At 34.8% G+C, this 144,179-nt stretch overlaps 1 protein-coding gene across 2 annotated transcripts; it reads right to left on the reverse strand.

The window, feature by feature from the left end:
- Window positions 1–21,431: 21,431 nt before the first annotated feature.
- LOC148942160 (WD repeat and SOCS box-containing protein 1-like) lies at window positions 21,432–112,639 on the reverse strand. Of its 2 annotated transcripts, none has more exons than XM_089103594.1 (9): window positions 112,560–112,639; window positions 62,574–62,769; window positions 57,107–57,333; window positions 55,776–55,885; window positions 38,491–38,613; window positions 37,331–37,481; window positions 34,360–34,495; window positions 32,774–32,905; window positions 21,432–25,966 (listed from the first exon to the last, which is right to left on the reverse strand). In XM_089103594.1, exons 1-9 carry the CDS (start codon window positions 112,564–112,566, stop codon window positions 25,801–25,803), a joined length of 1,248 nt encoding a protein of 415 aa, XP_088959720.1. In that variant the 5' UTR covers window positions 112,567–112,639; the 3' UTR covers window positions 21,432–25,800. The 2 variants fall into 2 exon arrangements, with proteins under 2 accessions (XP_088959720.1, XP_088959719.1); XM_089103593.1 differs by lacking the exon at window positions 112,560–112,639 and adding an exon at window positions 79,182–79,624.
- Window positions 112,640–144,179: the final 31,540 nt, after the last annotated feature.

Here is a 144,179-nt window from a genome sequence, read left to right on the forward strand (position 1 = left end):
ATATATTAAAAATAAGCTTTCAACTGAAACTAAGAAGTGGCATTAAAACTTAAAACGAAGATAAATTATTCTGTATAAATAAAAAAGATCCTGGCAGCGATGTCTCTGCATTAATTTTCAATCAAAAACGAACAAATATTAATTAAAAAAAAAAAGTTTTTCCGAGGGAAGTAAAGAGCGAAGTTGAAACTTAAAACGGACAAAGATTATTACTTCACAGCCTGCTTAATATATATTAATGTAACTAGTACAAATAAACCAACTTTTTATGTTTGCCTATGATTTTATGATTATACAAAACTAGCACTTTACTGAAATCACAAAAGTCAAGTATAAAAAACAGGATTATTGATTTAAGAGTCAAAAGTGAGTATGTAGCCTGACAACACTAAACGAATCTATGAAGCTTTTCATACTCTTACACCAGTTGTGACATTAGTAACTTTCAGTATACAATTAAAATTATCTTATAAACATAAGCGTAAAACTAAATATTTTTTAATAACCGCGAAGTAATTAAAAGCATACGGAAATATTGGATTGATTTATCAAGCAGCATTTTGCTCTCACCAGCTATAATACCAATAGTGGTTAATATGAAGATCAAATAGTGGGTAAAATTAAGATCAAATAATACATAGTAAGAACTCTGGAAATCTGATTATTTCTCTCTATACAAGAGTAAATTTCAAGCTATGATACAAATTCTAAAGCTAGTTTACGTAGGGATGAAAATGCCAGCGCGGGGGGGGGACCATGTGCTGCCATCTATAATCGAGTCTAACGGGACAGGGTACCCAATAGATAGAAGATGAACATAATTTATGCATGTTTTTATGGTTTTTCTCACCGAGGATGTTTTTTCATGTTTTTTCTCAATGTTGATGGATGTTTCTTGGATGTCAACAACAATTGATGAATGTTTCTTGGATGTCAACAACAATTGCAGGATGTTTCTTGGATGTCAACATAAATTCACATCAACAATTGCTGGATTATTGATTGAGTCTAACGGGACAGGGTCAATGACACCGCTTCCTAGGTCAATAAGTTTGTTGTTTCTAAACGTATTGATCTACTCTAACGGGACAAGATCACGTGTCTCTTTCTAAGTCAATCAGGGAGTTGCGTAAGGTTTCCCTTTACATAACAATTCACCCTTGAGATTTTGTTTATAATGGACATGCGTTAAATTATCATACTGTCTCAAGCCACCATGGAGAGTACATCTGATATTATTGATTTGGAAACTTTAGCTACACTGATTTATAGTCTGAGTTCTGTTTAGTAAATTTTCTTAGGTTATTTCCAAATAAAATAATTTTTTTGTAGTCCCCTTCCAACATATTCAAATTCAGGGTATATCCCCCCACCCAAAAAAATCTCAATTAAGCGATGTTTATAGTCGTTAGAATGCGTAAAATACGCTCTTTTTTCCACTACGTAAACCCCTCATCCCTCCTCCCACCATTCATCACCATTTTATTCTTTCATTTGAAGTCGCTTCTCAAATTGTCTTTTCACATGCATTTAAAACCAATAGAATCGGTACACTCGTGATATAGACAAAAACTATGTGATTATATCTTGAGAGGGGAGATTCAGTAAACAACCTTTGCGCGCGCCTTATCTAAATTAAGAAAAACAAAGGGTGGTCACAACACATTGAAAGGATTAACATTGCGGGCTCGCATAACTATGAAAAATATGCTTTTTAACTATGTTAGTATTAGGCTAGAAAGCAAAGTCTTTAATTTAGGGGGGGAAGGTTCCTAAAATTAGACCTTTGTCTCTTACACTCTAAACGAAATACATCTTTTATTATTAAAAGCGGGAAAGGCTTGCTTTTGCAGACATTTATACCTTATGAGGGGGGTGTTCTGTTCTCAAATGGCTTTGATGAAAGCAAATACTTCCATTATGAAGAGATATAATGATTTAGTTAAATCTTCAATGTTTTACCTTCCCGGAAAGGAAGGGATGGAACAATTTAAATGCTCTTATTTTCATATTCATAAATTTTATCTAGTCTTTAGATGATTATTAGTTTAAGAGGCTTTTCATAAAAATCCTACCTTCACTAATTTTTTTTTGTAAAAGGGAGTCGTTATTTTATACTAAATTTTTTCTTCTTTTTAAAGACAATTTTGAGAAATGACCGCCTCCTCCTGAATACAGAGCTAGGGGTAATGACACTACTCATATGCAACGGTTGGAGATGGCTGGCCCAACTTTTTATGTTTTTCTTGGAAAAGGGTAAGGTATAGGCCATTCAACTATGCCAGACAAAAAATAACCAGTTGAAACTGTGCATAAATTCTTATGTCTAAATAATTTGCGGATTACTGTTTCTAAATCGTATAGAAAACATTAATAAAGTTATTGGAAATAATGGTTTAATCTATATTTCAGGAAGAAAACAGTCCAGCATTTTGGCTAGAATTTGGTGAACCTTCTTACACAGAGAGGAGTTTGTCTTTCCCTCTTCGCTTCATGGAATTCTACGCGTATATAAGGGATAATATTGAGCAAGTATATAGTGTGAGTACGGATATACGTACACTACAAGAAATTTTAAAGGAAACTGTGAAATATAATAGCGATAATGGCTTGAATCATTATGTAAAAATAATGAGAAAACCATGTTATTAATATTATAGTATTTTTGAAAATAAAAAATGTTGTGAAATAATTTTTTTAAAATTTTAACGAAAATTAATAGAGAGTTAATGGAAATCATGAAGTTAATAGCTAAAGTTATTATCAGAAGGATCCTGCAGCGTGACATTACTATGTTCAGTAAGCCATGGGGAGGTATGTTTTTGCCTGGAATAACATCGCGGAGGGGGGGGGGGGGTGAGTCACCTTGGAATTCTGTCTGGAAACACATCGTAGGGGATTTCAGATACCTGGGGGTGTGACTAGAAACTATAAACTTTCAAGTACCAATTCATACTATGATTCGGGAACTGAGTTGGAGTGAGATCCTCCCACACTGATTTATTGTTTACTGTTAAAGCATCGAGGACAGCGAAAATAAAATCGGTTGTTCGAATGGATTAATGCGATGTTTGAATTGAGTATGCTAATGGGTACGCTTTATCATGAAAATATCCGAAAATTTTGAATGTATAGCAAGAAAGGCTTGTAAAAACATGATAATACTACTAGTACTAACAACTTACTGCGCTACTAAGGCATCTGAAGTCAACAAATGTACGTTTTATCAAGAAAATTTATAGATTCAAGTATGAATGACTTACAAAAGGATGAAACACATCTGCTAATCGCTCGCTGGAACTAATTTGCTTGGACACAAGGACACCTGAAGTCAATTCAGCTAGGTTTTATCAAGAAAACATCCGAATACAATTAAGGTATAATGTGAGTGACTTATAAAAAATATGAATAAAGGGTGAATAAGGAAATCTCGGACAAATTTAGTAACTGAATTTAGTGATTTGATGAGTTTGGGCTTATAGATTATTTTTCCCCTCCTGTAAATTTAGGGTAATGAGAGATTACGTTCTGTTTTAAGGGGAATGGTGGACAACGAAATGTCGGACAAATTTATTAAATGAATTTAGCGCTTCGACGATGATTTTATTTTAATATAAACCCTCAAGTATCACTTCATAGTAGGTAAGATTCAGGTATTGAGTTGGGGTGGAATCCTCACAAGCAAATAGGATAATATGGTTGCGAGGGAAACACTTTGATTTTGGTCATGTTTTTGCGCTTTGTCATAAAGCTAATCTTCTTTCAGAATCCTCTATGGAAAAAATTTACTAACTATGTGCACCTCTAGCTTCTGGACATCATATATGATCCTTGTTGCCACTAGTGTAAAAACTGGAAAATTCGTGTGATATCAAAGAATTATGAAACCATGTAATTTATTAACAAATGTAAGAATTGTGGAAAACTTGTTTATACATATAATGTAGATGTCAAGTATGACGTTGATTAATAAACCGTATTTCTAACAGAAGTTCAATGTATGAAATTATATCTAGTGGTGAGAAATGAAACTCTGTAGATTCATCTGAAATTTAATTTCTGTGTCTGAAGTTTGCTCATTGCTTAGGAACAGTTCTAACATTCTAACATTTATGGCAAGTTGCCTAAAGTTCTTGCATTTGAACCTTTGAGTAGTGAGAATATAAAAAAGTCATAGAATTTTACTTGAAATCACAAAAAAACACTTTTTGGTAAAACTTTCACCGATCAAATCGAAAATTGTGATTTTCATATTTCTGAAAACTAAAACCCAACTTTATTTAAAAATCGAATATTATTAAACACAGCCAAGTGTATTATACAGAAGACAGCCACGAAGTAAAGCTAAGTCAATTCAAATGTCTCACTCCGTTTCCCCCAAATCATCCTCTAAAATGTCTCAAACTGTATCACCCTTTCTGAAAACTAAAACCCAACTTTATTAAAAAATCAAATATTATTAATAAAATCACATCTATTTTAAACATGGGCGTTCTTATTTCCAAAAACTAAAACCCAACTTTATTAAAAAAATTAAATATTATTAATAAAATCACATGTATTTTAAATGTGGGCATCAAAGTAAAAGCATTCCTCTTTAATACTAACATACGTTTACTTAACACATACAATTTTCTCTTAGAAATAATATTTTTCATCAGTGATAAAACGTTTTCAGTTCGAACAAGCAATTTATCTGCCAAATATACCAAATTTTTTCTTACAAGTAACAATTATTTGATTGTGATAACAACTTTTCTGTCAGAAGTAGCAAGTTTTGCTTAACACTAACAAACCTTCTCATTAAAGTAACAACATTCTTCTTTAATACTACCAAAGGTTTACTTAACACACACAATTTTCTCTTAGAAATAATATTTTTCATCAGTGATAACACGTTTTCTGTTTGAACTAGCAAGTTTTCTACCAAAGATACCAAATTTTTCCTTAGAAGTAACATTTTTTTTTATTGTGATAATAACTTTTCTGTCAGAAGTAGCAAGTTCTGTTTAACACTAACAAACCTTCTCATCAAAGTAACAACATTCTACATTAAAACTAACATACTTTTACTGAACACACACAAATTTCTCTTAGAAATAATATTTTTTCATCAGTGATAACACGTTTTCTGTTCGAACTAGCAAGTTTTCTGTCAAAGATACCAAATTTTAACTTACAAGTAACAATTTTTTGATTGTAATAGCAACTTTTCTGTCAGAAGTAGCAAGTTTTGCTTAACACTAACAAACCTTCTCATCAAAGTAACAACATTCTTCTTTAATACTACCAAACGTTTACTTAACACACACAATCTTCTCTTAGAAATAGTATTTTTCATCAGTGATAACACGTTTTCTGTTCAAACTAGCAAATTTTCTGCCAAAGATACCAAATTTTTTCTTAGAAGTAACATTTTTTTATTGTGATAATAACATTTCTGTCAGAAGTAGCAAGTTTTGCTTAACACTAACAAACCTTCTCATCAAAGTAACAACATTTTACATTAAAAACAACATACTTTTATTTAACACACGCAAATCTCTCTTATAAATAATATTTTTTCATCAGTGATAACAAGTTTTCTGTTCAAACTAGCAAGTTTTCTGCCAAAGATACCAAATTTTTTCTTAGAAGTAACAATTTTTTTATTGTGATAACAACTTTTCTGTCAGAAGTAGCAAGTTTTGCTTAACACTAACAACTCTTCTCATCAAAGTAACAACATTCTTCCTTAATACTACCAAACGTTTACTTAACAAACACAATTTTCTCTTAGAAATAATATTTTTGATCAGTGATAACAAGTTTTCTGTTTGAACTAGCAAGTTTTCTGCCAAAGATACCAAATTTTTTCTTGGAAGTAACATTTTTTTATTGTGATAACAACTTTTCTGTCAGAAGTAGCAAGTTTTGCTTAACACTTACAAACCTTCTCATCAAAGTAACAACATTCTTCTTTAATACTACTAAACGTTTACTTAACACACACAATCTTCTCTTAGAAATAGTATTTTTCATCAGTGATAACACGTTTTCTGTTCAAACTAGCAAATTTTCTGCCAAAGATACCAAATTTTTTCTTAGAAGTAAAATTTTTTTGATTGGGATAATAACATTTCTGTCAGAAGTAGCACGTTTTGCTTAACACTAACAAACCTTCTCATCAAAGTAACAACATTTTACATTAAAAACAACATACTTTTACTTAACACACGCAAATCTCTCTTACAAATAATATTTTTTCATCAGTGATAACACGTTTTCTGTTCGAACTAGCAAGTTTTCTGCCAAAGATACCAAATTTTTTCTTAGAAGTAACAATTTTTTGATTGTGATAACAACTTTTCTGTCAGAAGTAGCAAGTTTTGCTTAACACTAACAACCCTTCTCATCAAAGTAACAACATTTTTGTTTAATACTAACATACTTTTACTGAACACATACAATTTTCTCTTCGAAATAATTTTTTTCGTCACTGATAACACGTTTTCGGTTCGAACTAGCAAGTTTTCTACCAAAGATACCAATATTTGTTTAGAAGTAACATTTTTGATTGTGATAACAAATTTTTTGTCAGAAGTAGCAAGTTTGATTAACACTAACAAATTTTCTCATCAAAGTAACAATATTTTACTTAAAACTAACATACTCTTACTTAACACACACAAATTCCTCTTAGAAATAATATTTTCCGTCAGTGATAACACTTTTTCTGTTCGAACTTGTAAGTTTTTTGTCACAGATACCAAATTTTTTCTTATAAGTAACTTTTCTTTGATTGTGATAACAACTTTTCTGTCAGAAGTAGCAAGTTTTGATTAACACTAGCAAATCTTCTCTTCAAAGTAACAATATTCTTCCTTAATACAACCAAACGTTTACTTAACACTAACAGATTTTCTCTGTGAATCATCAACTTTTCCTTAATACTAACATACTTTTACTTAAACACTCACATTTCTCTTAGGAATAACACTTTTCGTCAGCGATAACACGTTTTCTGCTTGTAGCAAGTTTTCTGTCAAAGATACTTTTTTTCTTAGAAGTAACAATATTTTCGTTATGGTAACAAGTTTTCTGTTCAAACTAGCAAGTTTTCTGCCAAAGATACCAAATTTTTTCTTAGAAGTAACAATTTTTTGATTGTGATAACAAATTTTCTGTCAGAAGTATCAGGTTTTGCTTAACACTAACAAACCTTCTCATCAAAGTAACAACATTCTTCTTTAATACTACCATACGTTTGCTTAAAACACACAATTTTCTCTTAGAAATAATATTTTTGATCAGTGATAACACGCTTTCTGTTCGAACTAGCAAGTTTTCTACCAAAGATACCAACTTTTTTCTTAGAAGTAACAATTTTTTTATTGTGATAACAACTTTTCTGTCAGAAGTAGCAAGTTTTGCTTAAAACTAACAAACCTTCTCATCAAAGTAGCAACATTCCAAAGATACCAACTTTTTTCTTAGAAGTAAAATTTCTTTGATTGTGATAACAACTTTTCTGTCAGAAGTAGCAAGCTTTTCTTAAAACTAACAAACCTTCTCATCAAAGTAGCAACATTCTTCTTTAATACTACCAAACGTTTACTTAACACTATCAGATTTTCTCTTCGAATCATCAATTTTTCCTTAATACTAACATACTTTTACTTAACACACTCAAATTTCTCTTAGAAATAACACTTTTCGTTAGCGATAACACATTTTCTGAATGAAGTAGCAAGTTTTCTGTCAAAGATACTTTTTTGCTTGAAGTAACAATTTTTTCGTTATGATAACAAGTTTTCTATTTGAACTAGCAAGTTTTCTGCCAAATATGCCAGATTTTTTCTTAGAAATAACAATTTTTTGATTGTGATAACAACTTTTCTGTCAGAAGTAGCAAGTTTTGCTTAACACTAACAAATTTTCTCATGAAAGTAACAACATTTTACCTTAAAACTAACATACTCTTACTTAACACACACACATTTCTCTTAGAAATAATATTTTTCGTCAGTGATAACACGTTTTCTGTTCAAACTAGCAAGTTTTCTGTCAAAGATACCAAATTTTTTCTCAGAAGTAACTTTTCTTTGATTGTGATAACAACTTTTCTGTCAGAAGTAGCAAGTTTTGATCATTGCTCATGATAAGCTAACCTAACCTAACTTAAACATGGAGAAATGTTTCTATTTATTTATTAATATTTATTTATACCTAACCTATGGTTTTGGAGGTTAAATGAACCTAACTTAAACGTAGAGAAACCTAACTTTGAAAGAAAACTTGTTAAAAACCTGTTACTTCTAAGAGAAATTTGATAGTGTTAAGTAAAAGTTTATTAATATTAAGAAAAGTTTGTTACTTCGATGCGAAGATTTGTTAGTGTTAGGGATAGTTTACTATTTCCGACAGGAAAATTGTTATCATCAACGAAAAAATTGTTAATTCCAAGAAAAATTTGGTATGTTTGACTTAAAACTTGTCATTTCTAACAGATAACTTGTCATCATAACGAAAATTGCTACTTATAAGGAAAAATTTGGAATCTTTGAGAGAAAACTTGCAAGCTCAGGCAGAAAACGTATTACCACTGATGAAAAGTGTTATTTCTAAGAGAAATTTGAGTATGTTCAGTAAAAGTATGTTAGTATTAAGGAAAAGTTGATGATTCGAAGTGAAAATCTGTTAGTGTTAAGTAAACGTTTGGTAGTATTAAGGAAGAATGTTGTTACTTTGAAGAGAAGATTTGTTAGTGTTAATCAAAACTTGCTACTTCCGACATAAAAGTTGTTATCACACTCAAAGAAAAGTTACTTCTGAGAAAAAATTGGTATCTTTGCCAGAAAACCTGCTAGTTCGAACAGAAAACGTGTTATCACTGACGAAAAATATTATTTCTAAGAGAAATTTGTGTGTGTTAAGCAAGAGTGTGTTAGTTTTAAGGTAAAATGTTGTTAATTTGATGTGAAAACTTGTTAGTGTAAAGCAAAACTTGCTACTTCTGACAAAAAAGTTGTTATCACAATCAAAAAATTGTTACTTACAAGAAAAAATTTGGTATCTTTGGCAGAAAACTTGTTAGTTCGAACAGAAAACTTGTCATAACGAAAAAATTATTACTTCTAAGAAAAAAATGTATCTTTGACAGAAAACTTGCTAATTCGTTCAGAAAACGTGTTATCGCTGACGAAAAGTGTTATTTCTAAGAGAAATTTGAGTGTGTTAAGTAAAAGTATGTTAGTATTAAGGAAAAATTGATGATTCGAAGAGAAAATCTGTTAGTGTTAAGTAAACGTTTGGTAGTATTAAAGAAGAATGTTGTTACGTTGATGAGAAGGTTTGTTAGTGTTAAGCAAAACTTGCTACTTCTGCCAGAAAAGTTGTGATCACAATAAAAAAAATTGTTACTTCTAAGAATCAATTTTGTGTCTTTGGGAAAAGGCTTGCTAGCTCAAACTTAAAGCGTAATATCATTGATGAAAAAATAGTACTTCGACGAACAAATTTTGTTTGGTCGGTAAATATTTAGCGGTATTAATAAAGAATATTGATAATTTAATGAGAATGTTTGTTAGTGTTAAGCAAAAATTGCCAATTCTGACAGAAAAGTTGTTATCACTATAAAAACATTGTTACTTCTAAGAAAAAAATTGGTATTTTTGGCAGATAACTTGCTAGTTCGAACAGAAAACTTGTTATCATAACGAAAAAATTGTTACTTCTAAGAAAAAAAGTATCTTTGACAGAAAACTTGCTGTTTCAAGCAGAAAACGTGTTATCACTGATGAAAAGTGTTATTTTTAAGAAAAAATAGAGTGTTTAACTAAAAATATGTTAGTGTTAAGGAAAAGGTGATGCTTCAAAGTGAAAATCTGTTAGTATTACGTAAACATTTGGTAGTATTAAAAAATAATGTTGTTACTTTGGAAAGAGAATATGTTAGTGTTAATTAAAACTTGCTACTTCTGAGAGAAAAGCTGTTATCACAATCAAAGAAAAGTTACTTCTAAGAAACAATTTGGTATCTTTGACAGAAAACTTGCTAGTTTGAACAGAAAACGTGTTATCACTGACGAAAAATATTAATTCTAATAAGTAGTTGTGGGTGTTAAGTATGATTATGTTACTTTTAAGATGAAATGTTTTAACTTCGATGTTAAAGTTTTTAATTTTTGATCAAAACTTGCTACTTCTGGCAAAAAATTTTTTAACACAATCAAAAAATGTTACTTCTAAGAAAAAATTTGGTATCTTTGGCAGAAAACTTGCTAGTTCGAACTGAAAACGTGTTATCACTGACCAAAAATATTATTTCTAAGAGAAAATTGTGAGTGTTTTGTAAACGTTTGGTAGTATTCAAGATGAATGTTGTTACTTTGACGAGAAGGTTTTTTTTAGTGTTAATCAAAACTTGCTACTTGTGACAGAAAAGTTGTTATCACAATAAAAAAATTGTTACTTCTAAGAAGAAATTTGGTATCTTTGGCAGAAAACTTGCTAGTTTGAACAGAAAACGTGTTATCACTGATGAAAAATATTATTTCTAAGAGAAACTTGTGTGTGTTCAGTAAAAGTATGTTAGTATTAATGTAGAATGTTGTTACTTTGATGAGAAGGTTTGTTAGTGTTAAACAGAATTTGCTACTTCTGACAGAAAATTTGTTATCACAATCAAAAAATTTTTACTTGTAAGAAAAAATATGGTATCTCTGGCAAAAAACTTGCTAGTTCGAACAGAAAACGTGTTATCACTGATGAAAAAATATTATTTCTAAGAGAAAATTGTATGTGTTAAGTAAACGTTTGGTAGTATTAAAGAAGAATGTTGTTACTTTGATGAGAAGGTTTGTTAGTGTTAAGCAAAATTTGCTACTTCTGACAGAAAAGTTGCTCTCACAATCAAAAAATTGTTACTTGTAAGAAAAAATATGGTATCTTTGGCAGAAAACTTGCTAGTTCGAACAAAAAACGTGTTATCACTGATGAAAAAATATTATTTCTAAGAGAGATTTGTGTGTGTTGAGTAAACGTTTGGTAGTATTAAAGAAGAATGTTGTTACTTTGATGAGAAGGTTTGTTAGTGTTAAGCAAAATTTGCTACTTCTGACAGAAAAGTTGCTATCACAATCAAAAAATTGTTACTTCTAAGAAAAAATATGGTATATTTGACAGAAAACTTGCTAGTTCGAACAGAAAACGTGTTATCACTGATGAAAAAATATTATTTCTAAGAGAAATTTGTGTGTGTTCAGTAAAAGTATGTTAGTTTTAATGTAAAATGTTGTTACTTTGATGAGAAGGTTTGTTAGTGTTAAGCAAAACTTGCTACTTCTGACAGAAAAGTTGTAATCACAATAAAAAAAAAGTTACTTCTAAGAAAAAATTTGGTATCTTTGGCAGAAAATTTGCTAGTTCGAACAGAAAACGTGTTATCACTAATGAAAAATATTATTTCTAAGAGAAAATTGTGTATGTTAAGTAAACGTTTGGTAGTATTAAAGAAGAATGTCGTTACTTTGATTAGAAGGTTTGTTAGTGTTAAGCAAAACTTAATACTTCTGACAGAAAAGTTGCTATCACGATCAAAAAATTGTTACTTGTAAGGAAAAATTTGGTATCTATGGCAGAAAACTTGCTAGTTCGAACAGAAAACGTGTTATCACTGATGAAAAAATATTATTTCTAAGAGAAATTTGTGTGTGTTCAGTAAAAGTATGTTAGTTTTAATGTAGAATGTTGTTACTTTGATGAGAAGGTTTGTTAGTGTTAAACAGAACTTGCTACTTCTATTAGAAAAGTTGTTATAAAAAAAAAAATTGTTACTTGTAAGAAAAAATTTGGTATCTTTTGCAGAAAACTTGCTAGTTCGAACTGAAAACGTGTTATCACTGATGAAAAATATTATTTCTAAGAGAAAATTGTGTGAGTTAGGTAAACATTTGGTGGTATTAAAAAAGAATGTTGTTACTTTGATGCCCACATTCAAAATGCATGTGATTTTATTAATAATATTTGATTTTTTTTAATACAGTTGGGTTTTAGTTTTCGGAAAAAGAACGCTCATGTTTAAAATACATGTGATTTTATTAATAATATTTTTTTTTTTTTAATAAAGTTGGGTTTTAGTTTTCAGAAAGGGCGATACAGTTTGAGACATTTTAGAGGATGATTTGAGTTAAACGGAGTGAGACATTTGAATTGACTTAGATTTACTTCGTGGCTGTGTTCTGTATAATACACTTGGCTGTATTTAATATTATTCGATTTTTTTAATAAAGTTGGATTTTAGTTTTCAGAAATACGAGCATCCCAATTTTCAATTTGGTCGGTGAAAGTTCTAGCAAAAAGCGTTTTTTTTGTGATTTCATGTAAAATTCTATGACTTTTTAATATTCTCACTACTCAATGCTTCAAATGCAAGAACTTTAGGCAGCTTGCCATAAATGTTAGAATGTTACGAGTTGTTCCTAAGCAATGAGCAAACTTCAGACACAGAAATTAAATTTCAGATGAATCTACAGAGTTCCATTTATCACCACTAGATATAATTTCATAAATTGAACTTCTATAAGAAGTACGGTTTATTAATCAACGTCATACTTGACATCTACATTATATGTATAAACGAGTTTTCCACAATTCTTACATTTGTGAATAAATTCCAAGGTTTCAAAATTCTTTGATATCACACGAAACTTCCGGTTTTTACACCAGTGGCAACGCGGATCCTATATGATGTCCAGAAGATGGAGGTGCACATAGTTAGTAAATTTTTTCCATAGAGGATTCTGAAAGAAGATTAGCTTTATGACAAAGCGCAAAAAATGACAAAAATCAAAGCGTTGCCCTTGAAACCACATTATTCTATTTGTTTGTGAGGAACCCACCCCAACTCAATCCCCGAATCTTACTTACTATGAAGTGGTACTTTAGGGTTTATATTAAACTAAAATCATCGTCGAAGCACTAAATTCAGTTAATAAATTTGTCCGACATTTCGTTGTCCACCATTCCCCTTAAAACAGAACGTAATCTGTCATTACCCTAAATTTACAGGAGGGGAAAAATAATCTATAAGCCCAAGCTCATCAAATCACTAAATTCAGTTACTAAATTTGTCCGAGATTTCCTTATCCACACTATTTTCATGTGTTTACAAGCCATTCATATAATACCTTAATTTTATTCGGATGTTTTCTTGATAAACCCTAGCTGAATTGACCTCAGGTGTCCTTATGTCCAAGCAAATTGCGATTAGTAGCTGTGTTTCATCCTTTTGCAAGTAATTCATATTTTAATCAATACGCTTTCTAATATTTTACTGATAAAACTTACATTTGTTGACCTCAGATGCCTTAGTAGTGCAGTAAGTTGTTAGTACTAGTAGTATTATCATGTTTTTGCAAATCTTTCTTAATATACATTCAACATATTCAGACATTTGCATGATATAATGTAGCCATTAGTATATTCGATTCAAATATCGCATTAACCCATTCCAACAACAGGTTATATCTTTGCTGTCATCGATCCTTAAACCGTAAACAATAAGCCAGTGTCGGTAGTTTTTACTCCAACTCAGCCCCTGAATCATACTATGAATTGAAACTTGAAAGTCTATAGTTTCTAGTCACACCCCTAGGTATCTGAAATCCCCTACGATGCGTTTCCATACAGAATTCCCAGGTGACTAACCCCCCCCCCCCCTCAACGTAATTATTCTAGGCACAAAAATACCTCCCCATGGCTTACTGAATATAGCAATGTCACGCTGCAGGAGCCTTCTGATAACAACTTTAGCTATTAACTTCATGATTTTCATTAACTCTCTATTAACGTTTTCTATAAAATTTTAAAAAATTATTTCAAAACATTTTTTATTTTCAAAAATGCTATAATATTAATAACACGGTTTTCTCATTATTTTTACATAATGATTCAAGCCATTATCGCTATTAAATTTCACAGTTTCCTTTAAAAGTTCTTGTAGTGTACGTATATCCATACTCACACTATATACTTGCTCAATATTATCCCTTATATACGCGTAGAATTCCATGAAGCGAAGAGGGAAAGACAAGCTCCTCTCTGTGTAAGAAGGTTCATCAAATTCTAGCCAAAATGCTAGAGTGTTTTCTTCCTTAAATATAGATTAACCATTATTTCCAATAACTTTATTAATGTTTTTATACAATTTAAAAAAAGTATTTCGAAAATTATATAGACATAAGAATTTATACACAGTTTCAACTGGTTATTTTTTGTCTGGCATAGTTGAAAGGCCTATACCTTACCCTTTTCCAAGAAAAACAAAAAAAGTTGGGCCATTCATCTCCAGCCGTTGCATATGAGTAGCGTCGTTACCCCTAGCTCTCTTTTCAGGAGGAGGCGCGCATTTCTATAAATTGTCTTTAAAAAGAAGAAAAATTTTAGTATAAAAATCACGACTCCCTTTTACAGAAAAAAAATAGTGAAAGTAGGATTTTTATGAAAAGCCTCTTAAACTAACAATCATCTAAAGAGTAGATAAAATCTATGAATATAAAAATAAGAGCATTTAAATTGACCCATCCCTTCCTTTCCGGGAAGGTAAAACATTGAAGATTTAACTAAATCATTATATCTCTTCATAATGGAAGTATTTGCTTTCATCAATGCCATTTGAGAATAGAACATCCCCCTCATAAGGTATAAATGTCTGCAAAAGCAAGCCTTTCCCCCTTTTAATAATAAAATATGTATTTCATTTAGATTGTAAGAGACAAAGGTCTAATTTTAGCAACTCCCCCCCCCCTAAATTAAAGACTGCTTTCTAGCCTAATACTATCATAGTTAAAAAGCATTGTTTTCATAGTTATGCGAGCCCGCAATCTTAATCCTTTCAATCTGGTGCGACTACCCATTTTTCTCAATTTAGATAAGGCGCGTGCTAAGGTTGTTTATCAAATCTCCCCTCTCAAGATATAATCACATAGTTTTTGTCTATATCACGAGTTTACCGATTCTGTTGGTTTTAAATGCACGTGAAAAGACAATTTGAGAAGCTACTTCAAATGAAAGAATAAAAATGGTCATGAATGGTGGGAGCAGGGATGAGGGGTAGTGGAAAAAAGAGCGTATTTTATGCTTCCTAACGACTATAAACATCGCTTAATTGAGATTTTTTTGGGGGGGGGGGGAACCCTGAATTTGAATATGTTGGAGGGGGACTACAAAAAAATTATTTTATTTTGAATAACCTAAGAAAATTTACTAAACAGAACTCACATTATAAATCTGTGTAGCTAAAGTTTCCAAATTAATAATATCAGATGTACTCTCCATGGTGGCTTGAGACTGTATGATAATTTAACGCATGTCTATTATAAACAAAATCTCAAGGGTGAATTGTGATGTAAAGGGAAACTTTACATAGCTCCCCGATTGACCTAGAAAGAAACACGTGATCTTGTCCCGTTAGAGTCGATCAGTACGTTTAGAAACAACAAACGTATTGACCTAGAAAGAGGTGTCATTGACCCTCTCCCGTTAGACTCGATCAATAATCCAGCAATTGTTGATGTGAACTTATGTTGAAATCCAAGAAACATCCAGCAATTGTTGTTGACATCCAAGAAACATCCAGCAATTGTTGTTGACATCCAAGAAACATCCATCAACAGTGAGAAAAACCATGAAAAAACATCCTCGGTGAGAAAAACCATAAAAACATGCATAAATTATGTTCGCCTTCTATCTATTGGGTACCCTGTCCCGTTAGACTCGATTATGGATGGCAGCACAGGTCCCCCCCCCCGGCGCTGGCACTGTCATCCCTACTAGTCTATAGTCCTATTACTATCAAGATGGCCTTAATTCTAACTTGTGTACAAACTAATCATGACATAACCCTTTAAGAACCAAAACGAGAGCCAGTCATTGAACTGAGCCATTGTGCAAAAGTGATACCAAATTAAACATAAAATAATAAAGAAAATACTAAAATAGATTGTTGCTCTATCTTAAAAGGGATTGATAATATTTTGATTCTATAGTGTCCTTAATTGGTTTGCTTTTACTGTACCAAAACTTCTATTTTATTTTATGTTTTCAGTAAAGCACCAATTTTGTATAATCATAAAAGCATAGGGAAACATAATTAGTTGTTTTTTTGTACTAGTTATATTAATATATATTAAACAGGCTGTGAGATAATAATTTTTGTCCGTTTTCAGTTTCAACTTCGCTCTTTACTTCCCTTGGAAAAACTTTGTTTTTTTTAAATTAATATTTTTAAGACCTTCCAGGGCACCGATTCAGAAAAATGAAGGGAGGTATCAATTTTACTGTTTTTTAATGAAGACACAAAAAAAACTGTTATTTCTTGAAATGAACGGATGTTATTTCTTAGAAAGTTATTTCTTAGAAGATGAACAGCATACATGTCTAACATCATAGCGTGACAGTGACACTTTTTATTTCGTTTAATCAGAGGCAATAAGTCATACTTACGTCATTATTCCATATTGAAACAGTTTTGAAATTAAAGTCGTAAGCCTTAAGCTACAGAAACTAACATTAAGTGTTCCCAGGCAAAGTTGGTACGATCATAATTTTGTCTTTTCTTTTTTTTTCAAAATTTACACTTAACGCTGAATTGACTCAGTACCAGTGAAAAAGCCGAATAAATTTTTTTTTCTAACAGCTAAAAGTCCGCCGTAATTGGTATCATAGCTAGTCTTAATTGACGGACAACAGTATTAAGGATCCTTCATTATTGGGCATTAACGCTAATAAAGCAAAAATCATTGGCAGTGCAATAGCGCTGTCTAAGTATAGAGCGAAGTGGGCACAATGTATAATTTTTTGTTCTGACACTTCGTATACAAGGAGTTGTCGTATAAACTTCGAAAGGAGCTCATTCGATTGGAAATAGGAAGTTCTAATGCCCTTTTTAAGAGTCAAAAGTGATCAGAGAGCAACTAGCCCCCACCCCCATGCTCTCTTTTCCCCAAATGCATCCGATCGGCATTTTTAGATAGGCATTTTGTTCAAAATAGACAAAAGATCATATAACAATGCCTTTAGGGTTGGCATAACCCCCCCCCCACCGCCTGGGGGCAATGAATGTAAGTTATGCCCAGGTGACATATAAGGTCTATATGCAAGGGATGGTCGTATAACCTTTTGAGGAGGTTCATTTGATTGAAGATTGGAAGTTCTAGTTCCCTTTTTAAGAGTCAAAAGTGATCGGAGGGCAATTAACCCCCTCCCCCTCCACACCCTTTTCCCCAAATGCATCTGATTAAATAAACAATTAGATAGCTATTTTGTTCAAAATAGTCCAAAGATCATACAGCAATGCTTCTGAGGTTGACACAATCCCCAGAGCCTGGGGGCAAGGATTGTGAGTTATGCCCCGGAGGCATATAAGATTTTTATGGAAAGGGTGGTCGTATAAACTTTGAAGACGTTTGATTGGAAATTAAAGGTTCTAATTCCATTTTTAGGAGTCAAAAGTGATTTGAGGGCAACTAATCCCTCCCCCCTACGTCCTCTTTTCCCCAACTGTAAAAAATCAAAATTTTGATATAGCCATTTTGTTCAAAATAGTTTAAAGATCATGTAACAATACCTCCAGGGATTACAAAAACCCCAGAGCCCAGAGTAAGGGGTTGAAAGCTATACCCCGGGGGCACATAAGGTTTCTGTGGAATGAGTGGTCGTATAAAAAGCGGCGGTGGCTCATTCGATTGGAAATGTATGAATGTTGACAATTTATTTCTTTGTCAGCAGAGCAATTATCTGATTCTAAGGCCAAATTTTCAGATCAACTCAAATGGGAATTTTTTCTAATACCCAAAAACCAACATTCCACGCCCTCTTTTTCCTAAACTCAAAGATGAGAGTTTTGCAACAGCCATTTTGTTAAAAATAGCCCAAAGATAACAATACCTCCAGGGTTTACAGCCCCTCCACAGCCCAGAGGGAGTGTTGTAAATTATACCTCGGGGGCACATAAGGTTCTTATGGAAGGAGTGGTCGTAAAAGTTCGGCGGACACTCATTCGATTGGAAATCGTCTTGGGAAGGTACGAACGTTTAAAAGTTTATTTCTTTGTCAGCAGGGCAATTATCGAACTCTCAGGCAAAATTTTCAGAGGAACTCAAATGGGAACTTTTTAATACCCTAAAAACAACCTTGCGGAAAATTCTAAAATCCATAAGGAAAATACCCAGAATTCATAAGTAACTATGCTATGGTTTTGCTCGATGAGAGAACTTTTAAAAGTCGAACCAAAATTTACGAGACAAAATTTTTGATGCATAATACATGAGATCTCCTCGTATTCCCCAAAAAATTCCTGGAAAGTTTGTTCAATCCCCAGTCGTTTCCAAGATATTACAGACATACAATTTTAACGGTTCTTGGGAACATACTATTTCTTGATAGACCTCACTAGCCTACTTCACCGCGAATAGATTAAAAGTCCCATTGGGCTAATAGTGCCAAAATCCTTAGATTGATGCTTACTTACTTACTAAAGTCCCATACATCCTCATGGGACGTCTTGGGGCCACTCCTTCCAGAATCTGATGAACTAGGGTTCGATATGCTGTTCAGTCTAGTGCAGCTCGGGATGATTGATAGATAATAGACACAGATTTACCAGCCCCACATCCCCCTCTAAACAAAAATATTTCACTCCCTTTGCCTCCCACCCCCACTCTAAAAATTTCCGACCGATCCCACAAGTCGCTTTTGAGATGTTATAGCTACTCCATGTTGATAGGCTGGATACAGAGTTTCTTATTATTTATTTCCACCCCTCCCTCAAAGTCAAAATTTCAGGTCCACTTGGCCCTTCAACTACCCTGAAGTTTTACCTCGATTCCTCAAGAGAGAATGTTCCTGATAGAATGCAGACACGCTACTTTGATACTGTGTACACATGCTTTCTTTCAGTGTACATTGCTACTTCACCAGCAATAGATTTTAGTGAAACAGTGGCTCATATTACCATAACATTCAAAGAAATTGAAAACAAAAATTCTTATGTCCTTCCCTCTAACCCCCCCCCCCCCAACAAGTCAACATTTAATGTCCATTTTTGTCTTTATAAAATATCATACCTTTCTTGTGACCGCCTTAATATAGCCTTTTTGACTACACTCGCCAAATGCTGCTCAAGATTCAAATCCCCTACAGAGACCCTCCAACCCCCCCCCCTGGAAACAAGAATATATTAAACAATGACTGAAAATAGGAAAACGAGAAATATCCCTGTTTCAAATCTAGGTGAAAACAAAGCTCCAGGTAGCATACCAAGTTGTTACCAAAACAGGATTTAAAACCACAGTTGAAAATCAATCAAAAAAATAATGGCAAACCCACAAAATCAGCCACCTTCTTTTTAGTAGTTTCTTCGACCACAGTGACTTTCCGTTACAATTTAAATAAAATATATTAAAAATGGTAAGGTTTTTAACAAGACAGTGGACACCGTCTTATTAAGAAGTTTTACCCGTTTTTAATATGTTTTCGTTTGAACTTTGTATATAGTCTAGGCCAAATTGTAGTTACCATAGGGGTAAACTTGCAATTTTGATAAAAAATACACTGGTAGCTTAGTGATTATTATATTTGGAAAGGTTGCTGAATGGTATATTTCTGGTTAAGATGATTTATGTGACAGAAATCAGATAGGAAAAAAGATACATAGTATTATTAAATTCTCTTTACAAACATGGTCTATTTCTAGATATCTTATCCTAATTTATAAGTTTAACCTTATTGATATAATATCTCAGATAAGAATATCAATGAAGCTTTGTACGGGAGAACTTAAGACTTTTATTTCCAAGTATCACCCCGTTTTTAATTTTTTTTTTCTTTTTTTTATGAAGTTGGTTTATTCTTCGTGCTCCGTAGTTTTTTTTTGTGTTTGTGTAGAAAAAAAAAAATCTTTTTTTAAGTGACAGACTGTAACGGAGAAAAGTATATAAAGTTGTGAAAATTCAAGATAATTTTTGTCAAAAATAAACAAGACTTGCATTAAATAAATAGGGCTAAAAGAATATTCAGAGGAGCTATGCTGACAATAAAGAGGTGAAAATTAGGCGGTTATGTCAAATTTGTAAGTTTTTAGTCGGTTTTCACTATTCCGTATGTTCACCCGGAATTGCAAATTCGGCCTATGAAGCCTTTTGATAGTCAAACAAAGTACAAGGAGTTTGTAAGAATGAAGGAGTTCGGCTATTTTCTGACGACAGTGAATGAAATACAACCTAAGCGAATATTTCAGCCATTTGACTAATACCCGTCTTCCACAAAACCTGGTGCAAATAGTGATAAAATAACAATAATCATAATTAAGTAATAATAAACCAGTAAGAGTATTAGTTTCTTATTATTTAATTAAGCGTTATTGTTATTATTTAATTACTTATCTAATTTTATTAATTAAATCTATGATACTATCAATCTAGTTCATTACTATAATATCTTTCTTACATATTTTCCAACGAGCAGTAGAGCCTGCCGGACAAAAAGCATGAAAAAAACATAACCTGCAGTCTTTTGAGAGGACCAGAAACCTATTGACTTTATCTGTGTAATGAACAATACCTGCTTCAGGTACCCGTCGTATAATGTCACAGGATTGTATTCATAGCTTAAGATTATTAACTGGCTGGGACTGCGACACCTACCAATAGACAGTGATTACAACAATCAACCACTAGTCAAAAAAATTATTAAAGAAAAAAACCCTAACTTAAATTTAGTCGTTCTTCTAAATGAAAATAAAAAGAAAATGGCTGACTAAACACTATATTTCTTCTAATAATTGATCACAAATAATTAAAGAAATCACAGGGTTAAATCAACAAACCAAATCGATTATAAAAAAATATTAACAAAACATAATTACTCGTCAAATCTATTGATCACCATGTCCTTGCTCAATAAAACTTACAGTCCTGGTTGAGGTTATGTGCATTGGCTGGCAAACACACTTTTTAGTAGGATAAACTACAACAGTATTAAAGCTAAAAAAATTTGCCTCTTCCCGTTACTCAGGACATGACAGCACTATATCAAATAGGTGCATAAAAAGTATTCTACACGATAAAAATCTCATCCGCGCAAACATGCGGGAAGTCTAACGATTAAAATCATGATAATATTTCAAGAATTACTATACAAGATTGTGAGCAATAACGACATAAATTTAACATTATTCTTTGAACTAAGCGACCATAGAGGGTGAATGAGCCACACCACAAGGATCGCTCCACTCATTTCTAGAAGAAGCATTTTTAAATTTTCTGGCCCAGAGAAATAAAAATCAAAATTTTTCTTTCTCCCTTTAAAATTTCTGATGAATTTTGTCACGGGACAGTTGTTTGTAATTTGGTTTACTCATTGACATATTGGTCTTTCTGTAGATCAGCAAAAAAAAAAAAAAAAAAAAAAAAAAAAAAAAAAAAAACAGAAAAGCTCAAAAAGCATTATATGAATATGACCCAAAAGTTTCGGCTCCCAAGCGAGACACCTTTGTCATTAAGAAATTTTGTTGTTTTCAGATATTTATCGATTTCTTTATCTGAATCCGTATCTGTTTCTTTTGAACACACACTAATTTTCAATTCTTTTACAAGTGACGTATGTTTTTTTGTAACCCTCTTGTTAGTTAAATTTAACAATGTACTACCCGTGAAAGACATATATGATAAGTTCATAGCTGTAAGTTCGAGCGAAATGAAGTTGTAATAGTTCAGTTGCGAATAATGATGAGCTGCAATAATCCCTGAAAGTATATTTTAGCGGGGATTTGGGGATCATCAGGCAGAAATTATGTCACAAAAAAATCTTATAGTTACTCATTATATAGACAAAAACTGCTTACAATTACCCGTTAACAGAAAAAAAATCTCTAAAGAAGTTTGCTAACAACTAATTAGTTAGAAAAAAATTCCTGCCCGAGACAAATGTTCCCGTAAACATATTGATGAAAAGAGCATGAAATACCTAAGAAGAATATTATCAGCTCTTGTAAGTGATTCAGCAAGAACAAATATTTTCGTTCCTAAAAGTTTACTTCATACTAAAGATTGCATATATACTCTGCAAATAGTGTTTAAAAAACAATGGCCTATACTCTAGATTATTTCATTTCGCCATATTGCTCTAACCGTGCAATAAGGGGATAAATAATAATAAAAACAAATCGCTGATTGAGCTTATACATTTAAGGGTCATCCTCTCACGCTGAATCGACTTGTATAGCCTAAATTGCTTCAATTAGCGAATTTTGAAAAGGACCAGATAAAATTATAAATTCCCATATATGAATATTCCCAAAATGAATATCATTAAACACATTTTTAATTATATCTATTTCAAATTAATTCTATGTAACATTCACCTTGATGGAATCCGTAGAATATGAACTAGAGAAGGGAATATAGTGGTATACATGTGATCCCCACATTCAAGAAAAGTAGTTTGAGGCTTTTAACATTCTTTCACTTGTCCTATCCGTAAGACCGGAAATCTTGACCATCAAGCAGTTGCAGACAAACTAAAGTCATAAACCAATATAACTACGACAGAGTGATGTAAGACCAATGATTACATTGTAAGCTTCGAGTGCTTAATGGGAAATTATTGCCTTTACTGAATTCATGGATGACTATGAGAAATTTCGCCCTGGGGGACGACTATATACTTGACATGTAAAGGGTCTTTAAACCATGAAACATAAAACATGAATGGGAAATTGGGTAATTGTAATAACAGACACGGTTAAAGTAGGTATGGTAAAAAGACACTTCAAATGCGCCTAACTTGCCTTATGAGCCTTCAAAAGCATCAATGGATATTAGAGCTTATAGAGAAAGTATAAAAGCATAAGTGACTTCGCCTAAAAAAGCCATATGAAGACATGGCTTATAAAACCTTTGGAAGGATAAATCAAATGATCAAGTTAACTCTCACAAACTACCATAGTTAAAAGTTAGTCATAGTATGTGGCTTTTTGACGTAGAATATTTTAAACAGCTCACATGTGCTGAGAGGAGTAGCTTATGACAGTGAAAAGGAAATACAATTGGAAAAATAATTGTTTGGATATTGCGAATCAGATTAGAAATACAAACAAGGAATATTAGAAGGTCATAGTCAAGCAACAAAGTTGAAAATATTAACGCAATAAATAGAATAGACACATAAACATAGTCTCTTTAACACGAAAATTGTTACGCGCTTTTAATTCTCAACTTTCTTTCTTAAGCTTGAAATTATAAGACTACAAATTTCGCTCTCTTCCAAATTCTAAAACAAAAAGGAATCTCTTTGATTTACTATCTATTGAAAGCTCCGAACATTTTCCCGATGATCTTTATTTTAGTCAAGACAATTACAAAGAAAATCAAGACTTTTCATATAATTTTTAAAAACAGAATTTCTACACGGAAAACTCTAATAGCGTCTTAAATTAATAATAAATAAAACCTCCACAGATATTGCAATCTTTTCTATTTTTTTATTATTTTGCCTGAGGTTCTGTCATTGATATGGATCGACATTCAATCCTCTTACTATAAATCGCTTATAAATTTCAACGCTTGATGCACCAAGCCTATGTTAAATCACAAGCTGAATAAATAAAGGCTGAGGGGCATCACTTGGTAGAAAATAAAATTCAAGGAAGTTCAAAATTTAGGTTGAAGTTCAATATGGGCATTAATAAAAGAATACTATCGAAAATGTAGACTGTTTTTCATTGGACTATGAATACTTTTTCACACATATATTTTAAAAAATTTTGACTCGAGTCTTTTTTGAGTGATAAAGAATCCGCAAGGTTTTAGATTGACAAACCAAAACAATAGAGCTATCAGCTCAAATTGCTATATAAGTATGACCCAAACGTTTCGACTCCCAAGCGAGACTTCCTTATCTGAATCCGTATTTGTTTCTTTTGAACACACACTAATTTTCAATTTCTTTACTAGTAATGTATGTTTGTTTTAATGTATGTTTATAATGTTTATAATTTACTAATGTTTGTTTATATTAATGTATGTTTTTTGTAACCATTTTCTTAGTCCAATTTTACAATGTACTGCCTCTGAACGACATTTATAATTGCTGTAAGTTCGAGCGAAATAAACTTATAATAGTTCAGTTGCAATCACTATGTAGACTGTTTTTAGGTTGACTGTTTTTCATTGGATTATGAATACTACGTCTGACACGTATTTTAAAAATTTTCTATTCATTAACAGCGAGAAATTTTTTAGTTTGAGTTCAACACTGAGGTGGATCAGGAAGTTTTAACAGCAACATGAAGGTTTAATAGTCGAAAGATATGGGAAGATATAGAAATACTACTTCTAAGGTTTATAGTGGCTCTGCATCACTCATATTATTAACAATGATTATACTTACTAACAATATGGACATAATGGTCAGCCTGAGTTAACAGCTGGCGCATTTCGGAAAGAGCTTAAAGACCCAGAGGGTTGTAGTTCAAACCCTTTGAAGAACAATATGGATAGTGTAAAGGGCCGCTAAAGACTACTATTGTATTGTAGGACTCACTTGAGCTTTCTAAATATGCAATTAATCCTAAAAAATTGTGTGACTTAGACTGTTAATAATTTCTTAGATTACATTGCCTTTCCAGAAAATAACTACAATGTCAATAAACTAATGTCATAATTCAAACAAAAATAACTAATGTCATTATTTACAAATTTATCTGTTGATATATATCTAGTTCATATTACCTACGATTAGTGTGTTTTAGGTCATATTTTCTCAAATAGACACAGTCAACCTCGCTAAACAAGAATGCTGCATGGTTAAAGGTCTGAAACTGAGGAAAACAGTTCTAAAGTATTTTAATTTTGGTGTAAATGCAGATTTAATATATTTATATCTTAGATTAGCATACTGGATTTCTGCTATCTGAAGTATGTGGAATGACATCAGAGAATCTGATACTAAATCGATTCACTTTAGAATTTTAACAATGGAAAAAAGTAGTATAGAAGATACATTGCTGATTTTGAGTCTAATACATTAACCATCTGGTATAAGAAAATAATGATATCTTTTTATGATTACTTGTGTATTTGACAATGTTTTAAAGCATATTTCAGAAGGAAGTAAGTCAAATGGCTTCTAGAAGAATTTTTTATAGGGAAAAGAAAACGACTTAGTCAATAACCATTATTTGAACCTTTCGCCGCACTATTTGGCCAAGATTATCTGACCAAAATCTACACTATCTGACCAAATAATCTCCATTTTTTTATAATGACACACTAAATGCATTCTTCACAAGACAAATTGACCAAATCCAATTTAAAGTGTACTTAAGAATATGAGCAAACAGAAAAAAATTCTGAGTATTTTTTTTCCAGCAGATGATATCTGTATTAAAATCAAAACCAAGCCAAACTTCTGTTGATATTTTTTTTTTAAGTTTGCATTACAGACCATGTCTAACAGTCCAATCCATTTTAAAGAAATTTTCATAAAAACTCTGGTGCTCAAACTAAAAAAGAAATTTTAGGCGCTTCTGAACAGCTTTTAAAAAAATAATTAAAAAAAATGAAAGCTTGCTTTTTAAAGCACTCATTCTTAGTAAGTCAGAACTCTCCAGGATCAGCATTATACATTCAAAGTCCTTCAAGTTCTTAAGTACCAAGATCCTGTCAAAGATTAGAACAGCACTCAATAATACAAGATACTTCTTACAGTTATCACTAGCATGAATACACTTTGAAAACAGTATCGAAGGGGAATGCGGGTTTAATACCACAAATGGTATTTAAGGTACTCCTTAAGTCTGGCGGGTAGAAGAATATTGTCAATATTCGGGCTTTCAAGATGTTTACGGACTGCCATTCGTGCTAGATGTTTAAGAGTGCCAACCATACGGGGGACTTGATAGAAAGTGACACGTGACTCGGAATTCCTGAAAGGAAAAACGTAATGATACACTTATATAGCAAGATTTTCCCCCCTCACTTTGAATACGACAGATGTTAAATACTGAATCTCACACCAACAAAGCCTATACTGATTATCATGTCTTAATTTTCTTTGTCTTTTTTCAAAATCTACAATTTTGTCTAGTACCAAGGACACCAAAATGAAAATATTTTTTGCCCCATGAACTGTTCTTAGGTCTCCTCATACTTAACAGCCACGGTTTCTCAAGATTAATTTCTTCGCACAAAATTATGAAAATTATGGGCAGGACCACATTTTTGTCAGTGTTGTCACAATGGATCCAAAGAATAAGTAAGATAAACTAATTCGTTAAATTTGCCACCACTATTCATTCCAAAATCGAAATATTAACATTTTATTGGTTCCAAAGACAATTACACATTCAAAGGAAATTCACGCCTTCTTAAGATGTCTGGGTCCATAGACTTTTAGCTCATTTTTCACCCAAATTTCTTATTTTTGAATTTAGTATCCTCTACAACCAGCAACTGCAGAACTAAAAATAACGATCTTCTTCATTCAGAATTCGATTCCTTATTTTTCCTATTTTTTACGATATATATGATTAAAAGTTTTTACTTAAGCAATTTGAAAAATCATAATTCATTTTAACTGTTTAAATGTTTTGTTTTTTTGGGGAGCTGGTAGGTAAATAGAAACAGAAGGGTTCCAATTCCAATTTCTCCTTTCCAGAGATATCTAAACAGATTTTAATTTGGGCGATTTTACAGATTTTACTTGATTTTGTTGGATGCGAGGGTATATAAGCTTCCTTAGTATTGAGGGGTCCTTCGTCAAGTTAGGGTCAAGTTAGGCGTTTCATAGCACATAAAGTCGCACCGTTATGCGTGAAGGGGTTCAGTTCAGTATTTTAAATTTTATATAATAGCAAATACTTAAGATTTTGAGCATTACATGAAAGCAGCTCTTTTCGAGAATGTTATTATCCATTTGGGTTTGTTATTTTAGGTATTAAACATTTTTACTTTGTTTTCCAATTTGTTTTTATTAAGATTAAGATTTGAAAATTAATGAGCCCTGAAAACATCTAATTAGAATGGATAACTTTTACTTTACATCTGAAAATATTCTGCCAATCCCTAACCATTTCTCATTTTTCCAGTTCTATTTACTTATCTTTTATAATTATTAATTTTGGCGTACATAAATAAATAAGCAAAACGGAAAAACTTACGCTGCCCAACATCTGAATACAATAGATTTATTAAAGTATATAGTATAAGAATTTAAGGGAAACTGAAATTTCTTTGGAGGTTGAAAAGAGGCTTTGATAGATTGGGAGGGGGAAGGAGGAGCGTGCATTGCTGCGGTGGCCTCAGGAAGCTTAGTGCTGCAGCGAGTTGTTAGTAGTAGCAGTAGTATAAGAATCTCGTTAAGCAGTTTTTCATCTCTCCCACTACATATAAAGTAAACATGCTTCTGCAGGTATACTCAATCGATTAAAGCCCAGGCGAGAAATGTTAGAAGCACGAGAATACATTTTATCCAAAAAAGGATTAAAACGCACTTATGCAGAACAGTAAATATAAACAATTAGTTTTCTCATTTATTTAAGATTTTATCGTAACATCGTATGGGTGCCCGATCTGAGCGCCAAAGTTTCCTGATAGGTCAATCCAGACAAGGCCCTAACCAGAGGGAGGGGGGGTTAGAGGGTAGACCCCGGCGTCACGCCATCGAATCGACCGAACGCCGCCAACCGAGGCCCGGGCGAACGCCGCCGGCGCCCCGCCGCCGACCAAGGCAGCGGCGTTCGGTTGAGTTTAAATTAATTTTGCAGCACTTCTTTGTTGCGTCAACCGCAAAGTCGGAGCTTTTCCTTCTTGTGTGGTTTAGTATTTCGATTTTCCTGATTAAAAATCAAGCAGGGCTTGCACTATCCCCAAATTTTCGGTGTTTCCCCGAAAATCTATGCGTGACCCCGAAAAAAATTTGGTTCCCCGAATCCCTGAAAATCACGCAATCACAGTGCCACCCCTAGCGATTTGTCACCAGTGACTTTCCCTGCCAAATATTACTTTGCATACCATAATTCTTCACTACTCTCTTGTTCGTTAATTTTCGTCTCTTTTGTTACTTTGCATAAAAACCAGACAGATGCAATATGCAATTGCAAATATTGCAATATACACAGTTCTTCATGTGTTTAAAAAAAAAAAAAACATTTCCAATCATTTCGTTCAAACCATTTCGGATGCAGTTTCCCAATCGCTATTTCTAACATCGTTCGTAGTCAAAAATTTTATTTTCAAGTTGAATAGAATTATAGAACGAATTCACTCCTATACAGCTTCAGCCTTCAGTTGGATTTTGAAATTGACAGCCGAGAGATTGTTTCTACAGCTGAATTGTAAGTTTGCAGATTTTTTTTTTTTTTGTTTTTGTTGTTTTTAGATAAGATTTTCTTAATGTTTAATACTCAATTGTTGAACGCCTGAATGTTTAATACTCAATTGTTCGGAAGCTACCCCAAAAATTTGACTCATAAATAAATTGTAAATAAGTGCCTAGCGGGGGAGGGGGATAGGGGGCTATCATTTTTAAGTGATAATACCTTTTTTTTATTGAAAGCAGGGATGCCAAAAGGATAAATATTTTTTTCATTTAAAGTGGAGACAGAGGAAAATGATATCAAATTCCCTGGGAAACCATTGAAATATTTTGATAGACCCAGGGCCCCCCATTAAGACTTGTTTATTGTCTTGGGTATTTTGCGATTTCTCATAGGCTACTGGCCTAATTTGGCTTTTGCGTGTGCTCCCTTTTAATTAGATTCTTTGGATCTTATTGAATGCCACGGCGAATCTATGACTCAGTTTTCCAATAGTTTGAGGTATATCTGAATAATTTCGACATTTTTGTTGTTGTCTATGTACCCCTTTACTCATACCCTCAATTTTTTTCAAGGAACACTAAGCTGTTTAACGTTATTTTGTGTGTTTGTTTGAACCATATAGTGACCTAGTTAATTATTAAGTAACTTATTTTTCTAATAAAAGCTGAGACGGTATCCTATCAATGTGGTATCCAGAGGGGGGGGGGTATGGGGGGGGGGGGTATTACATTTAAATGAGAAGATCTAGAAATTTTTTTATTGAAAACAGGGATCCCAAAAAGTTTTTTTTTTTAATTTAAAGAAGAGACGGCATTTTATAAAGGTAGTACACAGAGGGGTTGCGGGTAGTGAGCTATCATATTTAAATGATAATACCTCGAATTTTTGAAAGCAGGGTGACAATAGGTTTATTTTTTTTTTTATTTAAAACAAAGGCGGTATCCTATCAAGATAGTATCCATAGGAAGTTATTTTATTTAAGTCATAGTACCTTGATTTTTTTTTTATTGAAAGCAGGGATGCCAAAAAGTTGAAAAGTTGATAAAAATTAACAAGATTTTCGTGAGTCATACTTGATACAGCACTTGCATGGTTTTATCGTTCAAATGGAAAGAGACATATGCGTCCAATCCGTTTTTTTTTATTGATGAAACGGGTTTAATTTGAAAACTGACGAAAGCGATATCGACATCCCCACCTAACGTTGCGCTCGAGTGACAATGGCGCCCTTTGTCCAGAGCCCAAGTTACATTAAAAGGCCAGGTCATAATAAAAGCTTTCAATTTGGGAGGTTCAAGGAGGAGTCTTTGACAGTCTTATGACCTCAGGGTGCTAGATGTTGCACTGTTCTTACGTATCTACAGTTGTTTAAAAAATTCGATCACCCAACCAATGATGACCAAAAATATGCACAAATATAAAAAATGTAACATTTGGAATATTATAATACTTTTTTCAAAGCTTTGAAGAAAAGAGAAAAAGGCTAAAGACCCCTAACTACGGTTGAAAGCTATTTTAAAGAGAAACTCTTGGGAGATTTCTATGGAAATGAACATAGCAGAAACTTTGAGCCTGAGTGGGAATCTAAGAGGTCTTTGAGTATTTTGACCACAGGTGACTTATTGTTGCGACTTTCTTAAATTTGGTAATTTTTGTGAGTATTTGGAAATCAAAGCTTAAACTCAATAATTGATACTAAGTGTTCCTAACATTTTGCTTGGATTAAAAGTACCGAACTAGGATGAAAATCTCAACATCTTCCTGGAGCTACTTCAGTCTGCATATTATTTCATTTAATTACATTTAAAACGGATGAGCTTTTCATTTTTTTACCAGAAAATAGCTGGCATTTAATTTTTCTTCATACAAAATAAACCATTAAGTGTTTTTTGTTTCATTGTAATTGAAGTGCTGTCATGTGAAGTGTTCACCATGTATTTATCAATTTGATATGTTTACTCCTTTTAATGCAGTTTATAATTTGACTGATATTAGGTATTTATCAATTTATAATTTGGAATGAATCCCCAAAAGAAAAAAACGAATAATATCCAAAAGAGCAGCCAAAAGCAATAAAAAAGCAACAGTTCAGCCTACATGACATTTATTCTATAAAGAAGCCAAAAAACTTTAAAATGCATTTTTTTAAATTGTAATTAAAAACCAGTTTTTAATACAAGAAGTCCTTTTAAGAAACCAAAAGACCAAAAAAAAAAAAAAAAACAATCAATATCAAAGTCGCCCAATTCAAATGTTTTAAAGGTGAAAAAGCAGATATAGGCAATATGAAAATATTAGGCTTATAAGTTAAAAGTTATATTAAAAGTTTTTAACCAGATAACTGACGAATTTTGTGTTACGGTATTTGAAATTTTGTATGCAGTAATGCTCGATAAAACAAAAAAAAAACTACTAATTTTGATAATTGTTTATGTTAAGAATACATAACTAATAGATACTTCAACTACTCGTATTATGCAAGAGTTCTGAAACGCCACAGCCATTTCGTTTCTACCACATTTCTACTTCTCTTGAGGAATAGCGAAGAAGACCAGTTTCCAGCCAGCGACTTGTGAATTTTTGAACTCATGAATAGGCTCAAATCTGTTTTAAATTTAAGCTGTGATTTGAGAAAGACTGATGAAAACATTAATGTGTGCGGTCAACATTGGTGGCGCCGGTGGCACGCCGCCGACATAGGAATAGCGGCGCGGCGTGGCGTTCTGTTTTTGGCCCCACCCTCGCTGGTCTTCCCTCATTGGCGCGGCGCCGGGGTCAGTTAGGGGGGATTGAACCCCCCCCGAAATGTTTTTTTTACACTTAAAAACGTAACAAAAAGGAATAAAAAAAAAGTTTGTTTTCGTTTTTTTTGGTTTTTTGTATGCCCCCCCCCCCCCCGAAAAACAATCTTTGAGTAAAACCTCCTCCGAAAAAAAATCCTGGGTACGGCCTTGAATCCAGAGATTGTTTATACTTCGATATTAGTGACACAATCCTACTCGTTCGATAGCGAGAGAACAAAACAACAGTGATTTACTCGTTGAATCAATCAATAAAGGCCTAGTTACTATTATTTTTGTTTACATTTCTCATTAATCTATATTAGGGGGAGGTAGACAATCATAAGAGGTAGGATTCGATTAATATGCTACCCCCTGAAATCTAATAGTTTCCGTTATATGTGCCTGTTTCGGTTTTGATTTTTTTTTTCTCGTTTTATGTAGTTTTTATAGTTTGAATATTCATAACAGAAGCTTTTGTAAAAATGGAGGATCTAATATTAAAACGGGTCAAGTCGCCAAGAAAAATTAACTGTTAAGATACAGCACAAAAGCTCAATTAAGCGAACAAAACTTATTTCTAAACGCTCCAAGAACAATAAACACAATAAGATCATCATAATTTACACTATAATTATAAAAAATAGTTTATTTAGTTCAGCTTATTGTGACAAAGAACATCGTTCGGAGAGTAAATAATTCGTAAAATTATTCGTAAAAAGGAAAATAATATACCATTGATATGTATCAAATTTATTCCCCTTGGACTTTCATTAGGCCAACAGGCAACTTAAGCCAAGATGGCTACTTCAACCGTCAGAAACTGAGATTTTGCCCACGAATTGAAACCTTGACTCTCAGGCAAATTGTGTAGCACAGATTCTCATACTTTTCAGACCGTACCCCCCCCCCCTTTGGTCAACCAAAGATGTGCGCCCCCTTCCCACACAAATAATTTTAATATTCAGTCATAACAAAATAAATTTAATAGTGGTTTGTCGTAACCTTTTATGGATACTGAAGCGTGTCGATTGCTGCTGCCTGCGAGTGATGTGTAAATATACCGAATTATACACACTATATTCTATTCTATCAAAGTAATATTAAAATATTATGCCCCCCCCCTCCGAGGCTCGCGCCACAAACTTTGAGAACCTCTGGTGTAGTGGGTAATCAAATTTTCAAGACCAGAGAATAATAATAATAATAATAAAGGACTTCATTCATTCTTGCTAGTAAATGAAATATTATCTGTAAATATTTTAGCCCTACAGAGCAATTTCACCAATAAACAAGGCCATGCCCAGAATCTTTTTTTCGGAGGGGTTTTACTCAAAAAAAAATTCCAGGGGGGGAGGGGGTACAGAAAAAAAACTAAAAAAACGCAAACAAAATTTGTTTATATCCATTTTTGTTACGTTTTTACAAGTCAGACAAATATTTGTTGTTGTTTTTTTTTGGGGGGGGGGGGAGGGGGGGGGGTTCAAACCCCCATAAACCCCCTCTGGGTAGAGCCTTGACAATAAGCAAATACAAACTGGATCCATGGATCTATTGAAAATCTATACTGAGTTCATTCATTGGTATTAAATATTGATAACAATCGAAACATTGATAGGTAAATGGGACTCACCCAACAGCAAAGATACGTCCAGATGGAGAAACTGAGCAACAGAGGAGTTCTTCTTCATCTTCATTATTGCCGCATTGTTTAATCATTGGAATATCGCACTCCTCATCTACCAGATTCCAAAATCTCACCAATCTAACAAGAAATATATATTTAAAAATTCATCGATTGCATTTCATCTTATTGGAAAAAATGATTTGCTTACCTTTGCTCCACTGAAATATTGTCAAGGAAACACTGTACCATATAGCATTAGGCCCAGCAAAGGTTTATTGGGTTTTTCATAAAACTTTCATATGCACAACTAAAAATAAATTTTCATACATATAAAACATACAAAATTTTCATGCATATTATTCAAAATAAAGTTAGTTTATGCGCAGTAATTTTTTAAAGGTAAACTTTTGGTGGAATTTAGGTGTCTTGAATTTGTCCCGAAAAATTCTCAGCTCACCTTTTCATTCTGAATTAAAAAAGAAAGAAAGATGTTACACTAGAGAAACTTTCTTAAGCAACTAATAGAGCCATACTTCATTTCAGTGCCACCAAGTGGATTAATCCCTTAATTCATATTCATCACCATCCTCACTGGATTAGGGTTAGACGATAACTCTAGTATAAATTTATATACGATACTCGTACATAAATGAAAAAAAAATCGAGATTTATTTTCAAAATTTCATATTAAAACTGCTTATTTCTTAAGATGACCATAAATCAAATGCTAATTTATATACGATGATATGTTACTATAATAAGGAAATAACAATAAAACACATCACTTACATTTTTGTTCAACATAAATATACGTACACACCGTTACAACATATTTAGCAGATTAATAGTGGTTATAACCAAGGCCGTATCCAGGGGGGGGGGGGGGGGGGGGGTTACCCGGTTTTACCGGGCAAAGTTGACCATGGTGCACAGAAAGTTGTTCGTTTCAGCATTTTCCCGATTTTCACTACGCCCTAATTTAATAATTTCAGTTTTTTTTCTCTATTACTCCGCGAGTGTCATAATTTTAATAGCATGTGATTTACAAATGAATAGCTATTTTAGTATTGCAGTTCCTAACGCTTTAAAATCTTAGTAAGCGTTTAAATTTGTAAACACATTTTTATACTCAAGTAAAACTCAAGTAGAAAGCCCACTGGGGAAGATAAACCTTCAATCTACTGTAGTTCACCATTAATCTATTCCTCTAATCCATTTGGTAGCTCGCCACTGCATGTTTTAAAGAAGCTGTAAAGCTATTAGCATAAGAGGCCATGTAGACACATGCAAAAATCATGACAAACAGGTAGGCAAGACAAACAGTCAAGGAATAAATAAGTCTTATTTCTTGAAAGAAAATCTGCCCCTCAGTTACCTCAGTCAGATACATCCATGTCTTAATAAGAAAATCCGTACTCAATTAAGGTAATTATCTCAATCACCTAACAATACGCATCTTTATAAGCTTCAGTAGATGGTCTTATTGAACTCCTTGATACTCATACAACACTTAACACGAAACTACTGGTACCTTACACAAGAACATGAGTGGTTATAAGTCTGCGTTCATATAAAACTTTAGCACAGCTTACCCTCCTTCAGACACTGTTCCAATATGCATACCATCCCGAGAGTATGCTATTCCACGAATCCATGCTCCGTTCGCACCAGACGCAAAAATAAAGCTTGGGGGAGGCTGGACATGATAAAGAGTCCGTAATAATTTTCCTGAAAAATAAATACTTGTTGAATTCCTGTTGAAAGTGAGCAAACTTTTCTACAACGTTTTGTGGAAGAAAATAAATAATTTTGCTTACTTACAATAGTATATCAGAGTCAACACAGTAGCGTTGATTTAGTGAAGAGCGAGGTGCTTCCCATATATTATTAATTTTTTTCCCAGCCACCAATTAGATGGGGAGTTCTGGTACCTTTTCAAGGGTCGAAAGTTATCCTACCTCTCATGGCACTTTTGCCCCGTAGCCCCCCACGTCAACGAATTGAAATTTCCAGATAGTCATTTTTTTTAAAATAGCCGAAAGATGCAATAAAAATTCCTCCGGAGACGGCACAGTCCATGCAGCTCCAGAGACAAAGGTCTTAAAATACGCAGACTACTCAAAAATAGCTGGCGTGAGAGGCATTGGCAATCCCTGACCCCTTTTAACAAGGGGTCTCTCATAGATTATGACAGGAATATATAAGTGAAAACAACCCGGTGCTACGTATTCAAGATAATTTTTGACAGGAAACAATCAAATGCCATTTTTCCATGACAGAGGTCATTTTTATTCGGTTTTCCGGAGCATATGGGATAACCCCAGTGAATACACTTGCTTCCGTTTGCTCGCAACACAAACCGACTCAACACCACTTTTATTCTTTATAAACTTCCCAGATATCTATTTAGAAAGTCCCATTCCATTCCCACTGGCTAATCCACAGACACGGCCAAGAAAAGCTTATAAGGTTGGGAAGATTCTTAAGGATAAGTAGATAGGAAGGTTTAGCAACAAAAGAGACTAATTAATTCACAGACGAGAATTTTTCCCCTACACAGCTCTTTGTCACCTTAAAGTTGTTGGAAAGATATTTTAACGTTTGCGATTGATCACCTAGCAGGGCCTTATGAACAAACCATTCTTTCTCCCCCGATATTACGCCCATTGGATCCGTAGACGGGCTTCAGGGATTCGAGGCCACCTATTTTCTGTCATTCAAGAGGCTAATCCTTACAGGTTATGCTGCTTTTAATAAGATACAGGGTCAATGCAATAGCATTGAGTTAGTAAAAAGAGACGTGTGGCTCATGTGTTATTGCTTCACTTTTTAAGACAGCCATTTCAATAAAAATGAAAAAGAGGTCCAAAATTGGCTCTTTAGGGGCAATATGGTAATTGTAGCCAGAAGAGCCTGGGCCATAAATTTTGCAAATCATCCATATAAATAAGAGGCTTTATTGATACATTTTAATAGAAAGATAAACATGTGACATATTTTTGAAACCCGAGGACTTTTTACATATTTGAGTACTGCACCAAAATTTGGCCCTGGATTACCTGTCCGTCCAATTTCCCATACCAAAATCACAAATATGAGCAATTTTAAGCTCTTCTGAGGAATGAGAATTCAGGGATCATTTAGGGAATGGTTTGAAAAGCCTAAATCATATAAATTTTTCTATGCTGTACAAGCATAGGAAATTCTATTTCTATGCTCGTATTTACGATATGAAGCGCAAATTCTATTAGTAATAAATTGTGAAAATGTACAAGGAGAAAACAAGAAAAAAGTTTAGAATGGCAAACAAAAAAGTCCTTGAATTTAATCGAACGCTTAATTAACAATTAATTGTTAAAAATTATTAAATTGTATACTGTAGACGTGTCAAAGAAAGGAAAAAGGAAAAGAAAAGACGCGCTTAATGCACGCTATCTTATCTTTAAAATTTCTTATTATCCCACTTCACACCAACATTGTTTATTTGTAAATTGTATTTTCTATTACTTCACATTTTTGCCTCTTTTATAATCTCCAGATTCTTATTGTACTATTTTTGATTTTATTTTTTCGTTTTCAGTTGAAGCTGCTGATTAAGACCCTCAGGAGCATTATTAAATAATTCAACTCTTCTTCAGCTCGCTTAGTAGCTTTGTTTTCAATTTTGTTCGAGTTTCTCCAACTACGTCTAACCTTGGTAATCAGCCCCCCTAACCGAGCTGATGGGACACTACTTTTGCAGTCCTACGTCCTTCATGACGGGGGGTTGAACTCTTGGTGCCACCAATCACGAGTCCTGGCATGATGGGAGTCATAAATGTGACTCTGCAAACTCAGCCGCCTGGGGTGTGGCGGTAATAGGTCTTTGAAGCCTATGTTTTGATCCAGTTGGTCCGCCCTGCCACAAAATTCCAGTTATAATTACGAGGGTAATCTTAAGATTTATCGAATCATCTTGAGTAGTAACTAGTTGCATTTAGACTAAAACATTTCCAAAATATAGCTTTTAAATTATTTTCAAAAAGACTTTATACTAGAAGTTTCCTTCTGGAAAAATATTATCAATTATCTAGACTGTCACACTTTTATGGCAGACACACCTCTGGACCTGGATTTTAGATAAATAGGCGGATACCCATAAAGGATGGTTATATTTCTCTCATAGCTCCTATTTGATAGCATCAGGTCACTTACTTTTACATTTTTTAATCCTTTTATTAATTTTAATCAACTTATGTTTCAATAGAATATGCTCTTATGTAATGTATTGTGTTATTTCTACTGGACATTCATGCTTGCAATTCATTTTTTAGCCTACTCTTATTTATTCAAGAAATAACCCTCAACAATTCTATAAACAATCCACTGGTTGTTGGGAATTTTCCTTTATATTTGGAAATGATTTAAGGATGAACTCTCACTCAAGTACATATCTATTACGGTATCATAGAGTTCTACTACTGAAACTGTCCAAACCTGTTATTTGCAGTATACGTTTTTTCATATCGCAACAATAATCTTCAAATAAAACAGAAATACAACTGATCAACATTATGATCTTACCAGAGGCTGGATCCCATAATATGACCCTCGTGTCACGACTAGCTGTCGCCAAGATAGCACCATCTGGTGAGAAGTCACAAGCCATGACGCTGTTATAATGCCCAACAAGTATTTGATGTATCTTATAACGTTTCATATCCCATACAATAACCTACAAATTTAAAGGAGTGTCATGAAATATACAAGAAATCTCAAGCCCAAATACCCAGGAGTGAACCAAAAGACATATAGACGTAAATGAATGAATAAAATACAAGAACACTACATTTTTCGAAGGATAAAACAGCACAACTCAAAATAATCTTTTAGACACAGATACGCAGAATTGGGCTTAAGTACGTTTAGGTACGCAAAAAAGAATATTTTTTGACAAATAAAGAGTATATTCAAATATTACATACTCCGATTACCCATGACAGAAATAGGTGTCGGGGAGGAAAGGTCGGTTAAAACACATTTGTTGTGCAAACCTATCGCCCTGATGCCCTAACTTCGTTTTTCCAAGTTTAGATGGGAAATATATAAGCTTACAGTAAACACTAAATGCGTATTAGGCGTGTTTAAGGAATGTAGACCCAGATACCAATCTGAAAAATTAGCACAATAGCGATTCAAGACATGTCTTTTAAGAAAAAGAAAATACAATGAAAAATCCACGCGAGTAGGATAGCCTGCTGTTTCCTCATATCTTAAGACTTTTATCAATAATTTTCCTGTGCTTTTTTTCGTCAAATTCACTGTTTTTTTTAGCCATTTTGTTTAGCCATAAGTTCAACTTGATTTGAAAGACAAACATGTAGGAAGCAAATCTTGCTTACCGAGGAGTTCACAATCACAATAACGACAGCAATGAAAAGAAATTTCAAATACTGAACATAACATCCGATATAACAATTATTTTTGCTAAGCAAAATGGTGGTATCTAACATAATTTATGTCACAATAACGATTCTGGCTAATTGAATTTGGCTACCCAGAGAGTTTTTTACAAGTTTTATATGTTTTGCCTAAACTTTTCTTTTGTAAAATTCACCATTTTCTTTTTAATTAGTCTCCTATCCTAAAATAAATCAGTTACACACGTGGTTTCCTCCAGATTGAAAGGAGTCCTCAGTGTTTCTACTTAAAAACACTGACAACAAGAAAAAATTAACACAAACCTTATTCTCAGAGCCACAGGAAGCCATATAGACTGAAGTAGGTGACCATGTACACCAAAAGACATGACTTTTATGACCAGATAATGTCTTAACCATGTTTCCATCGTCTTTCAAATCCCAAATCTAGAAGAAATAATATATATATATATATTATATATATATATATATATATATATATATATATATATATATATATATATATATATATATATATATATATATATATATATATATATATATATATATATATATACGTATATATAGCTCGTATATATACTATGTTTACAAGTGAACAACAATTGTGTATTTATTTACGTATGTATGTATATTCTCGAAAACGGCTTCATATTTTTTTTTTTTTGGAGAAAAGTGGTATCTTGGGATATTCTCGCATAAAAAAACGATCTAGATAGGTCAGAAGTCATACGATTTTTCTTAGTACAACTTTATTTTAATTTCTAAAAAAAGAAATTAATCGATTTGAGGACACATATCTCGAGCAGCCAAAGGCACTGAAAAATTGTCATATATTTGTGACATTTATAAAGTAGCCACAGCCACACAAGAAGTTTGTTAATTTTTGTAGTAAAATAAGTGAATCAGTTAATATTCTTGCTCATGAGTAAAATATTCCGTTTCTGTAGTTTCTCCTTGTTTTTGGGAAAGCGCCTATTTATAGGGGCGGTGTTAGAACTGATCTTCCTTTAATTAATTTCTTACAAGAGGCCAATTTCTACAACACCTTATAAATCTCTTTTGCTAGCTTCTATGATGTCATCAATTCTTTTTCTTTTTTTTTGCAAATAGTTCTTTTTCATGATCCTTTGATTTATTACCCCACCGGCAGTAAATCCTCTTTGGTTATAATATTTTCTTATTTTTCCATAGGGTGGGGGGGGGGGTGGAATAAAGAATGGAAGAACTCTGTGGATGTTTTATGTTGCTTCCATTGAATGCGTATATGCTCTAAAAATACCACCTTAACAAAAATGTACTATTTATAGAAAACTTGTTATAAATTAATATATCACACATAGGAAAAAGACTTGGCAAAATCTCTGGTTGATGGTTTTGGACCATGATTATTCTAATACTGCATTTTTTTACTGAGATCCAACAGCATTTTTCTCGAGGTTTCATACAAAAATCATAACAAAAATACTGTTTTTTGAAAACACTACATTTTACTAAAAAAAACTATCAAGAATGGTAAAAAGGATTTGCTCAATCTTTAAGAAATAGTTTTTTTTCCACTAAGTTAAGGCTGAAAAAAAAGTTCCAGTGATTTTAATGTCAATTTTGCAAGAAGGGTACTGTGATTAGGGCAAGCAATTAGAAAAAAGGAAAACCCAATAGTAGAAAGCCATTGAAAGTCTCAAAATTTTAGATTCTCAAAACTTTTTGGTTGGAATAAAAACTCTCTTCTTCCTATTGAAGGTTAAATATAGTCAGAAGACCATTTTTTCTTGGTTGCTTTCTTTATTTAAATATTCCTATTCTTTGGGCTGAGATCTTTACAACTTAGTTTCAGCGTTATTCTGATAATCCATCAGAAATTTAAAATTAGAACTATTATACTACGCTAAAAATATAAGAACCTTCTAAAAAATTGTAGAAGAATTAAGAGGATTGCTGAGAGTCAAAAATTCATATAGAAAGCAAATCGAAGGCGACCAAAACTGACAAAAGTAAAAACTTTTTCTATACCAATTGAAAAGGTAGAGCCCATTTTTAAATCCTCCCGAGGAAAGCTAAACTCAAAACCAAACTCTTGAAAACAGACCAAATTTTGTAGGAATTGCACTTCAAATTCCCATATAAAAAATCATTCCTCAATGGCATTCTCGCTTCAAACCTCGACTTCCACGCTTACACTTATAAGTAAATTATCTGTTTATTGAAAACATTATTCTACTTCAAGATACAAAGAAATCATCTCCGATTTTGACAGGTGTCAGGGCTCTTTGAAGCATTAATTAAAAAAATAAATTTTTTCCAAGGGAAGTAAAAAGCGAAATTGAAATTTAAAACGAACAAAAATTATTACTTCACAGCCTATGTAACATATACCAATAAAACGAATACAAATAAATCAACTGGTGATATTTCCCTATGTTTGTAACATTACATAAAACTAGCGCTTTACTGAAAACACAAAACCAAGTATAAAAAACAAAAATATTGATTTAGGAGTCAAAAGTAAGTGCGTAGCCTCAAAACAATAAACGAATCTATAACGCTTTTAATAGTCCTGCAGAAACTGTGATATTAGTAACTTTCAGTATACAATTAAAATCATCTTAAAAACTTAGGCAGAAATATAATATGTTTAAATTCATTAAACAGCATATAAAATAATGAATCAGGTAACATCTTGGTCTCACCCAGTATTGCTCAAACTGAAGAACATATCAGCCGTAATATGAACTCTGGAAATCCAGATATTTTTCAATTTACAATTTATCAGGTAACATATTGGTCTCTCCTAGTATTATTCGAAATGAAGAACATATCAACCGTAATATGAACTCTGGAAATCCAGATATTTTTCAATTTACAATTTATCAGGTAACAAATTGGTCTCTTCTAATATTATTCGAAATGAAAAACATATAAACCGTAATATGAACTCTGAAAATCCATATATTTTTCAATTTACAATTTATCAGGTAACATATTGGTCTCTCCTAGTATTATTCGAAATGAAGAACATATCAACCGTAATATGAACTCTGTAAATCCAGATATTTTTCAATTTACAATTTATCAGGTAACATATTGGTCTCTCCTAGTATTATTCGAAATGAAGAACATATCAACCGTAATATGAACTTTGGAAATCCGATATTTTTCAATTTACAATTTATCAGGTAACATATTGGTCTCAAATGAAGAACATATCAACCGTAATATGAACTCTGGAAATTCAAATATTTTTCAATTTACAATTTATCAGGTAACATATGGTCTCTCCTAGTATTATTCGAAATGAAGAACATATCAACCGTAATATGAACTCTGGAAATCCAGATATTTTTCAAGTTACATTTTATCAGGTAACAAATTGGTCTTTTCTAATATTATTCAAAATGAAGAACATAGCAACCGTAATATGAACTCTTTAAATCCAGATATTTTTCAATTTACAATTTATCAGGTAACATATTGGTCTCTCCTAGTATTATTCGAAATGAAGAACATATCAACCGTAATATGAACTCTGGAAATCCGATATTTTTCAATTTACAATTTATCAGATAACATATTGGTCTCTCCTAGTATTATTCGAAATGAAGAACATATCAACCGTAATATGAACTCTGTAAATCAAGATATTTTTCTACAATTTATCATGTAACATACTGGTCTATTCTTATATTATTCAAAATTAAGAACATATCAAACTTAATATTAACTTTTGAAATCCGACATTTTTTCATTTTTCAATATATAATATAAAATATTGGTATCTCCTAGTATTATTCAAAATGAATAAAAATTAAACATTAATATTAACTTTTTAAAAACGAAAAAATTAAAGTTAATATTTATAATGTCACATATTGGTCTCTTCTATTATTATTCTAAATGAAGAACACATCAACCGTAATATGAACTCTGGAAATTCAAATATTTTTCAATTTACAATTTATCAGGTAACATATGGTCTCTCCTAGTATTATTCGAAATGAAGAACATATCAACCGTAATATGAACTCTGGAAATCCAGATATTTTTCAATTTACAATTTATCAGGTAACATATTGGTCTCTTCTATTATTATTCGAAATGAAGAACATATCAACCGTAATATGAACTCTGAAAATCCAGATATTTTTCAATTTACGATTTATCAGGTAACAAATTGGTTTCTCCAAGTATTATTCGAAATGAAGAACACATCAACCGTAATATGAACTCTGGAAATTCAAATATTTTTCAATTTACAATTTATCAGGTAACATATGGTCTCTCCTAGTATTATTCGAAATGAAGAACATATCAACCGTAATATGAACTCTGGAAATCCAGATATTTTTCAAGTTACAGTTTATCAGGTAACAAATTGGTCTTTTCTAATATTATTCGAAATGAAGAACATATCAACCGTAATATGAACTCTTGAAATCCAGATATTTTTCAATTTACAATTTATCATGTAACATACTGGTCTCTCCTAGTATTATTCGAAATGAAGACCATATCAACCGTAATATGAACTTTGGAAATCCGATATTTTTCAATTTACAATTTATCAGGTAACATATTGGTCTCAAATGAAGAACATATCAACCGTAATATGAACTCTGTAAATCCAGATATTTTTCAACAATTTATCAGGTAACATATTGGTCTCTCCTAGTATTATTCGAAATTAAGAACATATCAACCGTAATATGAACTCTGGAAATCCAGATATTTTTCAATTTAAAATTTATCAGGTAACATATTGGTCTCTCCTAGTATTATTCTAAATGAAGAACATATCAACCGTAATATGAACTCTGGAAATCCAGATATTTTTCAATTTACAATTTATCAGGTAACATATTGGTCTATCCTATTATTATTCGAAATGAAGAACACATCAACCGTAATATGAACTCTGGAAATTCAGATATTTTTCAATTTACAATATATCAGGTAACATATTGGTCTCTCCTAGTATTATTCGAAATGAAGATCATATCAACCGTAATATGAACTCTGGAAATCCGACATTTTTTCAATTTACAATATATCAGGTAACATATTGGTCTCTTCTAGTATTATTCGAAATGAAGAAAATATCAACCTTAATATGAACTCTGGAAATCCGATATTTTTCAACAATTTATCAGTTAACATAGTGTTCTCTCCTAGTATTATTAGAAATGAAGATCATATCAACCGTAATATGAACTCTGGAAATACAGATATTTTTCAATTTAAAATTTATCAGGTAACATATTGGTCTCTCCTAGTATTATTCGAAATGAAGAACATATCAACCGTAATATGAACTCTGGAAATCCAGATATTTTTCAATTTACAATTTATCAGGTAACATATTGGTTTCTCCAAGTATTATTCGAAATGAAGAACACATCAACCGTAATATGAACTCTGGAAATTCAAATATTTTTCAATTTACAATTTATCAGGTAACATATTGGTCTCTCCTAGTGTTATTCGAAATGAAGAACATATCAACCGTAATATGAACTCTGGAAATCCAGATATTTTTCAATTTACAATTTATCAGGTAACATATTGGTCTTTTCTAATATTATTCGAAATGAAGAACATATCAACCGTAATATGAACTCTGAAAATCCAGACATTTTTTCAATTTACAATTTATCAGGTAACATATTGGTCTCTCCTAGTATTATTCGAAATGAAGAACACATCAACCGTAATATGAACTCTGGAAATTCAAATATTTTTCAATTTACAATTTATCAGGTAACATATGGTCTCTCCGAGTATTATTCGAAATGAAGAACATATCAACCGTAATATGAACTCTGGAAATCCAGATATTTTTCAAGTTACAGTTTATCAGGTAACAAATTGGTCTTTTCTAATATTATTCGAAATGAAGAACATATCAACCGTAATATGAACTCTGGAAATCCAGATATTTTTCAATTTACAATTTATCAGGTAACATATTGGTCTCTCCTAGTATTATTCGAAATGAAGAACATATCAACCGTAATATGAACTCTGGAAATCCGATATTTTTCAATTTACAATTTATCAGGTAACATATTGGTCTCTCCTAGTATTATTCGAAATGAAGAACATATCAAACGTAATATGAACTCTGTAAATCCAGATATTTTTCAACAATTTATCAGGTAACATATTGGTCTCTCCTAGTATTATTCGAAATGAAGATCATATCAACCGTAATATGAACTCTGGAAATCCAGATATTTTTCAATTTAAAATTTATCAGGTAACATATTGGTCTCTCCTAGTATTATTCGAAATGAAGAACATATCAACCGTAATATGAACTCTGGAAATCCAGATATTTTTCAATTTACAATTTATCAGGTAACATATTGGTTTCTCCAAGTATTATTCGAAATGAAGAACACATCAACCGTAATATGAACTCTGGAAATTCAAATATTTTTCAATTTACAATTTATCAGGTAACATATTGGTCTCTCCTAGTATTATTCGAAATGAAGAACATATCAACCGTAATATGAACTCTGGAAATCCAGATATTTTTCAATTTACAATTTATCAGGTAACATATTGGTCTCTTCTATTATTATTCGAAATGAAGAACATATCAACCGTAATATGAACTCTGAAAATCCAGACATTTTTCAATTTACGATTTATCAGGTAACAAATTGGTCTTTTCTAATATTATTCGAAATGAAGAACACATCAACCGTAATATGAACTCTGGAAATTCAAATATTTTTCAATTTACAATTTATCAGGTAACATATGGTCTCTCCTAGTATTATTCGAAATGAAGAACATATCAACCGTAATATGAACTTTTGAAATCCGATATTTTTCAATTTACAATTTATCAGGTAACATATTGGTCTCAAATGAAGAACATATCAACCGTAATATGAACTCTGGAAATCCAGATATTTTTCAATTTACAATTTATCAGGTAACATATTGGTTTATCCAATTATTATTCGAAATGAAGAACAAATAAACCGTAATATGAACTCTGGAAATTCAAATATTTTTCAATTTACAATTTATCAGGTAACATATGGTCTCTCCTAGTATTATTAGAAATGAATAACATATCAACCGTAATATGAACTCTGGAAATCCAGATATTTTTCAATTTACAATTTATCAGGTAACAAATTGGTCTTTTCTAATATTATTCGAAATGAAGAACATATCAACCGTAATATGAACTCTGAAAATCCAGACATTTTTTCAATTTACAATTTATCAGGTAACATATTGGTCTCTTCTAGTATTATTCGAAATGAAGAACACATCAACCGTAATATGAACTCTGGAAATTCAAATATTTTTCAATTTACAATTTATCAGGTAACATATGGTCTCTCCTAGTATTATTCGAAATGAAGAACATATCAACCGTAATATGAACTCTGGAAATTCAAATATTTTTCAATTTACAATTTATCAGGTAACATATTGGTCTCTCCTAGTCTTATTCGAAATGAAGAACATATCAACCGTAATATGAACTCTGGAAATCCAGATATTTTTCAATTTACAATTTATCAGGTAACAAATTGGTCTCTTCTAGTATTATTCGAAATGAAAAACATATCAACCGTAATATGAACTCTGAAAATCCATATATTTTTTTAATTTAAAATTTTTCAGGTAACATACTGGTCTCTCATAGTATTATTCGAAATGAAGAACATATCAACCGTAATATGAACTCTTGAAATCCAGATATTTTTCAATTTACAATTTATCAGGTAACATATTGGTCTCTCCTAGTATTATTCGAAATGAAGAACATATCAACCGTAATATGAACTCTGGAAATAAAGATATTTTTCAATTTACAATTTATCAGGTAACATATTGGTCTCTCCTAGTATTATTCTAAATGAATACCATATCAACCGTAATATTAACTTTTTAAATACGATATTTTTCAATTTACAATTTATCATATAACATATTGGTCTCAAATGAAGAACATATCAACCGTAATATGAACTCTGTAAATCCAGATATTTTTCAATTTACAATTTATCAGGTAACATATTGGTCTCTCCTAGTATAATTCGAAATGAAGAACATATAAACCGTAATATGAACTCTGGAAATCCAGATATTTTTCAATTTACAATTTATCAGGTAACATATGGGTCTTCTAATATTATTGGACATGAAGAACATATCAACCGTAATATGAACTCTCGAAATCCACATATTTTTTCAATTTACAATTTATCAGGTAACATATTGGTCTCTTGTATTATTCGAAATGAAGAACATATAAACCGTAATATGAACTCTGGAAATCCAGATATTTTTCAATTTACAATTTATCAGGTAACATATGGGTCTTCTAATATTATTCGACATGAAGAACATATCAACCGTAATATGAACTCTGGAAATCCACATATTTTTTCAATTTACAATTTATCAGGTAACATATTGGTCTCTTCTTGTATTATTCGAAATGAAGAACATATCAACCGTAATATGAACTCTGGAAATCCAGATATTTTTCAATTTACAATTTATCAGGTAACATATTGGTCTCTCCTAGTATTATTCGAAATGAAGAACATATCAACCGTAATATGAACTCTGGAAATCCAGATATTTTTCAATTTAAAATTTATCAGGTAACATATTGGTCTCTCCTAGTATTATTCGAAATGAAGAACATATCAACCGTAATATGAACTCTGGAAATCCAGATATTTTTCAATTTACAATTTATCAGGTAACATATTGGTTTCTCCAAGTATTATTCGAAATGAAGAACACATCAACCGTAATATGAACTCTGGAAATTCAAATATTTTTCAATTTACAATTTATCAGGTAACATATGGTCTCTCCTAGTGTTATTCGAAATGAAGAACATATCAACCGTAATATGAACTCTGGAAATCCAGATATTTTTCAATTTACAATTTATCAGGTAACATATTGGTCTCTTCTATTATTATTCGAAATGAAGAACATATCAACCGTAATATGAACTCTGAAAATCCAGATATTTTTCAATTTACGATTTATCAGGTAACAAATTGGTCTTTTCTAATATTATTCGAAATGAAGAACACATCAACCGTAATATGAACTCTGGAAATTCAAATATTTTTCAATTTACAATTTATCAGGTAACATATGGTCTCTCCTAGTATTATTCGAAATGAAGAACATATCAACCGTAATATGAACTTTTGAAATCCGATATTTTTCAATTTACAATTTATCAGTTAACATATAGGTCTCTCAAATGAAGAACATATCAACCGTAATATGAACTCTGGAAATCCAGATATTTTTCAATTTAAAATTTATCAGGTAACATATTGGTTTCTCCAAGTATTATTCGAAATGAAGAACAAATCAACCGTAATATGAACTCTGGAAATTCAAATATTTTTCAATTTACAATTTATCAGGTAACATATGGTCTCTAAGAGTATTATTAGAAATGAAGAACATATAAACCGTAATATGAACTCTGGAAATCCATATATTTTTCAATTTACAGTTTATCAGGTAACATATTTGTCTCTTCTAATATTATTCGAAATGAAGAACATATCAACCGTAATATGAACTCTGAAAATCCAGACATTTTTTCAATTTACAATTTATCAGGTAACATATTGGTCTCTTCTAGTATTATTCGAAATGAAGAACACATCAACCGTAATATGAACTCTGGAAATTCAAATATTTTTCAATTTACAATTTATCAGGTAACATATGGTCTCTCCTATTATTATTCGAAATTAAGAACATATCAACCTTAATATGAACTCTTGAAATTCAAATATTTTTCAATTTACAATTTATCAGGTAACATATTGGTCTCAAATGAAGAACATATCAACCGTAATATGAACTCTGGAAATCCAGATATTTTTCAATTTACAATTTATCATGTAACAAATTGGTCTCTTCTAATATTATTCGAAATGAAAAACATATCAACCGTAATATGAACTCTGAAAATCCAGATATTTTTGCAATTTACAATTTATCAGGTAACATATTGGTCTCTCCTAGTATTATTCTAAATGAAGAACATATCAACCGTAATATGAACTCTGGAAATCCAGATATTTTTAAATTTACAATTTATCAGGTAACATATTGGTCTCTTCTATTATTATTCGAAATTAAGAACATATCAACCGTAATATGAACTCTGGAAATCTAGATATTTTTCATTTTACAATTTATCAGGTAACATATTGGTCTCTCCTAGTATTATTCGAAATGATTACAATATCAACCGTAATATGAACTTTGGAAATCCGATATTTTTCAATTTACAATTTATCAGGTAACATATTGGTCTCAAATGAAGAACATATCAACCGTAATATGAACTCTGGAAATCCAGATATTTTTCAATTTACAATTTATCAGGTAACATATTGGTCTCTTCTATTATTATTCGAAATGAAGAACATATCAAACGTAATATGAACTCTGGAAATACAAATATTTTTCAAATTACAATTTATAAGGTAACATATTGGTCTCTTCTAATATTATTCGACATGAAGAACATATCAACCGTAAAATGAACTCTGGAAATCCACATATTTTTTAAATTTACAATTTATCAGGTAACATATTGGTCTCTTCTTGTATTATTCGAAATGAAGAACATATCAACCGTAATATGAACTCTGGAAATCCAAATATTTTTCAATTTAAAATTTATCAGGTAACATATTGGTCTCTTCTAATATTATTCGACATGAAGAACATATCAACCGTAATATGAACTCTGGAAATCCACATATTTTTTCAATTTACAATTTATCAGGTAACATATTGGAATATTGGTCTCTTCTTGTATTATTCGAAATGAAGAACATATCAACCGTAATATGAACTCTGGAAATCCAGATATTTTTCAATTTACAATTTATCAGGTAACATATTGGTCTCTCCTAGTATTATTCGAAATGAAGAACATTTCAACCGTAATATGAACTCTGGAGATCCAGATATTTTCATCTATAAAACGAAGAATTTTAAGTTGTGATACAAATTCTAAAACGAATCTGTACTGACACTTCGAACTTGTCTACAAAATCATCATAAAATGTCCTTTTCAGATCTAAAACGAAAGACAATCATTGAACTGAGCTCATTGCGCAGAAGTGATGCCAAATTAAACGAAAAAATAAATAAAGCAACAATCTTAACTGTACCAAAACTTTGTTGTTTTGTGTTTTCAGTAAAGCACTATTCTTCTTTAATGTTACAAACATAGGGAAATATCACCAGTTGATTTATTTGCATTAGTGTTATTGATATATGTTAGATAGGCTGTGAAGTAATAATTATTGTTCGTTTTAAGTTTCAACTTCGCTCTTTACTTCCCTTGGAAAAACTTTGTGTTTTTAAAAATTAATCTATTCCCGTTTTTGATTAAAATTTAGTTTAAAAACAACACTGCTATGGCCTCCTTTATTCATATGAAATAATTTCCTTTCGTTTTAAGTTTTAATGTTGGTCCATAGTTTCAGTTGAAAACTTTTTTTTTTTTTATGTAATTTCTAATCACCTCCAGTCTAGAGGAGAATAAGACACCTCAACCCTTATTAAGGAGCAGAACTTAGAAGCCGTACAAGAATTGAAGGAATAAGTTTAGAGTGGAAAAAAAAATCAAAACACAGTGTCGTTTCTTTTTGTAAAAGAAAAATTATAAAAGAAGAAATATATCTTTAAATCTTTGTTTTCAAAAATTAAATTTAGTAGAACTTAAGAAAGTAGCTCCAGGCGAGTAGCTACGACACAAAAGGTTAACTGAGCGGACAGGTTTATGCATCGACATACTTGCGGAAAATTTTGCGAGCTCACGGAAATGTGCCTTTAGGCTTAGGGATTTATTTGGCCTGTTCCTAAATAAAAAGCCACTCATTACTCAGAAATGAATGGAAACTTCAAAAAAGGTCGTTTCTTATGTAGGTAAGATATATGGTTTTATAAACTAAGTGTGTTTTCATTTCAAAAATTTTGGGAAGAATTACCTGAATTCTACTAGAGAACTATTTTCATTTGTCTTTCTTCCTCTTTGGATGCACAATCTTACGTATGGAGAGAAAATTAAAAGCATAGGGAAATATCACCACTTGATTTATTTGCATTAGTCTTATTGATATATGTTAGATAGGCTGTGAAGTAATAATTTTTGTTCGTATTAAATTTCAACTTCGCTCTATACTTCCCTCGGAAAAACTCTGTTTTTTAAATTAATCTCTGCTCGTTTCTGATTAAAATTTAGTTTAGAAACAACATTACCATGATCCTTTTCATTTAACGGAATCATTTCTGTTCGTTTTAAGTTTTAATGTTGCTCCTTAGTTTCAGTTCAAAACATTTTTTTATATAGTTTCTAATCATTTGCAATCTAGGGAAAAATAGTGTCATTTTCATTTTTTTTTTTTTAAAATAAGAAATAGACCTTTAATTCTTTGTAAAAAAAAAAAATATATATATATATACATATATATATAGTAGCACTTAAAAAAGTAGCTACAGGCAAGCAGATCCGACACAAAAGGTTAACTAAGCGGACAGGTTTGCATATCGACATGCTTGTGGAAAATTTGTTTTTCTTCCTCTTTGGATGCACGATCTTGCATATGGAGAGAATATTACAGTGGAATTTTCAAGTAAATAATTTGAATAAGTAAGTATAATAACATGTAATGCTTCTTTTAACATACAACATTGAGTGGTACCAGAACCACATGCCTACACTTCTCCAACCACTAAGTGGCAAGGGGTTGCGGTCAGGAGCGTAATTTCCTATGGGACAGAGGGGGCAACTGCCTCTACCAGCCCACAGTTTTCCGCTTATACCCCAGTTTGCACCCCCCAGGTAAAATTTAGTTTCTCCAAAAATATTGTCAAAACTAAGATAAGCCTGCATAATTCAAGCATCCACTGAAACAGGTCAGATTTCTTTAGTACATCTTTACCTTTTATATTACTATATGGCTTGTTCTTCAGTTTTCTCAGTCATTTCACTTGATTTGGTAAAATTGGCTCCAGATTTCACCCCCCCCCCCACTGGATTCTGAAAAAATTACGCCATACGCTAGGGTATGAATTTAATGATCTACTAAGAATGTCGATGCAAACCATGAACTGGACCTCTAGTCCCTTTTGGATCAAAATGCTTGACACAATACCTTCCCGGGACATGCTTGAAAAAATGAGTAAATCACAATTATAAAAACAGTGAAATTATCTGAAAATGATCGTATAGAAGGGGACAAACCCGTGATTGAAAAAAAAATACAAGTTGGAATCGAACCCAAGACACTCTAATTTGAAGTCCAATGCTGTACTAACAGAAACACGCCTCTAATAATCTGATTTAATATATTGGTGTTTGTACCTCAATTGCTTAGCTTATTAAGGGGGCTTGGAAGAGGAAACATACGGGAGGTGTTCTTGGAAACCTCCAGTTAAAGGTTTTGAACCATAATTATTACAATGATGATATCGTTTTATACTTCCAAGCTTTTCTACTTAAGAAGTGACACCGAAAGTGTTGTTTTTTGTCAACGGCTTAATTTGTTATGAGGCAGGGGGAAACTGCCCCATACGGACCCTAGTTCCCCCCCCCCCCAGCTGAAATTTAGTTTCTTCAAAAATCTTGTCAAAACTAAGATAAGCCTGCATAATTCAGAGAAATGGGCCAGTTTTCTTTAGTAATTATTTGCATTCATGTTACTATAAGGCTTATTTTTCATTTCTCACTGACATTTTCACTTGATCTGGAAAAGTTTGGTCCATTTTTGTCCCCCCCCCCCAGGATTTTAACGAAATTGCGCCCCTGCTTTTAGTGCTATATCTCACTTACATATGGTAGAATTGATAAAAAATAACGTAGATATGAACAATAGCTTTTAAATGAGCCATTAAACGTCACTCTAAAAAGTTCTGGTAGCCCAGTAGCCCCAGCTTTTCCACTTGAGACAAGGGACGAAAAATGCCGTTTTTTAGTACCATTTGGAACTTTCTGATGGAGGAATTTAGAGGAAGGACGCGTATATGAGCAATATCTTTTATATGAGCTACTAAAAATATGTCTAAAGTACAGACGATATCAAAACGCCCAATAACAATTCGCCCGATACCGATACAGCGTACAACCCTTCCTCCAGGGACTATGGAGGTTAATATCATCACCAAAACCATAGATATTGGATTCCCTGAACTATGTTGAACAAAATGGCAACCTCAAATTTTGATTGGATGACTCTGGGGGGATAGTGCCTGTACGGAAAGGGGGGCTAGTTGCCCTCCAATCTTTTTGATCACTTATAAAGGGCACTAGCAACTTTAATTGCCTTTCGAATGAGCTATTGCCTTGCTATTTTGAATGAGCCCTAGCCTTGCTAGGAAAAAAAAAAAAAAAAAAAAAAAAGGGAGACAAATAATTGCAAGCTATGCAAAAAAGTGATTTTCCTTGTTGTTAAATGAGGGGGGGGGGTTCCGATAGTACACTTTTCATTTTGATCTGGCGCCGTTTTCGGGGGGTTTCAGGCTTTTTTGGAATCAACATGAATTTCTTTTCGCAATAAACTTTTACTTTTAGGACGAACCGAAATAATACTTACCATTCCTGAAGCAGTGTTAGATGGCAATTTTTTTTCACTAGGTAGCTTTTAAAAACGCGGTTTTTAACCTTTGCTTACTATGGGCAGTTGTTCGCTCTTTACTAGCCCATGATTACAGTAACTGACCCGTGTGCTGTAATTGCGGAGCAACGCTCAAACCGTAGAATTAGCTAATTCCTAAAATGAATCCAATTTTTACAGGCCTGAGTTTCCACAGTTTTGTTTTGATCACCTAGATTAGGGGTCGGCAGCCTGCAGCTGGTGAGCCGAATGCGGCTCTTTTGTCGTTTAAGTTCAGACAAACGGTTGCGAGCTGTTGAACGCAGATGTTAATTATCCTCGTAAATTTTTTTTTTACAAGTCTCAGTCCGACTAGGCTAGAGAAAGTAAGTCTATGATAAGTTGTCAGTTTGATCAGAAATTTGATATTTTACTTGATATTTGATATTGGTTATATATGTCTAACTAAAAGTTATGGTTATAAAGTGAACAATAAATAATTTTCTAAGGAAAATGTTTTACAACCTAACTACAGCCCTTTATTGGATTTTTTTTTACAGTCGTACAAACATTATTTAGCTCTTGGAACGAAAAATGTTGCTAATTACCAACGAAGACAACAATCCTGAATGATTTCCTGTGGCCATCGACCATCCGTAAAACGGTTAGTTTATAGACGTGAAGACACGTCTCAATGAAGAAATTAAACAAGACAGAAAAGCTCATAGGGCACTTGATTTTAGGAACAAAGGCTTTATAAGCTATACGAACAGACTCGGGTCCATCAAAGACGCAATTAAAACCATGGTTTTTGATCCCTACTACATTTATCAGAGACCTGATGGATCCCAAAAAAAATATGACGTGACCCATCCCTCATAGAGATTGAATGGAAAACAAGATCTGAAACCATAACTCTAACACTAGATCTACTTCAGCAGAATTCCACCAGCCCACCTAATAAATATAATGATAACGAGACTTCGAAAACCCAATCCCCATCCTCAATAGAGGTCGGACCAGGTATAAACCTCAGAAAGGCACAACTATGAGTCTAGTTTCAACTTTCCACCAACTTGGGTTGAAATCCAGTACCCCTTTCCGGTGGATGAGCGAAAAGGAAGAATTCTAGCCCTACTTTCCTCCTTCGCCACAAAGGACAAATCGATATTGGACTCAAAAACAGACACTACTGGCTACCAACAAATAATGGTGAGATCCGACAGTCCGATTGGTAGATATCCCGATAACTTGAGCATAGTGATCCCTCTGATCCAGAGTCACTGGATTGGTCCTGGACCCTATAATGATCCAAGAAAACACTAGTTATTACTTAAGTTTTGCTGGCACCTTGTTCAGGCCGGATCAGGTGCAAGTTCTAGAAACGCCCAACTAACCTTAACTCTAACTTCATATGAAGTTTTATTGGAATCTAACACCCCTTTCGGGCGAATAGGCAAAAAAGAAGAGTTTAGACACCTTTACCTTCCTCACGGACTGAGGTCAAATCGGCACCAGTCTTTAAACCGACACTTAGAAAATACATTATTGCTTTTGACTAAGTAAGGTTGAGATACCACAGTTCCTTTTAGTAGATATTATGATAACTTGATTATAATAATCACTCCACCCCAGAGAGTTTGGAAGGGTCCTCAACCCTATACACACACAGGAAGGACACTATCCTAGTTGTTTTTTTTTTTCTTTTCTTTTTTTTTGTTTTTTTTTCTTGTGGGGGGGGGGAGTCAAAGAATCTCTCCTGTTAGATATGATGATGACGAGGTCAGAGAAAGCCCTCTCAATACAGAGGTCAAATCAGTTTCAGAAACTGAAAAGGCGCAACGTTTAAATTAATACTCCCTTTCTACGAAGTGTTGAAATCAGACGAAGTTTTATTAGATATCCTGATTAAAAGGATTTATGCTCCCTTTTCCAATTCCCCACAGATGTAGGACCAGGTACTACACTCTTACAGGCCAGGGATGGGCATCTGAAAGCTTTTTTTAGGACAACGGCATTGAAAACGGCCAAATTTTATTTTCTTCCCTTTGAAGACTCTTCAAAAGGAGCATGGTTCAAGACCTGTAATAGCTCTACGAAGATCCCAAACTAGGCCTGTATCACGAAATGTTACAAGTAGGACATTTATTTTTATTTTCCACAAAATTCTATTGAGACCCGACAAACCATTGAGATAGATGTCATGATGCAATAAATCCAAGCCCTCCCCCTCTCATACAGTTCCGAGTCAGGTATAAACTGCCAAAAACCACCACTGGGACCCATATGCTTTTTGCCTTTCTATAACTTAATCTACCAGGCAAGGGTTGTGCCCAGAACAACCTGAATTCACAAATATGACGTTAAGCTTTTACTTCCCATCCAATTTAGTTGAGATTTTACAGCCTCTTTTGATACACGCTTGAGCCTAGGGGCGCCAAAGATTTAAATACGGCCTTGTACATATAAGATTTTAATAACTTATCAAAATCGAAATTTTCATGAAACAAAAATTAAACCCGTCTGAATTCCAGATTTACCCTTCCAGAATCATTTCCTAGAAATTTAGAAGAGATTTAATTCCATATTTTACATTACAAGATCTCTAAGGGCTTTTATCTATAGAGCTATTAGTTTCTAGTTTAGAGTAGCTTAAATAAAAGCAATGTCTAGTTTCTTTTTGGAAAACTTAAGGAAATTTGGCAAAATTCAGAAGAGCACACACATCAACACTACTGCTATGTTTCCATCTTAGAACCCATCTAATAGGTGTTTTTTCTTTCTTTTTTTATTCACTTTTTGACTCGAAAACACAAAATCTATTTAGAATCTGTGATGACCCCTTATTTTCCAGTATTGCAAATGTACCGATGGTTTATTGTTCATTTTGGACTTCAACAGTGAAAAACCATACCCATTTCACAGTGCCAAGCGTTAAATTATAAAAATTTATTTTACCTTCAACGACTTATCCAAGGAGCCAGAAACCAGACGAAGGGAGCCATCTGGAGCAAATGCAATGTCACGAACGGCATCTGTGTGGTCCATAAGCTCCAGCAAAACATGACCTACAGGTTATGATACAAATGTTAAGACAGAGACAAACAACAACACCAATGTTTCAACAAATCCCACTGTCATCTAGAGTTTCATTCGGAACAAGATAATAACAGTAGGCTAAATACTATTTGAATAGTTCTCATGTCGCATTGAAGCAGTAACAATTTAATGTAATTCACACAATTTTGTACTTGTTTTAAGTCCCCCCTCCCGTTATGGATCTAAGGTGGGGGGAGGCCCCCACCTTAGATCCATAACCTATTCCCCCCCTAAAAATCCTGGATGCAACCCTAACCCCCCCCCCACCCACCACCACAAACATCCTGTCCATGTGTCTGTTTAAACGTATTTGTCGCTCTCAAACTAACAGCTCAACTGCACAGAAACCTTACAGCTGTGGAAGGGGGGTGAAGGACATTTCGCTTAGCAACAAAACAAAACTGATTCGAAAAGCTTGTAAAAAAGTTAACAAAAACAGTTTAATGGTAATTAATGAGCAGTATCTAACTGGAATAGTCAGTCTACAATTAAACTATAAAATAATCAACAATTGAAGCTATATAATATAATACCAATCAAAATTGCAAATGGAGGGGTACCAATAGTCTTTTTAATCATAAAGGGGTACACAGGTGTCCCGCCTCCAAAAAAGTTTGCCGAAGTAAACTATCAGACTATTCTGTAATATTTCCGTCTAAATCCCTTTTGGAGGCATCAGAGCCCCCTCACCCACTCCTGGTAAGGGATATGTCGAGCTATAGTATTGGTGCTTTACAAAAACCTTACCTGTCAGTCAGGCACTTTAGCAAACAAAGGAGTTCAAATAATGGTCCAACAAGGTAAGTGCTGAATAAATCGCTCATTTGAAATCGGAATTTTTAGACAATTTATACTTAATTTTAAGTTCTGCTAACCCTTTTATCTCCCCACTTTTTTGACTGTGTTTCTCCAACAGCAAATTATGCAGGATTGAGACTGGGAATTTAGCCATGTGTCTACCCCCAAATCTAGAGATCTCTACGAATTTCCTCCAGTGTCCAATATTTTCCATATAATTCGTTTGAATTTGTGTTGATTTTTTTTGTGATTCATATCTATGAAACCACGTGTTATGAAAATATCTTTTGATGGTAAATATACACTATAAACCCATAAGCCGACTATAGACTTATTCAATAAAAATCTCAGCCGAGACTAGGGCATTGATTTTTATATAAATAAAATTTTACCTGAGAAAGCATCCCAAATTCGGATTCTTCCATTAACATGGCCAGTCGCAAGAACAAGATCTCGACTGAAATTGAACCGCGTCCAACGTCCACTTTCTTGGCAAAGGAGATGCTCTTCAGGCGTACCTGTTCCAAAAGCAACCGAGTTTACAGGTGAACCAGCATCAATAACGACCAAATTCGACTTGATTTCGTTACCCCGTTCATCTTTATCATCCAAGTCCAATCTACAATTATTGTTGAGTTAAAATTACAACTCGATTTTGTTCCACAATCAATTTGTCACTTATAACTCAGTAGTCCTTAAAGTCACCATGAATGTGTATGAACATGATATTAACTTTATCCTTAGCTTATAACGCAATTATCTTAGACCTAACCAAAGTGATTTTTTTCAACTAGACCTATGGCTACTTCCAAAATAGAGACACCATAAACCTTTGCAACTCTTCTCCAGATGGACAACCCTAATGCTTGGAGGGAATACTCGTCATTTATGATCTCAGTTATGCCATGAAACTTGCTGAGGCTGTCTTCCATACTGCACATAGTCTGTCTCTCAGGTATGACCACCTATGGGTAGTGTAGGCTATTATTAGTTATTAGGCTATATATTATTAGTTATTAGTGTAGGCTGTTAGGTATATACTAGTACCTATAAGCTCGTCGGCATGCGGAGATGTCCAAACAACTTCAGCGATTGGTTGCTAATTTTAGTGACATTGACATTGGATGTATTATTCTGAAGGGAGGCATTCTTAGGAGACCATCCTTTAGTCAATAATTAAATAGCACCAGCAAAGCCCGTCAAGATGTTTCTTCTAGAAGACGTCTATCATGTGCAAGATGCTGGAACTGATTATCCAGACCTCAGGAATATAAAGCAGAAAAGAGCCGAACGATGCATTAAATATACATGTATTCTAAAATACATTCTCCATATGCTGATGAGCCTTACAGACTGTTATGGCCTCTGGCTCTGGGGGCTCCTCTTAGCAAATGAAACTTTTTCCAAAGGCTCATAGAGGTACGGATCGGCCAAATTCAGTCAAACAAAAAATCAGACTCCGCCAGTATGGCGGCCTTATGAATAATGTAAAATTTGACAGCCTGGCAATGCTTTGAGATGATTTATCGACATCGAACAAAATATTGCGTGAATATAAGGTAATCTAGACGAAACAGAACTTTTTCTGGTGGTCTTTTACAGACCCCCATGTGGATCAACTGTAGAGTCTCTGCCATTAAAGGAGGAACGGCTAAAAAAGTTACCTTTAAATCAGAAACCCTGTTTCTTGACAGGAGATTTTAGTGTAAATCCTCTAAATAGATTGTTTATATACAAGGAACATATTTTTGGCACACTTGATAAATATGCCAAAGACGAATTTGTCGAACGTCGGCAAAGTTCATTGATAATACATTGACGAATACTGGATTTCGTAAGTCAAAAGCTAGTTAATGATATATCCAAAAATTTTCGACAGTAGCTAGTTTCCTCTAAAAATGTACCAAGTTAAATATTCAAAAACAGACATTGCAGTTCTTAGTTATAATTCTGGATGAAGGAGGTGCCTTAACGAGAAATTTGCATATACTGATTGGAATATTCGTTATGAACTACAGAAAGGTATTGATATAACTTAGTCGATTTCATAGAAAAATTTCTTAGATTGTAATGGAGGCTAAAAACAAAGAACAGAAAAGGTAAAAGACGTATAATTAACATAAAACCGGGAATAAACGATGATCCGCGCAATCGGATTAAAACAAAAAGATCGTTTATTTCGAGTACTAGCTACAGGTCCAACGCAGTAGAATAGAGAAACGATTAGAGTGTACAGAAATTATCTCGTTAAGGATCAGCGGAATGAAAAAAAAACTATTTTATGCAAATAATCCCAAAAATCATCAGGTAACAAAGTAACGATCTTAGCCGGACAAAACAAAATCTAATTGCCAACTTTCCCCTGTTTTCAGCCGCACTGTCTGCAGTAGGCCTTTCAGTTAATGCTGCCAAATGTGAGTTTTTGTGTTTCGAGAATCCTCCACCAGCATCGCCTCTTTGCTTGAGTTCTTCCCCGTGTCCAGGGGGGAGGTTAGGGGGTTTGACCCCCCCCCCGAAATGTTCGTCTGACTCGTAAAAACGTAGCAAAAATGGACATAAACAAACTTTGTATGCGTTTTTTGAGTTTTTTTGTGTACCCCCCCCCCCCAAAAAAAAAAAAAATTTTTTTTTAGTAGAACTCCCTACAAAAATAAATCCTGGATATGGCCTTGCTTCAACTATACCATGTTCAGCAAGTATTAAATGGTTACGTCTATCTTTTTCCACGTCACTTTCATCTACTTGCTCCGCTATTACGTCCAGCGTGCTGAAAAGTATGCGCGTTGGTTACGGAAAAATTTCACCCAATCGTTGTCGGTATGACCGAAAAGGGCTTTGCCGTCTTTATGCTAGTTCTTGTGCCCCTGCTGTTTTTTATCTTTCTGGTTTTGCTTTCCTCCTTCGCAAGAAGGATACGACGAAAATACATTCAGCATATTTTAAGTACTATAAATATCTGCTGCGTTTGCCTCAATAGTACCAGAACCATAAAACCGTTTCTAAATTTGACATTGTTGATGCGCCCTCGCGACTGAAACAAATATCTGAAGATCTATGTTTTAAAACTCAGCAGATGATTGGTGCTTTTGACCCTCTTTGGCCATTTTTTGAATCGAGTAAATTTATTTAGAGGAGAAAAAGTAATAGACAGCAGGTGTTAGTGCAGCACTTATTGAACTAGTTGTGAATGACGGGTCTAAGATTAGTACATCTACTTCAACTCGTTCTGATGATTTTTTTTTAATCCTTGCTTCTGGAACCAGCTGATATATCTTGTATTGAAAATCAATAAAGTAAAGAGGAGTTAAAACAAATTCTTTACACTAAAGACCATAATGCTGCTGAAATTGGTTATGAAAATATTAGAATTTTAAAGGAAATTACCATCTGTATCTAAAGAATTAACAAGTCTTGTAGACGTGTTTCCATCAAGAAAACTTCCACAAAGTATTATTTAAATTGTTTCGAATAACACCAATTGTTGAAATGGTAACCATAGCTTGTTATTAAATTATAGACTGATGTTTTGATCAGAGGCAACACCTTTTTTTGTAAAAACATCGCATGTTGTATGAGCTTCACATTGGTTTTCAGAGAGATCAAACGACGGAACAGGCATTGTTGTATGTCACTGGGGTAGTGAATTAAGCTGTAGATAAAAAAGTTTTAAAGCTGAAGCGTGAATATTTTTTTTAATAAAAGCATTCGAGCCTGCTAGTTACCGTATTCAATTTTAATCTAAGAGTGTGAGCGGTATGATATTCAATCAGATGCTCTTGATTTTTATTTTAAGAAATTATTTTAGTGAGAGAAATCATCATGTAAAACCTGATGATATTGTATCCAGCTTACAGCCACTGTTATATGGAGCGCCCCAGGGATCAGAATTGGGATCAGTTTCATTCTTGATTTACATTTGACAAAGAATAGACTTTATTGTTAATATCGTGTTTTGGTACTTACGAAGGCACTAGATATAGCAATTTCCTTACAAATGAGCCCTTAAACAGCTCTCGACGATGTTTCAGTGCCGCGCTAGCAGTGAAGAAGGAGAAAAAAGGATACATCAGTGATACCTACACAAAAGTAATTTTCCTTTCAGGCCAGGGGACTGTAAGTTCCCAGAACATAGTTTTCGGTTATGGCGATTCCAGTGGTGAACTTTTTGTTTCGATTTGAAGCCATTTTTTAGGCGCTTCACACAATTTTTTGAAAGTGCCTTAAATTTGCTTTCGGAATTACATTTTATTATTATTATCAAGATAATAGTTACCAGTACTGAGTCAGCTAGAAATGGCAATTTTTCTCACTTGCTAGAATTTTTATACATGTTTTTGAAGTATTGGTTACTATGGGCTGCGGTTCGTCCTATACTAGACTGCGGTAAAGCTACAACCATGATAGAAGATATCCCAAAATATATACAAAATATTCAGTACCGTATGACGAAGCTGCTGCTAGCGTTTCCTATCCTATTTTTTCAAATGACACAGCAACTTTGGCAACAGCTAAATTACAGGATTACTGCAATCACAACAGAAGATTTCCAGTCTTTTAAAAAGACTGGTCAAGCACAATGCTTATTCTTAGTTATGAGTCTCGAATGTGAAGGTTGATTGATTTAATTTTTTTTAAGATTTAAATCATAAGGTTTACTTAATTGATAAATAATTTTTGACTGTGTTAATTTGGAGTAAGGCAGACATTTAAGATTGAGTTTGTATTATGCAGGTTTGAAGTGACCATGATAAGTTTGTTTCTTGTTGTTATTTCTTTATTTATTTTTGTGCTTGATTTATGCTTCCATGCGAAGCTCCTTACAACAAGATGCAGCTTCAAGACTTTTACAAAAAAAAAATTTTCTTATTTATTTACTAATAAAATTATTTTCTTTCTTGTATACTTTTTTTGTGAACTAAGCTATTCTCTCTATCTATAGAAAAACTACCTTATGTTTACCATAAGCAAGGGTGATTAGAATGCATCTCTTACTAATTCCAACGAAATCCATTCTGATTTTTCTTTATTTATTTTTGTGCTTGATTTATGCTTCCATGCGAAGCTCCTTACAACAAGATGCAGCTTCAAGACTTACAAATTTTTTTTTTTCTTATTTATTTACTAATAAAATTATTTTCTTTCTTGTATACTTTTTTTGTGAACTAAGCTATTCTCTCTATCTATAGAAAAACTACCTTATGTTTACCATAAGCAAGGGTGATTAGAATGCATCTCTTACTAATTCCAACGAAATCCATTCTGATTTAACAGCAAACTTATTAACACTACAAACAACAAAAGGGTTCAATTACATGCATGGACTCCAGGAGGAATTCCCACCAGAAAAATTTTGCACCTTAAACATCACTCCATGAAGCACCAGACCCGCTGGTGGGAACTGGTGAATTCTGCGTTAAAATTTGCCTTCTCAAATGACTGGCGCGTGCTTTTCTATTTTCGGTTTAAAAACCATATACAACGAATCAGGTGATAAACAGAGTGTTCTCATATACAATTCTTGACCTGCTTTGGTCGATACACGCCCGTAATCTCCAAAATCAGCCAAAATAAGATATTAAAAAAAAGATGTTACAAGAATGAATAACGTTTTTAGCACAGACTGTGTTCATGTCGTACCATGCTCATTGTAAAATTTTCACTTTTACATCTAGGGTATATTAATAATTTTATTGAAATTTTCAGTATTTTATATTATAAAAAAAATATTACCATTCTTCTTAAGTTTTCCATGTGCCTGCAAGCAAGAACTCCAAACACAATTTTAATAAGAATTTACTTACAAGCAATTCTTGCCTGTAACAAGAGCCCCGACAACAATTTTAATAAGAATTTACTTACAGGCAATTCTTGGATCGATTCCAAGGAACTAAAACAACTTTATGGTTGCCACAGAGCCATGCAAATTTCGTCTCATCAGGAGAGAACACTACATGCCAACATTCAGGTAGCTTTTGGGATGATTGACGCAAAGCCCTTGATATAGATCGATATCGCGGCCTTAATTCGCTCACAACTTTGAACTGCGACTCCACTTCTAAAAAACGAAAAGAAACTATTGTATTACGATAACCAAAAGAACTGATAAAATCTTGCAAATCCGACATCTGTTAACTCAGTTAAATGTTTGTCGTCACAAAATACGATGATAGCAAGATCGACGTGAGTGTTGCCTAGAATAGGCACGTATAAGGCTTGAGGACCATGGTCATCTCCCCTCCCCCCCCCCATGTATAGCCTTGTTTGCAAACATGACTCTGTTAAGCAGTAAAATTTACATTTGCTGACAAAAATTGTATCCTTGCACATATTAGTCGCAAAAAAAGTTCGACTCTATCTTCTATGTATCATAGGCAGCGCAATCGCGCTGCCTAAGTAAAGAACGATGTTGGCACAATGTATTATTTATTTATTTTTTCTTTAGACCAGGGCACTTCGTATCGAACGAGTTGTCGTAGAAGCTTGGAAAAGGTCTCATTCGATTGAAAATTGGAATGGCTAGTGCCCTTTTTAATAGCCGAAAGTGATTGGAAGACAACTAACACACCTTCCACGCCCGCCGTTTCCCCAAACAGATCCAATCAAAATTTTGAGATATCCATTTTGTTCAACGGAGTTGATTTTCAGATAGAAATTATGTTTTTAGGAGGACACTCCCCCACAGCCCTCGGGGCAAGGGTTGTAAGTTATGCCCTGGAGGCATATAAGGTTATCATAGAAGGCTTTGTCGTAGAAACTTCAAAAAGGGCAAATTCGATTGAAAATTCAAACGGCTAGTGCCCTTTTTAATAGTCGAAAGTGATTGGAGAGCAACTAACCCTCCTCTCACGCCCACCTTTTCCCCAAACACAACCAATCAAAATTTTGAGATAGCCATTTTGTACAACATAGTTGAAGAGTTTGGAAATTAGGTCTTTGAGGACGACAACCCCCCTACAGTCTTCAGGGCAAGGGTTGTAAGTTTTGCCCTGGGGGCACATAAGGCTTTTATAGAAAGCGCTGTCGCAGAAGCTTCAAAAAAGGCTCATTCGATTGGAATTTAAAAGGGCTAGTGCCCTTTTTAATAGTTGAAAGTGATTAGAGATCAACTAACGCCCCTCTCACGCCCACCATTTCCCCAAACACATCCAATCAAAATTTTAAGATAGCCATTTTGTTTAACGTAGGTGAAAGTTCTTGAAATAAGGTCTTGAGGATGACAACCCCCTCACAGCCCTCAGGGCAAGGGTTGTAATTTATGCCCTGGGGGCATATAAGGTGTTTATAGAAAGTGTTGTCGTAGAAACTCAAAAAGGGCTCATTCGATTGGAAATTAAAAGGACTAGTGCCCTTTTTAATAATAGATTGTGATTGGAGGGCTTGACATTTTATAGTAAAGGTCGAAGTGGGTACAATGTTTTTTTTTTTTTTTTTTTTTTTTTTTTTTTTTTTTTTTTTTTTTTTAGACCAGGGCACTTCGTATCGAAGGAGTTGTCTTAAGAACATCTAAAAAGGCTCATTCAATTGAAAATAGAAAGGGCTAATGCCCTTTTTAATAGCCAAAAATGATTGGAGGGCAACTAATACCCCTCCCACACTCACCCTCCCATTTGCCCATTATGTTTAAAAACTTTATGTTGCCTTAAGATTAAATCAAAATGCACTGTGTTAATGCTAATTCCCAACAAGGCATCTCAGCAGTATTCCAAGAACAACTGAGGATATTATGTTCAAACTTTCGGGGCTACTTCTGCTCTTAAAATTTAACCAAATAAAAACAGCGTAAGTGCATCCAAGCTATCAAAGAAGTAAACAGATTTTTTTGCGAATGGTATCAAGTTTTCTATTTCAGGCCAACTAGAGGAGGTTTGAAACTAAATTAAACACTACTATTTGTGTCCAGATTTTTAAAAGGGTGTATGCTGTTAAAAATTGCTGAAAAATTTTCTCCAGCATACAAATAGCAGGCCAAACTATAAAATCTTAATAAAAACCAAAAGATTTAAACTATTATGTTCTTTTTCCCTGAAAAGACTATATCAATATAAACGAAAAGAAAGTATAAAAAAAAATCCACAAAATAAGTTTTTCAAAGAAAAGTAAAGAACTCCATTAAACCAAAAATGAGCAAAAATAAAATCAAATAATCTACCAAGCGTAAAACTACCACAAATCAGCATCGAAAAATAAATGAAACCCAAAACGAATAGAAATTACAATAAATAACCAAGTCAAACTCAAAACAAGCCGAAATTAACATGAGTAGGGCTTAAAACCCTTATGCCTTCCCAAGGCCAGAACATAATTTGCACTTTGTGCAAATTCTGCCAATACACTCTTTCCCCTGATGATCCCAGATATAGCCCTAGGATATATACATAACTAAAAGAAAACACTTGAATGAAAATCTTGATTTAAATATGCACCATATTTCTATAAATCAAATTATCATGTTTCCTTCCGTTATTTAACATATTTCAAATTACTTTAAATAATATTGTATCCGCCATTCCTATGCAGCCACTCAGGCAAAAGTCAATTTCATCGAGTCAAGACTGAAGCTAACCATTATACGACGTAACACAAGATGAACACATGCATTATCAGAAACGCGAATACGGTAGTCGAAAAGAATTCTATGGTACTACTTTTATTTTATTACGATCTTTACTTCTGAAGGGCCAACAAATCGAATATTTTCTTATGGAGCCAATGTAACCAAATCCATTTTAAACTGTGCTTATGCATATTCATCACCTACAAATAAATAGCCAAATGCAAATTATAACTCGTGAACATTTTTGTCACCACGTGGTTGTTGCGTTACAATCGAAACTAGCAAAGCATCTTCTTTGTCACTTTTTTCTGCTATTTGCTGCTTTGAGTTAGTCAATATGATATTGAACCTTTACTGTTTCTTATATTACATCACTGTTGGTTTCAGGTATACACAAAATTTGTGATCCATCAATGAGTCAGTATAGGAACAGAAATTCACATGAGTAGGGCTCAAAACCCCTATACCTTCCCAAGGCCATAATATAATCTGCACTTTACTGAAAAAATATAAATGCTTTTACTTTTATAACTTTAATAAATCAAATAATATTAACATTTTGATTCATATATACCATTATATGTATATTGAACTGACAATGCACATTCATTAGTATTTTTTTCAGTAAAGTGCAAATTATGTTCAGGCCTTGGGAAGGCATAGGGGTTTTGAGCCCCACTCATCTTAACTTCTGCTTGTTTTGAGTTTGACTCGGCTATTTATTGTAATTTCTGTTTGTTTGGGGTTTTATTTATTTATCGATGCTGATTTGTGGTAGTTTTACGCTTGGTAGATTATTTGATTTTATGTTAGCTGATTTCTGTTTTCATGTAATTGTTTCTATCCTTTGAAAACCATTTTTTGTGGATTTTTTTTATACTTTCTTTTCGTTTATATTGATATAGTCTTTTCAGGGAAAAAGAAAATAATAGTTTAAATCTTTTGGCTTTTTTAAAAGATTTTATAGTTTGGCCTGCTATTTGTATGCTGGAGAAAACTTTTCAGCAATTTTTAAAAACAACATAAAAATCTGGAAACAAAAAGGTAGTGTTTAATTTAGTTCCATACCTCCTCTAGTTGACCTGAAATAGAAAACTTGATACCATTCGCAAAAAATCTGTTTACTTTCTTTGATAGCTTGGATACATTTACACTATTTTGATTTGGTTAAATTTTAAGCGCAGAAGTAGCCCCGAAAGTATGAACATAATACCCTCTGTCGTTCTTGGGATACTGCTGAGATGCCATATTGGGAATTAGCATAAACACAGTGCATTTTGTTTTAATCTTAAGCCAACTTTTATTTTTAAAAAATATTGGGAAATTGGGTGGGTGGGGGTGGGTGGGGGATTAGTTGCCCTCCAATCACTTTCAATTATTAAAAAGGACACTAGCCCTTTCTAATTTCAATCGAATGAGTCCTTTTCGAAGTTTCTACAACTCCTTCGATACGAAGTGCCCTGGTCTAAAAAAAAAAAAGAAAAAAAGAAAAAAAAACATAATGTCAAGCCTTCCAAAATCTTTTAACTATTAAAAAGGGCACTATCCCTTTCAATTTCCTATCGAACGAGTCCTTTTTGAGTTTGTACGTCGACGCTTTCTATTAACACCTAATATACCCCAAGGGCATAAATTACAAAAGTTGCCCTGAGGGCTGTGAGAGGTTGTCATTCTCAAAGACCTTATTTCCAGAACTTTCGACTACGTTGAACAAAATGGCTATCTCAAAATATTGATTGGATAAGTTTGGAGAAATGTTGGGCATGAGAGGGGCGTCAGTTGCTCTCCAATCACTTTCAACTATTCAAAAAGGCACTAGCCCTTTCAATTTTCAATCGAATGAGCCCTTTTGAAGTTAATAGGACAACGCTTTCCATAAAAAACCTTATATGCTCCCAGGGAATAACTTACAGCCCTTGCCCTAAGGGCTTTAAGAAGGGGGATATCATCCTCAAAAACCTAATTTCCAGAACTTTCAACTACGTTGAACAAAATTGCTATCTCAAAATTTTGATTGGATGCGTTTGGGGAAATGGTGGGCTTGAGAGGGTTGCCCTCCAATCACTTCCGACTATTAGAAGGGACACTAGCCCTTTCAATTTCCAACCGAATGAGCCCTTTTTGAATTTTCTACGACAACACTTTCTATAAAAAACCTTATGCCCCCAGGGCAACACTTACAACCCTTGCCCTGAGGGCTGTGGGGCGAGTGTCATCGTCAAACACATAATTTCCGAATCTTTCAACTACGTTGAACAAAATGGTTATCTCAAAATTTTGATTAGATGTGTTTGGGGAAATCGTTAGCGTGAGAGGGGGGTTACTTGCCCTCCAAGCACTTTAGACTATTAAAAAGGGCACTAGCCCTTTCAAAATCCATCGAATGAGCCCTTTTTGAAGTTTCTACGACAACGTTTTCTATAAGAAAAAATCTTATATACCCCGAGGGGATAACTTCCAACCCTTGCCCTGACGGCTATGGGGGGAATGTCATCTTCAAAAACATAATTTCCGGACTTTTAACTACATCGAACAAAATGGCTATCTAAAAATTTTGATTGGATATGTTTGGAGAAATTGTGGGTGTGAGGGGGGGGGGTGTTGCTTATCCTCCAATCGCTTTCGGCTATTATAAAAGGGCACAAGCCCTTCTAATTCCCAATCGAATGAGCCCTTTTTTGAAGTTTCTATAACATCACTATCTATAAAAACCTTGTATGCCCCCAGGGAATAACTTACAACCCTTGCCCTGAAGGCTGTGGGGGGTACCTTGCTCAAAGACCTAATTTCTAGAACTTTCGACTAAGTTGAACAAAATGGTTATCTCAAAACTTTGATTGGATGTTTTTGGGGAAATGGTGGGCGTGGAAGGGGCGTTAGTTGCCTTCCAATCACTTTCGACTATTAAATAGGGCACTAGCTTTTCCAATCGAATGAGGCTTTTTCCAAGTTTGTGCGACAACTCCTTCGAAACGAAGTGCCGTGGTCTAAATAAATAAAAAATTAGTGCCAACATCGTTCTTTACTTAGGCAGCGCAATAGCGCTGCCTATGATCAGAGGTAACGCTATAGCGTTGCCTATAGTAAAGGCCATACGGCTCCAATGTTATTATTTCTTTTTTTTTTCCAGAGGTACTTCATATGGAAGGGGTCGTCGTACAAACTTCAAAGGGGCCTCATTCGATTGCAAATCGAGAGTTCTAGTGCCCTTTTTAAGGGTCAGAAGTGATTGGAAGGCAACTACTACCCCTTCCACGCCCACCATTTCCCCAAGCACTTCCAATCAAAATTTTGAGAAAGCCATTTTGTTAAGCGTAGTTGATTTCCAGATAGAAATTATGTTTTTGATGAGAACACTTCCAAAAAACCCTCAGGGCAAGGGTTGTAAGTTATACCCTGGAGGCATCTAAGGTTTTTATAGAAAGCTTTGTCGTAGAAACTTCAAAAAGGACTCATTCCATTGGAAATTCAAAGCGCTAATGCCCTTTTTAATAGTCGAAAGTGATTGGAGGGAAACTAACCCCCCTCTTACGCCTACCTTTTCCCCAAACACATCCGCTACAAATTTTGAGATACAAAATTTTCAAAAATTAGATAACAAAAACGCCCCCCAGAGCCCGGGGGATAGGCGTTCTAATTGTTGTCCTGGGGGCGTATATGGTTCTTATGAAAGGGATGCTCGTATACACTTCAGAGAGGGCTCATTTCATTGGAAATTGAAAGTTCTAGTTCAATTTTTAAGAGTCATAAGATATCCGAGGGCAACTAGCCCCCCCCCCACACACCCTTTTTTCCCCAAGCCCCCCCGATAAAATTTTTATAATAGCTATTTCATTAAAAATAGTTGATATGTCAGATGAGAACAATTCCTGGGTTAATACAGCCCCCCAGGACCTGGAGGCAGGTGTTGTGAATAATGCTTAGGAAGCATATCCAGTTCTTATGTAAAAGAAACCGGTATAGACTTTGGAGAGGGCTCATTTCATTAAAACTGGAAAGTTCTTGTTCACTTAAACTCCGGTGTCGACACAGCCCCCCAGGGCCCGGAGTAGGCGTAGTAAGTTGTGCCCTGGGGGCATTTATGGTTGTTATGTAGGGATGCTGGTATAAATTTCATAGAGTTCATTTGATTTTAAATTGAAAGTTGTAATCCACTTTTTAAGAGTCAAAAGTGATTGGAGGGCAGCTAGCCTCCCCCCAAACTCCATTTATTTTTTTTCCCCAGAGGCACTTGATATAGAAGGTGTCGTCGTATGAACTTCAAAGGGAGCTCATTCGAATGGAAATCGAGAGTTCTAGTACCCTTTTTAAGATTCAAAAGTGATCGGATGGCAACTAGCCCTCCCAAGCCCTTTTTTCCCAAACACGTCCGATGAAAAACTTGAGGTAACCATTTTGATTAAAATAGTTCAAAGATTATAAAAAAAAAACTCCTCTGCATCTGATCATTTCGTTAAAAATAGTTCAAAGGTTAAATAAGAAAAACTCCTGGGTCGACATACCTCCCCCCCAGGGTCCGGGGCAGGCGTTGTAAGTATTGCTAGGAGAACATAAATAATTCTTATGGAAGGGATACTCGTAGAAAATTCGAAAAGGCCTCATTTGATTGGAAATTAAAAGTTCTCATTCAATTTTTAAGACTCAAAATAAATCGGAGGGTAACTAGCTCCCCTCTCCGCGCCCTATTTTCCTCAAGCCCATCCAATGAGAACTTTGAGAGGCATTTTTTTCAAAATACTTCAAAGGCCAGATAACAAAACTCCGGTGTCGACACATCCCCCAGGGCCCGGGGGCAGGCATTGTACGCTATGCCCTGGGGCCGTATGTGGGTTTTATGAAAGGGACACTCGTATAAACTTCAGAGAGGGTTCATTTGAATGGAAATTAAAAGTCGTAGTTCATTTTATCAGAGTGAAAAAAGATCGGTGGGCAACTAGCCCCTCCCGCCCTCCACATCTTTGGGTCTTTTGGATGTATAAGCTGATCCGATAAAATTTAAGGTGATCTTTTTGTCAATTCAACCATCAGATATTAAAACTCCGAGTTCAACACCACCCCCCAGGGCCCAGAGACAGGCGTTGTAAGTTATACTCTGGGGATATATATGGCTCTTATAGAAGGGGTGCTCGTATAAACTTCAGAGATGGTTCATTTCAGTGAAAATAGAAAGTTCTAGTTAATTTTTAAATAATCAAAAGAGATCGAAGTTCAATTTGCCCCCCCCCGCCTCGCCCTTTTTCCCAAACCCATCCGATAAAATTTTGAGATAGCCATTTTGTTAAAAATAATTGAAACATCAGATAATAAAAATTCCGAGGTTGACACAAACCCATTTTTTTACTTTGATATTGCTACTCTGATACCAGTTTTGATACTTTGATGAACATTTGTTGGTTTTTTTTTAAGTTTGATTTTGAAATAAGTAATTTTTAAAAAGTTGAAACTCTTTGCAATCAAAAACGAACAAAAATTATTAAAAAAAATCTTTCCAAAAAATAAGTTTTTCAAAGGAAAATAAAGGTCATTTTAAACTTAAGCTCAGCAGATACAAATACCTGTTAAAATTCAAACTCAAAACGACCAGAAATTACTATTAAAGAATAAGTGAAACCCAAAAACGAACAGAAATTAAACAAACAATCATAGCAAAAAACATACAAAAGCAATAATATAAATGAATAAATAGATCTTAAAGCGAGTAATGCTTAGATTGAATATGAAAATCAAACTTAAAACGAAAAAAAAATATTTTCCTATTGAAGTAGAAATAAACTTAAGACGACCAAAAATTAAATAAACAATCAATGCAAACAAACATAAAGTAGATATTGATGTAAATGAATAAATAAATCTTAAACCGAGTGAAACTTAATTTGAATATGCAAATCAAGTTTGAAATAAACAAAAATTACTACAAACAAGGGTGTGGGTATGGCCCCCTTCTCTAACTGCAAAAGTCTAAGACCTACTACGTTATTGGCACTTTTCTGAAAACTAGATGCGTCTTGAACAGTCTTGGAAAGTATAAGCAACATCAAATTGAATATTTGATGTATAATGATATTAATTATTGAAAGATCCATCAGTTCAAGAATTTATTTCACTGTAATTTTATTTTTATTTTCAATGCTGTAAGAACTGATTTGTAACACAATTCGTTTTCAGTTAAGCGCCAATGACGCAGTAGGCTTTTGGATTTTATTTACAGTTAAGGAAGGAGGCGGTATCCAAACACTTGTTTGTAGTGAAAGTATATTCGTCTTGAACAGCTTTAAAAAGAGCTAATAAATTAAACTTAATATTTGATGTATAATGATATTAATTGCTGAAGGCTCATCAGTTCAAAATGTCATTATAATTTTAATGTTTATTTTCAATATTAAGTACAAAAGAAAATATGTGGTATAAAATTGGTTTTCAGTGAAGCGCCAATGACGCAGTAGGTTTTAGACTTTTACAGTGAGAGAAGGAGGTGATAGAACTCTCTTTATTAGATGCAATATTGCTCTATAGCATGTTTCTATCGTTTTCTTACATTGCATTCCACATTTTGACCTACTGATCTCAATTGTAATTAGATGATAAGATGGCTCCAAACGGAGTGAGAATACAAACACCCGCTGAATCAAGCCATGGAAACAACGGAGATAAACATATTGTTTAGGTTACAGGCCTATCGGGCACCATTAGGAGGGGGGATGTCATTGAAGCGACCATTACATTTAGAAAGAGCGTGGATTAGGGAATAGAATGGTGCTGTTATTTTATTATTATTGTTCACTTCAAAAAAGCACATAAACTACGATTGTTCTCCTTCACAAATTCCATCTCACGTAAATACATACGGTATTTGTCTGTTAGCGGAACGCACTCAAGAATTATAATGTGTAAGATCAAACAGAAACCGGTTTACCTTCCTGGATCGGTTACGATTTGCTTAATTTGAGAGAGAAAACTGCGATGTATGTACACTTTTATTAAGTATCAAACAGTTCGTGGTAATGAACTGTAAGTAAGGAGCGACCCGGCTGAATGGTAACTGAAACTCTAGAAAACGTGTTTTTGATACCAATAGATACATCAAAAGAATCAAATTTCAATGCTGATTTCAAATATATAATGTTCATCAAGTTTAGTTCTATCCATCAAAAGTTACGCGCCTGAGAAAATTTGGCTGATTTTCAAAAAAAGGGGACCCCCTAAAAGTTATAGAACCTTAATAAAAATCACACCATCATATTCAGCGTATCAGAGAACCCTACTGTAGAGGTTTCAAGCTCCTATCTACAAAAATGTGGAATTTTGCATTTTTTGCCAGAAGAAAGATCACGGATGCGTGTTTATTTGTTTTTTTTTTTTTTTTTTTTTTTTTCTCCGGGGTGATCGTATCGACCCAGTGGTCCTAGAATATCGTGGGAGGGCTCATTGGAACGGAAATTAAAAGCTCTAGTGCCCTTTTTAAGTGACAAAAAAAAAATGAAGGGCAACTAGCCCCCCTCCCAGCTTGTTTTTTTCCCAGTCACCCGATCAAAATTTCGAGATAGCCATTTTGTTCAGCATGGTCGAAAAATATAATAACTATGTCTTTGAGGATGACTTAATCCCCCAAAGTCCCCAGAGGGAGGGCTAAAAGTTATGAACTTTACCCAATGTTAACATATATTATTGGTTATTGGGAAGTATACAGAAGTTTTCAGGAGGTTTTTTTTCTGTTAGTGGGTGGTAAGGGTTGGTCGGTGGTTATGTTGGAGGATCTATTAATGAAGGAAGTTTTCATGGGGGAAGGGAAATTGCCATGAAGGGGGCGCCGGACTTGCCAGCATTATTTATTGGTTATTGGGAAGTATACAACCATTTTCAGGAAGGATTTTTTCTGGAGGGGGGGGGGGCTAGAGGAAGGGGTTACTCTGGAGAATATTTCCGTGGAGGATGTTTCTTTGGGGTAAGGGACATTTCTATGAAGGGGGCGCCGGATTTCCAAGAATTATTTAAAAAACGATCAGAAATTAAATAAAAAAAAAAAACAAGTTTTTTCAACTGAAATGTAAGAAGGAATATTAGAACTTAAAACGAACAGAAATAATAACGTATGTGAGGGGGTTCTCCCCCAAGTACATACCTCGCTCTTTTCGCTACAGTTTTTTTAGTGCTTTCAAAAGTGCTCTCTCTTCTAATTAAACGGCCTTTGTGATTCAGGGGTTTGTGAATCAAATTTTTTTTTTAACTTTTAAATTAAAGAGCGTGGTATTGACTAAGGGGATAACCCTCTCAAATACGTAATAACATATACGTAATAAGAAAAAAACAATAAAAAAACAAGCGATACGGCTCAATAGTAATCGAAACTTTTAAAAACGGAATTTTGATGTCAATAAATGTATCGAAAGAATGTGTTTATAATGCTGATTCTAAATATATAAATTTTATTAAGTTTAGTATTACTCATCAAAGGCTACGAGCCTGAGAAAATTTACCCGGTTTTTTAAAGAGGGGGAAACATCCCCTACAAGTGAAAGAATTTTAATTACAATCACACCGTCAGATTCAGCGTATCAGAAAACCCTATTACAAAGGTTTCAAGCTCATATCTGCAAAAATCTACAACTTTGTATTTTTTGCCAGAAGAAAAATATACGAATATAGAAGTTAGTTACGTAAGTTAATTTGTAAAGACATCCATTTACCAAAAGAAAAGTAAAATTTTTATGCAAATAAAAGCTGCATTAACTAAAAAACGATCAGAAATTAAATAAAAAAAACAACTTTTTTAAACTGAAAGTAAGGAGCGACATTAAAAATTAAAATTAACATAAATTATTCCGTATACGAACGGGGCTGGCCCCTCCACAACGCCTCGCTCTTTACTATAAAGTTTGACTCTGTCTCACAACTTTTTTTTTTTAAAAAATAAAAAACTTTAGCGTAAAGAGCGAGGCGTTGAGGAGGAGACAGCTCCTTTCATATACGGAATAATTTCTGTTCGTTTTAAGTTTTAATGTCGCTCCTTACTTTCAGTTTAAAAAACTTGTTTTTTTTTATTTTATTTAATATATAGAGGTGGTTAGGAGTTAGGTTAGTTTTTTAATATAATCCGTTCTGTGTGGCCTGCTTTACACAATTCTTTGTCGTAGTTTCCATAATTTTGTGTCTAAAGTATTATATGATCATCATATTTTTGGATATTTCATCAGGATTAATCTAACTTCACTAATTGAGTGCGCTCCGTTTAACAGACAGTTTTACATACATATAATATATAGTACACGATGCCGTAGCAAACAATTTTCACTACTCATGGTTTAACATTATATAGAAACCCAAAATAACTTCAGTGATAGTTTCTTTTTTCATAATTATGAGCTATCGACTTTTCAAATTGATAAAATCGTTGAATCAACGTGAAAAACTTGAACTCACTTTTGATGTGCGTGTAACTGAGCCAACGTGTAACTGAACTACAAGCAACTGAACCCCTGTAACTGAACCACCGTGTAACTGAACCACCGTGCAACTGAACCACCGTGCAACTGAACCCCTGTATAACCGAACCCTCGTGTAACTGAACCACTGGGCAACTGAACCCCATTTAACTAAACCCTCATGCAACTAAACCACCGTGCAACTCAACCAATTTAACTGAACCGGCGAGCAACTGAACCACCTTGCAACTGAACCCTCGTGTAACTGAACCAGGGTTGCCACCCTGACCTGGAAGAATTTACTTAATCGGAGAAGAAAAATTTACTAGATCGCATCTGTTTTTACAAAATGCTCAAAAAAAATTTTGGCGCGTGCGGCTACCGCCGCACGCGCACCATCAAGCATCGATTTTTATTATAGGATGATAATCAATACGATTTTCACAATCTTTTTTCCTTTTTTCTTCTTTTTTTTCTCTTTTCTTTCGTTTTCATAGTATGATTGAAAATTCCGGAAACCTAAATTCCCTAATCACCTTGGGTGGTTGGCTTTTGTTTTGATTCCAATAGATTCCCAATCATCACAAATCCAAGTGTCATTATAGCTTCATTTTTAGTTGGTAAGATTTGATACACAGAAAGCTGATTTTGTCGACCCTTAGACACCAGAAGTGAAGTGTCTGTTTATGAAAATAGGTGACTGCTTGTCTGTCTCTTAGACAGACAAGCAAAATTGTAAATTGTAAAACAGACAAGCAAAAATTGTAAATTGTCATATGTTTACGATAATTTTTTTCCCTGAATTCATGGAAAATAAAAAAATAATTTGTTTACTATAAATCATGACTTTTTACTAGCTTTTACTAGATTTCGGGAAATTTACTAGATCCTCTAAATTTACTAGATTTATTTTTTTACTAGATCTAGTAAAATCCTACTGACGGTGGCAACCCTGAACTGAACCATCGTGCAAATGAACCACTGAACTCAGTTTTTCAGTATTCTAAAAATATGAGGCAATATTATTGGGCAAAACATAAATTAGAATTTTTACATGTTCGAAATTGTTGAAATTGTTTATTTCTTTAAGTCATGATGTAAACGCCAGTCAAGATCATTCATAAAAAAGCGTTGTTTTATTTTTGCGAAAGAAAAAGAAGATCCGATGTCACAAACCATTCAATCTGACTTATTTCTCTTTTTTTCATGGATCAGACCTTTCTGGACGTTAAGTAATTAACATATGTGTTCAAAATATTTGAACTTTGTGAATCTAGATAACGAATGTTGCTCAAATGTCTTTGAGGAGATTGCAGCTAATCAGGATATGGAAGGGGGACCGGTAGTACTCTAGCCTTTTTTTCAACATTCCTTCAACATGCCCTGAAAGTTTAAACTTTTTATCCTCAGGTTTATACCATGAGCTGTTCTCGACACTGCAGATACGTCGTCTTGTAAAACTGGATGCAAATAGTACCTTTTGATTTAGTTGAAGATGCTCCTAAACATATTCCGAACGATGTGACGGCTGATACCATTAGCCATTGTAAATATTCTTTTTGACATTTCCCAAAGGTTTGACCCTAATGATCCATGCTTTTTTTTTATTTATAGGATCAAACATGCCCTCTTTTCTTGATAAAAAAAACACCTTATTTGTTAACAATAGGCAACTTGCATTTTACAGCCCTTGCACCAGGGGCTAACATGGAGGCATATTTATTTAACCTTTGAACTGTTTTAAATAACATGGTCATCTCAAAATTATCGATCGGATGTATTCGGGGAAAAAAGAAGGTAGGGTTGGAAGCCCTTCGATCACTTTTAACTCCTAAAAAGTGCACTGTAGCTTTTGATTTCCAATCGAATGAGCACCCCCCCCCCAAGTCTATACAAAAATCTTTTCCATAAAAACCTTATTTGTTAACATTGAGTAACTAGCTTAACTTACAGCCCTTTTTGATCGGATGAATTTGGGAGGAGAATGGTAGTTAAGAGGGAGAGGCTGATTGTCCTTTGATTGCCTTTGATTCTTCAAAATTGAACTTGAAATTTCAATTTCCAATCGAATGAGCCTTCTCCAAAGTTTGTACGACCATCCCTTCTATAAAAACCTTAAATTTTAGCAATGGGTAACTTGCAATAACCTACAGCGTTTTAACCTATATTTGTTAATTACGTGTTATTTTTCGATAATAAATTGAAAGTTTTAGTGCCCTTTTTAAAAGTCAAAAGTGGTTGGAGGGTAACCACGCCCCATCCCTCGGGAAAACACCCCTTCTGGAAAATACCTCCGGGATATACCACCTCGCAGAAACCCCCTCCCCTGGAATATAACTCCCAATGAAAAATCTCCCCCCGAAAAATGTCTCTTGTAGTTGGTTGGAGTTCAATCTCTTTCGACTTACAAAAAGACTAGAACTGCCTGGGGATTACAAAACAATTTCTACCTCCATCCTCTTCTCGTCTCTCCTTTATAGTTGATTATGTGTTTATCCGAAGGCTCAATGAGAGCTGGGATGTTTTGGCATTAAAATGCATCCTTCGAGGTATCTTCCTCCCTCCCTAACTACAAAACAATCAGAGAAGCCCATTGTAGAAGTTTAAGTGCCTTTTTAAGTTTTTTATTTGTCCATTGGTTACAGATAGTGTATGTTATTGGGAAACATGCGGACATTTTTCGCGTGGGTGTTTTGTGCTGGGGAGGGGGTGGGTCTGGAGAATTATCCATGAGGAGCACATTTTTGAACGGAGGGGGGGGGGCAAAACTTACACATATTTTTTCTTTCCCACTTTCTTTAGCACTTCTCAACTGAACTAAAAAAACAACAGAACTAAATAAAATATTCAAATTTGGAAAACCATATTTTTCACGAGGGGGTATTTTTCAGGGGAGAATTTTTCCATGGAAAGGGAGGGGGGATAAACACCTAGACTCGTAGATTGTGACAGGGTGAAGGGAAACCCCAGTAACAGACATAAAAAAGGAGAGATAAATCTAGCTTTAAGAGTTTGTGACGTCCGATTTTCTTTGTTTTTGTGACAACATAAGAGCTTTTTTGTCAGTCTTTCATGTTATGACTTTAAAAAGCAAACAATTCCAACAAGGTTGAACATATAAAGATTCTAATCTGTGTTTTACCCAATATAAGTACGGTGGTTCAGTTGCAGGAGAGTTCAGTTACACGAGGGTTCAGTTTAACGGTGGTTCAGTTGCATGGTGGTTCAGTTGCACGATGGTCCAGTTGAACGGTGGTTCAGCTACACGGTGGTTCAGTTGCAATGGAACCCTCACTTTTGCTGCATTTTATGCATCATATTATAACACTTTTAAATGCGTAGGACAGGATATTTTCAATGGGTTTTCTCATAATGCCTGAAATGGCATCAGTGACCCTCGAAACCAGAATTAATGGATGGATGCTTTTGATGAATAAGGGAAATGATGAGAGAACTGAGTATCGTCTCAGTAGGACGAATTTTTCGAAGGGCTTAGTATTAAAGTAGGTAAAAGTCCAAGTTTTGACTTTTGAGAGGGTAACAGTGTTACGCATGGGCCACTTCTGAACAAAGAACTATAATGACAACATTTTTTGATTTTATTATTATTATTTAATAGGCTTCATTTGGCATTGTGAACCAAAATATGAAGAGAAGAGAAAATAATGCAAATCATTAAAATCAGCAAATTTTGTATATATCCTGGGGCTATATCTAAGCATTTAGGGAACGAGGAGGCAGCAGAACGCAGCTAAACTAGAAGCGAAACTGGTGCATTAACAGAATTTGTCCCGATTTAAAAAAGGAAGAATTTTGTACTGAAATGTTAAATTCAGAATAGGCCTCGCACAAGACTGTTACCCTCGAACGCTATTTTTTTCCTTAATCCACCCCAACAATGATCCGCCCCCCGTATATGTCAACCGATAAATAAGTAAGGCTTGTCAGAAAAGGCATGCGTCATAAAAATGTACGGCACATTCCATATTATAGCTACTTTTGTCAAGGTCAATTTTCATACACTGAACTTTCTTTCGTATTCCTAAGATGATTATTTTCGGTACTTATTTAGTAGCCGGTAAACACACGGGAAGAACCGCATTGAAATCTCAAACATGCTATATGAAAAACAGATTTTCGCTGCCTAGTGAGGTGTTGTTCACTCCGTGATAAATATTTAAACTTTAGTTTTTTGGGGTTGAAGGGGCAAAAAAAGATACCTAGGTTAGGTTAATATTTAAAATATGCTATTCTTTACCCCCTCTTCGCCCTAATGTGCAAATATATAGCCCGAATTTGTTTTTTAAACTATTATATTTGTATCATACTTTGCTTTATTTCATTAGCATTAACCAAACTCCACTTCTCGCGTGTTTAACGGCTACGAAATAAGGTACCTTGTTTTTTAATGTTTTTTTTTAATAGCCTCTGGTTATTATCTCACAAAATCTATTATGATATTCAACAGCTTACAATAAAATTATAACGTCTTACCTCTAGTTTGGAATATAAAGTCACCGTCATTATATCCAACACAATCTTTAGTGAGCATGTTTTTCGAATTCCAGAATTCCCTCTTTAGAAATCAAATATGAAGGCCCAATTTTTTAGCAAGAAGTGGGATCACTTTCCAAACCTACTGAAAATGATCCCAATCTACAAACCTCCTGTCAGAAACTCAACCAGCTTCACAAGACACGTAGAAACTAATGGAAAATGCTTCCGAATAGCTTTCCAAATCGCAAAACTGCCCTACTTACAGCACTAGCTACGCCTTTAGATAGGCCAATTCCCTAAAATTCTTATTTCTTCACTTTCTTGTTCTCTCTGTTATTAAAATTTCGCGACGTGGCAAGATCAGAACAAAACTGTTACGGTGGACCTCATAATAAAAACGTCTCATAGAAAACTAGGATTAGTATTTTAGATCTCAACACATTCAGTCCGCCTTTTGCAACTAACTGTCATCAATTCTTCCAATTTCGCAAAGCAAAGCGTAGATTGCGTCACGCTTATTTTGCAACTTGGGAAGTACCAAAAATAAGTAATAAACTAGGAGACATGCGAATATTTTTTCTAATTCTGATGCAACGAAAAGTGTTCATGCTGAACAGTGAACAGGTTTCCTCATTGAAGTTTCAAGAACATATGACTTTCATCTTTAGTCTTTAGCTAAACGGGACAAAAACAATACTTAAACAGGGCCGGATCTAGGGAGGGGGGCTAGAGGAGAAAAGCACCCCGGGCGATAAAACAAGCTTAAATTGTAATATATTTGGGCAAAAATTGTAATATTTATAATTATAGTATTGATGGTGCGGCAGGGGGCAGTAGTCTACATTTGCCCCCTCCCCCCGAGAAAAAACGTAACTCCGGTTCTGTACTTAAACACCGAAAATTCATTGCTTCGAAATTAAATTTTTATAGGTGCACCGAACCGAAAAAAAAAACATTTTAGTGAATATGATAATACCGGTATTTATATCTTAATATATATATATATATATATATATATATATATATATATATATATATATATATATATATATATAAACAAACTACAACTAATAATCGAACTGGCCAACTTTATATTTTAATTAAATAAAAGAACAAGTTTTTTCAACAAAAAGTAAGGAGCAACGTTAAAACTTAAATCAAATAGATATTATTCCAAATATGAAAGGGGCTGCCCGTCCTCAATACCCTGCTCTTGGCGCTAAAGTTTTTTAGTAATTTTAAAGAAGATTCTAATTAAACAGCACTTATTTTTCACGAATCCTTCATGAAGAATTGGGACAAACGGTCAAACTTTAGCACAAAGAGCGAGGTATTGAGGAAGGGGAAGCATCTTCCATATACGGAATAATTTCAGTTCGTTTTAAGCTATAAAGTTGCTCCTTACTTTCAGTCGATAAAACTCTTTTCTTTTATTTAATTTCTTATCGTTTTTCAATTAACGCCAGAAAATCCAACCCCCCCTCTTCATGGAAAATTGTCCCCTACCCCGCGAAAGTTCCTCCCACGTAGAATCCCCACCCCCACCGGGAGATTACCCTCGGACAATTTCATCCTCGCAGCAAATTCCCCCTGAAACTTTCTTGTGGACGATTCCATCTGAAAAATTCTCCTTAGCATACTTTCACGCGAAAAGAGAACGGTCATTTATTTTATTTCTGATCATTTTTTCAAGCCATGCTAGAAATCCCCCCTACGTGGAACATTTCCCCCCTAAATACCCCCCCCCCCAATGGATAGTTTCTCCTGTGAGAAATTTTCCCATGAAAAACTTCTCCTGGTGATAATTCCCCCATGGAATGATCTCTAGCCCACTCCCTTCCATAGCAAAATCCCAAAGATACTTCCAACACCGCTGAAAACTTCCCCCGAAAAATCCACCCAGAACACCTCCGCATGTAAAATTATGTCACCAAAGAGAAAGTAAGATAAATAAGACGAATTTTTCCATATAAATTCTAGGAAATGCCCCTGTGTAAAAATTTCCCTTGGAAAGCTCACCCCCAAGAACTCCCCCCAACAATAAATTCTACACCTAGAAAGTTTATGTATAGTTCCCAATTACAAATAGGCAACTGATATGCAAACAATGGGCGAATTTCATAACTGACAACCCAGGAGCCCGTGGGTCATGCTGTCACCAAAGACATATTTAATGTACCTTTCAACTATAATATACCAAATGGTTATCTCAGCCAAATTTTCATAAGACAACTTTGAGGGAAAAAGGGCGTAGGGGGGAGACTAGATGCCTTCCAATCTTTCTGATCACTTAAAAGACAGGCATTAGAACTTTTAATTTCCATCCAAAAAACAAAAAAAACATGCATCCATGATGTTTCTTCTGGCAAAAAAAAATCAACATTTAAGCAGATGGGAGCTTGAAATCCCTACAGTAGGTTCTCTGACATACTGAACCTGACGGTAGATTTTCAATAAGATTCCTTGACGTTTATAGAATGTTTCTCCATTTTTACGAAATTCTCTCAGGCGCGTAGCTTTTGAAGGGTAGCATTAAAAATAATAAATCTTCGATCTTTGGAATCACCACAAAAAGTCAATTCTTAGTATGCATCTTTTGTTATCAAATTCAGTTTTTTAGAGTTTCAATTACTATTGGGCTGCGTCGCTCCTTACTCAACAGTTCATTACCATGAACTCTAATAAATAAGCGGAGAGAAAATAATGATTCCACGACATGCGGGGATTTTTCTTTGTTTGTCAACAGGCCAAACACCACAATAAAACGTGTTTTGAAGTAGCATCTATAAAACTAGTTTCTCTTCTAAATGAAAATGATGGGAGCTGTTATACTTAATCTAAGAATAGATTTCTATATCTTGACCTTTACGATCATAAGATCGACTACGCAGTTACTTACGGTTCAAATTTCCGGATGAAAATAAAATAAAATTAAAGATATATTTTGAGAAGGCTTAGGTTTAACTTGTACGTTATATATTACCGGGTTTTCATGACCATGGAGTTTACGAAATTTTCATTGATATTTCTCTTGCTATCATGCCTTTTCTTTCGTTTCCATAGATTTACTATGTCGATCCCACTATAAGTGTCAATCCCGGGAAAACAAAAAAATATATGGAACTCCGAAATTTAAAAGAGTAGCCAAAAAAATGTTTATTTTGATAATTAAAATTTTGCAAAAGAAAAAAAAAATGTCGCAAACACGCTCTGAGACAAGACTGGCTATCCATCACGTGGACTACTAAAAATAGAACAATGAAAAGTATCAAGAAATAGACAGGAGCAAACGAGAATCATCTTCAACCAATGAATAAAACAAAAAGAAAAAGCAGATATACTGTCAAAGACCTTGGCTAAGCTGTCCTCAATGCTCGAATATCAATCACGCCATTACTATTCTTAAACATTAAACTTTCAGTAAGTGCTGGGGGGGGCGTCACGTGGACTTAAAATTTTGGCCTTGGGAGGGGCCAAAGGTAAATCAAAAGATACTATGTGTAACCAAGTCATCGGAATAGCATATCCGCAACATCTTGAGAACGGCGCGGGGTATAGAGTTAAAAGCTTAAAAACAGGTAAGAGAATGAAAGGGGAAGGGGGTCTTCATTTTTAGTCTTGGGCCAGTAGAGGGGCTAAATATGTTTGTCTCCAATAAACCAAAATGTTTTAGCACTATAAGCTGCTAGAGGACTTCTATCCACAACGATAGAAAGCAGCAGGAAGGTAATGGTTATTTGTTCTTTTGATTAATGAGAGATAATGTTGTGTCTGGGAGTAAGAGCGGTGACCACTCTGCGTATTATGTTGAAAAGATACTGGTTGTGGTTCTCGGCGTCCAGAAATGGATTGAGTAATTTGTATTATGTGCGATTTACTTTTTGTGCTTGTAAATAAACCTATTGAATTGAAAAAAAACAGGTAGTGTTGGGCGGCGATATTGGGTATCGATATATCACACTAAATATCGATAACGATATCGAAGACGATATCATTTCTGTTTTTTCTTGTATCTACCGCAGAACGTCCAGCAGAGAAGACCCAACACAGAAAATCGTTTCAAAATGGCCAAGAAGAAAAACAATGTATTCAACCCATAGACTCATATATACTGATACACAGCATGGACAGCTATATCCATAAGTTAGAATAGCCAGTTCTCAAACTACGTTTAGTGAGGGTGGACTCTAAAATTTTGCTGAGAACCTCCGAAGGAAGCGGCTAGATAAAATACTTTCTAGGCTTATAGACCTTGTTCAGATCACACTCGTCAGGACTGCCACATACCTCAATCCACATTTCAAGAAATTGTATATTACCCTTGACGATCTTGTCCAAGTTGAGAATAAAATATCAAGAGACATAGATTTGGCCTTACTGGAATCTGTATCGACAGATGCAAGTGCAGTGACAGTCCTTGTGATTCAGCCACTACAGAATCAAGTCATTTTGTGGGGATTACACGAAGAAGTTCCAGTAGTCAATGCAAGGCAAGCTTCGTCAGCAGCTGCATGTGTCACGGCTCTCCAGATTTTTAGTAGGGAATCTGTATTTCCAAGAAAAGCTGATCCACTCAAGTCGTGGAAGTCTTGTAATATGGGCCTCAGAAATACCTATACGAAGTTGTCATAAAATTAATGTCCATGCCCACCATCAATGTCCTTTCTGAGAGTGAAATCCAAGTCTGATCAGTAAATTAAATAGTTCGTCCTGTGCTAGGTGGTCAAGTTACGTTACGCTACGTATGACCTTTCAAACTTAATCAAGTCCTTCCACAACAGACTAACGTCAAAATCTTAAGCATTCATCGTCTAAAACTATCATAAGTAAATTAATCTAAAATATGGAATGGTGTGAGACTCAAGCTATGATCAAGCGCGAAAATTTCCCAGGAAAAGTGTACTAATTTGTTTTCAGAATTTATTAACTGCTCACTAAGAAATATCACTTTGTTGCTGCTAGGCTGCTATGTTGAACTTTTCCCCTCCTTCGAAAGCAAGGACTGAGCTTATTATTATTAGAAATATGTTCAACAAACATACCAAGCCCTTCAAAAGGGACCAAAAAAGGAAGCAATTGAAAACGGACAAAAAGTTAAGGTCCTAATCGACATAGTAAAAATATAGGGTAAGCAAAAGATACCCCTCCGCAGTGCGCCTGATAACAGTGAAGGAAACTTTCACCAAATTTTAGTAGCCTCCTATATCTCACTTTTAAGAGCCTTATTCATGAGCTGGAAAGCGAGGCTGGTTTAATTTTCCATTGAAATTCGCAGCACGAGGAAAACTACCATATCGTTAGCCGTGAGAAGACAGGAATTAGTAGTGGCGGACCCAGAGGGGGGATGGGGGCGATCAACCCCCAAGACGGGCTGTAATTTTTTTTTACTCCACTTACAGAAGTCTGCATTAACGCATATTCTAACTACTGTAACTAGACTCTAAAACTTTTTTACATTACGTTCAATCAACTGTAGACAATCGAGACGTGCGTCGTGAAAATCAGATCATTTGCCCCTCTTCTTTCTGGGTTGGGTTGACAATGTATCCCAATCTTTGAATTTTTTTTCTCGTGATAAATACGTAGGCTTCTTCTTGGGACAATTCACTTGCGGCTGAATGAGATGTGCCTTACGATATAAATTCTCTTGTTGCAAAAATTACGTTACTATTATAGTAAACGGCGTTATTGTAAACAATGCTTATAAAAATTCAAAATATGGATGAATATGCAGATCAGCTAATTACGTAAAAAACTAAGTGGTATAATCATAGTAGGGTGTGTCCAATTCAATAAAGTCGGCATAAATTGACCTACTATATATATGGTGTTGTAGGTTTAGATCCATTAACAATTTAAAAGCATGTATGAAGAAATCTCTTTTTGAAGATTCGGTTAAAGTTTTTACATCTGTCAACGGGTTTTAATTCAGTCCTAGTTTAATTTTCAAATTTAGGAGTTTCACTTGTTTTCATTCCAGTATTTTACAATTCAATAGTATGTGCTCAGGGGTTTCTTCTGTGTTCTTACAGTACCTGCAAAATGGGCTACTGGCAACTTGTCCATTTGGCTGCTTAATTTTATATGAAAAAAATGGTGGTTGAAGTTGGCTGTGTTTGTACGAAATGTTTGGCACCAGAAAAATATGTTTCGAAACAGCACTGAGCAACGTCTTTATCCACACGACGAGCAATTTTGCAGTTTGGCTGATTATCTGTGGATACGATGGGAATTCGAAATGTAAAATATTGACATAATGTCCACAAAAAAGATAATAAGTCAAAGTTTAAATTCTGACTGGCCCCCTTCCAAGTGGGGGCCAGGTGGATCTGGTTTTGACATTCAGTCAAGGAACATGACAAAAATATTGATAACATGCAGATCAATACAATAAATAAATCAGCTAAGATACTTGACCAAAAAAGGATAATAATTGTAATCTTCCACAAAATGGTAGTAAAAAGGGTAATAATTTTATTTTTATATTTTCTAGCGGTTTTTGTAGCAGTCCACAACTTTTCCTCTACTGCCGTTTCCTTCTCGAGTATTTCTCACCTCATAGCAAAGCAACAGTTTAGTTTAGCCGGTAAATTTTAGCTAGTTCTCGCCAGTCGCCTCCCTGTTTGAGACGCAACGCAACCGGTTCTGAATGTTCTGAAATGTCCAAACAAACATTTCATTCCAGTGTATAGTGAAATTTGAATGTGCGTCTGTCACGAGGACTGTCTTGGTTTAAGCGATATTAATGTCAGGAAAACGCGGACGAAAGACGATTGACCGCATTGTCATTTCAAAGTCTCGCAGAACGGGTAGTGTAACTGTAACTGCAAGAAGCTCTTCAATTAGTTCTGTTGGAAGTGGCGAACATGGACAAATTCCGGACACTTTGCTACCTTCTGTTAACCCCGTAAGCGTTTAGAGTGATCATCCAACAACACCCCCTACCCTGCTTCCAGAAAACAATATTGGGATCCACATCGGTGCAATATATGCCATTGACGACCGAATAAAGTGTGAGCTTCTGGAGAGGCCATGGAAACTGCCGATTGGATACCAAATGCCGCAATCTGTTCATTTAAAGCGAGAGAAGATCAAAAAAGGTACTTGAACGATGCTCATTTGCAGAGTTTCCACTGGCTTGTATATTCTGCTGCCCAGAAAGGCCTTTTTGCAAATACTGCCTGGGGCTGGCGGGGGTTCAAACAGACAGGTTGCCCAACAAAAGCCAATCACAAAGCCTGTCACAAAATTTGCTAAGTTACTGGGAAAAGATAGAGACCTGACAGTACATAATACTTCCCAGTACCATCATAACGCAGTAGAAGCTGGAAAGTCATTTCTAAGAGCCTACCATTCTTTGCACAAATATTTAAATAACCATGTTAACAAACAGCGAATGAAGCAAGTAACAGAAAACAGAGAGAGGCTTACGCCAATTGTGGAATCATTCATATTTCTAGGATGGCAGAATATTCCAATGAGGGGCCATCGGATGGTTGCAGCTTAAACTTGGACGACATGCCACTTTCCAACGAAGGAAACTTCCATGAACTACCACGTTATCGTGTTAAAGATGGCGACAGTAAATTAGAGGAACAACTGAAAACATCAGGAAAAAATGCTACCTTTAACAGAAAAACAACTCAAAACCAGTTGATTGAGTGTTGTGCGAAAGAAGTCATAGGTGTCATTCTAGAGAGAGTAATGTCAGCAAGGTATTACAGCTACATTTTCGATGAGACAACAGATATGTCACATTCATCGGAACTTAGTTTAGCTCTCTGCTATGCCTTCGATAACCATAGACGCAAGGACTTCATAGGTTTTGTTGACGTTCATCATGCCACCTTCGAAAGTTCTGCTGTAGACAAAGAACCGACTGTCAACGGAAAAGTGATTGGCCAGCTAGTTCTAAGCTTCTTGGAAGAAATGGGTTTCAATCTACTTGACTGCGTTAGAATCGGGACGGATGGGTGTGCAATGATGGTATCAAATAACTGCGGTGCTGTAGTGGACATTCAGAAAAAAGCTAAAAACGCGTCTCGTTGTCTCTGCTTTAACCACGCCCTGAACCTTTCCTTGTCAAGAAACTCAGCTGTTTCGAGCATCAGAAATGCTATAGGCATTATAAAAGAAGTTGTTGCATTTTGTAAGGCATCTGCGAAGAGAAATTACGTTTTGAATAAAGTTCTAAAAGCTAAGCTCACGGGAATGTGCGAGACGAGGTGGAGCGAGCGGCACGAGTCACTTATGCAGTTTGTGTCTGAACTTCCAAAAATCATCCAGTCTTTGGAACACATCAGTCACTGGAGTGAATCAGTAACCGCTATGAAGGCAAAGACGCTTGTGACAGCGTTACATAGTGCGGAATTCGTCGTTTCCCTTCAGTTTCTACGCAGCCTTTTCGCTGTCACCTTGCCTCTTAGTCGGCTATTCCAGAAGAAGACTTTGGACTTGGATGCTGCCGATGGCAACGTTTCCGATCTTCTAGATGTTCTGGGAACGTTTAAAAATTTAAACGTTTTTACTTTTAAAACTTCAATAAATCAAATAATATTAACATTTTGATTACTAAATATCAGTATATGTATATTAAACTGACAATGCACATTCATTTGTATTTTTCCAGTAAAGTGCAAATTATGTTCTGGCCTAGGGAAGGCTTATGGGTTTCGAGCCCTACTCATGTTAATTTCTGCTCGTTTGGAGTTTGACTCGATTATTTATTGTAATTTCTGTTCGTTTTTGGGTTTCATTTATTTATCGCTGGTGCTTTGTGGTAGTTTCATACTTGGTAGATTATTTGATTTTTATTTTTGCTTATTTTTGGTTTAAAGGAGTTTTTTACTTTTTTTTGAAAAACTTATTTTGTGGAAAAAGTTTTTTAATTAATTTCTGTTCGTTTTATATTGACATAGTCTTTTCAGAGAAAAAGAAAATAATACTTCAAATCTTTTCGTTTTTTAAAAACTTTACAGTTTGGCCTACTATTTGTATGCTGGAGACAAATTTTCAGAAATTTTTATCAACATACACCCTTTAAAAAGCCTGGACCCAAATAGTGGTGTTTAATTTAATTGCATACCTCCTCTAGCTGACGTGAAAAAGAAAACTTGAGACCATTCGCCAAAAAAATCTGTTTACTTTCTTTGATAGCTTGATACACTTAATCTTGAGGCAACATTTAGTTTTTAAACATAATGGGCAAATGGGTGGGCGGGCGTGGGACTAGTTACCCTCTAATCAATTTCGACTGTTAAAAAGGGCATTAGCCCTTTCTATTTTCAATCTAACGAGTCCTTTTTGAAGCTCCTAAAACAACTCCTTCGAAACAAAGTGCCTGGTCTAGACAAAAAAAAAAAAAAAAAAAAAAAAAAAAAACATTGTACCGACATCGATCTTTACTATAAAAATATCAAACCTTCCAATCACTTCCGACTATTAAAAAGGGCACTAGCCCTTTCAATTTCCAATCGAATGAGCTCTCTTTGAGTTTCTACGACGACGCTTTCTATAAACACCTCATACGCCCCCAGGGCATAAATTACAACCCTGGCCCTGAGGGGCTTGTCATCCTCAATGACCTAATCTCCAGAACTTTCAACTAGGTTGAAGCAAATGGCTATCTAAAAATTTTGATTGGACGTGTTTGGGGAAATGGTGGGCGTGAGAGGGGGTTTAGTTGCCCTCCAATCACTTCCGATTATTAAAAATGACACTAGCTCTTTCATTTCCCAATCGAATGAGCCCTTTTTTTAGTTTCTACGAAAAAGCTTCCAATAAAAATCTTATATGCCCTAGGGCATAACTTACAACCCTTGCCCTCATGACTTTGAGGGGGTTTGTTATCCTCAAAGATATAATTTCTAGAGCTTTCAACTATTCTGAACAACATGGTTATCTTAAAATTTTGATTGAACGCGTTTGGGTACATGGGGGGTGTGAGAAGGGGGTTAGTTGCCCTCCAATCGCTTTCGACTATTAAAAAGGGGACTAGCCCTTCTAATTTCTAATCGAATGATTCCTTTTTAAAGTTTTTATGACAACGCTTTGTATAAAAAAATAAAAATAATTTCCAGGCTTTTTAACTACGTCGAACAAAATGGATATCTCAAAACTTTGATTGGATGTGTTTGGGGAAATGTTGGTGTGAGAGGGGTGTTAGTTATCCTCCAATCACTTTCGACTACTAAAAAGGGCACTAGCCCTCCTAGTTTCCAATCGAATGAGCCCTTTTTAAGTTTCTACAACATCACTATCTAGAAAAAACCATATATGAACCCAGGGCATAACTTAAGACCCTTGCCCCGAGGGCTCTGAGGGGATTATCACCCTAAAAGACCTAATTTCTAAAACTTTTAACTACGTTGAACAAAATAACTATCTAAAAATTTTGATTGGATGTGTTTGGGGAAAAGGTGGGCGTGGGAGGGGTTTTAGTTGCCCTCCAATCACTACCGATTATTAAAAATGACACTAGCTCTTTCAATTTCTAATCGAATGAGCCCTTTTTGAAGTTTCTACGACAACGCTTTCTATAAAAATCTTTATATACCTCCAGGGCGTAATTTACAACCCTTGCCCTGAGGGCTGTGGGGGAGTGTCGTCCTCAAAAACATAATTTCTATCTGGAAATAAACTACACTGAACAAAATGGCTATGTCAAAATGATGATTGGATGTGTTTGGGGAAATGGTGGGCGTGGAAGGGGCGTTAGTTGCCTTCCAATCATTTTCGACTATTAAAAATGGCACTAGCCCTTTGAATTTCCAATCGAATGAGCCCTTTACGACAATGCTTTCTATAAAAACCTTATATGCCCCCAGGGCATAAATTACAACCCTTGCCCTCAGGACGGTGGGGGGAGGGGGTTTGTTATCCTCAAAGATATAATTTCTGGATCTTTCAACTACGTTGAACAAAATGGCGATATTAAAATTTTGTTTGGGTGTGTTTGGGGAAATGGTGGGCGTGAGAGGGGGGTTACTTGCCCTCCAATCGCTTTAGACTATTAAAAAGGGCACTAGCCGCTTCAATTTCTAATCGAATGATTCCTTTTTGAAGTTTTTATGACAACGCTTTGTATAAAAAAATAAAAATACAATATGCCCCCAGGGCATAACTTACAACCCTTACCCTGAGGGCTCCAAAGAGTGTAATCCTCAAAATATAATTTCCAGACTTTTTAACTACGTCGAACAAAATGGCTATCTCAAAACTTTGATTGGATGTGTTTGGGGAAATGGTGGTGTGAGAGGGGTGTTAGTTATCCTCCAATTACTTTCGATTACTAAAAAGGGCGCAAGTCGTTCTAATTTCCAATCGAATGAGCCCTTTTGAAGTTTCTACAACATCACTATCTAGAAAAAACCTTATATGCCCCCAGGGCGTAACTTACAACCCTTGCCCCGAGGGCTCTGAGGGGGTTATCATCCTCAAAGACGTTATCATCCTCAAAGACCTTCCTAAAACTTTTAACTACGTTGAACAAAATGACTATCTGAAAAATTTCATTGGGTGTGTTTGGGGAAGAGATGGGCTTAAGAGGGAGGTTAGTTCCCTTCCATCACTTTCGACTATTAAAAACGACACTAGCCATTTCAATTTCTAATCGAATGACCCCTATTTGAAGTTTCTACTACAAAGCTTTCTATAAAAATCCTTATATACCTCCAGAGCGTAACTTACAACCCTTGCCCTGAGGGCTGTGGGGGAGTGTCGTCCTCAAAAACATGATTTCTATCTGGAAATCAACTACGCCTTCCAATCATTTTCGACTATTAAAAAGGGCACTAGCCCTTTGAATTTCCAATCGAATGAACCCTCTATGTAAAAACTTTCTTTAATATCCTCATATGCCCCCAGGGCATAGCTTATAAACCTTGCCCTGAGAGCAGTGGGGGAGTATCCTTCTTAAATATATAATTTCATTGTGGAAATCAACCGCGCAGAATACAAGAACTATCTTAAAATTTGGACTGGATGTGTTTGGGGAAATGGTGGCCGTGGAAGGGGCGTTAGTTGCCTTCCAATCACTTTCGACTATTAAAAAGGGCACAAGCCACTCGAATTTCCAATCGAATGAGCCCTTTCCGAAGTTTCTACGACAACTCCTTCGATACGAAGTGCCGTGGTCTAAAGGAAAAAAAAATAATAATACATTGTGCCGATATCGTTCTTTACTTAGACAGCGCCATAGCGGTGCCTATAATAACATTCTTTTTTTGTGTCGTTCGTAACAACTTTCACTAGCCGCAGAGAGAACAACAAGAAAGAACACAGTGAACTGTTTTAGCATTATTTCACAGACTCGGTTAGTGTAAAATAGTTTACAAGACTAAAGGCCTATTCGCAAAGAGATTTTACTAATGCCGAGATTTAGTTAGCGCCAGTTTATGTCAATGATATATTTCTAGAATCTTCTGATTGGCTTAAATTAGTGCTATCTAAATCAATGTATTACAAAAATCTCATTGGATTGGGGCATGAGCATATGATTGTAGCCGCTCTGAACACTAGCAGTCCGTATTCAATTACCGTAGATACCACTCGGCCAGTGCGCACAAAAGATACTTGTGATATGTGTCACATTTTCCGGTTATGACAGCATCAAACAGGAGAAGCTATTAACCGTAGTTTTAGTTTAATTTTTAAAAAAAATAAGAAAAACTACAAACAAATTCAAGAATTCTTAGAAGATTAATTTAAAAACAAAGTTTTTCCGAGGGAAGTAAAGAGCGAAGTTGAAACTTAAAGCGAACAAAAATTATTACTTCACAGCCTATCTAACATATATCGACAAAAATAGTGCAAATATACTAACTGGTGATATATTCCTTTGTTTGTAGGATTAAACAAAACTAGCGTTTTATTGAAAATACAAAACAATATAGGAGTTTTGGTGCAGGAAAAGCAAACCATTTAAGGACACTTTAAACATTAAAAAAATAAAGCATTTTAGGACTGTTACTGTATATTTTTTTTTCGTAAAACTTTACATCATTTCTGCACAATGACCTCAGTCCAAAGATTGACTGTCGTTTCGGATCTGAAAAGGACATTTCATGATAATTTTGTCGACAAGTTCGAAGTGAAGCAATCTTGACAGTGTTAGCAATAAAGACTCGCTTTAGAATTTGTATCATAACTTGAAATTATCTGTTGTATAGATAGAAATAACCGAATTTCCAGAGTTCCTATTATGTTAACTGATAAATCAATCCATTATCTTTGTATGCTGTTTAGTGACTCTAAACTTATTAAAATAATGTTTATTTTTATGCCTAAGTTTTTAAGACAATTTTAATTGAATACTGGAAGTTGCTGATATCACAACTCCTGTAAGACTATGAAAAGTGTTATAGATTAGTTAGTTGTTGTGAGGCTTTTGACTCCTAAATCAATATTCTTGTTTTTTATACTTGGCTTTTGTGTTTTCAAAAAAGCGCTAGTTTTCTATTATCCTACAAACATAGGGAAATATCACCAGTTGGTTTATTTGCAGTATTTTTATCGATAAATGTTAGATAGGCTGCGAAGTAATAATTTTTGTTCATTTTAAGTTTCAACTTCATTCTTTACTTCCCTTAGAAAAACTTTTGTTTTTTAAACTAATCTCTGTCCTCTTTAATTTAAACAAACTCCATAGAATATATATGCAAAATCCACCGAAAGAGACTAAAGAGGAAGGGTTAGGGGGTTTCTACTCACCCCCTAGCCCTGGTAGAAAAAAAGGAGTCATATTAGTGATACCAATGCAAAAAAGTGATTTTCGTTGGTATTCAAGTTGGGGGACTGTATTTAATCTATTTAAAAGTTATTGACAATGCTGATTCCGATGATGCCCTTTTCATTGTGATGTGACCCCTTTTTCCAGGGGTTTCAGGTTTTTCGGAATTACGAAAAATAAATTAGTTTTCGCAATATATTTTTACTTTCAAGATGAACCGAAATAATATTTACCATTCCTGAATCAGTGCCAGATGGTAATTTTTCCAAACACATTTTTAAAATTTTTGTTACTAAGGGGTTTTGGTTCGCTCTTTACTAGGTTGCAGCTACTGTTGCAACAATCATTGAAAAAACACCCGATACCGATATGGCCGATACTCATAGTCGCGATACCAATACTCCTGACACCGACACGTGCGAAACCGGTACACCCGATACAGCGTACAGCCCTTTCCCCAGGGATTATGGAGGGTCAAATCAGTGCTACCCATGCAAAAGAGTGATTTTCCTTACTGTTCAAAGTAGGGGACTGTAATTTCTGTAATGTATTCATTTTTGTTACGTTTTTTACGAGTCAGACAGACATTTTGAGGGGGTTCAAACCCCCTAACCCCCCCCCCCCACCCCCTGGATACAGCCTTGGGTTTCGGTTTTTTTTTTTAATCACCATAAATTTTTTTCGGAATAAAATTTTACTTTTAAGACGAACCGAAATAATAGTTGCCATTCCTGAATCAGTGTCAGGTGACATTTTTTTCCAAAACGCATTTTTTTTTTACTTTTGGTTACTATGGACTATGGTTTGCTCTTTACTAGTTTGCAGCCACTACTGCAACCATGAAAAGGGCGTAAATCTATGAGTATGCTAATAATGTATAAGATACTAAACAATGAGTCCAGGTATACTCATCAGCCAAACTGGAAAAAAAAATTCGCTATATTGGGTGCAGAGCTCAATTATAAGACCCTAGTGTGGAACACGGTTGCAGCAACAGTTCCAGTGCGAACAAACTTTGTGTTATTATTACTACAGAAGTTGTGTCCTCATTTCAAGAGGAATGAAGCAAGCCATAGCTTACAAGCGAGCATTTGAGAATGCACAGTCGATACTGTAACTAAGAAGTTCGTCAATGACAAGAGCAGCGCCTAGATCCAAGAGCTTGAGAACATAGGTTTAGCTTCATTGTTGAAGTTCATGAGCAGCTAATAGAATAGAATGAGAACAAAAGAATGAACGAAGAGAATTTAGCTTTGCATCATTGCATTACTTGCTTTGAATTTGTTGTGACAATCATGTTCATTCACCAAGTCATGTTCAACGCGATAGTTCTTCCGGGAAAGCAGAAGAAGGAACATTCTGATCTGAGGACTGCAAAGAAAACTCCAGACAACACTTGATATCCTATAAAATATATAATCAGGATTTAGCTGTAAGAGAATATTAAAGTCCTTAAGTACCAAGGACATAAAAACAAAAACAATTTTTAACCCCTGCCTCCTTAGGTCTATTCAAATTTGAAAACCGGGATTTTCTATGATTCTTCTTTTGGTTGTTACAAAATTTTTGTTGTACAATTTTAACCATTGTTGTCACACACAACGGTGAAAAAAAGTGTAAACTAGTTTGATAAATTTGACGATACTTTTCTCTTGTAAAATTCAAATATAAAAAATCCGTTAAATCCCAGTTGTTAATCATGTACTATTTGGAACAGGGTTAATACACCGAAGGCTTAGGCTTTTCTTTTGATAAGTAATATTAGCCTATAATACTCAAAAGGCATTAAGTGTGGGAGATTTTCATCGTGGTGTCTAAGGAAAAAAAATTAAATTCCATATTTGTGCTTTTCCCGACAAAAATTAGCATAAAAGTGATACTTCTGAAATCAGAAAAAAACATGGATTCTAAGGATATGGGCAGAGGAAAAATTATAACAAAAAAGGATAAGTTGTTTTTTCTAAAAAGATATTCTTGTAGGTAAGTCAACTAACTAATAATTTGAAGCGTCAACCTTGAAATTTTTTTAACAATAGCCGTATTGATGCATAGCTTAGATTTTAGCTATTCAATGATACATACATTTCTTTGTCACTGATTTTGTGGTGATTTTTTACACACGTTCCTTATTTTCAAACTTTGTGTGTGCTAAGTGCTAAAACTGCAAACGGTGTGTGGAGCTTTTTTTCATAATGAATTGACTTCCCTAGTTTTCCTAATTTTTTAAGACGTATATGGTTGTGCAAGTTTCCACTAAACCAATTTAATGAATCAGATTTCATTTTAATGTCTTTGGTACTTTAAGGGACTGGTTCCTCGAGGTAGGTTTGGTGCAATAGTTAAAGAAAACCGTTAGATTCCGATAAAAGTGACTCACTATCAACAAACAGATACTATAAGAATTGAAACTCGACCACTTTTCTAGTAGAATGCAGAAGTTTAATGTCGAACACTGTTCATAGTGGTTTTGGTATGTGACTAATCAGTTGTACAGATGCTTCTTAGGGTAAAGCAATATAGGAAGCAATTCTACTCCAGATTATACTCTAAGAAGGAAACTAACATTGTGTTAACCAATGAAATAAAAGTAGTCGGTAAAATGTCAAGAAGGTCTGTCCAATTAATTAACCCCCCCCCCCACACAAAAAATATAAAAATAGCTAATAACATCTCAGGTAGCATCCATAACAATTCAAAAATATTCGAGGCCCCACACTCTCAATTCTAGTTCTAAGAAAATTCAAATCTTCTTCCTGATGGCAAGAAAATGAAAATTATTTTCGAATTTTAAGCGAACTTGGAGATAAAAAGAAGAAACATATTTTGTTTCACACCTCTCTTTTCTTGTCTTTTCTGTGAATAAAGGTCTTAACTTTTAAATTAGTTTTTTCAATTGCAGGACTTACTAAAGTGGTTTCAAACATTTAAACCGACCGCTAAAGCCAAATTTGAATCTCCATTCAACATTAGGACCTATTTTCCCAAATTCTTTTAGACCTAAAAAGCAGAGAGGGAATGGGGACATTAGGTTGAAAATAGCTTCCCAAACACATACTTGAACTTTAAGTCCATTTCTGAGAATTTGTTTCACCCTGTACAAAAAGTTTTACAAGTTCATAAAAAATAAATGTCCAGGAGGGGAAAAGGGGTGGGTTTGGGTGTATAGAAGCACCTCCGTTAGTCAATTTGACTTGAAAACATCGCTTTCCATGGAGGATTTCAGCGACGTTAGACTCGGAGCTCGGGTGGACTTAGGTGTAAGAAAGCACCTCCGTCAGAATATTGACTTTAAAACATCATTTTCAATAGAAATTTTTCAGTAACGCTAGATCTACGGCAAAAATCAAGCATACTTAAATATAAATAGCTTATACATCCCATCCGCGTGATTTGAACTTTTGAAGATAGATGACCAAAAAAAGGCGTATTGAACTGTGTATGTGGTTACTTTGCTAGATTTCAATGCTGTTTTGATCAATGAAGCTTGTCAGTCTAGATTCCTTCAATTAACTGAGCATGGGGGTAGCGGTGAAAACCTTCTCATGCGGCCCCTGAAAGTTTTAGGCACAAAGAGGGGCCTACTACTACTAATTTCAGTAGCCATCTCTCGGGATGAGAGGAAACAGTGGCAGACACCTTGACGCTACCAAGGAAGCCTCTTCAATAAAGGAAAAAAAAATGGTAGTCAACCTACCCAAAATACCATGCCCGAGGGGGCACCAATAGCCCATTAGATATTGGTGCTATATTATTTTTTTCTGTTTTAGGGGGTAAGGAGACAATAAGCCTTTGTGGCTTAAACCTCTACTCAGTTTTGTGAATCAGCCCATAGTAATGATAATAATACTGATAATAAATATCTAAATTAGAAATAGGAAAAGGTCAAATTGTTTGTTCTTTATTCTTTTAATAGTTTGACTTAAATCTCTAGGCTCGTAATATAGTTTCTGAGCCATATATACTTGCAACAACTGCACATAGGGTGCTAAAGAGGTGAGGGATTGTCAATCCCCACGGTAGGTCTAAAGGAGCCGTCCAGGTAAAATTGGCCACTTTTCCTTTTTCACTTAACTTCTCCTGCGATATTTATAATTAGTGTACTATATAACAAAGGCTGAAATTTGATTTCACCATCGGATTTATGTCAATATAGATTCTTGATAAACATTCGAAAGAAAATCAGAATAAATATAATTAATTGGAAGAAGGGGTTTAAGCTCCTTCCAGTTAATTATTTTGACTTAATTTGGACGATCAAAATATCACCTAATTCAACAATTAATGCCTGAAACCAGAGCTTCAGGTGAGCTTAATCATCTTCTTCCAATTACGTCCAACAATCAGAATGACCTAAGAAATTATCTTTCCATTTTATAAATTTCCGTTCATAAACAGACATAACGGTACTTATACATTACATGGTACACACGAAAGAAGTCAAGTTTGGTTGGTGCTAATGTAATAAAATAAAATAGGATGAAAATATAATAGTTTAGAAACTAATTTGGGCTAAATATTTGCACATTAGGGGGGGGGGGGAAAGCATAGCATATATCAAATACCTAATCTAACCTAGGTACCTCCCAAAACACAATAGTTTAAATATTTTAAACGCAAAGACAAACCACTCTTTGCGATCCATTTATCTATTGCAAATACCTGTTTGACTGGTTTCTTTTAGCATTTCCCTATACAGTATATAGCGTCGTGTACCAGATAATGCAGAAGTACCGACATTACTTAATAATATGAATAAATATAAATGTCAACACAAATCAAAAAGATTCAATAGAAGTCAACAAAATAGCTCTAAGAATTACCTTGAAATACCTTTTTTTTTTACACAATCCACCATAAATCTGGAACAACAGCAGAATATGGAGACTGTGTTAAAACTCTTTGTTTGGCAAAAAATAGTTTGGGTAGTAGAATTAGCTCCAGCCTTCTTGCCATCTCACTACTTTCAAGTCTTTTCATAATTGGGGATGAAAAACAATAAGAACAATCTTTAAAAACCATGCCAACTCTTGCAGGGTAGTGCCTTCCATACTAGAAATACAATTGTGTAAAGGACATGAGCCCCATAAGCATCTACCAAAAGTCTCAGACCAAATTTATACTGGCAAAAAAAATTCTTAAAAGCCTCTATAATGAGGCTCAAACTGTTAAACCATGTAGCAATACAGTGACTTGATCAAAAGAAATAAAAATAAGTTTTGTAGATATACAGCTTTGCTGATAAATATAAGCAAAAAAATGAAATATGATTACTCCATATAAATCCAACTACTTTATTTTATACTTCATTTTAACTACTTCATTTTTCATTTCTCCCAAATGTCAATTTAGGAGAAAAGACCTGCAATCTTAATGGTTTTTAATGGTTAAGATTCAATCATTAAGAACCATTAACTAAATATTACTTGAATGGTCATAAATTGAGGTAAAACATGTCCGTGTGTACAGAGATAGTGAGAGGGGTAGGGTGGAGAGGACACATGCCTAGGGGCAATCTGGTCCCTCTAATATAGACTGAATATAGATATATACTGAAAATTCTTCTGTGACTAGCACCCAACAGTTCATGGTAATAGACAGCATATATATATATATTTATATATATATATATATATATATATATATATATATGTATATATGAAAAGCAAATGAAATTCATGAAGTACCATAACAATAAAATTCATTGCCATGAAAATACTTTAAGTTAGAATTTATTAGCATAAACATCTTGACAAAAGTTAGACAACAACATCAAATTCAGCATACCTCAAGATCCTGTAACAGAGGTTTAAATCCCTATCTAAAAAATACGAAACATCGTATTCTTCTGGGAAGGATAGTCAGAGAAGGGGTTTTATTTGTTTGTTTTCCGCAAGGGGTGACTCCTTTGAACATGTGGTTTTAGATTATTAACAGAGGGCTCTATCAACTGGAAACTGAAAATTCTAGTGGCCTTTTTAAGTAACAAAATATATAGTTTTAATCAAACTTAAAACGAAAAAAATCACGAGAAATCAGCAGAGTTTGGCTACTGCACCCTTTCCCCTCCCCATTTTTTAAAACTCTAGAGCCTACTGCGTCATTTGCTTTTTATTGAAGACTATATGTCTTCTTTGCATAGAACTAGTAAAATTAAACTGAATATTTGACATATAATGATACTAACTGCTGGAAGCTCAACAATTCAAGATTTTAAGTACAACAGAAAATTCATTTTCAGTAAAGCACAAATGACGCAATAGGCTTTAGAATTTTACAGTTAAGCGAGGGAGAAAGAGGCTAGCCAAACTCTTGTTTGTAGTGATTTTTGTTCGTTTTAAGTTTGATTTGAAAATTCAATTTAAGTTTTACTTGTTTTAAGATTCATTTATTCATTTATATTAGTATTTTTTGTATGTTTGTTAGCTATGATTTTGGGTTTCACTTATTCTTGAATAGCAATTTCTGGTCCTTTTGAGTTTGAATTATTATAAGAATTTATTTTTGCTGGTCTTAAGTTTAATATAGCTCTTTACTTTTCTTTAAAGAACTTCTTTTCCGTGAAGATTTTTGAATTAAATTTTGTTTTTGTTTTTTGTTTTTTTACTGCCAAAGTTTCAAGTTTTTTAACATTCCCCATTCCAACATCAAAGTTTTTTTTTAACATTCAAATTTTCATCAAAGTATCAAAACATCAAAGTCATACTTTTTCACCATAAAATTTCCAAAATTTAACATCCCCTTCAATATTCCCTGAAAGTAGTCATAAATAGATGTAATAGCAGTTACAGGCGGTCACAGTCACGTTTGAAAGTAGTCAGAGTCGTAGTCACAATCAGTCTCATTTGCAGACGCAATAGTAGGTGTAGCAGCAGTGGCCCTGAAAGTTTAAAGTTAACACCCTTACCCATTCTTAAAATGTTGCTTTTTGATAACTTGGATATATTTGGTTTGTTTTGACTTTTTGATCAACATTTTGCAAAATTTTCTTATTAGACGTCGTGACAATTTCGAATAAAATAGATTTTTAACATCTTTATCCGTGTTAAGGGAGCATCTAAAAGAGCAAGAAGGAGAGGACTACCCTTTGTTCCTTTTTCAACATCCCTCTCAACAAACCAGTATAGTTACAACTTAATTCCCATAGCCGTTACTTAGATAATGCTGTTGTGGCCTTTTAAAAACCCTCCTGTACATAGCGTGCTTTGATTTGTTGCACATCCCCCTCAACATTTCTAAAAGTTTTACCTTAATATTCATAGCCTTTTAGGAGACTCGGGATCAAACATGCCCTCTTTTCCCAACAACTAACATTATATAAAAACAATGGGCAACTTATATAACTTACAACACTTGCCCCAAGGACTATCGGGGTTACGTCATTCCTAAAAATAAAATAATTAGACTTTTTGATTATTTTTAAAAAGATGGATATTCCAAAATCTCAATAAGATACCTTTGAAGGGAAGGCATATAAAATGGGATTGGGAGGGGGCGGGTTTCCCTCCAACCACTTTTCAACATTCTCCTCAACATGCCCTGAGAGTTTAAACTTAGTAACCTCAGCTGTTCTTGGGATATTGCAGATACACATTTTTGATAAACAGGATACACAAAGTATCTTTAGATTTCGTGTAACATGCTGCTCAACATTCCCCAAAGGATAAAAGTCGAAAAAGAGCTTTAATAGTGAGAGATAAACTTTCCCTGGAAAATCTTATATCAAAAAAGGTTAGTGTAAGTGACTTTTGTTTTATTCAACAAACAGGAAAAAATCACTTCAATCATGACTTTCGCCTTTCCAGAGAAAGATTGCTAAAAAACTTTTCGAAATTATCAACAAATAATGCGGTAAAACCTTCGTCAATTCTTGGACCAGGTGTGGTTAATTTTTCATCAAGAACTTTAGCGATGCAAGAACAATCAGTGCTTAAAAAGCGTCCGAAATTTTGTTTTAAACCAGATAAAGTCCCCGTGGAAGACATTATCTCTTCAATAGAAACATCTTTGCTTAAAAATGCAAATTTAATAAAAGATATTAGCTTAGTAAGAGGTTCTACCATAAAAACCCTGTCTAATTTTGTATTCAAACCAAATTTTCCTAGTACGACTATCAAAGACATAAAAATTCTTAAAAACTTGAAAAAGGATAGTTCAATTACCATTACAAAAGCAGATAAGAGTAACACTTTAGTTGTGATCAATACTGAGGACTACGAATCAAAATTAAGAAGTTTACTAGAGGATGAAAAAACATACAAGAAGCAATCGTATAATCCAACAAACTCTTTTACAAATAAGTTTAAGAAAGAACTGAAGTGCTTAAAGGATGAAGGAAAAATTACACCTCAACTCTATTACAAATGCCGGCCACGCAGTTCCTTGTGCCCTAAACTATATGGACTTCCCAAAATTCATAAGCCTAACCTACAATTACGACCAATTGTGTCAAGTACAAGGTCACCAACAAGTGTTTTGAGCAAATGGTTAGTGTCAGTCTGTAAACCACTTTTGTCTACACAAATTTCGTTTATTAAGAATTCTTCGACTTTGGTTGAAAAACTGAAAAAAGTAGAAATTTCTTCGAATTCTTTGCTTTCAAGCTTCGACATTGTATCAATGTACACAAATATTGATGTAGAATCAGCCGAAACTCTTCTAGAACGAAAGCTGTTAAGAAATTTGGATTTGATTAGTGTCAAAACAGATTTGTAAGTTTCTGTAATTATGAAATTAGTAAGGTTGTGCAATAAGTTCTCTTATTTTTTTCAATTTAGAGTGGAGTATTTCGAACAAATAAATGGTTTACCTATGGGGGCCTCTTTATCCCCTATATTAGCTAATAACTTTGTGGATAATATTGAAGCAATTGCGTTGGATTCATATTTTTTAAAACATATTTTCTGGGGCTGGTATATGAATGTCATTATTTCAGTATGGAATTATGGGGAGGAGAAATTAAAAAGATTTTTGGAACATCTTAATTGTTTGTAAGGAGATTTAAAGTTTACTGTTGAATTGGAAGAGAATGGAAAACTTCCTTTCCTTGATGTTATTCTTTTGAAAAATCAAAATAGTCTGGATTTTAAAATTTACAGAAAACCGACAAATAACAATAGATTTTCGTCTTATAGTTCCGGTCACGCTTGCCAAGTAAAAATTGGTTTGATCGTTTCTTTAACTGATCGGATCTTTAGTATTTGCTCTCCAAAATTTGTTGAGGAGGAGTTGTCTTTTCTAAAGAAAATACTAATAAGTAACATGTATTCAGAATTGTTAATTAACCAGACTTTTTCAAAAAGAAGAAAAAGGTTTCTAGAGATTTCTAAGGAAGTCTTGGAGACCACTCGGGAGAAGGATGTTTTTTGTTCCTTACCATATGTACCCGGGCTAAGTGAAAAACTTAAAAGAATTTTACAAAGCAATGGTCTAAGGGTAGCTTTAAGGAGTAATAATACTTTGGGTAGTTTTCTAAATTCTGGGAAGGATCTAACTTCAATGGGGCAACAAAGTGGGGTTTATCAGATCCCATGTACTTGTGGAAGCTCATATGTGGGACGTACTAACCAGAGTTTGGAAATGAGATTATTACAACACAAAGATTCTATTTCTTCGGCTTTAAAGCAAGTTTCTAAGTCTGAAGATTTCACTTCAGCCCTTTCAGAACATATTTTTAATTTTCCAGACCATTTTATTTTGTTCGAAAATGTCTCTTTGATTTCTAGGGATCGGGGTTTAAAGCAAAATTTCCGTGAAATTCTTGAAATAAAGAAAATCTTATTCAAGAATATTGCTTTGAATTGAGATACAGGTGAATATGGGCTGAACTCTATCTGTGATAATTTATTAAAATCTGACATAGTAAAGTTCAATTCACCCAATGTAGTTGACCTTTGTCCAAATGTTATATCATTGAACGCTAATGAACCGAATCCAAGAAGGTCAAAGAGAATAGCTTCCGCCTTTGCTTTGAAAAGAATTAGAGATTCAAACAATATGTGGTGTTATTTGATTTAGTATATAAACTTCTGTTTTAAATTGTTTTATTTTAGTTTTACTACTGATGACGGTCGCTGTATATGTGACCGAAATATCTGGTATTTTTGTGAATTTCTATCATCACTGTCTATTAAAAGGATTTTATCCCTATTTGAACTTTTATTTTTCTAAGAATAAATCCAGGATGTAAACGATGGACAAATTGCATAATTTATATAGCTTAGCCTGGGGCGGTGGGGGCTAGTTGCCCTCTGGTCACTTTTGACTTTCCGAAAATGGGAACAAAAACTTTCAAATTCCAATTAAATAAACCTCCTCCAAAGTTTATACAACCACCCCTTCCACAAAAACCTTATGTGTTAACAATGGTTGCTTACATAATTTACAGTTCTTGCCCTGCAGGCTTGGGGCGAGTTGCCAAACCCAGAAGCAAAATTATTTGAGCTTTGGACTATTTTGAACAAAATGGCTACCTTGATCTGATGCCTTTGGGGAAAAAAGTGTGAAGGGGTGGGGCTGGTTTCCCTTTGATCACTTTGGACTCTGAAAAAAAAGGAACTAAAACTTTCAATTTCTGATCCATTGAGCCCCATCCAAAGTTTATATGACCATGCCTTCCACAAAACCTTAGCCTACATGTTAAAAATGAGCACCTTGTATAATTTACAATTCTTGCCCCGGGGGCTATGGAGGGTTCTGTCAACCCTAGAGGCATAGTTATTTTTCCTTTGGATTATTTTGAATAGAATAGCTATATAAAAATTTTCGATCATAAGCATTTGGGGAAAAAAGCAGTGGTTACCCTCCAATCACTTTGAATATTTTAAAGGGCATTAGAACTTCTGATTTCCAACAGAATAAGACCCCTCCAAAGTTTATAAAACCATCCCTTCCACAAAAACGTTATATGTCAATAAAGAGCAACTTCCATAGCTTATAGTCCTTGCCCCATGGGCTGGGGGAGGGGTTATCAAACCCAAGGCCCTAGTTATTTGACTGTTGGACTAGTTTGAACAAAATGGCTACGTCAAAATTTTGGATTGAAGGTATTTTGAGCATATCAGAAATAACCAGGCAAAACTTGAAATGACCAGAAATTAACATGAGTAGGGCTGACACCCCCATACCTTTTCAAGATCAGAACATAATTTGCACTTAACTGAAAAAAATACTCTTCAAATGTTTTAACTTTTTGACTTTGATAAATTGAAAATTATTAAGACATTGAGGAATGAATACCAGCATATGTATATTGAAAGGACAATGCACATTCATATGCATTTTTTCCACTAAAGCACAAATTTATCTTATTATCTTCAGAAGGTATGGGAATTGTCAGTCCTACTCATGTTAATTTCTACTAGTTTCAAGTTTGACTTGGTTATTTATTCTAATTTCTGTTTGTTTTGGGTTTCATTTATTTATTGATGGTGATTTGTGGTAGTTTTACATTTGGTAGATTACTTGATATTATTTCTGCACATTTTTGGTTTAATGGAGTAGTTTACTTTTCTTTGAAAAACTTATTTTGTGGAAAGTTTTTTTAAATTAATTTCTGCTCGTTTTTTATTGACACAGTCTTTTTCATTGAAATAGAATATAATATTTCATATCTTTTCGATTTTCTCTATAAGAATCCATAGTTTGGCTTGCTATTTGTATGTTGGAAACCTTTCCAACAATTTTTTAACAACATACACCCATTTGAAAATCTTGGCACAAATAGTACTGTTAAATGTAGTTTCATACCTGCTCTAGTTACCCTGATAAATAAAACCTAATACCCTTCCCAAAAACTTCTATCTATGCTCTTTGACAATCTGGGTACACTTACAGTCTTTTGATTTAGTTAAAATGTCAATATGATACCCTCAGTTTTTCTTGGGATATCACTGAGATATCCCAAAATTGGGAACCAGCATACACACCATGACTTTTGATTTAGTTTTAAAGAGTAATGAGCAAATTGCAAAACTGTAGGGGGTTGACATACCAAACATCCCTAGAAACATAGTTACTGGACTGTTCAACTATACTGAACAAAATGGTTGTCTCAAAATTTTGATTGGAAGTGTTTGGAAAATTATGGGCTAAGGAGGAGTGCTGCTTGCCCTCTAATCACTTTTGACTCTTAAAAAGTGCACTAGAACTTTATATTTCCAATGGAATTAGCTCTTTTAAAAGTTTCAATGGTATTATTAGCTATAATATAGCAGTGCTGCCTATGATATTGCTTATATGCCCTTTTAAAAACCTTTATGAATAAAGTCTTTTTGTTTAATTGGAACTCCCCTAAACGTTCCCTAATAGTTTCACCTTAATACCCTTAGCATCATTAGTTACAGAAACCATAAAAGTAGCATTAAAAGTATACACATAGTATCTTCTGGCTAGTTCAAAATCCCCAACAGCTTCCCCTAAAAGGTCTAATGTAATAATGTATGATGATCTTGAGATGTTGCTTTATCCTTCTTTTGACAATCTACATGCTCATGGTTTGTTTTGATTTAGCTTAACATCCACATAAATATTCCTTGAAAGCCTCAAATTAACTGATTAGGCTTCAAATTAAAGCTTAATATCATCAATCATTCCTGAAGCATTGTTGATACATCCCCTTAACAACCTGTGTGGGCATAGTGTCTTTTGATTTAAATCAATAAAGTTTCAATATTCCCCGAAATTTTCGCCTTAATACCCCTAGCTATAGTAGCAGCAGTAGTAGCACAGGTAGTAATAGTAGTATGAGCAGAAGTAGCAGCATTAGGATGCAAACATTGTCTTTTGGTTAGTTCAATATCCCCCACAACAAGCCCTATAAATTTCAACTATACACACAAAACTGTTCTTATGATATTGCTGGTATGCCACAATCTGCATACAGACAATGTGTTATGATTCAGTTCACCTTCCCCCCTAAAAATTCCACCTTCATACCCTTAGGCATAACTGTAATAGTAGTCACAGTAATAGTGTTAGTATAAGTAGTACTAGTAGTAGCATCAATAGTAATAGCACTAATAGCAGCAGAAGTACTAAAACATTGCCTTTTGATCAACTGAACATCCCTCTCATCAAGTCCTGGAAGTTTCAACTTAAAACAATTAGCTATTGTTACAACATTGCTGATATGTCCTTTTGATAACCTGTATATTTATATACTTCTTGAAATTTTCATCTTAATGCTCTTAGCCTCACAATTATTTGCAATAGAAGTATTCTATCTTCAGTGCAATCATTAAAGTGCTCTTGTTGAAACTGAGTTTTATGAAAAACAGTTTCTGTAATATAGTTGTTGCATAGTTGTTTTTTACTGATGAATTTTTTTATTTTGTGTTTTGCAGTGCTGCTGTTTGAGCTGTTATTTTTTGTGTTTGTTATGCAACAAGCCTATGGCTTCCTCCTTTATTGAATAAAATAAATAAATAAATAAGTAGTAGTTAGAGTAATAGTAATAGTAGTAGGTGAACATAATAGTAGTAGTAGTACTAGTAAAAGTGTGCAAATATTGCTTTTTGGTCAATTGATCTTCCCCTTTAAGCATTCTCTGTAAGTTCCAAGTTAGTACCCAAATCAATTCTTGAGATAAGCATAGGGCCTTTTTATTTAGTTCAAATATGCTCTCAATATTCTCTCAAGTTTTCACTGTCATAAACTTAGCCTAAATAGTACTAGTGTCACAGGTAGTTGTGATGGTAGTAGCAGTATTAGTGTTGTATCAGTGGTAGTTGTAGCAGGAGTATTAACAACAGTAGTAGCATGTGCATGTTGCCTTTTGGTCAGTTTAACATCCCTTTCATGACATCCGAGAAGTTTCACCTTGACATGGTAAACTGCTCCAAAAATATTACTAATGTGCCCTTTTGACACCTTTTTCTTCATAAGTCTCTAAGTCTTACAAGTTGCAGCAATTGAAGTAGTAGTTGGAGTAGTTCCATAGCAGTAGCAGTAGAATTAGTAAAAGTGGGAGTGGTAGGTAGCAGTGTTAGTGGTGGCATGCACATATTACATTTTTGTCAATTCATCTTTGCCTTTAATCACTCTCTGAAAGCTCTAACTTAATAATCAAATCCATTATTGAGATAGGCTCTGTTGACATCCTGCATGTACATAATATGCTTTGATTTAGTTAAAATTCCCCTTCAATATTCTGTCAAATTTTCACCTTCATTAACATAGCCTTAATTTTACTAGAATCATAGTAGTAGTCATAGCAACAGTAGTAGGTATTAATAGCAGTAGTAGCAAGTACATGTTGCCTTTTGGCCAGTTGAACATTTTATTCATTCTGCCCCAGAAGATTCCTCTTGATATGGTAAGCTGTTCCAAAAATATTGCTGATACACCCATATAAGTATCTCTATGCACACAGTACGTTTTGATTTAGTTCATTTTTCCCTTGGATGTTTACTCAAAAGTTTATTTAAATATCCTCAGCCTTGATAGTACTCACTACAGAACCAGTAGTTTTAGTGGTAGTAGTAGTTGTAGTGGTGGTATTTGGGGAAAAGAGGATGTCAGGAGGGGGGATGTAGTTGCCCTTCATCACTTTTGACTCTTAAAAGGGAACTAGAACTTTAAATTTTCGATCAAATGAGCCTCCTCTAAAGTTTATATAATCACCCCTTGCATAAAATCTTATATGCCTTTGGGGCATAACTTACAACCATTGCTCCTGGGTTCTAAAGGGTTATTTAAACCCTGAAAGCCTTGTTATATAATCTTTAGACTTTTATGAACACAATTGTTATCTGAAAAATGTATATTTGATGCATTTTGGGATGATGTAGAGGGGGGGCTCTTTGCCCTCTAATCACTTATGACTCTTAAAAAGGAAGCATGGACTTCTGATTTCCAATTGATTGAGCCACCTCTGAGGTTTATATGACCACCCCTTCTATAAAAACCTTAAATGTTAATAATGGGCAACTAGTATAACTTATAGCCCTCGCCCTGAAGGATGTGGGGGAGGGGGTTGTCATCCCCAAAGGCATAATTACTAGACCTTTCAAATATGCTGAACAAAACGGCCATCTCAAAATTTTGAGTGGATGTGTTTGGGGAAGTACTGGGTATGGGGGGGGGACTGGTTGCCCTCCAATCACTTGATTATTAAAAGGATACTAGAACTTTAGATTTTTCAATTGAATGAGCTCTGGTCCAAAAAAATTAAATGAATAATACATTGTGCCAACATTGTTCTTTAAGATGACCTCCACTACCTCATCTCCCACTCCTTGTCAAGTTGATATTTGAAAGACTGGATGGAGGGAGTGCTGACAATCAAGTCATTCATTCAATTCATACCAGTAGTTTATAACTCTTCTTAAGAAATACATTTGACAGATTCTTGATTGGGAGATTAACTTTGGCAGCTTCTTGGAGTGTCCTCTTCCATAATGAAAGCTGATAGTATGGCTGCTGATGAAGATGTTAGAGTTGTTAGAGTTTTTGCCAATAAGAGGGTCCAGCAAGGCACTTGCCAAATTTGAGATGGGGTCTAAAAAGAGCTTTATACAATTTCATAAATATTGTTGACTCTCAGCTACTGATGGTCTGTTTCAATAGGCCAAAGATGGAAATTGCTTGGGAAACAATTACCTTAAATTACCTTAAATCGCACTTGCTAGCGATAGGACGAATCCTGTGTCCGCCAGCTTCAGTGATGATAGTTAATCATCATTTGTGGCGTCCCAAATGGTGCACCACGGTTTGTTGAGCCACTCTCTATCCACTGATGACTTAAACGCATCCACGCTGGTAGAGGTGCTGAACATGCTGAACATGGCTGCAAAACCTCCACTTGTCACCAAAGATGACACAAAGGTCCCTTTCTTCTTGTCCATTTCTTAGATCAGGGGGGGCCAACCCATATTATCTTGTTGGCCACTTTGGAAATGCATCATAACTCTGCTGGCTGCGTATAAAATTATATATACCTATATAAGATTTAGACCTATTATAGATATTTTTTGGAGTAACAAATTGAAAAATACTAAATTTTTATTAATTATGTTTACTATTATTTTTACACATAAAGATAGATAATATAAAAATAATAATAATAATGATACTAAATGTGTATTTTAAAAAACATATAATATTAACAATAAAAAAAAATAATACATAAAATCATAGAAAAATATTTATTTCACAAGTGCAATATTTATTTCTCCACTTTTTCTCTTAGCTTTTGCAAGTCAATCCCAATTTGGGTATTTGCACATCATAATTGGTGTTAAAGGTTATCATCCATTATGTTTGACTATGTTTTGTTAATTTCATTTTTGAAAAAAAAAATTCACAGGTGTAAGTTGAACCAAAAGCACTAACAACTTTTTTTTTTACCAAATTTCTTAAATTGGATAATTTTTATTTTGTGATGTAAATGTTAAAAAAAAACCTATTTTCAATTCTGAATTTTCAAATATACATTTAATTTATTATTACACTGTATGTCAATCAGATCCATTTGGGGATATTCTGGGACAGACTCAATTTCGACATAAAAAGGAGATGAATATATTTCAAAAATTTTTTGTATATTTCTTCCAACTCTAAATTATTGAATTGGCTTTCCAAAACATCTGCAAGTTTTCTTATTTCTTTTGCATATTTGAACTAATTGTTACATTTTGACTTCTTAAATTCTTTCAACAATGGAAAGTGGTGAGCATTATGAATTTTCAATTGTGTTTCAAATAACAGAAATTTCTTCTGTAATGCTCTAATGTGATCCAATGTATTGACTGATGTTATCTTTTCCTTGCAATAATATATTTAATTCATTGAGTTTGTTGACAATATCCACTAAAAAGCATAAATCTGACAACCACTCGTCCTTTCTTGATTCTGGCACAGATTTTTTTTTGTCATTCATTTCTTGTTTTTTGTCATTCATAAGCAAATCAATTACTTCTCATAACTGATAAAATTGCTGTAAACATGCTGTGTAAAATTGCTGTGTCATAACTTAAACATCTGACTCAACTGAAGTACATAGCATCATCATATTCAGAATCTAATTCTTTCAGAAAATCCTTAAATTGTTGATGCACAAGTGCATGTGATCAAATTTAATTCACTGTTTTTATATCTACTTGCATAACACAATACATTGATAATACTTGGGCTATACAACATAATAATATGTTATTTTGGCTATATACATTGATAAACAATATTGTCAAGGGTGAAACATTGAATCTGTGATGATCCAAGATGTGCATGGATCATGAGGGTGCCAAATATAATAAGGTAATGAATCTCATGGGCTGCACAAATGTTTGCAGTGGGCTGCATGTGGCCCATGGACTCCAGGTTGGCCACCCCTGCTCTAGATGCTCCCTTATATTAGTGATGGGATTGAAAATTGAGTAGGTAGTCATTGGGATGTTTGATGAAAGGTCCAAAATACAGCATTTGGTTGTATTGAATTAGAGAAGCCAGTTTTGAGTCCAATCCTGTGGCCTGTCTATGTGTACAGTTCCCTGTGGTACCCTTCTCATTGCTATAGCCTCATCAGAGTAGATTGGCTGGCCACCATTCTTGAGAAAATGGACCTTCTGCTTGCAGTTGATGAGGAAATTCATTAGCCAGTCTATCATGGCTGAATTTATGCTGGCAGCAGATAATTTGGAGTGCAGTCAACTATGGGGTACATTGTCAAAGTCCAGCAGCAGTAGGTCAACTGAATATTATTGTTCAATCAGATTTGTAAGTACTTTGTATGATTCCAATATGTTCATTTTGACTGATTTTCCTGATTGGAACCTATGCTGCTTAGGCAACAAGATCTTGTTGATGGTTAAATGTTCAAGAACTGAATCATTGACTAAGTATTGAAGCATCTTAACAACAGCTGAAGTTATGCTCATAGGTTGATAATTCTCAGACTTGGTGCAATCACCTTTTGAATACTGCTGTTAGGTTGGCCACTTTTCAGTCTGCTGGTAGCTCTTTAAATATAAGTGACATCTGGAAGATTCTTGTTAGGAGATCTGCTTTCACTTCTGCAATTTCTTCTAGTAACCTGGGATGCATAGTATTGGGTCCTGGTGACTTGATAAAATATAACTTTTGTAATTGTACCTCCATTAGGGTTTTTATATTGTATTTTGGTGGAGAAGGTAAAGGACCACCAGGTTCAGTGGTGAAAACTGAGACAAATTATAAGTTCAGTTAGTTAGAAAGCTTGTTACTATCTGTAATTTCTCCATCTTGCTCTGTTATGAGTTTTTTCTATACATTGTCTATTATGGTCTTGGCTTCAGATGTACTGCCAAAACTTCTTTGGGTTTGTCTTGGCTTCATCAGCAAATTTGGATTCAAGGCTAGTGTTCAAGGCCTGCATCAAGTTTTTAAGCTTGATCTGGCTTTTGAAATATGTGTGAGTAGATTGGGCAGATATTAGAAAGACTTGTTGAAGATGAAGAATTGTTGTGAAGCCAAAATGAGTTTCCAGAATGCTTGGAATTTTAAGAAGAAGTATGCATTTGGAATGAATCAATATCTTTGGAATGCAACTTTAAAGTTATGGACTTGAAATTGAATTTAAAATTTTTAAGGTAAATTTTTCGATTAACACACTTATGAGATAGGTAAGAAATAGACATATCTTTATAATTAGAATTTCATCTTGAATCCAAATATGATATTCATTTCTATTGGAACTAAACTTTACCTTCTTCTCTTTATTGTACAAATATATACCCTTAATTCCATACATCTAGGGAATTTTCAATTATTTTGCCAAACTTTTAAATAAATTTGAAGAAAAAAGTGACATAATCTACATTATAGTCTAAAAACTATGGGCAGGGTATTAAGTTAACCTTTTAGGGCCCCATTAAGGACTCAAAAAGGAATGTGCTCAAGAAGCAATTATTAATTAGCCTATGGAAGAAGCACAAAAGAAGATATCAAGTGATTTGTTCCCTTTTGTCCAAGCTAAATTATGTAAAAGAGAAAAAATTATTTAGTTATAAAAGTAAGGGTATGTTTAGGCCTACCATGTATTTAATATAGCTTATAGGGTAGGGTAAAAGACCCCTTTTCTTCAGAATTCCAGAAAAATAAAGATGTATTTTTGGCCTGCCTGTATTTTACTACAGTATTACACAATATTAGGCTAGTGTAGTAACAAGATCTCCACCTTTTATCTGCTGTCTTGGGGTATCCACCCCCCCCCCCCAATTTTTCTGACATTAGCCTAAATTCCCTTAACTTTATATTTGTACATTCCCATTAGGATTCTTAATTGACTAAAAAATCTTACAACTGTAATTTTTGAATTTTCTATACCTTGCCCTCCCCACCCCTCAGTTCAAGAGGTCCAAAACTGTTACTGAATTCAGGATGTGTTTCACCATTTGGGAGAGATGTAAAGTTTATTTGTATGCCTTAAGGAATACCTGGTGAATATTCTACAGTGCTCTAAAGTGACCCAGCCTTGTTTTCAGATTGCATAGTTTACTTCTGGAGAATAGAAATGCAGAACTATTAGCCTAGGCCTATGAGAAATTAATGCCATTACTTTTTTCCAATTAATATCTGCTGTATAAGACCAAATCGATGTTAAAACAATTTTCTAGGATAAATAGTCAATACTTTGTCCATAAATGCACAGCTTCAATAGGAAATTTACTTACGATTCATGAAACACTTTATTGATCACGTAGACTAGCTTTAAATCCTTGAATTTCTCTGTTGCTGTTGTACAGTTTGCTTATAATTGTGATTGCCGTTAATATAACTCCGTTCAATGAGCCAAATTTTAAATTCTAATTTTGTAGTTAGATTGCGCTGCAAACCTCAAGTCTCATCAATTTTCGAGTGAAGTAAACCGGTCTTCATTCCTTTTCCCGTCTCCACAAGTTACACATTGACTAGAGCCGTTTTTCATCTTCGAGAAGTCATATTTGCATGTATCTTTTTAAGCCCTTTCTTCACTATTGTTCTTAGGGCAGAATCGGCCAAGTGAAAACAGCTTTCCATTCACCGGATCGGACTTTTTCTGAATAAGGCCACTTAAGTTACAAAGCTTTTGATTCACTGGATCGGACTTTTTATGAATAAAGCCACTTAAGTTACGAATGATTTTGGAGGTGGCATAGATAGCCTGCTCTTGGAAGTTTTGCTTTTAAAAATCTTAGTCAACAAAAAGAACAATGGGAAGTGTCATGAAAATACTTGGCTCAAAACCCGTCATTGGTTCAACCTTTGCCAGAACACCACCTCTAATACCGAGGGTGGGTAAAAGGTGCTTCGGCTTTGCTTCCTATGAAAGGAGTGCACTGGCTTTTGGAGTCTCAAAGATTTTGTTGGGCTAATCACTTGACAAGGCGTCTTTTACCTGGTTACAATTCGTCAAAATAAGCCTAATATTAACCTGACCTCCCGTCAACAACATTTGGCACACCCACGTACAAACAATACAGACATGTTGGCAGTAGCTCAGTATTTTGATTCCAAGCAAATTGAGTCCCCGTTTAGCATACAACCCCAGTAGACATTGTCCGTCATGAGTCAACCCTAAAATCTCGATCATCCCTTAGTTTTATGACTATCTACCTTAGCTCTGTCCTAGGATGATGATGGACTATCTATCAAAAAGTGAAATGAGATCATTTTTACACAATCCTGAAAAAGGATTATACCAGCTTTGCCTCTCACTCAGACTATCTGTCTTGGCTTTTTTTAATTAGCCATGGCTTGATGGCAGTTAGATTTAAATTCAAGGTCCCAGAATCAAATTGAGTAGTTCCTAGATTTGGTGAACTCTGTCAAACGATTTATTATGTACATTCCTAAGATCTATCTCAGCTACGAAATAAAGATAAACTAAGTTGCCATACATGGGTACACAATCCTCAAGTGAGGCCGAGAAAAAGGATCAATGTAAAAAAGCACCAATGGAGATTAAAGCAGCAACTAAAATAAAAAAAAAACATGGGCAACATTGCTTGAAAAAGCTATAATGAAGACGCAGTTTTACAGGCTAAACGCTGAATAATAGCAATAATATGTTTTTAACCTGTTATTTCAATTTAGTGAGCAGAATATAACACACTGAAAAGGAAAAAAAGTACAAAAATTAACTTAGACGGATAAATCTTACGAAAAGCAAAACAACCAGGGCAAATAAAACCAAAAAAGACAAAAGAAATCAAAAGACACACAAACAACATTCTCAGTGCCATTCTAGACTTGAACAATCGTGTAACAGGTTGAAATGGACCCAATCATAGAATAGATTCTTCCTTCAACCTTAAATATATCTTTTCACACAAAGTCAGTACATCAGCTTTACCAAACTCGCAAATAATCCAACAGTTTTATACCCCCAAGGGAAACCCCCCGAAAATATAGAAAATAATGAAAACACAACAGTCTTATATTCAGCATATTTTTACCATTTAAAAGCGAGCGCATGGACAGTAAAAGAACAAAACATTCATAATACATTGAAAAGAGTCTTCCCAAGGAAAAAATTGGCTTTAGTTAGGAGCAGAAAAGTAAATATTAATCCCAAGCCAAAGCAAATAAGAACCAAACTTAACTAGAAAGGTTCCATAATCTAAATCAGTGCTTTGGTATTTAAGATTAAAAAAGAAATATTCACACTTTCGAGTGTTCGGTTTCTGGTCATTTCTTTAAAAAGTTTAGAAATAAGCTCGTTTGACTTTACTCGGCCAAACTTAGTATAGCCAATAAACACTGCAAGATCTGCTAACACAGCATAAATATATTTGTTAGGCCCCTAACACGTACTGGAATAATGCAAGAAAGCACAAAACAAAGACACATATTGAAAAGATATGTACAAGTTAACCACATTGCAAAACAACAGCAACTAAAGTGTCGCCAAACTGAAGATGAACATATAAAAATCACCCCAGTCCCTGAGGACAAATCCAACAAAAGAATTTACATCTAGTTAATGAACGTCATAATTGATTGTGACAAACCAAATCAACAGCTCTAGAGAGATCTATAGCACATAAATAGACTTCAGAGCCATCTTTCTATGCTGGGCGAAGTAACGAGGAGAGCAAACAATGCATATGCTGGCACCCTAAATTTAATTTAATTCTAAATTGATTTAACGAATAATCAACCTTCGGAAGGTTTTTGGGAAGTTCGGCACATTCAAAAACTTAACTCAAAAGCAAGTTTCTATGATAAGCCAACGCAAAGTATCATTATTGGGATCTTTACCGTCTTTGAGAATTGAAGCAACACTCCCACATAAGAAAAATCTTGTACCTAAGACTTACACAAAATAGTTAAATAAAACACAACTGTTAATTTTGTATTATTTCATTTGACTCAATATTGAAATTAAGAACATAAATGTCATCAAGATCATAAGATTTTGATTTTTAACTCTTAACACTGCGAAAAATACAATTAGTCCTGTGAATCTACGAAACTCTGGGACAAAATTGCAATATAAAAGATTTTACACCGTCTTGTAGAGAAAAAAAATTCTGTACAACATATCAAAAGTCCCCAAAAATCCCTTTGGTGGAACAGGGTAAAAAACGGGAGGAAAGGGGGAAAATTGAAAAAATTCAAGGACAGATTTATTGTGTGCTTGATTTTCATGTCTGCTCTTTTTCTGCGCGGAGAAATCTAAAAAGAAATTTATGTTGTTTTATCGCTGGTCCTGATTTGACTTCCCCCTTTACCGGGGAAGGGGGAGGGGGACAACAATATCCTCGGGAGTTGTGCGATATGGCGGTTCAAAATGTTGTCTTCAAGGTTTTTTGACTCGATGATTTCAAACAAATCAGGTAACTTCGGTAATCACAGCAAAATATAATTACGGTTTTGACTGAACTAAAAAGGATAAGATCAAGGATTTGTACTAAACATCGTCTTCTTCATTGTTATCAACAAAAAACCTTTCCTATTCGAAACAAACGGGACGGCGTGTCGCAACCAAGAAAAGCGTGGTCAAATAGAAAAGTGACAAACCTGTTCCAGCCATCTTTTGATAAAGTTGATGTGCCAGTATTTAGTTGACAGCGCTCTTAACTTGGTACTGGTTTGGAATTAGAGATTCCTGGCTTCCGAAGGCAGTTGATGGAGGAGAAGGATCTATAAATCAGTGTTATTCCCGACTACTGCAGCTACCCTTCTAATGGCCGCATTAACAACTGTTAATACAATAAGAACGTCCGCATCTCTTTCTGCATGAAGGACAGTGAGGCCGGCTTGGACAAGCTTCTTACTAATAGCTCGGATAATGTTCTGCTTATTGTTGGGATTCCGCAATAAGTCCTCCTTCTTCCTTTGCAGCTTCAAACTTAGTGAGAAAGCTAGGTGACATCTTTGGTAGACGGACCTGAAGTGTAACCATCAAAGACAACAGAAGCGTTTCAATACTTCTATATCACGAATGAAACGTAACTGTTGCAAATCTGTTCGAAAGCGTTTCCTATTTTCCATGGAATATGCTGGAGCGGCCATCCGCCATCGATCGCATATTTTCTAGGCTCTTTTTATAGGACTTTCACAAGTTCTGCCCTTGCTAATTTCCAAACAGTTTTCGCTACCTCCGTTTTATCTGTCTGTCACAGCAGGCTTGACAACTCGAAAAGGGCAGTAGGGTAGCTTGAAGTTCGAATCTGACTGTTTCTTCCATATCCCCTCCGGCTTTAGTTGCCGCTGCGGCAAGAAGTCGGAAAAGAAGACTTGCGTCAATTTGCATGTCTTCACCGTCAGCTTCGGAAATGTTGCCTTGATAGGCAGTCGTACTCACTTTGCTTTTGCGCTTGAATATGTAGCAGTAGGGATCGGCATCGGCGTCGTCCATTGACTTCACAACTTCTTTTCTTATCGCCTTTGCTGCATCCGCGTTGACATCCCTTGCAGCTGTCATACCATTCGATATATTGTGCAATTGAATGCAGTTGTCGCACGAACAGGACTGCGTATAAAAGCTACTAAAGCCTTTACGTCCTCTCTATCTCTTTCTATCCGAGCTGGTCTTGCAGAAACGTGCTGATCAGATGACACGTATTCAACGCCGGTGAGTGACTGCATAAGCTTATTAATTCGCAGTGTCAGCTCGCACTTGCATTTACATTGTCCAGATCAACCTCTGTGCCACAATCATTCCATTTCTTCTCGTGAGTCCCATGCTTGTTTTCAGCGACCTCATCAGTACTTGCTCAATTACTAAGTCGGGAGAGAGCCCAGCACAAAATTTATCGCTTCTTCGAATGACAAAAATCCCATCCGCGACGTCTTTATACAGCTTCTGGTTACCTTCTTTCAGCTCTTCTATTTGCTGAAGAAATATTCTCACCGATTTCATATACAGGTTGTGGTCTGCAGTTGCAAAGTAAGGGAGCATCTCAGAGAGTGCCTTAAGATACTGCATCCAGTTTTCGGTCCCTTCTACCCTGATGGCCTTCTTAAGCAGTCAGAACATTTCTGATTGCTGAAGCCATATTTTTGCAGTCCTGTTGTTCTGCAGCGTGTCCTGAAACTCCATCACTCGTGTTTGGATTCGACGCACTATGTCTATGTTGGATGTGTCTTCAGGGGTTACTTCCTCATTCAGTAGAGCTATACATATTGCCAAAGCTTCTGCAAAGACTGGATAACTCGCACATATGTCATCTGTGCAGTTGAAACCATACAATTTACAAAAGAGAGTGACCTGCAATGCTGAATCTATAAACTAGAACGCTCTCATGGCTATTGAAACAGCCTTGCCGCTAAGGATATGCGTAATGGTGTTGCCGGCATATAGGCATTCGAGCACTTCTTTTATTCCTGTTTCCGTCATCAAGTGCCAGATCGCTCCAAGAAAGCTCATACGGCAATAGAGACCACCGATCATTGGAACTGCTGTCTTGAGATGACTATCAGCAGGCTAAGCAAGGATGATGTTCACCGCTTTCATGTACAAAGGTTGGTCGAAAGTAACAACTGGTACCATTCCGTGCTGGCGTGCTTTATTGGAGATAAAACGTAAGGTCGTGTATACACAAGAAAGATAGGAGGGATTATAGTCAATCATAGGCAGAAAAAAAATCGACGATGCGCCTTTGTATGACCCATGGTGAATTGCTTGCATAAATCCACTCCATCCGACCCGTTTCGTGTCATGTATCCAGCTTGCATGCTAAAGTAGGTCAATGCCATCGATCTTGTTGTCGAAGGTGATGGTCGGGATGGGTTTGTACACAAGACTGTTCTCCTTTTGGCTTCTGTTGTATAAGAAGAGAGGCACTTGTCCAACCTGCTGGAGTACTTCAAGGTTTACAACTGCTCTTGGGATTATAATTGGAAATTTGGGTAGCCTTGGTGTAGCAGCAGCTAGCATGCACATCCCATGGAAATTACCTTTTCCGTCGATAGTGCAAATGTTGTTGTCGATATGGTCGACAATGAACTGGATGAAAGTCTTAGATGTCATCCCTGGAAATTCTGGACCATGAGTTACTGCGCAGAATGCTCGAATCGAAGCACTTCAGAGTAAGAAGTAAAAGAACCTAGCCTATTCAGCTGTTCGATGAGAAAACATGAACCAGGTTGCTGGTGTTGCTGGACACCAAGGTATACTTGTAACGGAGCAAGCAAAGATTAGGGACGGCAAGCCTGCATTATTGCTTGACCGATTGAACCTACCAGTAGGCAGTGAATCTCTAGAAAACAGAAAAAGAGAAGCACCAGGGAATAGGATATTAAACTCTCGTCAAAACGGTGTTAGAGGGTTTTAAAACCAAGTTGATAGACCTTTGTCTCCTCTCCGAATTCTGTACGGTCGTCTAACTATATTTTCCCTTTAGAGTATATCTTGATTTCCCCCTTTTTTCCTTAGTAACTGGAAAACGGGGGGGAAGGCTAATGATAGAGCAATCAAAGTGACATATTCATGCTTTTCTTACTAGAAAACCCCAGAAAACAAATCTTGCAGACTGCTCTACAGGATCTTTATTTACCTCCTCTTTTCCCCCTGTAAGTGTGGAAACGGGAGAACGATCTATTGCACAGCAATAAAAAAACGCATATTCGATCTTTCTGGATCCAAGAGCATCAGGAACGCCATTCTCAGCATCAAAAACTACCGGTCGTAGATTTTCGAGTTTCCCCCGGATTTTCCACTTTCCCCCCATTTTTCACCGTGTTCCGCCAAAGAAATTCTTGGGGACTTCTGGTATGTTGTACAGAATTTTTTTTCTCTACAAAATGGTGTAAAAATCATTTATATTGCAATTTTTGTCCCAGATCGTCGATTTTGTCCGTAGATTTACTGGACTAAATCTACAGAAATGGGGTGCATATGACTTTAACAGGTCCTCAAGGAGATAAAAACAATCCATAAGAGCAAAGAGTAGTAAACCAAGGGTGAACCACTTAAATCATTGAGTCAAAATTCTTACTATAGTATTTAGTGAAAGAGACAGGGGCCACTGTCCAGCATTTTCAATGGGGGGATAAGAGGGTTCTATATTAAAATAGTCAATGGGTATGGGATGTATAAAAAAAAATTCCTCCACATAATTGGTGAGTAACTGCTCCCCTTTCCCCCTCCCCCCAAAAAAGACGCCCTTGGCAAGCGATACTAGCAATCCCGTTTTATCCTATTAACTTCTTATTTCTACAGTCTAGTATTCCTGAGGAGCTTAGCATATTCATTCCGTACTTTACAGTTAAATTTGCATTCAGACTTTTTTTGCCTTATATCAAGCAGATGTTTCTTTAGAGGTTGACTGGGGGTTGTCCAAATGTGAAGCCATAGTTTAAGCAGATTTTTCATAGTTTTCCAACTTGGATGCGTTTTTCATGTCGTTCGTGTTTATCTTAACCCTAAATCAGCAAAGCACTACTGCCACCGTCAACTTTTTTCAAGCATGATACAATCCCGGTGTAATGTGTGTTAAACTGAACGCAAACTTGTGGAGATACAACACTGCAAGGGAAACATAAATTTATCCGTATTTAACATATTTTCGGGTCAATTGTAAATGAAAAGGAAGTGGAATCTAAGAAATTATTTAGATACAACACTGGTACACAACAACATGAACGGAGCTTTTATCGTTGATAGAAGAACAGCTAGAGCAGAGATATATAAAGGCAAATCAGCCTTATCTTTCATTCGGTTCCACTTTTGACACTTTACCCTTAGCCTTAGTAGTTCCACTTGCGCCATCAAAGCTATCCAGATCCTGCAGACAGAATGTCCAACCATTCCTGACTTCACCCACTGGGATTTTAAAAATATGTGCATGCACCTCAGATCTCACTGGTAGGTGCTATAAAGCATCGACATTCGGTTTTGATCTACTTTAGATTCTCTATAGCTGCCATTCGAGTACCACTCTGGGATATCTATCTTCTGGCATACCGTTGACATCCCCCAAGCACTGTTATGACAATGACATGTGCTATTGTAAACTGGTAGAATATAGAGCTAACTGTCTAGTTGGTAGCATGGTCTCTAAAGTTAACGTCAGGTTTTTTGCAAAGACAGCTTTTTTAGAAAACAAGGATGTTCTTTTCTTGCTGCTGATTTAAATTCCATCATAAAACCACAAAGAAGGCTTGGGATACTGGAATATTCATTATATAATTTTGGCGATATGCCCAAACTCAATTTTTTTTAAACATCATTAAACGAGACTTACTCGCAAGGGGAAATATTGACTACCCCCCGAAAAACTTTCACTTAACAGTAGAAAGTTACTGTTAAGTAGGATGTTCGGCAATCGAGCATATTCGATCACCAAAATAGCTATAGTCCATTGAAAACTTCACTAGCTTGTCTAATCCTAAGCCACATAAGATTTTTGATGGACCCCGTTTATTGTGGACTGTATTACAAAGGTATCTCAACTCCACTACCAATGCTATTGCTATGTCGCACATTATGTCTAGGAGCTAGTATGAATCTAGCTCCTGTACTGTGAAGACCAGTATATGAAATAGATAGCTATCCTGATCGAAAAACATTTGAGTGAATGAAAGGATTAAAATTGCGCAATTATTGGATACTTGAACTGTCATCTGAGAAATTTATTCAACATAATTTTTCTTTCAACAACACGTTTTTTGGATTTTTCGGGGGGTAGTCAATATTCCCCCTTGCGAGTAAGTCCCGTTTAATGATGTTTAAAAAAAATTGAGTTCGGGCATATCGCCAAATTATATAATGAATATTCCAGTATCCCAAGCCAAGTTCGACCAAGCTAATGAGCTCCAAAACGAAAAACTAGACCGACTAGTTAGTAAGCAGGGTGATTTAATAACTGCAGTAAACAATTTGTCTTCTGAGATACGGGAGTTAAAGATGACGCTTTAGAAAGACATAGAAAAATAGCAAAATTAGAGCGGTTACGCGGAGATAAAACGCAAAAGAAATCATTGCTCAATCGTATAATGCATTAAATTGAAGTGAAAGAATGACATTGAAACATAATCAAACACGACTTACCAACGGATATTTATCGAAACCAATCCCTTAAAGCTCACGTGAAAGATCTACTTAAGAATACTTAAAAAATTGAGTCATCTGTGTCAATTAACAAATGTTACCGCTTAGGAGGAAAAACTGACAATATAACGAATAGACGCCGTAATCAAAGTCAGTCACGTAAACCGACAGTTAATCCAGTGCTAGTTAGGCTCAGGAATGAATCTGAAGCTTATCTAGTTATGAAAAACGTATCCAAGCTTAAAGGCTCTGGAATAAAAATGTGCACGGACCTTCCGCCAGAACTTAACGCTTTACGCACAGGATTCCTCACTAAAGCAAAAGAGATGAAGGAGTCTGGAATGATTATTGATTCTCGAGTTAAAAATAAGGGAACCCATGTATGGCTTGAGATAAAAAAAAATGGTTCGGTGATACGGGGGAGAGCTGATCAATAACTGAATAGGATAGTAGCAATCTGAGTTTATATTAATATGATTTTGTGGAGTATTTTATTTTGTGTTTAGTGCTCTGGTTGTAAAGTTAGTTGATAATTTATGATTGTTTGAGGATTATGATTATCTTATTTTAGGAGGCCCGTTTGCAAAAGTATCATAAAACTGTTATATTTAATTTCCTTACTTTGTGCCACACTATTCCTGATTTTTCTTATATAAGGTTTTCATGTTATAAAGTTCTAGTTTTTTGTTTATGTTTGTCTCTTTCAGATGAAGTTCTGGTTACAATTGTGTCTCCTTTTGTATTGTGAGTAAAATATGATATATTTAAAACACAAAAAAATAATTTTCCTTCTTTCTAAAGATAATTCCAACTTCCTCTAATTAAGTTTAAATCTAGTTTTAAAAAAAAGTCCTTAATCAGCAAAGAAAAAAATTGCATCTTAGCCTCATACAAAAAACGGCGCTATCCAGCTTTGAATTTCGCCGAGAAGAGTGGTAATAAAAAAACTAAAACATACAATTTTTTCGCAGGAAGTCTAAGTTATAAGAGTGTGTGAACTTCTGAATCATCAGAAATGTTTAGGACATATTAGTGGATGGAGGGTTCGCCCCACCTCTGGGCTTAGGGCAATCGTGGGGTACCTCCCATGGCATATGATTAGGATTTAGGATATATAGTGAAAACTAGTGTTTTTCGTTCTCTCGTTATTGTTGACAGAATTATATTTTCTCTCAATAATTGAGGGTGGCGCGGTCATAAATTTACTTCACTCCCCATTGCTGTGGCGCAGGCCTTGATGGCACAATCTTTAGCGCTATAAGCGGCGCTATCGGAGAACTTATAAGGTGTAAGTTCACGGCTTTAAAGTACGATATTAGATTTGACGCGATCAATATTTATTACCACAATTAAGCCCAGTACGACATACAAATTTTTATCACTACAAGTGGCGCGTCGAAAATTGGAGAAAATCATGCGAACTAATTACGCTATAAACTTTGTAATTTAAATTTAATTATTGGAGAGATACAGACATATAAGTAAAGTGATTAGGCCTATAACCGATAAGCTACTACAGGAAACCCTTTAAAATATCTCATAGGAGATAATAGCCTCCCCCAAAATAGGTTAAGTAAAACAAATTTATTTCGAGTTATTCAAACGCAAAAAAAAATGTCAGAAGATTTAGAAGAACAAGTAAAGGCGCAAAAGTTGGTCGCGAAAAATATAGAAATAGCAAAGTCTATCCCGCAGTACAATGGTCAATCAGTTATTGACGAATTTAATGTCCAATTGGCCCAGTTTGTAGAACTAACAAAAACAGAGCTAGAAACGTTAGTCGACATGCTTCTATTATGATTAAAAGGCCAGGCCTTAACCTTTCTAAAGCAGATTGAACATACTATAGGTGACGACGCCAGCTTGCCAATAAATACGGTGAACAAACTGTTAACGGCACTTAAAGATAAATTCATAGAAACCAGTTCCATAAATAAATTAAAACACGGAATGGTGTGCTTTGACTGTTTACAAAATTTAAGAGAATATCTTGATAATATACGCAATTCATTAGAGGAAAAATACGGAAGAGGTTAAGGACTACTGTATGAAAAAGTCATACTAAATACCTTTTTGCAAGGGCTACCCCCAAAACGGTATAGAATGGTAATATCCAAAAATATTCAGACGTTGGATCTTGCAGTTCAGGAGGTAGAGCGATTGATCGAAGTCGACACGATGGTCGCATATCACAGTAAAACAAAAACAAACAGCCTAGGCGACTCAAATGCGAGCCTAATCTTCAAGGGCGATCAGGCATCCTCCAATTTCTTTTCAAGGGATACCTCTCCAGTACCACAAAAAAATAAAACACAAGAGTCCGCTAGGCAGAAAACAGTACGTTTTCAGCCAGTGAAACAATCTAATCATGAAAGTAACCATACAACAATTAGATGCTATATTTGTAATTGACCTGGGCACATTGCGAGGGAGTGCCGTTATGTCCCCAACAGCACACCAAGAATTGCTGTCGGCAGTATGCAAAATAATGGCAACCATTTGTTCGAAAGAACAAATTTTAGCACCGGTGGTGCACTAGGCTATAGCCAGGGAAGATTGCACCAATCAGTACCTTACAACGCTTACCAAACAATTTTGTATAACCCTCCGCCCAATAGACAAATTAATCTCCGATTTGAAAACCCAAATACTCCCCAAAGCCAATATAATAGGAGACTGCTATATAGAAATCTCAAAAATTTGCCGACGGGGACTGAAAATTTTACTAGTCAACGGCATTGGCAGTCAGTGCCAGCAAGTAACACGGACGCAGGACATCCAAGTTACCATAATAATACATGGCAAAGACAGACAGATGTAAATCAATTAGATATGCCTACGGAATCTCATATGTCTGAATATCCGTTGCAGGCACCGACGCATGAAAGAGATCAGCAGGGAAACGTTTCAGGCCCCACAGAAATATAAATTAGACCCAGAGGGTGCCCAGAATATTTAATAGGTCCAAACCGATATTAGTACCGTCTTGTAGTGATAGTACTAACAAGTTACCTATATTTAATGATTTTTGTGTAGAAAACGTTTACTTTAAGGCTTTTATTGACAGTGGTGCCACGGTTAACATCATAAACTCATGCGTATTCAATGTGTTGCCTCCCCATATTAGACAACAAAAAAATTTTAATAATCCCAATTTAACTAGCGTGACAGGGCACAAATTGGATGCAAGAGGTTCAATTCGCCTGGACGTAAAAAGGGATGACAGAATCTTTCCGACAAATTTTATAATATGCGATAACTTTCCGTACGAAGCCATTATTGGCGCAAATTTTTTAAGGTCTAATAGAGTACTATTAGACGTGGCTAACGAAAGGCTTGTCTACCCGGCTAAGGTAGGGGAAGAAATTTCTACCTTAAGAAATTGTAACAGAGGTTACGAAGAGAACGTAACAGTGAATAAAATTTCTGGTGGCATAATCAGGAACTTGTCCAATTATTATGGGAGACATTGCAGAGATGAAGTAAATTTAAATAATAAGTGTATTGAATCTGCAAAAATAAAAATAGGATATATGCAACAGTATATATCAAGCAAAATTAAGAAAATAGCGGAATTATGGAAAAACATAGGAAAGCCCAACGTTACGCAGCAAGATGCCGCAATGGTGCAACATAGCGCCAGTATGAATCTAATAGACAATGAAAATAAAGAGAAATATTACGGATTCACGATAAGGAAAACACAAGTCCCTCCCAAAACGATGCAAAAAATTCAAATAGCACAGATGATTGAACCAGTGGATAGCAAATCCAAAATATAATTTGCAACCCCATTTGAAATTCTTGAAAATCTGCTATGTGAGGAACAGATTATATCTTACGAAAAAGGAGAAGGTTTTATTTGGGTAACTAATAACCACGAAAATGATACAATTACAATAAGAAAGGGGATATGTTTAGTTCAAATCCAAGTTATCTCGGAAAATGATTTAAATAGATGGGAGAATTCCAAGAGAAACCTTGTTAACGGCATTAAAACCTCAATTAACAAATATCGTCTAACTAAATCGCAATTTTTAAACAAATTTAATATGGATCATATTACGGACGTGGAACTTAAGAAAAAATTATGCGAATTACTATGTAATTTTAAAGTTTTTTTTTCCAAATCTTAAGATTTTATCGTACTTAAACAGTTTTATGAAAACTAAGTTTTAACGACTGGTAATCCTTTAGCAAAACATCCATATCGTGTGCCGTATAAGCATAAAGAATGGTTAAAAAATAAAATCCATGAATTAGAAAAAAATGAAATTATACGCCCCAGTATAAGTCAGTATTCTGCACCAGTGATCTTGGTACCCAAAAAAGAATGGTGATCTTAAACTTGTTGTAGATTATAGAGCCCTCAACAAGCAAGTAGTTAGTAATAAATCTCCTTTACCAAGAATAGATGAAATTCTTGACTCTTTTCAAGCAAAAATAAAATTTTTACTTCTTTGGACCTTACCCAAGGCTACCACCAAGTGAAAATAGCCGAAAAAGATGTCCATAAAACTGCATTTTCAACAGATGAATGTGGTTCATACGAATATTTAAGAGTAACTTTTGAACTTAAGACAAGTTCTACCGCACTATGTAGACCCTTATTGCATATATTAAGAGGATTAAAAAATATCATTCATTTTGTTGATGATGTCATATACGTGGGAGAAAACACTGAACAACACTTAACAACATTAGCTAAGGTGTTCGAAAAATTCAGAAAGGGCAATTTAAAATGCCGGCCTGAAAAAGTAAATTTATTTCAACCTAAAATTAAATTTTTAGGAGTAGTAGTGACACAAGGAGAGATATCCCCAGACCCCGAGAAAATAAAATGTGTTGAAAACCTCAAACCCCCTAGAAGTATGAAAGAATTAAGAGGAATTTTAGGTCTTACTGGTTATTTCAGAAAATTTGTGCGCAATTACGCCCAAATAGCAAAACCCCTCACGGAATTAACTAAAGGGAACTCCCAAAAGGTTACCTGGTCCCAGGAAGCTCAAACTTCCCTAGACCGTCTCAAAAAGGCACTCACTTCTGAACCAATATTATCACTTCCTGATTTTGAAAAAGGACAATTCGTTATCACAACCGACGCTAGTTCAAAGGGCATTGGCACTATTCTTTCGCAAATAATCCCGGTAGAAAACCCTAATCCTCTAGAGGGAACGCCTAAACAAAAACAAATAGAAAAAGTTATATGCTATTCGAGTAGAACTTTATCAAAATGCGAAAGTAGTTATTCCGCCACAAACTTGGACAAATTTAGACACTATTTAATTGGTAATTGGAATTATTATCTATAATCCACCACTTGGACAAATTTAGACACTATTTAATTGGTAGAAAATTTATACTACGATCAGACCATAAAAGCTTGCAGTACCTGCGTACATTTTAAAACCCCACGGGAATTCTAGCTAGATGAATTATGAAAATCCAAGACCTAGATTACGAATTTGAATATTTAAAAGGCAAACAAAATGCAGCTTGCGACTTTTTGAGTAGATACCCAAAAACTATTCCGTCGGAAGCTGAGGAAAATGAAGTTAACGCTATTAATGCAAGGAGCAAACATGAAAGTAAGAAAAAAAAGTCAAAGACACAGTAAAAGAAAATAAGGTTAACCGTTGTCCCCTGTCTTTAGAAAATATAAAAAGAAAGCAAAAAAAGGACGAAATGTGTTCAGTGCTTCTTAATTATTTTGTGAACGACGATGCGTTACCGGATAAATTCAAAACTCTTTGAAAAGAGATAGACAATTTTTACTATGATCTTGATGAAGAAATAATATGTAGAATCGTGACTGCTGAGACAAATAGAAACCAAATTACCACAATTACCTTAATTACCACAAAACTTAACTATACCTGCCTTCAAATATTTTCATTCAGATATAGGTGGACATTTCTGAGTAACAAAAACTTTCCATAAATTAAAACAATATTTTTATATGCCGTCGGGAATAACAAAACTTAAAGAATTCGAAAATACATGCGGGGGTTGTAACTGACGAAAAAACACTCAAGCTTATTCTAATCCTCCGGTGGGAAGGGCCCCAGTAGTGAGATTCCCCTTTGATATCGTATCATTTGACTTATATGAAACAAGCGGAGGCTTGCCTGTTTCCAACAGAGGCCATACTTGTATTCTTTCAGTTATAGACCGTTTTTCCGGATTTACTTTTGCAAAAGCATTAAAAAATCACAGCGCTTACGCCACAAGTAAGGCGTTGGCGAAATTATTTTTAAAATTTGGCATTCCAAATAAGGTTTTAAGTGACAACGGAAGCAATTTTGTTTCAAAGGTAACAAAAGATTTAATGAGTTTTCTTAACATAGAGAAAATGGTGATATCCCCGTACCACCCAAAAGCTAATGGTAAAATAGAAAATAGGCATAAAATATTTTCGAACGAATTAAGAATTTATACAAAAGACAATAGGAACGATTGGGATCAATTCTTATCCTATTTAACTAACGTGATCAATACTGCTTATTCAGAAACAACTAAAGACAATCCATTTTATTTACTTTTTGGTCGTTATTTTAGAGTTCCGTATGATGAGATTATTGAATCTCGACATTATTATAATGACTCGGAGGATTAAAAACAAGAATTCATAAATAGGACGAGGAAACTTTCAAAATAGTTAGGCAAGAGTTGGAAAAATGTAAAATGAACCAAGAGCTAAGAAACCAACCCAAAGTCAAGGGGAGCATAGACTCCAAAATAGGAGACTGCGTCTACCTAAGGAACGAGGCAAAAACGGAAGGCAAAAAACTTTCCAACAAATATTCTGGACCGTACAGAATAGTAAAAAAGTACGATAACGATTATACTTTTAAAATGGAGAACCCCGATAGCGGAAGAACTTACAAGGCACATGTTAGCCGAATAAAAAGAGCCAAATTTCCAGAGAGATGGGTATCACGTCCCTCCTCTACTGATTCCTCAGATGCAGAAAATGAGCCCCCTAAATCGAGATTGGCTGAGGTAAAACCCTTTAATTTCAAGCAAGACTATTTCGAGGATGAGAGCGATGAGGAAAACTTTAAAGAATTTTAGCTATGAAAAATCTAGTTATTACCAAGAAAAAATAATTAATACCAGTAGGAATAAAAACGCCAAAAGATCCAAAAATTTCATCATCGGAGAGTGCAGGAGAGTTAGATGATACGATATCTCCGAAAACCCAATTTTTCCCTGATAGAATTGCAACCCCTTGTCCCCCCAAAAGATTTCCAGACGATATGGTTTCCCCTGCGGCACCAATAGAAAGGCCCCTGTCATTGGAGGACGAATTAAACAGAGCTGTAGAAACCCCCGGTATTACTGTAAAGAAAACTCCTCCCAAAGATTCAACTAAAACAAATCTGCGAGAAGCTATGGATTTCATAAATTTCCCAATAAAAACGAGTCAAATTACATTGTCTAAGAATAAGACTCCCAAGGATGACCAGCAAGGACAATATCATGATATAACTGTGTCCAAGGTCAAGCCTAAACAATGGACTTCATGGAGGGAAACACTAGTGCAAAGAATGGCCCACCCCCCTGAAGAGATGGCATTTAAACAGTGGAGGAACCCCGCGAAAACTCTTGATTCCTCTCAAATCTCTCAAGAATCTATCAAATCCCCCGAGTTGAAATCTCAAGACGATGACTTAGGGAATAAACCTTCTACTTCCAGAGCAGTAGAAATTTACGAAGAAAGGGGAGGTGATACCTCAAAAATGCGAGGTGCAACTTCAAAAACTTATAATACATCGGAAACCAGTTCCGAAGAGTCTGACGGCGAATCAGACCATATAGTAGTTAAAGAAAAAGGGGAATCAAAACCCACTTCAGCAGCCGCACACGCGAAGGAAACAAAACTAAAAGGGCAAGAATTTTTGAAAAAATAATACAAAAAGTTTGATCTTATTTCGCTAGAAAAACTGAAAAAGAAAAAAAACGCAAGAAGTCGAGGAGAAAATAACAACACAATCGGTTAGAACGGTTAAAAAACCCGAAAGATGGAATTAAACTTAATCAGTATAGGAGTAAAAGATTTTAATGGATAGGCCTCATAAAGGAATAATAATTTAAAAACTTTTAATTTACGATTAAAAATCATACAATTATAAAAAATGCTATAGAAAAATTTTGTTCAACATATATCATGGCTTCGCATGAATCAAAACCGTCTGATACCGTCCGTTCAACATATATCAGTTCCCGAAAACAAATTCTAATCAAACAGTCACATTTCATATAATTAATTCGAACAGTTTCTTTTAATATAAAAAGTACATCTGCACAATTACAGTACGAGACATCCGACCTAATTGAAAGAAACCGTGACAGAAAGTAATCAATGAGAAATAATCATTCACCTTAGAAATTATATTTGGTTTTTTTCTGTTGCAGAAAAAACTGCAGGAACTTTTTCTTGTTATAACAACACAGAAAAAATAGACCAAAGTTACAAAACAGAATTACTGTTACAAGATGTGGGTACGATAACTATAAAATAAGGATATCGACTTGTAACTAGAGAGTCAACTGTTCGAACGCCGTTAATTACCACGAGCACAAAGATAATAAATCACAAAATAATAAATTTCAAGGCAATTAACCTGTCGTGCACTATTCCCAATATATAAAATGAGTAAATGAAAACCTCAATATGGTCCAAAATAGAAAAAAATAAAGGGACATTAAGGCTTACCAAAATAAGAGAAGCATTAGACTCCCAGATTCCCCTATTTACAAATGAAGACCAGAGATTAGCGTACGTGGATAATAGATACGGATTGTTCTCAACCAATTTCTGGTGGAACATACTACTGACCGTATGCTTCGTATTCGCGACTTCCCTGACCATAAGAACCTTATTGACTTTTAATTATGAAAAATCCTGAGACTAAGAAGGCGAAAACCAAGAGAAGAACACGGGGAAACGGCTGAAATGCAGAAGTTAAACCCGGAACCCCACGAGAACGTCTAAGCCAAGAAAAAAGGGAAGACATTGGAAAACGAGTGGGTATAGAGGTCTCCACTCGTCCTTGCAATGTCTTTTCCCCTCATTGTATTATCGTTTAAGTAAAACCGTGCAGTTACGACGCTCCAACATGCTTTTCTTAAACAGCACGGACGTGCGTGAACAATTCAGGCATGAAATATGTTGTAAAATGAGACCTCAAACTAAACGATGTAGCGTAAATTATGTTAAATGGTTATTTTAAATCTAACGTAGTATTAAATAAGTGCCAAAGGAAATTAAAGAGGAATGTGTGTATTAAAGTATACTAACGAAAATAATAAGAGACCTTATTTACAGCAACAATGTAATTTTTTGTTTACTATGTATTAAGACTACTTGATTTTAAAGAACGTGCGATTCTGCCTCGTTATTTTTATTGCAGGGAGTGGATTGACATATTGGATATCGATAATTACACTGAGTTGTCCAGTGCAGATACAACCTAGTAGCATCTATTTTCATCATACCTCAACCAACGAAGAGTACTCACCATAGACTCCAGCCAATTTTCATCCCAGCTACGTCTACGAAAATTACAGTTACCTTTTGATCATTGTTTCCTCGACCATGAACCATATTACGTATCAGGTAACATTATATTTGAATCTCAGTATCCAGTGCATTATAGAACTATATAATCACATAAATCCTGAGAACCCCATCGACCAGTACAAGATATAAGTACCTAAATATCACCCATGATAATCCTTATGAACACATGAACCATTTGACTGTATAGTTATGATATTTTGATGATCCCAAAAATTATTTATATGACGTAGATTCACGCGTCGAATCCCTTTCGACCACCTCTCAGAATCCATCCTATCCCCTCTTTGTGGAAAGTTCATATCTCTGTTATCCCATAATATTACGAGATAATTTCTGAAAAATGGACCTGGAAACCCACCATTGAATTACAGAAACCAAAATTAACCCCAGTGACTAACCCCTCAGTGAAAGTACACCCCTCCCACAAGTTAAAGACAGTATGTGGAAGGAGTCACTATAGTTTGATGTCGACCTGTTCCAAATCCAAACTTCAATTCCCCTGTGATTAACTTAGGAATCACCGCAAAGGTTAATAGACGCAAGCCATGAACTAACAACTTTATACGAGAACTGTGATCCCTAAGTGCACGAATGAACAATTTTATACAAGAAATGCATTCTCTATGTGCCTTAAAATATCCCAAAAATGATATGCTGAGAAGAAAATAAAAACGCACTCCCAGTTTTCGACCCCTTAATGATAAGGCACCCTATGACCTATCAAAAAGCAAGTGAAAATGAACTCTGATAGCACATTCCCACACCTGTAGTTGGAAGCATCATTTCCCAGTTGACAATTAGACAAAACTCGTCGTGTGAACACAATTATGCTCGAACTGTTCCATGAAGAAACTATATTGTAAGTGCTTTAAAAATTTTGCCAAGACGAAAGGAGTGAAGGACCATAATATACGACAGAAGGATTGAGTACGCTAAAGAGACTCGAAGGTGATGAAATAGGTGTGAATTTACAGATGTTACTTTTAATAACTTTGATAACTCAAAAACCCCAATATCCTATCATTAACATCGCGTAGCAAACATCCCCAGTGAAAGTGTTCTAATGTTACCAGTGAACATGGTAAACCCAATATTGTGTGTTTTAAATCGTTCTTATATGTAGTGTTAGATGTCCAGATAGAGTTAGGTGTAGCGTTGTCGTGCTATTCATTTAATGTAGCGTAGATAGAAAGAAGTTTGCCCCATAGACACAAAATTTTCCCCATAGAGAAAATTTTGAGCACTCTTGATTAATCCAAAATAAAAATATGAAATCATACAATGTAAATCAAAATAATGTAGAATAAATAGTTAATAAATAGTGAACATTTCAAATGCCCAAACGCAAGCAAATCGTAATGACGGGACGTCAGTAAACAATGGGAAGGGTAATATGTACCTTGTGTAAAATATGATATATTTAAAATACAAAAAAATAAAGTTCCTTCTTTCTAAAGATAATTCCGACTTCCTCTAATTAAGTTTAAATCTAGTTTCAAAAAAAAATAAAAGTCCTTAATCAGCAAAGAGAAAAATTGCATCTTAGCCTCAGACGAAGAACGGCACTATCCAGCTTTGAATTTTACCGAAGAAAGTGGTAATAAAAAAACTACAAAATACAATGTTTTCACGGGAAATCTAAGTGATAAGAGTGTGTGAACGTCTAAATCATCAAAAATATTTAAGACAGATTATTTAGGAGGGTTTGGCCCACCTCAGGACTTAGGCCAATCGTGGGGTAGCTCCCAAGGCATATGATCAGGACTTAGGATATATAGTGAAAAAAAGTGTTTTTCGTGATCTCATTATTATTGACAGAATTATATTGGCATTCAGGCATTGCTATTCAAGTTATTATACAGTCATTGTAGAGACTTGGTTATTATTCGCCGTCAATTGCAGTGAGCCCTGTTGTACACCCAAAATGTAAGTTACAATAAATCTATTGCTCTTCTATTTGTGTATATTTTGTTTTATATGTCTGTTTCCAATCGCACGACAGGTAATTAGTTCGTATGTCTCCAAGGTACAATCCCAGAGGAATCTGATCTCCAGATAGCTCGAGGAAAAGAGGTTACATTTATATGGCTATATATTTTACTTTTCCTCAACGATTGAGAGTGGCTTGGTTGTAAACTTACTTTATTATCCATTACTGTGGTGCAGGGCTCGTTGAGAAAATACTTAGTGTTATAAGTGGTACTGTTGGAAAACCTATCAGGTGTAAGTTCACGGCTTCTAAGTACGATATTAGATTTGACGCGATCAATATTTATTACCACAATTGCCTCAGTCATTTCTTTTATCGCTACACTTTGACTCTCCGTATGGTTGGTAAGTCACTTTTTGTCAATAAGTATACCCAGCATCGAGATAATGGATAATAGAGTTCGTAATTTCGAGGAGCTCCCCCTAGATTTAGGTAAAATATTTGAGAATTTATGCAAAGATGTCGATGTTTTTGTTATGATGGTTCATTCTATCCCAAAAAATAAATATCCACTCCCCACCCAAGTTTCAAATAAAGGCGATAATTTTTGAATGGCATTTTTGAACTGTCGCGGGTTACTAAATATGTTTGATCGAATGCCCCTGTTTATTTCTCATCATAATATAGATGTCTTCGCCTCTTGCGAAACATTTTTAAATGATTCGACAAAGGCACTTATGAATAAACAGGATTATACTTTTTTTCATAAAAATCGGATTAATAAAAACTGGGAGGGGTAGGTTTTTTCATTAAATCAACAATCCAGTCAGATCTGGTGAGTGAATTTGATCACCTATATCTTGAAATGGCGTTTGAATTTTTGGCAGTTAAAATAGATGTAAATGGTATGAAAATTTTGTGTTGTGTTTATTACCGGGTTCCAGGTTCTCCTGCTTCAAATTAATGGAACGTCTTGATGATTTTGTGCTTATTGGTTTGAAAAAGTATCCAAAAATAGTTCTCATGGGTGACTTTAATGTTGATTTTGATTCAAGTGGTAATTTCCACGGAATCTCTTCTGACGGGGCCGACTTGTTATCAGTTTGCCTTTCCGGTGGTCTCTTACCAGCTTATGGAGTTCCAACAAGTATAACAAAAGATTCTGCTTCCCTTATTGATAATTTGTTTACGAATCTGGAACTAAAGTCTAGTGATGCGGTTATTGAAGATTTTTCAGATCATTTGATGCTTGTGACCGATCTTCACTTGATTACAGAGTTTAATAGGCCTACTAAAAGAAAAATGAGAATGACTTAGTAATGTCATACATAAACCGAAATCAGTATATAGACGGAGACGATACTTCTTCCTCATTAGTATCGCAATCTCAGTCAGTTGGAGTCCCACAAGGTTCTATTTTGGGTCCACTGCTATTTATTATCTATGTTAATGATATAAGTAATAGCATCAAAGATATTGGCCTCAACACATTATTCGCCGATGACACGGCATGCTATGTCAGCAGCCCTGATTCTAGATCTTTGAAGCTTAGGTTGGAATCTTCTCTCGTACTGGGAAAACAGCACCGGAAATTATGATGATTAATATTCAAGACCTACCCATTGAAATTGAAAGAGTTGATGATATTAAATATCTCGGGATAATACTGGATTCAAGTTTATCATTTAAAAGCCATTTAATTTATTTTCGAATGAAAATGGCAAGAAATATTGGAAAGATGAATCATCTGAAATTTTTTCTGCCGTTTTTTGCCCGAAATCTCTTTATCATTCTATAATGCATTCATATATAAATTACAGTCCCATTATTTTTTTGAATACTTTTAACACTCAAATTCTTCCTCTTCAGAGGCAACAAAATAAAGCTCTGCGTCTATTGAAAAATTGCCTGCCTAGCCCGTTTTCATACCCTGGTAAATCGTCAACAAAAAGTATGTATCAAATTTTAAATATCCCTCCCTGAATCTTTTCCCTTCTTTCCATTCTGTTCTTTATATGATTAAGCACGTTCAAGGTCTTTTGCCTGAGTATTTTTGTTTGCATAATAATTATTTTCAGGATGATAATCAGGTTTTGCATGCATATTGGACCCGTGACAGTTCTGTAGTCCGTCAGGCTTTAATAAAATCCGAAAGATCCCGTTTTTCATCAAGGCATAGTATTATATGTAATTGGAATAAATTTCATAGTTTTGTAGTTATGAATAAATCGCTGGTTAATAATAAAATTAGATTAATGAATCACTTAATCAGTAATTATTAATTTGATTTATTTTCTGGGGAGGATGCTCCTCATTTCACTTCATTTATTTGGTTATTTTGATTTTATTGGATTTTGCTTGTTGTTACCATACGGGAGTTGAAGAGCAATTTTTTTATTCCAGTATCTGGAGATAGTATTATTTATTTATTGTTGAGTGTATATAAACCCACACACAAGTTATTCTCACTGTGGGTCATTAGTTTGATAGTTTTGTCAAAACATTTTTTATTGAGTAATAAAGAACTTGAAGTTGAACTTGGCGAGTTGCCCTTTGTCATACTTTTTTGTTTTTCTGTGTGGATCTTAAGTCCCAAAAGACTGGCTTCCTCTCAGAGTATATTATGAAGATCATGAAGCCTTTGTTTACTTTCATCAAAGTGATGTTTTCAACACAATTAATATATGCTAGTCATTTATTTCGACAGATTTGAATGCCAGAGCCCCTGCAACCTCAGAGCATATTTTCAATTACAAAGACAAATAGAATAGAGGAGAGGACACACGCTTATTCGACTATGAGCATTACTTTCTTACTTTCCATTACTTACTTTCCATCGAGCATTACTTACTTTCCATGCACTTTACTGAAAAATTGCAAATGAATGTGCATTGTCAGTTTAATGTACATATACTGATATTTAGTAATCAAAATGTTAATATTACTTGATTTATTAAAGTTATAAAAGTAAAAACATTAATATTTTTTCAGTAAAGTGCAAATTTTGTTCTGGCCTTGGGAAGGCATAGGGGTTTTGCACCCAACTTATGTCAATTTCTGCTCGTTTTTTTAGTTTGACTTGGTTAATTACTGTAATTTCTGTTCGTTTTCGGTTTTATTTATTTACCGATGCTGATTTGTGGTAGTTTCACGCTTGGTAGGTTATTTGATTTTAGTTTTGCTCATTTTTTGTTTAATGGAGTTCTTTACTTTTCTTTGAAAAAATTATTTTGTGGAAAAAGTTTTTTTTAACTAATTTCTGTTTGTTTTATATTGAAATAGTCTTTACAGGGAAAAAGAAAATAACGCTTTAAATCTTTTCGTTTTTTAAGACTTTATAGTTTGGCCTGCTATTTTACCCTTTTAAAAATCTGGACACAAATAGTACTGTTTAATTTAGTTTCATAACTCCTCTAGTTGACCTGTAATGGAAAACTTGATACCATTCGCAAAAAAATCTGTTTACTTTCTTTGATAGCTTGGATACACTTACGCTATATGGATTTGGTTAAATTATAAGAGCAGAAGTAGCCCCGAACGTCTGAACATAATACCCTCAGTCGTTCTTGGGACACTGCTGAGATGCCTTATTGGGAATTAGCATTATCAAAATGCATTTTGATTTAATCTTAAGTCAACATTTAGTTTTTAAACATATAAAAATTGGATTTGAGCAAGACTAGAATCTATTCTATAAATCATATAAAACAACTTTCTATATAAACCTTATATGCCCCCAGGGCGTAAATTACAACCCTTGCACTGAGGCTCTGAGGGGGTTATCATCCTAAAAGGCCTAATTTCCAGAACTTTCAACTGCGTTGAACAAACTGGATATCTTAAAATTTTGATTGGATGTGTTTGGGAAAATGGTGGGCGTGAGAGGGGCGTTAGTCGCTATCCAATCACTTTCAACTATTAAAAAAGGCACTACCCCTTTCAATTTCTAATTGAATGAGCCCTTTTCAAGTTTCTACGACAACGCTTTCAATAAAAACTGTATATGCCCCGAGGGCATAACTTACAACCCCTGCCCTGAGGGCTGTGGGGGGAGGGGGTGTCATCCTTAAAGACATAATTTCCAAGACTTTTAACTACGTTGAATAAAATGGCTATCTAACAATTTTGATTGGATGTGTTTTGGGAAAAGGTGGGCGAGAGGGGGGGAGGGGGGGGGGGTTAGTTGCCCTCAAATCACTTTTGACTATTAAAAATGGTACTAGTCCTTTAATTTCAAATCTAATGAGCCCTTTTTCAAGTTTCTACGACAAAGATTTCAACAAAAACCTTATATGCCCCCAGGGCATAACTTACAACCCTTGCCCTGAGGGCTGTGGGTGAGTGTCCTCCTTAAAAATATGTTTTCTATCTGGAAATCAACTACCCTGAACAAAATGACTATCTCAAATTTTGTATTGGATGTGTTTGGGGGAATGATGGGTGTGTGGGGAGTGACTAGTTGCCCTCCGAGAAGTGTTTACTATTAAACGGGGCGCTATTCTTTTTAGCTTCCGGTCGAATATACTTTTTGAAAAGTCCCTACAGCAACGCCTTATTTAAAAGCCTTATTTGCATCAAGGGTATAACTTACAACCCTTTCCTTGATGGAAAGGCAGGAGTTTCCTAATCAAAAATATATTTTCTATCTGGAAATCAACTACGTTAAACAAAATGGCTATCTCAAAATTTTAATTGGATGTGTTTGGGGGAATGAAGGGCGTGAGGGGGGGGCTAGTTGCGCTCAAATCACTATTGACTATCAAAAAGGGTACTAGCCCTTTGAATTTCTAATCGAATGAGCCTCTTTTGAAGGTTCTACGACAACGCCTTCTATAAAAACCTTATATAACCCCACGGCATAACTTAAAACCCTTTACCTCAGGGTTCTGGGGGAGTGTCCTCCTCAAAAATATATTTTCTCTGTGGAAATCAACTATGCTGAACAAAATGACTATCTCAAAATTTTTATTGGATGTATTGGGGGGAATGATGGGCGTGGGGGAGGGGGCTAGTTGCCCTCCAATCGCTTTCAACGATAAAAAAGGGTACTAGCGCTTTGAATTTTCAATCGAATGAGCCTGTTTTGAAGTTTCTACGACAATACCTTCTATAAAAACCTCATATGGCCCCAGGGCATAACTTAAAGACCTTGCCTTGAGGGTTGTGGGGGAGTGTCCTCCTCAAAAACATATTTTCTATCTGGAAATCAACTACGCTGAACGATATGGCTATCTAAAAATTTTGATTGGATGTGTTTGGGAGAAAGACGGGCGTGGAGGGGGGCTAGTTGCCTTCCAATTACTTTTGACTATTAAAAAGGGTACTAGCCCTTTGAATTTCCAATCGAATGAGCCTATTTTGAAGTTTCTACGACAACGCCTTCTATAGAAAACCTCATATGCCCCGAGGGTATAACTTAAAACCCTTGCCCTGAGGGTTGTGGGGAGTGTCCTCCTCGAAAACATATTTTCTATCTGGAAATCAAGTACGCTGAACAAAATGGCTATCTCAAAATTTTGATTGGATGCGTTCTGGGGAATGATGGGCGTGAGGGGGAGGGGGGCTAGTGGCCTCCAATCACTTTCGACTGTTAAAAAGGGCGCAGGCCCTTTGAATTTCCGATCGAATGAGCTTTTTTTGAATTTTATGCGACAATACCTTCTGTGAAAACCTTATATGCCCCTAGGCATAACTGAAAACCCTTGCCCCGAGGGATGTAGGGGAGTGTCCTCCTCAAAAAAATATGCTTTCAATAAAAACTTCATATGCCCCCAGGGCAAAACTTACAACCCCTGCCCTGAGGGCTGTAGGGGGAGGGGTTGTCATCCTTAAAGACCTAATTTCCAAAACTTTTAACTACGTTGAATAAAATGGCTATCTAAAAATTTTGATTGGATGTGTTTTGGGAAAAGAACGGCGAGAGAGGGGGGTTAGCTGCTCCCAAATCCCTTTTAACTATTAAAAATGGTACTAGTCCTTTGAATTCAAATCGAATGAGCCCTTTTTCAAGTTTCTACGACAAAGATTTCAATAAAAACCTTATATACCCCCAGGGCATAACTTATAATCCTTGCCCTGAGGGTTGTGGGTGAGTGTCTTCATTAAAAATATGTTTTCTATCTGGAAATCAACTACCCTGAACAAAATTGCTATTTCAATATTTTTATTGGATGTGTTTGGGGGAATGATGGGTGTGGGGAGGGGCTAGTTGCCCTCCAATCACTTTCAACTATTGAAAAGGGCACTAGCCCTTTGAATTTCCAGTCGAATGAGATTTTATTGAAGTTTCTACGACAACGCTTTCTTTAAAACCCTTATAAACCCCCAGGCCATAACTTAAAACCCTTGCCCTGAGGGATCATGGGGAGTGTCCTCCTCAAAAATATATTTTCTATCTGGAAATCAACTACGCTGAACAAAATGGCTATCTCAAAATTTTGATTCGATGTGTTTGGGGGAATGAAGGGCGTGAGGGGGGGGGGGGCTAGTTACACTCAAATCACCTTCGACTATTAGAAAGGGTACTAGCCCTTTGAATTTCCAATCGAATGAGCCTGTTTTGGAGTTTCTACGATAACGCCTTCTATAAAAACCTTATATGACCCAACGGCAGAACATAAAACCCTTGCCCTGAGGGTTGTGGGGGAGTGTCCTCCTCAAAAACAAATTTTCTATCTGGAAATCATCTAAGCTGAACAAAATGGCTATCTCAAAATTTTGATTAGATATGTTGGGGGGAATAATGGGCGTGGGGGAGGGGGCTAGTTGTCCTCCAATAACTTTCGACTATTAAAAAGGGTACTAGCGCTTTGAATTTCCGATCAAATGAGCCTGTTTTGAAGTTTCTACGACAACGCCTTCTATAAAACCCTTATATGCCCCCAGGGCATAACTTAAAACCCTTGCCTTGAGGGTTGTGGGGGAGTGTCCTCCTCAAAAACATAATTTCTATCTGGAAATCAACTACGCTGAACGAAATGGCTATCTAAAAATTTTGATTGGATGCGTTTGGAAGACTGCGGGGCGCGTGGGGTGGCCTAGTTGTCCTCCAATGACTGTTGACTATTAAAAAGAGCACTAGCCGTTTGAATTTCCAATCTAATGAGCCTGTTTTGAAGTTTCTACAACAATACCTTCTATAAGGACTTTACATACCCCCAGGGCGTAACTTAAAACCCTACCCTGAGGGATCATGGGGAGTGTCCTCCTAAAAAACATATTTTCTATCAGGAAATGAAGTACGCTGGACAAAATGGCTATCTCAAAATTTTGATTGGATGTGTTTGGGGGAATGAAGGGCGTGAGGGGGGGGGGGGGGCTAGTTGCGCTAAAATCACCTTCGACTATTAGAAAGGGTACTAGCCCTTTGAATTTCCAATCGAATGAGCCTGTTTTGGAGTTTCTACGATAACGCCTTCTATAAAAACCTTATATGACCCAACGGCAGAACCTAAAACCCTTGCACTGAGGGTTGTGGGGGAGTGTCCTCCTCAAAAACAAATTTTCTATCTGGAAATCATCTAAGCTGAACAAAATGGCTATCTCAAAATTTTTATAAGTTTGGTGGGGGGGAATAATGGGCGTGGGGGAGGGGGCTAGTTGTCCTCCAATAACTTTCGACTATTAAAAAGGGTACTAGCGCTTTGAATTTTCAATCGAATGATCCTTTTTTGAATTTTTTACGGCAACGCCTTCTATACAAACCTCATATGCCCCCAGGGCATAACTTAAAACCCTTGCTTTGAGGGTTGTGGGGGAGTGTCCCCCAAAAAAAAATATTTTCTATGTTGAAATCCCCTACGATTAAAAAAAGAGATACCTCAACATTTGGTGTGGAGGTGTGGGGGGATCTACTGGATATGGGGGGGGGCTACTTTTCCTTAAAACATTTTTGAATGTTAAACCGGGTCCTATCCATTCGAATTTCTAATCAAATGAGCCTTTTTTTAAGTTTATACGACAACGCCTTCTATAAAAACTTTATATGCCCCCAGGGTATAACTTAAAACCCTTGCCTTGAGGGTTGTGGGGGAGTGTCCTCCTCGAAAACATATTTTCTGTCTTTAAATCAAGTACGCTGAACAAAATGGCTAACTCAAGATTTTGATTGGATGTGTTTGGGGGATTGATGGGCGTAGGGGGGGGGGGGGCTAGTTGCCCTCCAATCACTTTAGACTATTTGAAACAGGTACTAGCCATTTGAATTTCAAATCGAATAAGCCTTTCCTTAAGTTTCTATGACAACGCCTTCTGTAAAATCATTACATGCCCACAGGGCATAACTGAAAATCTTTGCCCCGAGGGTGATAGGTGGTTGAGCTGTCCTACTCAAAAATACATTTCCTGTCTTAAAATCAAATACGTTGATAAATATCGCTATTTCAAAATTTGTATTGAGTGTATTTGGGGGAATGATGGGTGCGGGGGGGGCTAGTTGCCCTCCAATTACTTTCGACTATTAAAACGGGCACTAGCCCTTTGAATTTCCAATCGAATGAGCCTTTTTTGAAGTTTCTACCTTTCTTGAAGTTCTTCAGTTCATTCAATGCACCCGGAGTAGCAACATCCCTGTGCGAGCGCTGTGTAAAATTTGCTGTGAAATATCTTGGGCGTTAGTTTATCGATCTATTTGAAAATTATAAACATTATTGGATAGAGAACAATACAAAAAATTATTTGATAAGTTGACAAGTGAAGTGCCTAGTAAATTATCTTGGGCGTTCGTTTATCGAGCTATTTGAAAATTATAAACATTATTGGATACCAATATGGTTAAGAAAAGTGGAAAGCGATCAAGACAAAGCGATTTGGACGAGTCTAGAGGATCCACGGAATCGACTGAAAATGTTTCAAAGTTGGATAAAGTCCTTGCAATCGTCGAAGAAACTAAGAATGATATTTTGGAATTAAAAAGGGAAATCAGTGACATTAAGTCTGGTTTAGCGTCCCTAACGTCTCGTGTTGAAGATTTGGAATTAGCAAAAGTGACCCACGAAAATGTGTTATCCAGTATTAAGCAGGAAATATCGGCACTACGTAAACAAATTGCAAAGGAACCCGGTTTTGGTGAGTTAGCTACGAGAGTCCTTGTGGTAGAAAACATGGATAGAAGAAGGAATACTATTCTATGGAACATTAAAGGTGAATCTAAGTCAAAAGCTAAGGAGCATGTTAACACCTTACTTTCCCAACATCTTGGGATTAATACTCAATTTGAACTACTTGAGTTTACGGATCGATTTATCAAAATCCAGCTCCAGGATGATAAGGACAAATTCTGTATCCTTCAGGGAAACAAGAAATTGCGTGAAAATCCGTTCAGAAGAGTAGCCGGAAGTGAATCTCCCTATGTCTATATAACAGATGATGTGAAAAAAGGTGCTCGTGACATTCGTAACTCCCTGAAAATCAAACAGAAAGAATTGAGAGAAAAGGGAGTCAGTGCTTGGATCCCCCCAGTCGTCCCACCTGTATTATGCTTGATTGAGAATGGGCAAAAAGTGAAGCTTAAATGTTATAATGTCGTATAAGTCAAATGCATAAAAAAATGTATCGGAAGTGGATTAAAGTGTTTTTTTAGTATGTTTGAGTGGATTTGTGATTGTAGTTAGTTGTGATTTAGCTCAAGTATCCGTGATTAAATTTTGCTCGCCTTCGAGTGATGATAAGGATAATGGTTAGAATGAGTATGATGTCAAATATTGTTTATGTATTACTTTTTTGTTCTTATTTTTTATTTTCGAAATTTTTTTTGCCTTTTATTTTTTTTTTTCTTTCTTTTTTTTATTTTATTTATATCGGCTCACGGAGATGGGATGCGAAATTTTTGTTGAGTTTGGATTATGGATGAGTTAAGTTTTGTAGAAATTCCTACTGGTAGGCTGGAGGAACTTGAAAAAAATCTCCTTGATATTAATAATTTTTTTAATTGGTTTTTGTAACAATATAAAGATTTTCCAAATTATTATAATTCCCCTAAAAATAAATATTTATCTGTTCATTATCTTCAACCTTTAAATAATCAATTTAAACGACTGTCATTTTGGAATTGTAGAGGATTAAATAGCAGCTTAAATTTTTTGCATGATTTTCTTAAAGGGTCGTCAACAGATGTGTTAGGAACTTGTGAAACATTTCTTGATAAAAATAATACATTCCAACATTATGAAAATTATAAGTTTTTTCATGCTAGTCGAAAATAGAATAAGAGAGGAGGAGTTGGTATTTTTATACGAGATGTTTTTGCATCTTCTTTACGTAATGAATTTATGGTTTTGAATGTTGAGATGCTATTTGAGAGTTGTGTAGTAGAAGTGAATGATGGAAGAAATCATTTTTTGGTAATTGTAGTATATCGGCCACCATCGTCTAGTATTCAAGAGTTTTTAAGTCAATATGAGTCGTTGTTAGATGCCCTCACCCAGCAACACCAACCATTTTATGTAATTGGGGATTTTAATATTGATTTAATGCGACATAATGTTTAGACATCGAATAAGGGATTATAATTTTTTAATATTTCATTTCTACATGGTTTGTCACCTACTTGTTTACCACCATCAAGAATCTGTGATAACCATGCAACTCTTATTGATAACATTTTTACATCTGAAAATTGCCTTGATACCCATATTATTTTGAATGATACATCTGATCATTGTGTTGTTGTTTCTGACTTCTCTGGATCAGGACTGGAACATGAAAAGAGACCAAATAAAAGTTATAAAAGGATAATTAACCAAAAAAGATAGATGAGATGAAAGTAAAAATAGGAGATATAGATTGGAATGATGTCCTAAATGTTAAGACCCGAATCAGTCAATTGCTTTATTTTATAGTAAATTTAACCAAATATTTGACCAAGTATGTCCTATGGTATTAAGAAAGAGTAAGGATTTGCCTCGTAGACCATGGGCTACTGAAAGCCTGTTAAAGAGTATAAAAGAAAAAAATAGATTGTTTAAGGTGAAGATACAGTACCCAAATGAAACTAATATTGAAAATTTTAAAAAATATAAAAATCGGTTAACTCTTGTTCTCAGAGAAGCGGAAGCAAAATATTATCAAAATGAATTTCGCAAATGTGGTTCACCTCGGGAAACATGGAAATTAATAAATGAAAAAATGAATAATGTTAAAACAAGAAATATTCCATCTCACATTACAAGTCATGAAGGAGTCAAGATAACTGATGAGAGAGAGATGGCGGAAGCATTTGCTGACAATTTTAGAAAGGTTGGACATGGTCTGGTGGATCAAATTTCTGCTGGAACACATAATCATAGAAAATATTTACC

The sequence above is a fragment of the Artemia sp. Qi Xiang Cuo genome, chromosome 17 (assembly GCF_049724085.1).
Source record: "Artemia sp. Qi Xiang Cuo chromosome 17, ASM4972408v1, whole genome shotgun sequence".
NCBI lineage: Eukaryota > Metazoa > Arthropoda > Branchiopoda > Anostraca > Artemiidae > Artemia > Artemia sp. Qi Xiang Cuo.

Bases quoted from the DNA above. Each gene is read 5' to 3' on its own strand.
- LOC148942160 (XM_089103593.1), bottom strand. From the start codon at position 79,239: ATGCTCACTAAAGATTGTGTTGGATATAATGACGGTGACTTTATATTC. The intron at 62,770-79,181 runs GTAAGACGTTAT...TTCGTTTTTTAG, and splicing joins CTTTATATTCCAAACTAGAG to AAGTGGAGTCGCAGTTCAAA. The intron at 57,334-62,573 runs GTAAGTAAATTC...CAATAATTGTAG, and splicing joins AATCGATCCAAGAATTGCCT to ATTGGACTTGGATGATAAAG.